This window comes from Photinus pyralis, unplaced genomic scaffold, assembly GCF_008802855.1.
Source record: "Photinus pyralis isolate 1611_PpyrPB1 unplaced genomic scaffold, Ppyr1.3 Ppyr1.4_LG1, whole genome shotgun sequence".
In the NCBI taxonomy this organism is placed as follows: Eukaryota; Metazoa; Arthropoda; class Insecta; order Coleoptera; family Lampyridae; genus Photinus; species Photinus pyralis.
In genome coordinates, this window is record NW_022170249.1 from 28,985,962 (window position 1) to 29,117,824 (window position 131,863).

The following is a 131,863-nucleotide window of genomic DNA, read 5'->3' on the forward strand; positions in this document are numbered from 1 at the left end:
GGCGTTTGATTTTCCTATATCCCAAGTGCCTATGTATCAAATTTCGTTTAAATTCTTCCATAAATAAAAAAGTTGGCACTGCGCATGCGCAAAACCAAATTTTGAAATTGGCGTTTGATTTTCCTTTATCCAAGTGCCTATGTATCAAATTTCATTCAAATACTTTTATAAGTAAAAAAGTTTGCAATTCGTGATAAATGGTCGAGATGCGAAAAGGGCACTGTGACTTTTGAATCGATTCGACTCAACTTTTGGCATTGCGTATTATATGGCTAAAGCTATGCCCATATTGAATTTCATGCAATTCAGTTCATAACTAACGGAGATGTAAAAGCAATCGAACATTTCTAAACAAAGTTATCGTTCACACGGACAGATAGATGGACAGACAGACAAAGGAACAGACGGAGAAACCAACCGGCAGGCGACAGATAGCAATGCAAAATTATAAACGATCTCTAGGATCGTTAATAAACGGCAAAAGTGTAAAATTATGGAACATGTAAAAAACGGTTTTTTGTTTTTTTTACAATAACTTTTTTTGTAAGCGGTACAGAAAAAATTCCTTCCTTGGTACAAGACTCGACACCATAACGAACCAAATAGCGAAAAAAGTAGAACAATAGCTCTTAAGATAAAGAACTAGTAGCGTCGCAAAGTTAGCGGACGGACGGACGGACGGACGGACAAAGTGGCCACAATAGCGCATTTTTTTTTATTTTTGTGGAAATGCGCTAAAAAGAAAATAGCAACGGAGAGAAGAAAGACACCGTTATTTAAGGTGGTAGTAAAATTGACAAATCAAGTGTCGAACTTGAAACGAGCGACGGAATCCTGATATTATATTAAAGATACGTTACATCAAAATTCACTCCGCAATAAAAAAAAAATACACCCTGGTTTTGTGTGTAAGACCCGAAGAAGTCTGCAATATCTAAATGTACAAAAACGGTTTTTTGTTTTTTTTGCAATAACTTTTTTTGTAAGCGGTACAGAAAAAATTCCTTCCTTGGTACAAGACTCGACACCATAACGAACCAAATAACGAAAAAAGTAGAACAATAGCTCTTAAGATAAAGAACTAGTAGCGTCGCAAAGTTAGCGGACGGACGGACGGACGGACGGACTACTAACCTCTCTAAACAATTCACCTCCCTAAAAGTCCTGTTTATTAGTCGTCTCTTACGACATGCAGTTTCATAAGCAATCTTGTTATTTGTTTCTCTCCCTGCACCAGGAAATACCAAATAACCGTGAACATAGCCAAAGAATAATTGATAAAAAGAAGAAATTCTTAAATGAAAATACAAAATCTCTCATCCATCAGATGGGCTCGTTTTTTTTACAACCCGCACGCTAGTAAAGGTAGGTGCATGCAATGAGGTAAAAAATGACCCTGTTCTGTTGTGACGGAAATACACGTTTTGAAGCACCAGGCTCAGGCATCCGAATCAAGTAAAATCTCGATGATGTCGGTCGGTCTGTCTGTCTCTCTGTATTCTCATTTCCGGCTAAACACCTGAACCAATTGGAACCAATTTGGTACACATATTCTTAGACATAAAAGGAAAATCTGAAAAGCTGTTGGGCAGAGTATCTCAAAGTAACAAAAAACTGTTAATGTTTGACGTTTTTCCATATTATGGGTAAACTATTGCATCGAATGGAACTAAATTTTGTACATACGTTCTATAATAGGGGTTGGACGAACCTTCATACCCTGAATTAATCCATTAGTGGCCAAAGTATTTGTATAAGAGATGAGAGTTTGTTGGTTCCGCAATTAGAGAAACAATTTGAAAGGATAAAACCAAAAACGTTTAGTGGCGATACAAACAACATAAATATTAGATGTAAAAAGATGTACACTATACCAAGATTTTCCAAAGATTATTTAATTATAATACAGGGTGCCCATTATGTATGGAATATCGTATATATCTCGGTAAATATCGAATGTATACAACATTTTTCTATAAGAAAGTTGTTTAACATTTTATTTCCCATAATAATAATAACATTCAGTTGTTTTTATTTCAGAAAACAAATGAGTAACGATAAAAACAATGGAATTTTTTTAATTTGCAGTGCATCTTTTCATTAGGCAACATATTTATACCCTTATTCAAAAAAAATTTGAAAAAAAATTATTATAATTTGATCAATAACATTAATCCACATATCCCACATCAAAATAAAACAAATGAACTTGTACGTTTATTATTAAACCTTGAAGACCATACGAAATTAGCAGTAAAATGGTTTTCATCGTAATGAATGGTCAAAATGTTCACCATTAAATGCAAGGCAGTAGCATAACCTATCACAAAAGGCTTGAAATAAAAATTAAATTTTTTCTACACGTATGCTAACGTGGTACGCCATTGAAAAGAGAAAAAATATAAAAAAATTCAATTGTTTTTCGTTATTAAGCGGCAGAGCAAAGCGATGAAAGCTTTATAGGGGAGTCGGTGGTGTCCGTCTGTCCGTCTGTCCGTGAGCACGATAACTGTCAAACGCTTGAACCGATTTGGTTCAAACTTTGCACAGTTCACCTATATGGCACAAGTAGTAATCCTATTGAAAATGGGTAAAATCGAATGACCCCTTGGGGCCACGCCTCTCTGTCTCTGCCAAACGCTTGAACCTATTTAGTTCAAACTTTGCACAGTTGACCTATATGCCACATGTAATAAGCCTATTGAAAATGGGTCAAATCCAATGACTCCGTGGGGTCACGCTTCTCTGTCCCTGCCAAACGCTTGAACCTATTCGGTCGAAACTTTGCACAGTAGACTTATATGCCACATGTAACAAGTCTATTGAAAATGGGTCAAATCCAATGACTCCAGGTCACACGGAGATGCTCTACCGCTTTTTTAAACGCTCTTTATAGGTTTATTCATTTGTTTTCTGAAATAAAAATATTGGAATGTCGCCTTATGGGAGTAAAATGCTAAACAACTTTCATATAAAATTTTGTATACAGTCAATATTTATAGAGATACATACTACCTATATTCCATACATAATGGGCAGGGGGAGTTTTTAACTCGCTTGCGTATGAATTGAAAAAGTCTACAGTAAAACAATTTGAAATAATAATAATAATAATAATAATGACTTTATTTGGACACACTATGACAAATATATAAACAATACCAATATTATACATACAACTTGGCGTCCAAAAGGCGAAGTTCACTAAGAGGCATGCAGCCCTTTGTGCTCTTCCACTTAACCCGAAAACGATGTTGTATGAGAGCCAGTTATGATTTAGTGGCCTCTTAATATCACCTTCGCACCGCGATTGAGTATATTATTGTAACATAAATTTCATTACGTACTTTATTTATTTACAAGTAACTAACAATAAATTTATGACAGTCTTGAAATAAATTGATTTATAACAATTAAAGTAGGTATTATTTATCACTCACATGACATGCACAATTTATATCTGCGCGAACTATTTAGGTAATACAGCGACTTGGAAATTGGGACTGACTCGAAACACAATTAGATTTACTTTTACAGTGATATTCATTTGCGAATGCGTGCGCATGAATTATTTTGGTTGCATAAAATTAGGCGTATTTCAGAAAAGATTTTGTCATTTAAAAGTAGATATAGGAAATCCCTATGTCCACTTCTAAATGAATACCACTGTATATCAAACCACATTCTCAGAATGTTGTAGAGCAAACACGACATTTCTCCCCGAAGGATTGCGTCACATTCGCCTTCGCTCTTTATCGCCCATGACTAATCTTTCACGTTGCCTCGATGTCTACCGGGATTTCTGGAATATTCGCTACAATATGAGCATTCAAATATCATCTGTTAATCTGTTAGTTTTACAAGTTCGTAGCTTGCCTTGACGTTAACCGCTAATAAGAAATGGAAGTGTTAACGGTTTTATTGTTGCTTACGAATTTTTATAGCACGACCATGGTAAACCTACGACATTGCGAGAGAATAAATTAAAAATCAGTTTTTATAATTTAGATTTAGTAAGATTAGATAGGTTTCTCTCTGTTTTTTTGTTTTTATGCCGTAACTGTAAATTAAAATGACAATTACAATGGCAGATTGCACCAAAAGTAATGGAAATTCTCTATTATTTGCAGAATACTGTTGATAAATTAGTTCAGCGAGCGAACGCCTCATTATTAATAGGAACTTCATCATGGAAGGAGCAATTTATAGAAGCTTTAACTGTTAGCTCAAGTAATGAGGAAGAGGAAAAAGTACCGTCCTGTTGCGATTACTTCTTGCATAGTATTACGTTATTTTGGAAAATTCTGTTCGCATTTGTTCCTCCAACTGGTAAGTCTATTTATTATATTTTTTTTATTAAAAATTGTTTGAATGCCAAGCAGATGTCGATTATGTAATACCCTTCATATATAAATGATGTTTATCATGTGTTTATCGATGTGGGCAAACTTTCAAGAACATAAAACTCTTTTTTATATTTCACATGGTCGATTTTGCCGAAACACGAAACGGAGAATTAGAAGCCTTTCTAGTTGCCCGTCGATTTTCACATAGCAAGTGATCGTGTTGTGCAACAGACAGACTGCGCAAAAAGAACGTTCCTGGGAGCGCTTATATAGGTCTATCATATCTTTAGTTGCTTATATATTGAACGGTTCTGAATGTTCTACAATAAACACGTCGTTTTTCTCGGAAGAATTGCCACACATCCGCTTTCGCTCTTATTGCGGATGAATAACCTCGCCTCGATGTCTGTCGGGATTTCTGGAATGTTCGCTACAATGCTTGATTAGCAGTAAGAAGTTCATATTTCTTGCCAAGTTCTTCAGCCAGTAAATGCAGCTTTGAAGAACACAGTATAATGCGGATAACTCTTGTACAGTATTTAAAATTAATGGAAAGTATCCCGTGGTAGACACATCAGGATCAGAATTCATTTCTTTCCTATTAAATTACGTCCAGCAGATTTTTGGTTCACTTTTCGGCTCTAGAACTGACCAAAGTCAGGCACTCTACCCTGCAATCCAGCACTGCTCTTGACACTTCCTCGTATTTTTAAAAGGATTAGAAAAATCCCACCAAGATTCATCTACTGGCTCATTCAAGTGCGGTTCATGAATCGCCAAATTAGCCGCCATTTTGTATATCTCGCGTCTGGTCGAGATTTCGCTTTGGCAACATAACAAGCATGACACTGATTGTCAAAAAGTAATATGAAACGCTCCTCCAATTTCCATGTTTCGAAATATCGACTAGTCTATATGCAAATTGCTAAGTAATTTCAGGCCACGTAATCGGATATTAAATCACAAAAACAACAAACCAGAAATCGACCATTTAAATTTAATCCCCAAACGTATCTCTGTATCTTTCGATGTTGGTTAAATTGGGGCAAAATTGATCAATGTGAAGCTGCTTTCTATAATGAAAACAATCTTTCATTTTTTATCAGATTGAACTTCGCTAGAAAACTAGAAGAAATAGAGGGTTTAGATTACGACAGGAGACGTTTGTGGTAGTAACCGCCGTCGTCACGTCTCTTTGAAAGCAACGGCAAAGGGATTAAAAGAACGCTCTAATGCCTTGAATGAGAGAATAAAGTGCGAAATAAAGGTCGAATATTTCAGAATAGAGCTGTTTGCGATACTTTTTATTTCTTGAAAGAGAAAGTTATCTCGCGACGAGTAGCCCTAATTCTAAATGAAAGGTTTTTTTTTAATGAAAAATGCATACAAGGTTTTTCTTGCAAACCTTCGCACGCAAGGTATAAGTCGATCGTGTAAGTTAGATTGCCATCACAAATTCTAAATTGACGACTAAGCGTAGGTATACGTTATTTAGAACACCCAAAGGAAAATTTTAGATCAATACATCGTAAGTATATAAACTCCTATGTCAAGAAAATGACTAGGTATAACTATTTCTACTATGCAATTGTTTACACACTCCTTGTTGCTTGCCATCGGTAACTGAAAGTGATATAAGACTCTGGTAATAATCAGAAACTTAAAATTAAAAGGTAGACCAAGATGTGAACTTCATCAAAATCGATACCTACGCGCTTTTACATTCCACGAATCGCGAATACAAACTTAGTTTTCCTCAGCTACACTTGAATACATCTAATGTCTTGTTTCAGATATTGCCAAAGGATATTTATGTTTCGTGATATCCATCCTAGGTATAGGTGTCGTAACTGCCGTAATTGGTGATGTAGCATCTCATTTTGGAGCAACGTTAGGGATAGAAGATTCAGTAACGGCAATTATGTTTGTGGCGCTGGGTACCAGCATACCAGGTAACTTCTGAATTTCTAACCCTTTATTAAAGCTCATAAAAAACCATAAATTTGTGTGAGGAACGCCAACCTAAGAAAGACAGATAGCGAGCAGGGGTGCTTTAATTATTTCTAATTTAGCTACCCGCTTTTACGCGTCTTCGTAGTCTACGTTGATAAAACTTTCTCGTGTATAAAAAATGGATGGCTTAAAATGTACTTTGGCCATTAAACGCATATAATCGTTACGTTTCACACGGCTAAGGTTTACGCAGACATCAACAATTATAAATTAGAGCGTTTAATTTTGGATGCTTACGTTTTCTTATAAACAGGGAGTTGGGAATAACGATTTTCATGTGAAATTGAAGTAAAATTTAATCGGCTGCCTACCTACCTCCCTTTCGAGGAATTCTGTATAACGTTGTCAACACGCAAGAGTTCCCTCGAAATATTATGCTAATCAAGTTTGACCTATAGCTAAGCACAACAAAAAAATTAATATCTGGTAAACATTTTCAATTTTCTCCATTGTGCTGTGTGTAGGTCCTAAGGGTACACATATTGTTCAGTTTAAATTTACAGAACAAAAAAGGTTGAGGCCTTTTTGTGGGGGATTTACACAAAGCTCGCATAAACGAGGGATCTCGCAAATTAGAAGAGATAGATTAAATCGGAAAAATTGCAGTTTTACGAGCGTAATCTAATGGTTTTTCTTTTAATGTATGTCTAGATATTTGGTACCTACACACCCTGAAAGCGATAGCGCTAAGCTAGGAACGCCTATCCAGTTGTATAAAGGATGTAGAATTATGGGAAAGGCCCTGGAAAACTTTCAATTGCTTAAGAGTCTTCTTTACCTAAGCGCAACCTTTTTACATTATAGTGTATAGATGATTATAGCTGCAAGAGATAAGATGATATTCTTGCTTTGTCAACTCCTGTCTTGGTCCTTAGTTAGTTCCCACTGACACTCTGCAGCGGCGCCACTTGTTACACTCAAATTGTTGATTTAACGCCCGCCAAGATACAGACTTTATTTACAAAAATTATGATTTCATTTTTTGGGGTCATGTTTAGAAGTAACTTATCTAAAAAACTGTCGGTTTACTTTTTCCATAAATCGTCTTGATCGAGAGTAAAAAAATAAAACAGATTAGCGCAATAATCGGTGCGAAACATCTAATCTTTAAACATTCGGTATTAAGTTGCTATAAACTTTTTAAAAAAAATAGTCCGAACATTTTGTAGATAAAGGTCTAAATTTATAAAATAGTTCTTAAAAAAATTGTTTTTGGAAAAACAAATAGAGTTTTTGTGGCGGGCGCTCTTATGGAAATTTACATTGGATGCAGTGGGTACAGAAGACTCCGAATGTCCTGAAAAGCATTTATAGAGCACGGAAATTCAATGTTTCAGAGCTTTTTAGATCTTACAGGTGCTTCCGAGACCATTTTAGACCATTACTAAATCCCATGGCCTTCCCTATGGAGGATCAGCCTAGAAAGGTTGACAAACGTTTAGAAAAACGGCAAAACAACCCTGGGAAGTGCTTAAGAAAGTCCGTGCCTAAAAAGTTCCGAAAAGGCCCAGAAAACTATGATAGGGCATGGTGTTGGTATACAGAGAGCTTTGGAAGGGCTTGGAAAGCTTTGAAAGTGTACGTGCACACAGTACGCGATAATGTACTATAAATTCCATGATATCTGGAATGCCTGGCATTGGCAAAGGCAGAGGTTTCAGAGCAACTACATTGTTATTTATTCTTCTAAGTTGCGGCATAGCATCATACCTCATGGCACAGATAATTTGTGCTCATGGTAGCGCTTATCGATCAAAAAAGATGCTTTAAAGGCACTCGGTTGGTCTAGAAAAGGTATAGAATAAGTATAGATTTTTTTAATTTTTTAAAACCGTATTAACTTAGTAAATAGTTGCATATAAGGTAGTAGTAGCATGCTATTTTTATAGATGCTTTCTTTTTTGGTAGATGATTAATGTGGAGGGGGCTTTTTACACATAAACATTTAACGGTCGCCTGATATACATTCAAAATCTACGCTATTTAATGCAAGAAGAATCAAGCCCTTAGAGAATTTCGCCGAAATATTGCATTTTCCCTTTGTAGGTACCTTCCTCCAACATTTTCAAGATATTCACAATTAAGTTTTGACATCGCCGATAGATGTGTCTCGTCTAGACGTTCTTTCTGCCCTTTGAGAGTATTTGCACTGAAAGTTCACCAACATACGTCTCGTCCAGACATTTAATTTTGCCTTTGAATCTGTGTAAGATGTGTCGAGTACTTTTTTCTTTAGAAATGAAAAATATATACTATTCCATTAACAGTTTTTTGTATTTTTTTATACAAGGTGTGTAAACGGTTTACTCACCGTAGGGATTTCAATGGTAATTTTATTATGTTGTAATACTTTCTCCCCTAATTATTTTACAGCAAAGTTGAAAATAAGTTTTTTGTACATTGTAAGCTTTTGCCTCTATTAATGTGCCCATTTGTAATTTTTGTGGTGGGAAATCGGAGAAATTAAGGAAATTACACATTATAATTATAAATCGAATTTTTGTTTTTGCGGTATGCCAAATTGAAAAATAATAAATGAGGACATGAACAGGCGCAGAATTTTTCAAGTCATAAAGGAACCTATTCACAAGTTTGCTCTAAATTAATTAGGACAGGAAATATTTCGATATAGAGAAATTAGCGTTGAAGACTCTATGGGGCGTAAACCGTTTCTACACCCTGGACGCACAGTCTGTTCAAAATAAATCGGCATCTATTGCTAACTGTCTTAGTTGTGGAGTTAGAAATACGGTTAGGTACATTATCAAAATTGTGTATTTTTCTTCTACCGAATCCGAATAAAACAACATTGCAATAAGGGAATGCAATTCCGCAGTAAAATCTCAATCCCGGTATTTGCGGGATCACGCAAAATTTTAAATAAATTGGCAAATAAGCAATTTTGAGCGATTAACTTCTGTATTAAAATTAATCGCTTATCATCACAATATTCAACAAAAAAGTACCTTCAGTCTAACTTAGAACTCAAAAAAATCACCCCTAAAGCGCAAAAAGGTGAACTTCTAAAGTGCCTCAAAAATCATAGTACACTTTTAACGAAAAAAATTACCAATTATTTTAAAAATAATTTTCCCGTTATGCGTTTCATTAACAAAGCAAACAGAGTCGTCCCCTTGGTCCATTTATGTGCGGTATTTTTGCATTCCCTAATCGCAGTGTTCCGATAATATAAAAAATTCGACTTTTTTATTTGGAATACCCTATATATTATTACCTCACATGACAGCTTATTAAATTCTCTACAGAAGTACTTGATGCACCATAGCCAAAATACATCAAATACTTAACTAAGATTTTTGAATTATTTTCATTTGGACCTCGTTATCCATGAAAATGATAAAACTACATAACATAGTACCTAGGTACCGGATGTACTGTGATGGAGTAATAGGTAAGTTAATTTATTTTATTGAGTGGGGACGAATGATGAATATTGATTGAAAGGGAGTGAGTATGAATCGAGGAATGAATGAGTATAGTGAAACGTAAGAATTACAGTACCTAGTTAATATGACTAACACAGTAGGATATATTAACAAAATAAGAATAATAGGTGAAGAAAATTGTAGGTATAAAAATAACTTACAAGTTACAATAGATAAGTTAAAGAAGGTGTTCAGTTTCCATTTTTTTAGTACATTTTTGAGACCTTTTTAACACTGAATTGGAAGCTTTGGCCTGTGAGCCAATTGAATTAATTATTCGGTGAATAGAATTTTCTAAATTTATGACGTTGTTTTGCGCATATAATTTTCTTTTACCCAAAATCGTCCTGAAACCTTCATTTTCATGCCTACTTTCTGTCAGGAAATTTTAGTTTCCATGACAGAGGCAGAGCACACTACGTATCCTGCCGCTTGTCACTTTACTCGCCGCACCTGTCACTTTATCGGCCACACTGTCACTTTACCGGTCGCATGTTTGACATTTCCAAATGTCTATAATGACTCCTGTCATCACTGACAGATTGACGTTAATCAAAAGTTCTATATAAAAATTGAAATTTTATATTAAAAAAGATTTCGGGTAAAATTTAATACAAAACTCATCAGTAAAATGTCATTACCTGACTCGAAAATTAAAGTACTCGGCCCCAAAGGGGCCTCGCCCGTAATGTATCATTTTCCTGACTTTTATGTAAATAACTATTTTTACACAGCCCAAAGAAAGAAATCCAGAAGGGTTAGATCTGGTGAACGCGACGGCCATCAAACGTAGTGCTCATGCACCATCAGCAATTCTATCAAAGTTGTGCGGCGGCACCCCATCTTGTTCTAAGTACGTAACTTTTCGACTTTGCACTAATATCGTCCAAAAAGTTCGTCTGTTATTAAATTGAGGTATCTTTCGCCATAAAACCGGGTCAAATAATTTTTCTCCCCATAATACCACAGCACATGTTGATATTAAATTTTCGTTGTGGATCACTTGGATTCGTAAGGATCTCGAGACCAATAGTACATATTTTTCCTTGTACATAGAACATGAAGAAATAACAGACCTTTTGTTATAAATGTAACTACGAACTTACAGTTATTTACTTATTTCTAAAAATGAAAATATGTATTACTAAATCAATCGAAAATTTTAATTGTTTCACCTTCTAAAAGCTGTAACTTTTTTAATTTTTGACCTAGTTATCTAAAAATTAAAAAAAAAGATGGCGAACATTTTTCTTACATTTACCATAGTCATTGAATAAGCACCTTACAGAAGTATAATGCCCGTGTTAATTGATGAAATAAGAAAATCTGCCCAGGATTCTGTCGTCCCTCTGTTGTAGGCGAAAGTGAACCACAAATTTAAAGCTAGTTACCGACTTTGCAGATTTCTTTACTTCTTTAAAATTCCAACGTTGCCAGATTTTTGGCAAGCGCTTTGAGTTTGAATAAACTAGATTAAAATATTGAATAATTCAATGCCAATAACAATTTTATTTAAGGGAGGATCAATCTGAAATGTAAGATCATAAGGAACAATAAATAAAGTAAAAAATGTAGTTTAATCTAATAAGAAAACAACAAGAACTGTTCTAAGGACCATTATCTTTACATAATAAACAATCAAACTTTACCTAGCTCCATATAAGGATCTGGTAATTTTAGGCACATTAATGACCTCAGTAATTAATTTCAGATTTAATGTTAGAATGCGGACTTTCATTATAAGTAATTACTAAGTAGGTAGGGTGGTACCATTGAAGAAGTATAACCATTGAATAAGCACCTTATGGTCAATGGTCCAGGCTATATAACATTTTTCGACAAAAAAAATTAGTTACCGGTTCAAACCGGGTTTTTCATGCAGGTGAAATGATTAGAATTTAGGGAAAAATAATTAAAACAGCTGAATTTTTCCGCTGATGAAATCCCGGGGGTTGAAAGAGGTGGAAAGTAATGTTTTGCAATTTGTGGCAAAACTACTAATTTTAGGCTGAAATGTTCAATATAAAAGTTATAGAGAATAAAAAAATCAACGACTTTTGTATCTGCACTATTTTCACATACCCTCCGATTTTCCTAAAAAAACCGGAAAAGCTGTTTTTTCGGTTTTTATTATATTTGCGAAAAAAAGTCGTAGGGGTTTTGGAGAAAACATAGCTTGTTTTATGATAAAAAAGGACAATTTTGGGCCCGTAAAACCACCTCGTCTTCAAGGGGATGAAAAATCTATTTTTTTCCATCGTACAGACGTGACCGGGGTAGCAAAATTTTTGGGAAGAGTTATATTTTAATAAACGAAAGTAAAAAATATTATTCCTATAGAAAAACTTCCAAAAAATCGCCAAAAACTGGAAAAACTGTTTGAAGATATACACGGTTTTTGAAATGATAAATCAACGTGTTGGATGTTAATAAAAGATTTTTTCGAAATTTGTCTTCTTGCTTCTCTTTAATGTTCCTAAAATATTTTCTTTTTTCCTAGTACCCAACTGCCTCAATTCAAACATCTTTATTATTTTTGCGTCACAAAAAAGAGGCAACTTTAACCACCTTATTAATTGTAAATTGCACAAAACTTTAAAATGGATTTACGAGGATCTTAAGTCAAACGTGACGTATAAAAGGAATATCACTAACATCAATAATAAATAATTCAATTAATAAAACGGACTAGGTACCTACCGAAATACTCGGTGCAAAAACATAAAATAAAATAAAGCTACTTTTCGATATAACAAAGAAAAATATGACAGCACTGTTTAACTCTGATAAACAAGGAAAACAATTAAACAAAGGGCCCCTAAGTATAACTGGTTTCCCTGTTTAAAATAGTCCTTATTTACCGCCCGAGGCCAAATATCTTTCAATATTTGTGGTAATTAACCACTTTGCAGTGTACGCAACACACCTTACACCAATTTCATGTTTTCCTATGTAGTTATACTTCTTTAAGGTGCTTATTCAATGCCATAGTGGGTTCCAAGTAGCATTTTTGAAAATGGGGGGGGGGGGGGTCTACCTTTCATGGTATTCTAATGAAATGTCTCTTCGAAATGAATTGGTTTGTAGAAACTATAACTATCCTGCGCGACTCTTTTTCGAGATCAATAAGTGGCCGGCGGCGGGGGGAGGAGGTAGAAATTAATTTTATTTTTCATGGTATTCTAATGAGAGGTCTCAACAAAAGAAACGGTTTTCTACCAACTATCGTACTTTTTTCTGAAGTTTTATCCTTGATGGTACTCTAATGAAAGGTCTCTACGAAATTTCTACCCACCATAGTCCTTCTCCTCGAACCCTTGTCGTGATCGGATATAAATTATATCTCAAGAATTGATTATGGGAGTGGTGATGTCAAAACTTTAAAAGCAAATATCTCCAAAACGGTGTGCCGGAGGAAAGTATCCACAAAGGCAAAATGAATTGTGTGGACGAGACATATATATTGGTGAAACCACGCTCACGCGCATCCCTATTTAATTTCGTTGTATGAATTTTGAGCGTACCTTGAGTGGAGCATGATAATTGCCAAATGTACCATGTACCTACCGTTTGTGTCTTCACTGAAGAACCACAATTACCGCGTAACCGAGTGAAGAAGGCTACAGCTTCGTACCTTCGTGGTTAAGAAAAAGCGAAAGTGGAGAGTATTTCAACAAGTAGCGAGAAGGTGATTACTGAGGATGCTTTAATGCGTACGACACAATGTGGTCGAGTGGTGAGCTGCCCTAGACATTATGAGTAATACAAGTAGGGTTAATTTCGTATAATATGTTTTGTATGTGGTTAAGTCTTTTAGTCTCAAGGTGGGAAAATGTAAGAAACGAAAAGAATTTATGTAGTAGGTAGGAGAACAAGTTAACGATCCGTCAGTAAAAGTATAAATATAAGGTTTCATTAACGTATAACTAGCGCGGTTAGCCTGGTGTATACTTTTTAAATTAGCGCAGGGGTTCTTTGAGTTGGTAAGCTCTCAGTGACTCAAGAAACTTTAATTAAACGACAGCTGGCGAGATTTTTCATGTAGATAAAACTATGAAATAAAACATTACGCGGTAATGTAAATTAAATAAAAAGTAGTATACCTACTATCCCTAACATAGCAATTATTGTTACAAGTAAGTTAAAACACATCCGATCTCAAAGAAATTAAAAAAAAAACTAAAAACCGTCGATGAACACTGTGAAGAAGACGGTAAAGACGTTTTATACAAACCAGAAGTAACCGAAGCCCTAGATCACCTAAAAACCTATGGGAAGATAACTTAAACTGTCAGTTATGGATATACATTTAACAATGTTTCATTTATTTTCTGTTTTTAATTTCATTTGTAGCAAATTGATTCATCTCCAAGTATAATTTTTATTTTTAAATTTCCATGTTTTCCGGTGCGTTTCCAAGAAAAGTTCTCCTTTGACTGGATAATACTGTATTGCCGTTGTTTTGATTGAATATAGATTTTTGTTCTATTTGCATTGCTAATAATGGAATATAAAGCAAAATAAATTAGACCGTCCTTCCTACATTGGGTTACGCTGTTGTCGAGACAAAATAATTAATCATTTTGCATGTAAGAATTAATAATCGCAAAAAAGCTACTAAACAAATCTCTAGATTCCATAGTTTGCAGTGTCGAAAACGCGCTTCTATACAAAATAATAATAGCTATGGGTAAATAGAATATTGTTGACTTCCGTATTATTATCCGATGCTCAGATCGTGTTAATTGTGAAAAAATAAAGAGTCACTAAAGACCCAGTCCTAATAATATTTAACATACGGATTTGAATAACCAATAACAAAAAAGTTTCTGGTATGCTCCGATTGATCAGAGTTCTGATTTTAAGCATTCATTATAAGTCTATTGGGGTTAAAGGGTTTTTAATCATCCCCATTCCCACTAGACATGCAGACGCTTCTGCTTTTCAACCACGATTTCCAATTTCCTGTTCGATGCCTTCGCGCAAACTAGGTTTCAGGGCTTTTCCATTACGTAATATAAGGGCGTTCATTTGCTCGAAATGTTTATGCCTAATGTTTTCTTTCTAGATACGTTCGCAAGCAAAGTAGCTGCCACCCAAGATAAACATGCGGACGCGAGTATAGGAAATGTGACGGGAAGTAACGCCGTAAACGTTTTTCTGGGAATTGGCGTCGCATGGTCCATAGCTGCCATTTACCACGATGTACACGGAAATATATTTAGAGTCAATCCTGGAAAGTGAGTTACTTTGGTGTTTGAAGAAAATTAATGCAATTTTTTTTTCGTTTCAGCCTCGCATTTTCGGTTACAATATTTTGTTCAGAAGCTGCCATTACGATAGTGGTGTTATTACTGCGACGAACACGTTTCGTAGGCGGCGAATTAGGAGGACCGACATGTATCAAATATATAACATCTGCATTTTTATTTTCGCTTTGGATATTCTACCTCGTTATGTCAACGTTAGAAGTATACCATGTTATCCATGGGTTTTAAGTAGATTTTAGGTATTAAAATTGTGTTCAAATTACGAGACCAATCATGAATTCGTACGTTTTGCCAAATTCTGTCTCCAGCTCTTAGCTTTACTGTTATTATCTCAAACCCCGCCCTATACTTCAGGTCCTCTCAGAATATTTCACTGTTTATTATAAAGTTCAGTCTTCAGCTGTTGATTTTTTACCACTTCTAAGAGAATACGCAATTTTTCAGAGCGTCATTAAAATACAACGTACAATATTTTGTACCCATTGAGTTAATGATGTGTAAGCTCCTAATGGGCCGGGAAACAGTTTCCGTCTCAAAGCGTAAATATTCCTCCTGCTTACTGTTTGTAATAAGAAAACCGGTAAGCTGCACTAATATTTATTCTATAAACGATTTCATTGTACTTTCCGAATACAACGTTTTATTTTATTTGGATAGTTATACCAAAACAAATCGGAGAAAAACTTCTGATAGTACCAATGCTTAAACAATTTTAAAATTCCATTCCTGAAACGATATTGTGCCGTTATGCCATCTCATAGTCTAATAATTTGACGAAAACAGCGAAAGAAACACTGATTGGTCTCTTAGTGTAGTAAGAATTACGTTGCCCTAATTCAGAACTGCCGGTTCTATAAGTACCTTTTAGGAAGAAATAGTATAATTCAATAATCGGGTTGAAAACGAATGCTTAGTATAAACGTTTGATTATACCCTTGTCGCTGCTTTATCATTGGTTGAACCACCCTCGTGTAAAAATAAAGACGTTAACCCCTTATCACATATTTAACAAATTGGCTTTTTATAAGTTGTTTGTTGTTTGGTAATTAATTTTATTTTTGTTGATCATTAATCACAGCTCGGACATCAATCTTCTTTCATAAAACCGAGGGGTTTTTGGCTGTGGGTTTTCCTTCAAGCGATTATTGGATCAATACAATACAAAACCGGCCTTAAATCTGACGATAGAATATGACAAAGAGAATTTTTATATAATTGTATGTAGGTACATACAGTAAGTTGTTATGTATTTGTTTGTATTAGATTTATTAGGTAGCTGTCAAATTCAATTGGTATTTATGTGATCCCTTACAAAAAGTATGAGGGCACAGTATTCAAATTGAACAAGAAAGAAATAAAATATGTATCTGTGGTGGACCTATACAACTTGACCAAAATCTGTAGAGTCATTCCTATATAACATTCGTCTTTTTCAATGTCTTCCTTCTTTATCTTTTTTTATTATTTTCCTTCTCATTCACAACGACTTATTTACAGGAAAAAATCAAAGTGTGATAACATCAAAGACCAAAGTAGAATGTACTTAAAAGTCTCAATTTCGATTTGTAAATTTTGTATCTAGCAATGCTTTCTGTACTTAGAGGATTTTGCGAATGTACGCTTTGACATTTAGGCCTAATTGAGTTTTCCTTACAAGCAATGTTTATTTCTAGTACAGTCCAGTGGATGCTATGGCACATAAGCACCCACTCGTACTATTTCGTTAAAAACGCATGGATCTCTCCAAATTTAAATGGTTGAGGGATCTCTATGCGTATAATCGATACATGATGCTTTTAATAACTACAGCACTGGTTAAAATAAACATTTATCTATACTACAAAGAGTGTTCTTTGCCATGCCTATTTAGTACAATAGATAATCTATAGCTGCTGTATCTTACAGCTCGATCTTAAACTGAAATTCGTCCGGATACTTCTTCACATTATTTTAGCGTGAATGTATTTAAATGTTTAAGATAGCTGTATGTACGGCTTATAATTTTCGAAACATTACAAATTTCGAATCGCTATTAGTGTAATCCCCCACGTTTCTCTATGTATCTATCCTGTCTACTAGGAAATAGTTTCCATTTTTCATGTATCTTTGGCTAATGTTATTGAAAGGTGTATGTCTTTCTATGTAATCTTTGGCAAAATGTGGTAAATTTTTGACGTTCACTCAAAATTAATTTCATTGCCTACACAAAAGCGTATAGATATACATTTTATCCGTCTTCTTAGCGTGTTTGAAAGTTATTGTAACGGCTATACCTACTTATACCAACTTATTTAGGCATAACATATCTTGGGCATTTCAATGCAGGCCAAACGTACCAATAGATAGTAGGCGGTTGCTAAATTGTTGTTGACAAAATGTTAAATATTGAGTTAAATTAAAACATGAAGAATATTTATTGAAATTAAATAAATATATATTTAAGATAACCGTTGCTTGTTTTCAGTTGGTATTCTGTTACAGATTGCTTGTACGTTAAATGGCTTTTGAATGCTTCAATTCTTTAAGGATAACCAACACCATCATTCCAGTGATTCTCTTCAACAAGATAAGGAAGCGATACGACTAGTTCAATGAAATCTTAAAGATATGAAGCTGACACAGGCTTCGACTGTTCCACGTTTTACTTTGCAAAACAGCTACTGAGAAAATAATTCACGGGAGGGGAGAGGCGTTTTATGACCAAGACTCAACCAAACCTGGATAAGTGGGATTAGACAGACGGACGAACAAAATCCAAAGAGTATCACATTTTTTATTTTCAAATATATTTAAAAATGAAACATAGGTAAAACTATTAATACATAAATTAATAATGGCACATACATAATATACTAGATGTAAGATTGCATTTCCGAAAGATTATAGTTGGAAGGGCCGCCAGAAGTGAAAAAATTATACGCTACTATGATTATATTAAGAGATACAGTGGATAACTACCAAAAAATATAGCAAAGACTATACTCTCGTCCCTCAAATTTATTGAAAGTCGACATTTACTAAAAAATGATGAAAGATTATAGCCAGTGGAGTTGCCCGAAGTGGAAAAAATTACGCTACTACATAAACCATTCCAGGATGTATCAAAGACCATAGTTTTGCCACTAAATTCATAGGAAGTCGACTTGGCTTTAGATTGAAAGAACATTTCTAGAAGTTTATAGCTGAAAGAGCTGCTATCAGATGAGTTAATAATTAAAAATGGCCGGTTTCATCAATAAAGCACCATTTAGGGACGTTAATTAATTAGGAAGTTAGACAGGGATGCGCCCTTGAGAGAAATGATTTGAAAGATTCTTCGTTTAGCTACCGAGCGAGAAGCCCCGTTGAATTGTTACGGGATCTCAAAAGCGAGTACTTTGTAGAAAAATCGAGTTAGAACACGCGAATAATTTTTTACGGGCGCATCTGCGAAAATCATAATAGTGTGCAAACCGAAAAAGAAGAAACTATAACGTGATAATCTAAAAATTTGACCGAGTACTCAGTAAACCTCTTCTCAAAGCACTTGGTGTAAAATTTAACACTCGCTCGTCAGTTGACTACCTTCCGCTGCCTGTCAGCAACAAAAAAATTTGCTTTCTTCTCGAACCAAAATCAAAGTGCGCACTCGTATTCTGCATTTGGACAACTAGGAAGTAGCATAGGCGTTTTACAAATAAAGTAACGTTTATTTTTTAAGCAATTTTTTTAAAAATTGTTAACTTTCAAAAAATTACAAATTCCTGGAGGATTCGATCCAATTGTCTGTGTTGTGGTGACAGCGTAAAGAAAATAGTTATTTGTACAAGTAGAGAAGAAAGTGTAGTTTTTCAACTCGAGTTCAAATTGAACGAAAGTTAAAAAACACTTTCTTCTCACGTTTTAGACATAATTTTTTCGGAAACTACAATCAAAATTGAAAAATTGTCGTACGCAATAATGAAGTTTGACACCTAGCAATCTAGATACGGGGTACCTATATTTCATTTTTAAATGTCATTATTAAGATTAGCGCAGCAATTGTTTTTCACTTTCCTCACTAGATAGGAAAATCATATTTTTCTACAACTGTCAAAAAAACCTGTCATTTTCTGACGGATTTCGAAACGCGAAGTACTAGATTTTTAAACGGTTAATTAATAAGTAAGGTTGCTATTGACAACGTGCGCGAAATCGTCAACAGTGAAAAAAAGTATTTCGCGCACAAAGTTGAACTTAAACAGCAAATTTAATTAACAATCGGTTCAGTTGTAGAAAAAATATTGTATATAACGCTAGCGCGAAGTTATTTCGCGCATTTGACTGATATTTTAACTCGGCTTCGCCTCGTCAAAATACCTTCAGTCTCAATGCGCGAAATTGAACTTCGCGCTCTTGTTATATAAATAACTATTTTTTCACCTTTTTTAGAGACGAAAGTAATTGTTTCTAAAGTAGTTTCAGAAAAAAGAAATTATTTTAATGAAAATAAGATTCATGTGCCTCTTGGATTCGGTTAGGAAACTTAAATTCAGAATTTATTATGTAAGTTCCATTCTAGATAACGAAAATCTCTTTATAATTGTGTCAAAGGTGTAAATTCCAGATTTTCAATTATTGTATGTAAACTACGAACTAATATTTTATTTGCAACAGTAAATTTGTGTCATTTAGTTGAATTATTGCTTTAGTAATAAATAACGTGGTCACGCATATGTTTCGTAGTAGTTTGGGAAACGCGATGTTTTTCAATCGATATAAAAATTTGTATGTTGAAAGCTGTACTGCTCTAGAGGAAGCTGGAAATTGAAAGCTGATTTAAATTTCTATCAACGATCTCATTTCAATTCAGTATCATTTTTTCCATCAAGGTGCCTGAAGGAGGAAGCAGCCAGGTTTTTAAATTTTCAGATAAAAAACAGAGCAGCCCAAATGTTACTGACCAAACGGTACCAGAACCAGTTATTATACAGTAGAGAGCTAGTAGCACCCTAAAATTTTTCAATATATAATGTCCGGCCAAATAAATACGATTAAGGGATGGAGAATCTTTCTTTTCAACCCCACTATATCACCTACACTTTTATACATTTAAAACAACATTTTCAAACATACAATTATAAAAAAAATTAACTTTGTCAACGGAATCTCCTAAGAGTGGTCGTGCGGTCGTCGTTTGAGTGCAGACCTCAACTCGAGCCTCAACTATTTTAAAATTAGGCTCTTCCTTTTGGCTTAAGACCTGAATCGCAATAATGTGTACCTATCCTAATTTTAAAAAACAAACTAAGATTCGTATTTTCATTTCCAAACTTCCCATGTATAGCAATGCGACATTTTTTACAACTTCGATATATTGAAAGTGAGTATTCCAAAGTTTCAAACTTATCCCTTACCAGAGGAAATAAATAATCAGTACACTCCGTTCAGTAGTTACATAAGATCGAAATAACCGGATCCATGACACTCGTTGCCTTAATTTAATGAGATATAATGGAATTTCAAGGTTCTATTGTACATTGAAACGTTCCTTGTATGATGACTCAAAAAAAAATTGGGTACACAAGTACGTCGATTGTCTGTAGTTAAGTAGTTCTAACTAATCAGGCATGAAGATTGTTCTAATAGTGTGCTACATGGTGATCGTATTTGGGCAAGGTGATCTTAACATTGTTTATTCATATACATACAATGATCTTATCTAGTGAGCGTGTGCACTTGAAGTACTAACTTTTTCAGATTTATTTGTATCGAACTTAAATAACGAATGTTTAGAATGTCTCTGCTATGCTTCTACAAGGTGTAACCTAAGAAGTGGTTGTAATGGTGGCTATTGCGGGGCATATCAAATTGGATATCACTACTGGAAGGATGCTGGAAGTCCGACACTCCCCGGCAACCTTCCCTATTTCGCTGGAGGTTAAAAATTAAGTACCTATATGCAGTCACATTTCAAATTTGTGTGTTTTCAGCTTTTGAGAGCTGCGCATTGACGTTATCGTGCGCTCGAAATACTATCAAACAGTATATTTCAAAGCATGGAAAGGTAAGTTACCTATAATGAAATTCGATATATATATTTGTACCATAGGATTGCAACGAGGATGGTATTACAAACTGTGATGAATATGCGATGATTAATTTTAATGGAGCATCGAATTGTAACCAACCATTATCCAGTTTTTCGGGTCGGGAATTTTGGCGTCGCTACATCGACTGCAAAACTGCTCAAATGTAAATTGTTATTTTTTAATTGAATCTGTAAATACAATCACGAGGAAATTGTTCAAAGACTAAGTACTCGATATAAGTGCTGTCAGTAAAATTATTCATTACAGTTCCCCTTTACACTAATAACCTCTACAATTTTCAATATATTTAGTTCTTTCCTTTCTTATTATAGAGACATTTTTTTAAATTTTCAACCACAGGTGATTCTATAATAAAGACAAACACATCGCATATAGTAAACATCAGATGTGCGCATGCGCAAAGTTCTCAATGTTTACGGTGATATTTCAATATTTGTTTCAAATTTTAACTAAGTATATATAATGTGCTTCTATAGTAAAGGCAAACACATGGTATAAATCAAATATGCGCATGCGCAAATTACTTAAAATGTTTGTGTCTTGCTTGTGTCCTTTCCTTTTGAGAAGTACTGATTTTTTTCTGGGTCATTGAGAAATGCCTAACATACTCCTCCTGCTCTCTGTCATCAGAAATTATGTAGGAATGAGAGTTCATACCCGAAATTGTGACCACCCGGATATTTGTGGAGTCGACCAGTTTGGCCGAACACCCGGTATCTAGAAGAAGTTGAGCGCTTCGTTACTAAGCAAAGGGAATAAGTATATCCTACTTTTGAAAAAGTTCAAAATATTTAAAAGGTGCATATACCTTCATGCAACGGGAGTTGGAGTAGTTTTGATTCATGTGGAAGAAGATGGCAGGAAAGCTCCCATCCACTTAAAAACATTAAGTCAGACGGAGCGCAGATACAGCCATTTGCACAAGGAAGCTCTGGCTATAATCGTGAGAGTTTAAGAACAATTATTGCTATGGAGGGCATTTTGACATCATTACGGATCACAAGTCGCTTCCAGGAATTTTGAGCGAGAACATGTCGTTTCCACAAGATTAATACGCTGGCCCTGGGCTGCTGGGCATTATTTCTCAGTAATTATAAATATTCGCTAATATACAGGGTATCCCGTGACTCGATAGACATAGCTATCTTAAGACCATATTCCTTGCTCAATTTTAAGTCGAAATTTCGTTATACAGTTTGTCCAATACTCAATAGTTAAGAAGTTATGCCGTTATGGGCAATTTTAAATTTCACAATAAATCGATCTAGTGGGTCATGTAATTGTTTTGTCATACTGTTATGGTGACATTGTTTATTCTTTGACGTTGTAATTTTAAGATTCAATTGATATGGCTACGTTTTTAAATCAAGAATATGCGGTTATTTACGGATACTGTGACGAAAATGCAAGAGATTGAGGTAATATCAGCGGAGGTTTCCGGATCGAAAGGCCATATCAATTTAAAATTACAACAACAAAGAATAAACAATGTCACCATAACAATATAACAAAACAGGTACATAGCCTACTACATTGATTTATTGTTAAATTTAATATTGCCAATAACTTCTTAACTATTTAGTTTTGAATAAAATGTACAGGCCCCATTCTATAAGAAAATTTTTTTTCCGGGTCGATCTGAGACAATTTTTTTTTCGGGCCTCAAAAAAAAGCAGTGTATAACCTTCCTTTTTACAAAAAATCGACTACACCAAAATTTCTCGGGAAAACACTTTTTCTTATTAATTTTGGGGCGTAGAATCCAAAAGAATTCGTACTTTTTCGATTAGACTTCTCAATCAAAAGTTATAGACTAGAAACCAATTTCGAAAGAAAATTCAAAGGGCTGTAACTTTTGAACTAGTAGACCAATCTTGGAACTGTTTGAAATTATGGATTCTACAGGCCACATTCTATAAGAAAAATTTTTTTCCGGGTCGATCTGAGACAATTTTTTTTGAGGGCCTCAAAAAAGGCAGTGTATAACCTTCCTTTTTTACCAAAAATCGACTGCACCAAAATTTCTCGGGAAAACACTTTCTCTTATTAATTTTGGTGCGTAGAATCCAAAACAATTCGTACTTTTTCGATCAGACTTCTCAATCAAAAGTTATAGACTGGAAACCAATTTCGAAAGAAAATTCAAAGGGCTGTAACTTTTGAACTAGTAGCCCAATCTTGGAACTGTTTGAAATTAAGGATTCTACAGGCCCCATTCTATAAGAGAATTTTTTTCCGGGTCGATCTGAGACAATTTTTGAACTAGTAGCCCAAGCTTGAAACTGTTTGAAATTTTTATTTCAGATACAACTGAATACCGAACGATCCTGGAGTGAAACTTTTTGACTCGATAGTCTACGTAACTTAAAAACAATAAGGACCTTTCTTATATCCTTAAGACCATGTGTGCCAATTTTCAAAGCGATCGTTCGTTTCTAAATAAACTAACATGCACACGGACAAACGGATGGTCAGAAATGGATCTGTTCCAAAATCGCTAGGATTAATTTCAGAAAGGCGTACGTATCATGTGAACTACGTACGATCGCTTTGAAAACTGGTACACGTATTCTTAAGGATATAATAATTGGTATAAGAAAGGTCCTGGTAGGTACCTCCTATATAATAATATAATAATAATACGCTTTTACTCCCCTTAAATTTGTATATAACAATAGAAATATAAAAAAAAGCTAACCCCATGCAAAGTATAACTTGATTTTTTTAAGTAGTAAGTATTAAGTCTTTTATCTAGTATACTATTTTAAATTTTTAATGTATTTCAGTGACAAGTATTTGAATACTTTTTACTGTATTCGATTACTTTTCAAAGTATTCTAATACTTTTTATAGTATTCGAATACCTTTGATTATATTAGAATACTTTTGAAAGTATTCGAATACATTCTAAAGTATTTGAATACTTATTTTTTAAAGTATTTGAATACTTTTCAATATATCTGTATCTAGTATTCGCTTGTGCTGGACGTAAAAGTATTTAGTATTCAAATACCTTTGATTTGTGTAAAGTATTTACTATTTAGTATTCAAATACTTTTTGAAAGTATTCTGCCCAGCTCTGTATACACCTATGGGAATGGAGTGAGGGTCACTGGATCAAAAATACACATATACTTAGACAAGTTCTAGAAAACTAGGAAAGAATTATGGAAACTGGAAGAATGTTTGAACAGTCAGCGTTGTGATGACCCGAAAATTCGGTGGAAGAGAAGATTTGAAATGACAACAGGAAAAGACTGGAGCCGATCAACCGAAATAGAAAATTATTGCAGTCACAGAACCGCAATCGGTACCGGAACACTTACAAAATAATTCCGCTAAACCGGAACCTATATTTCATATGGGGTCCAAGTTCCAACTCCTGCTCTGCTACTTCCATGTTGATTCCATTTGAATTCATTCAATGTGTCATTGTGTGTTGCCTATCCACTATTCCAGGAATCTATAGTTCGTGATATACTCTATAGATGGAGTCAGTAGTGGTTTGGGTTGGTTGTGTTGGTGGAAGTTGTGGTTAAGTCACATTTTCAAAACACGTGCAAGACTCTTGGCCTCCTAGCACCACCATGTCCGAAAAGCGCCCAATTTTTCGCGATTTAAATGCAGATGATCCCGAACCGGAAACCACAGAAATCGAATCTTTGTGCATGAATTGTCAAGCAAATGTAAGGAAACGAAACAAGGACACTTCTACCTAACTCCTATTGCAGGGCACTACCCGCTTACTTCTTACAAAAATTCCATTTTATAAAGAGATCGTTTTAATGTCTTTTAGTTGTGACGAATGCGGTTACGCAAACAACGAAATCCAACCAGGTGGGCAGCTTCCGGACAAAGGAATACAAATAACATTGAACGTCCAAACGGGGCGCGACTTAAATCGCCAAGTGGTCAAAAGTGACTTTGCCAGTGTTAAAATAGTCGAGTTGGAGTTTGAGATCCCCTCAAAGAGCCATAGAGGCGGTTAGTAACATTCAGTTAACGCATTTGTAAATTTAAATCTTTTAGAGGTAACCACAATTGAAAGCATAATTAACAGAAGCATATCGGACTTGGAAATGGATCAACCTGTTAGAAAAATTGAAAATGAAGAACTCGCACAACAAATAGACAATTTTATCGATAAACTTAAAAAGTTAAAGGATGTGGAAACACCTTTTACATTTGTATGTACCTTCTGCGATCGGACCGATAACAGTTTGTAGATTTTAGATGATATATCTGGCAACAGTTTTATAGAAAATCCAAATGCCCCACTTCAAGATTTGCATTGTACAGTTAAACATTTCACACGAACGAAAGAGCAAGATCATGAGTTGGGCATTTTTACCAAGGAAGAGGTAGGTAATTCGGTTGGACAGTGTATATTCTGTTCACAAGGAGTAATCTATCACAGATGATTGCATTTTAATAACTAGGCAATACTCCTTGAGAGTGGGTTCAAGTTGCTACAATACTGTTACATATTAGAATTAGCTTGTTTGTTGGTCTATTATTAAATGCCTGTCTCGGGGTTAACTATATACTTTGATCAGGCTCCATGAAATAAACAAACAGGCCAAATGGTGTGATGGTTTATTACTTGGGGATAAAGGCAGGGTAGGTACACGTTTGGCTTATAATCTACAACTACTCTGTAACGGACAAAGCATCTCCCATAAATGGGAAGGGTGTAACAAAGTGTGTCAAAGAGAAAAGTTCAAATCTCTCAAAATCAACGAAAACTCAAAACACCAATCAAATGGGGCATCGAGTCAACCTACTCCCTCTACTAACCTTGAGTCTAACCAACGTTTAACTTGAACATGCACGTGTTGTGATCGCTTTTTATTTCAAGGCATATTTTTATTCACGGTCGCTATGAAGCGGTATGATGTATATCCATTGTGAACGGAAAATACTGAAAAGAAATGCAATTTTAGTTTTGTTTGTTTAGTTCTATGTTTACAGGTGGGTGAAAAGCAAAGCGGCATTCTATATCCAATTGAAGAAGGTGAATTTTCATTAGAAGACTTAGAAGGCGAAGTTTTACAGTTTGGCACCAATTGCAATAGCTGCGGTTCACCATGCGAGACTAATATGAAGTTAACTAGTATCCTTTTTAAATTCGCGCCATTTTATCTCGCCTTAACTGACAATTAGACATTCCCCATTTTAAGGAGGTCGTCATAATGGCAACTGTTTGTGATACATGCGGAAATCGTACAAACGAAGTGAAATCTGGATCCGGAGTTGAACCTTTGGGAGTACGCATCGAAGTTGACGTTAGTAACAAAAACGATTTATGCAGAGACTTGCTGAAGGTACAGTTTTTCAAGCATTACAAATCCACTTGATCATTCTTTTAGTCGGAAACTTGCCACTTGCGTATACCGCAACTCGAGCTGGAGGTTGGTCCAAGTGCATTGGGTGGACGTTTTACTACAGTAGAAGGTTTACTGGTTGCAGTCAAAGATCAGTTGAGTGAAAATATTTTCCAAGACTCCCAAGCGGAAGAAGATAAAGATCGTTTGGCTTCATTTTTGCAACAATTTGATTGCATTATAGAGGGAAAGAAAACTGTTACTTTAGTTCTTGACGATCCTGCTGGTAACAGTTATGTACAGGTATTCGTATTTGGCAACTTACATTTTGGTCATTTGATTAAATTGTAGAGCTTATCTGATGTTGGAGAAGATGACTGTTTGAGAATTACTAAATATGAGCGAAACTTTGACCAAAACGAAGAGTTGGGACTAAATGACATGAAAACTGAAAATTACTGAAGATGTTTAATAAATAAACAAATTTAGATTAATCTTCTTCTTCCTCTGCATCTTCTCGCAAGATTGTTTCACCATCCAATTTTTTTAATGTAGAGATTCGTTTGCTGGCTTCCGCCCTCCATACAGCTTCATCCAAGTTTTCATAAAGGGGATTCCCTGGTAAGAAGAATTGCCTTTGCTATAATGTTGGCAAATACTCACCTACAAAGAGAAGGTCTTCCAATGCAGGACATTCCTGAAGTAAATTAAATTGGCTCCATTCTTTCACCAAGTTGTTACTCATGTAGAGCACTTTTAGCTTTTTCAAAGCACCTATACCTTTGGTTTTTTCAATTAAATTATACGAAATCCATAACTCCTCCAATGTATCTGCTACGGCTTCCTAATTTTGTCATGGTATACATATGTTGTTTAAATAAGTTTTACCAATCCTGTAAATGCTTTGATGTAGTTTCTTGCCACAGAGAGAATCCGTAAATTTTTTAATCCGTTCAATCCCGTAATTTTTTCAATGCAGTTTGTGGACAAACTTAACTTCCTTTAATTGTAATAAAATGATAACAGACTATAATTATATCGACGGACTTACTTCACATTTGTCAACGCTGCTAATGAATTATCCATTTTTTCTATTGGCAGCCACTGGAATTGAAAACCTACATCTTCGGCTTGAGAAATATCTGCACCGGGAAATTTTTCTTCCCATTTTTTGATTGCATCTTTGATGGTTGACGGTTTTGCCATATTTGATGTAACCGGTTAGTAGCTTTATTACCTTTTGCTACAGCAATAGATCAAGAATTGTAATTTGTAGCGATCTTTTATTAAAATATTGAAGCTGTTTATTTGATAAAAGACTGTTATGTAATTATTCAATAATTGGTTAGTTTGACGCTGGTTTGACGTTTCCTTTGACTTTTTTTTTAAAAATTAAGCCAATGAAAGTCAGTCGCGGTTTATAAACTAACCAATCAGCATTAGGAAAACCATTTTTCCATGGAAAAGAAAACTTATTGAGTTCTGTCCGCGAAAAACATTAATACATAAATAAATACTTAATAAAACAGTATAAGGGCGCATTGGAACCGCTTGTGGCCGTTGAATTTGAAACAAAACCAAAATAACAAATAATAGAAGATTTAATATATTTATGTTAAAAATGTATTTATTGAAATAAACATGCTAGTGCCTATAGTTACATATTTCATTACAATTAAACGAAACGTGTGTGTGTGCTCCGAAGGTGTAATTTTGGAGAGAATATTAGGACAATCTATTTTACCTATTATATAAGACACTATAAATTTAATGCTTATATTATGTATAGCAATTAAAGTGAATTCGCATTTTTTCATGGCCTCTGCGCAGAATGGTCAAAGTCGAATACCTCACTATTGTTATATACACAGAGCAGAGCGTTTTGTATTTTTCCATAGGTACTGTCATCATTGTTTAAAATACCAGATGTAAGGTGTATTGCCTAACCGTAGGGGTATGTCACCACAAACCAGTGGAAGTTCCAATCTCCCAATTTAGGCTGGTCAATCTAGGCAGGTTTATACAAGTGAGGTAGAAAAAATTAGTAACAAAGTGATCTCTACGAAAATGAGTACTCAATAGGGTCCTTATTAACCCCTCAAAAATCGCACTTTGTCGCATTGGTGGAACTTGGAAAAAAATGGCCGCCATCTTGATTTTTTTCGAATGTATTAAATATTTCGTAAAGTATACATTATATCAAAAAAACTCAATACTCTTTTTTTATGGAGAATCAAAAGTTACCTATAATAAAAAAGTTTAATTCTATTGATGAAAAAACTAAAAATTGAATTGAATTGAAATTTATATGATTTGGGTAATTATCACATCTGTGTCGAGACTTAAAATTATTTTAAATCTGTACCGGTGTCCAAAGAAGATTCATGATATGAACCAGTTACGTCACACACTATACAGGGTGGTGACTTGCGTAACGCATCATAGGGATTTCAATGTAAAATTCATAACATATATGCGATTATTGGCTCCCCAAATTATTTTAGAGCAAAAATGTATTAAGGTTTTTTGTAGAAAAAAATTTTTTACGTCTATCAACCGTTTTAGTTTTCAATTTTTTGCATAATAAAGACGGAAAATTGGAAAATTAAAACCCCCATCTTTTTCAATAATCTGTGATGCCATGGAATTTTATAATAGAAAAAGTACGCCAATATATCCGTCATGCCATGGAATGTCTGCTATAAAACAAATCAAATTCTATCAAAAAGTATTATATTTAGAACAGCGAATTCAATATAAAGAAAGACCAAATTACTAATAACGGTTTCCTAATATAATAATTTACAATAAATGTTCGAATAAGTCACCATTAACTGCAATACAGTAACCAAGTCGATCATAAAATCCATTTCGATCTGCTGCTAATTGATAACTGGATATCTTTTTGTTTTAGGAAATTCCATGGCATCGCAGATTATGGATTTTATTTTTCCAATTTTCCGTCTTTATATGAAAAAAATTGAAATCTAATACGGTTGATTGGCGTAAAAAAATGTTTTCTACAAAAAAGCTTAATACATTTTTGCTCTAAAATAATTTGGGGAGCCAATAATCGCATGTTATGAATTTTACATTTAAATCCCTATGATGCGAATGACTTCAAGGCAAAGCTTAAATTCTGAATTGTGTTTAGCCTCACTACCACCAACCGAAGAAGCTGCCAAACAGCACATTATATCATGAATCTTTTTTTTTTTTATGTATTGCTCCATGTGAATTATTTGGATATATTTAATGTAGCAGGTAAGTAGAGGGACGCAAATAATTGAATGTTTTTGTTTTCTTTAGGTTATCGATTTCGAAGCTCACTTCATCATCAGACCTTGCTAAAATATATAAACGACTCTAGTGAGCCGATAACCTAAAGAAAATAAAAACATTCAATTATTTGCCTCTCTCTACTTACCTGCTACATTAAATCATGAATCTTCTTTGGACACCGGTACCTACAGATTTAAAATAATTTTAAGTCCTGATTTAATTAAAACTGCTACATCTGCATTAAGTTCTTGAAATACTTCTAAATCTCGACACAGATGTGATACTTACCCAAATCATATAAATTTCAATAACTTTTTTGTTTTTTAATCAATAGACTTAAACTTTTTATTATAGGTAACTTTTGATTCTCCATAAGAAAAGCCTCTTGAATTTTTTTGATATAATGTATACTTTACGAAATATTTAATAAATTCGAAAAAAATCAAGATGGCGGTCATTTTTTTCCAAGTTCCACCAATGCGACAAAGTGCGATTTTTGAGGGGTTAATAAGGACCCTATTGGGTACTCATTTCCGCAGAGATCACTTTGTTACTAATTTTTTCTACCTTAACAACCTATTTTGACTAGCCTAATTACCTGGAAAAGTTTTAAAAACCTCTGGTTTGGGTGGTTCTTTTCATACTTTTACGAAATATTTCCGGTTTAGCATAAACGATTTGTAAATTCCCAAAAAGATCGATAAGTTGCCACATTTGTAAATATACCTAGGCAGGTCCTTCGAATTCCCAGTAGGTAGATGTGTAGAATTACAATTACATCTTGTGCAGATAAAGCGCATTAGATCTTTCCGCCCGTTGAGTACCCTCCTCGTCGGACACTGATCTCGAAAAGGAGTCGCGCAGGAAAGCTATAGTTTGTACAAACCAAAGAGTATTTATTTCTTACTCTGAGGTACAAACCAATTCATTTTGGTGGGACCTTTCATTTAGAATACCATGAATGGTATAACCCGTATAACGTGTGTTAACCCCCCCCCCCTCATCGCTTTTCAAAAGTTTTACTTGGCACCCAAAGGCTATGCGACATGCGTATGCCAACCCTGAGATCAATTGGTTGCCGCATGTAAAAGTTATGCATGTGTTCAAAACAGTATCTCATGGAATAATTAATCGTGGGGGGGGGGGCTTAAGACGACAACATTTGATGGCCGTCTGGTACACCTTCAAGGTAGGTATAGGCTACCTATTTCCCTAAAAGAAATTCAGAACCGCATAAGGAATTAGAATTTGAAACTTATTTTGTGCGGGCGTTAAATGCCTTTTTTTACACATCGAGGGCGGATTTTTAGATATCATCTAAACAGAATTTAATTAGAAATTGAAACATTTTTTGGGCGAATTTCGCTTCCAAGTGGAATTCGCATTTAAAACTTTCCGTGCGTGCTTTATTTTGTGTTTTTTAGACCTCAAGGGCGGATTTTGCCACTAAACGGATATCTTCTAAAAGAATTTAGATTTTGAAGCCTTTTTTGTGCGGGCGTTAAATGAATTTTTTTTACCTTAAGAGTAGATTTCGCCCTTTAACGCGCCGTCTAAGAGAAAGTGGAATGTCCAACCTGTTTGCTGCGAGAGTTAAATTGACTTGTCTGGTATGAGGGGGTATTTCGCCCTTTAAGACATCTTTGAAAATATTATAGATTCTTCCTAAGTGTTAAATAATGATTTTTTTAACCCAGCGGCGGATTTCGCCCCTAACGCCATCTATTATACGGAATTACAATTTGGAACCTTTCTTGTGGGGCCGTTAAGTGAATTTTTGGTCACATCTTCCAAAAAATTCCAAAGAATTGTTTTGTTTGAGTGTGAAATGAATTTTTTTGACCTCAAGGGCGAATTTCGAATTGCATTTTCTACTTTACACGCATTTCTAAATGTTTAACCGCTTTTTACATAATTGTGACATGGGATCTGTCTTAACATGTCACTAATATCACCCGAGCTTCCACATTTTGAAAAAGTGTAAACCGTTCATTAATGTGTTGCATAACCCCAACACGTGACTGGATTTATCCAATTAAATATTAGTGGGTGCCTGTCTGTGTTAATGTGTATTTTAACCCCTAATATTCTTTCTAATAATTGAGTTATTTAGTATTATTTACATTAAACAATATAGGCGCGCGAGAGTAAAACGTTTTTAATACATAGGTTTAAGTTCGCCATCAATAAATTACGGTCAATGATTGAACAACTCGATATGTCAACATCTTGACGCCGTGGCTATTCATGTTTTCTTAGTTTGTTTACAGTAAAGTTAGAGTTTAGTCGTTAATTTAAACATTCCTGTACGAGTGTGTAAGAAAGTAAGAGAATGGTTAGTATATTCCGAAATTACCGATTTGACGAGTTCCTTGTCAATTAGGTTAGTGTGCTCGCGCAACTTCATTGAAGATTCATTTTTTTGCAGGATGCTAAAAACAAAAACGAAAAGAATCGCAATGGTGCTGGTGATAATGATGTTGAGGTAAATAAAATGTCTTTTTATTATTTTCACGTTTTGCTACTCTATAACAGCAAAATCGGCGTCGCGATTTATTTGAAAAACTATTTTTATTGCTATGGCAAAGGCGCTTGTCACCCAGCCAACTACATGCTTGCAGTGTTGGGCTAATGTAGTTTTAGTGTACTTAAGTTGTGTTAGTGTTTTTGTTTTCACTTAAGTGCTTGTTTTGCTTTTCATTATTGAAGGACATTGTGTTCCTTCAAATTTGGCGTCTTATCGATAGAATTTTCACCGCTCGCCTACGTATTTAATCTCGTGTTTAATTATAATTCCAGACCTACCCTACCTCCGCCACTGGTTTAATTTTATTTTAGTTTCTATTTATTCTGCACACTTTACTAAATTTTTGCGCCTTGATTATTCTTTCACAATGCGTCTAATGTGCAAAAGTTACAATTTTAATTGGTCTTAATTTGTCGATATTATTTGTTAATTAAAGTGTTTGACTTTAAATTTTTAAGTTGGGTTGTTGATATCAAATTGGCAATACATAATTATGTAAGCTGACGTGATGGCTTTAGGCGGTTTTTTTCGACGCCGTAAACGTAATGAATCGGTATCAATGATTATTGCAACGTTAATAGGGAACTAATTACACTTTTATGATATTTCAGCATAAGGGTAACTCACTGGGGGGTCCTCCGCCGCCTACGCTACTCAACAAAACAAAACTTACAACCGGTACCGTTCAAGGCCCCCTCATCAAAAAGGATAAAAGGCACTCAAGTTCGCGCTTCAACATCACAAAAAATCGTGAATTGGAAATGTTACCCCCATTGAAAGGTGAGCACCCTGTGTAAAACTGACTTTATTGTATTGGTTACTAACAGGTGGCGCATGCGTTCGCGCTCTTTTCAATTCATAGATTAATCCATAATTTTTGCCATTCCTTATTTTTATTTCTATCCTTAAAAAATAAGTGCCATGGTAACCTCCTGTAGTTGTTTTTATTTTAAATTCGCGTCCGTCATTACTTGAACTATTCAACAATTAGAAATATGGTGCATTCTACATTCGGGCAAAGTTATGTGATGGGTTGTCGTGACACTTCACCGATGGGAATACCTAAATCGCCCTCGTTCCACTCCGGATTAGACCTAATGGCATCGGCAAGTGTTGACTCGCTCAACGCACAAACTTCAACTTACATCGAAAACGTCGACTTTAAATTAGACAATTTCGTTATTAAATCCCATCTCTATCGTAACAACGAAACTAAATCGGAGTTAAATGGAGCAAAGTTTTTACCATCTTTAAAGTTATTATCAGGTGATTGTTTTTTTATCCTTGTAATAAATTAGATGGTAGTAATTTGAACGTCATTGGCAAATAAGCCAAATTCGCATTGCACAAGCAAAATTACTATAAACAAAAATAATTAGAACGTCACTCGCTGCAAGTAAACATGTGAAATAGCAGAGGGAAACCTAATTATAAACAGTTTATCTATTTTATCACATGACTAACGACTAACCATTTAGTTTATTATTAGCCTTGTGCGGCTATTAAATTGATTACATTCAATTTTTTCATCTAATGTTAATAGGCATTTTCGTACCCATAACTGGAATGATTTTGTTGCAAAAAGTGACATTGGCGCTTGATATTTATTCGATAACTTTATAGTCGTGGGAAAAAATTGTTCTTGTCATATATCTTAAATATGCATTTTCCATACTTATGATATGCAAAAGTATGAATCTACCCATAGGTTGTATGCAGTTCCAACTAAAAAACAAAAAAATGTTCACGCATATAAAATTGGTGTGGGCATAGAAGGGACATACAAGTTATTTTCTATTACTTAATTACATATTTCATTGGGAATTGGAAAGAGCTGCCACATCCTAACATCATCTCGGAAATCTAAACCCTGGGATTGGCAGAGGAGGCTAAAATACATTTAAAAATTAAAAATCTTGCCACCGCCATAGCGTGTTAGGCGCCGTTTGAAATTTTGTCTCTGCTTTTTTCAGAGTTTTCCAATTCTTTTGCGAAGCTCTACAAAAACGGAAAACTTGCAACGCAATAATGATAACTAGTGCCTGAGCTACCTTGGCTCACTGTACGACATAAATACTGGACCAGTTGTTTTATATGGGGAACCTCCTGAACATTAACAACAGCGTAATTTAATCAATTCATATGTGCCCGCCCATTCTATTAAAAATTTACCACTCTTATATGTATATTACATGCATAGCCAGAGTTGGTAATTCTCATTCTAGCTTGAATTATGTGGGAATTAGCTATGGGGTGCCAAAAGAGCTTTAAAAAGTAGTATGTGTATTACCTAATAAAGAATAATTTTTTGGTTAATCTGTTTTATTTAATTATGTACCTATGTATAATGTATGATTTTGAAACTGCTGTTGAATTGTCGGGGGGTCAGGGATGCCAGTTTATTTTATTACGCCACTGCCAATGCAAGCTTTTGTCTTCTTAATTTTTACTTGTAGCACAGGACTGAACGCATTGGCGGTCCTATCTCTATCTATTCACAGGGGCAGCACTTAAGCGGTTCTACCAGTAGGAAAGAAGTATGTCCAGTCTTTCCCGAATGTTGATAACAAAGACATTAACGTCTTTTCCGACTTCAAAAAAAGAAGAATACATTCTATGTACAAGAAATAGTAAGGAAGATTTTACTTGTGTCCGCCCTTTAGAACTCACGAGCCGCCACTGCCTATAAAGCTCTATACACGGTGTCCATTTTTCGCGTGCTACTATGGGGATCTCACTTATCTTAAGAGATAGAAGGTTGATTAAATGGGGGCAAAGTTGCCAATTTTCGTGCCGAATAAGAATCTGAAAAGAAATTTGAAATATCTTCAATAGTTTTGAAGATATCGCAAAAAAACGAAAATTTCTGATTTTTTTATGATAAACTAATCGTAGTAGACATTTTTAATTAACACATTATTCTGACACTTTTTAATGGAGATTGCAAATATGACATCCTGTTTTTAATAACTTTCAAGATGACGGAGAAACACGTGGAAACTTTAGTTTTTCTTATGGGCGCCATTTTGAATTTTCACATTTTGAGATTACGTCTTTTTTTCTCTTTACAACGATATATCACACATGGTGGTTCAGTATCACATTTGTCCTAAAAATACAATTTTTAATTATTTGAGAAGAGTGCTTTGGAAAAAGAAAACGTTCTTTTGTTGTGAACAAAAGGTTGACTTTTTCATGTAGTGCCATTTACTAGGTTTATGCTAGTTGTATGCGAAAATGCCTTTTTCAAGTGCAGATCAAACAGATATGATTCAAATTTACTACACTTCTCATCGAAATGCCCACATGGCTGCTGCAACATACTTCCAGCGTTATCCAGAGCGGCAACAATCTAGTTTGAGGTATTTTTCTTTGCTGTATAAAAACTTGGGCGAATATGGTTCTTTTAAAAGATGTAGACAGTAATACGGTGATAGACCCAATGAATAGGAGCAGGCAATTTTGCAAGCGGAAAAAATGTTGAAATTTTGACAATGAACATTACTGGTCAATTGAAAATTCTCATCAATTTCAAGAACGACGACCACAAATACGTTTTAGCGTTAACGTATGGGTCGGTTTATTGGGCGATACAATAATTGATCCTTAAGAGACTCTAAATGCCGATCGGTACCTCCATTTCCTGAGGACATTTCTAACCGATTTTATTGACAATAACGTTCCTCTTCATCGTTTGAACTCGATATGGTTCCAGCAAGATGGCGCACCGGCACTGCCCCATAATGCTAGGAGGGTTGGGGAATGCTTATCGGAATTGTTCCCCAATCATGTTATTGCTAATAATGGCGACGTACGCTGGTCGGCGCGGTCACCTGACCTGTCTCCCTTGGACTATTTTTTTGTGGGGAACAATGAAAATGAAATTTACAAAACATTGCCAGCCGACCTTGATGAACTTCGTTATAGAATTGTGAGCACTCTCAGGCGCAAGATTAGAAGAAGGGATGTGTCAAGAGCCATAGCAAATCTTAGGAAGAGAGTGGCACTGTGCTCAGAATTAGGAGGTGGGCAATTTGAACACGTGATGTATTTTGTTCTAATTTTAATTATAATTTTCTTGCATAACGAAGGTTCAATTCTGTTCAGATGAAAATCGAATTTCTACTTCTCTGACAACACTGCAACCAGACAGATGGATCAAACTGTCAAACATTTGTTCACAACAAATGAACGTTTTCTTTTTCCAAAGCACTCTTCTCAAAAAATTAAAAATTGTATTTTTAGGAAAAATGTGATACTGAACCACCATGTGTGATATATTGTTGTAAAGAGAAAAAAAGACGTAATCTCAAAATGTGAAAATTCAAAATGGCGCCCATAAGAAAAACTAAAGTTTCCACGTGTTTCTCCGTCATCTCGAAAGTTATTAAAAACAGGATGCCATATTTGAAATCTCCATTAAAAAAGTGTCCGATTAATGTGTTAATTAGAAATATCTACTACGATTAGTTTATCATAAAAAATTAAAAACGAAAATCAGAAATTTTCGTTTTTTTGCGATATCTTCAAAACTATTGAAGATATTTCAAATTTCTTTTCAGATTCTTACTCAGCACGAAAATTGGCAACTTTGCCCCCATTTAACCAACTTTCAAAAATTCAAAATAGTCCATGTAATTTCAATTTAATTCACGCTAATTCAAATTAATTCGCGTTAATTCAAAATAATTCACGTAAAGTAATGTTAATTCAAATTAATTCATGTTAATTTAAAATAATTCATGTAAATTAATGTTAATTCACACTAATTCTAATTAATTCAAGAGGGGTGTACACCAGACATTCAAAGTTGTGCCCCCCTAAACCTGAACTCAACTTAATAAATGAGATACAGTTTTAAAAAGGAAAATCTGTAGAAGATAATAAGCTAATTTTCGATCTATTTGGGGCATTACTCACTAAAATCAAAATTGTTAAAATTTCACCAATTAAAATTACTTTATATTTTGGTTATTATGAAAAAAAATTGTTGATATTACTTATGGGTTCCCCAATTAGCCTTATTATCGTCTAGCCATCATTAGACTTCATTTAAAACAAAAACTATGTAATTCCGTGCAGTAATATTGAAGATTTGCTCATTCCTTGTATACAATGTGTGGTTTAGTTCAGCTTTTGTGTTACAGATGACGCCATACGCTCAAGGTAGATTTCCTTGCTAAGTTTAATTAAATATCATACTACACTGATCTTTGGTTTAATATACTGACTTTATAGAGACAGTGGCGACAGTAGGAGCTCAGCCGCCATGTTGCATCAAAAATTCAAATTGGAAAGTAGTCAACACGCAATACACGTATGACATGTGTATACTACAATACAATATTAAGGAATAGCCAACTTACTTACAGATGGTGGCGTTACACCTACTGTGAATGAATATTTAATAGGCGTTTTATTAGTACAATTAGCGATATATAAAACAACAACAATCATTTTTATTGTGCCTCAAACAAGTTAGAGGCGTAAGTCCATACAGGAACTTATTCATCTTATTCACAACTATATTCGGCAGCAACAGTAAAAACAAAAATAAATACACTGCGAGGTGGATTTCGTAGAGAACACAACGAATGATTTGATCTTTGAGGGGAAATTATAATGAAACTAAGTGTGACAGTTAGACGTTCGTGGGGAGATATAGCACTTCTCATGATTGATTCTTTTTGGAGCATTTTCCTTGGAAAATGAACGTTATTGTCGGCACTTTGTCCGTCCACTACCAGTTTAAAAGATTTTTTTATGAAACACGAACAAAATACGTCATATTTCCCAGAAAGATTGCGTCACATCCCCCCTTCGTTCTTTATCGCCGATGATTAATCTTTCATGGCGCCTCTGTATCTATCGAGATGCAATATTCGCTACTAAATAATTGGAATATTCAACTAATGGAATTCTTCTTCTCATTAGATCGTGAACATTATTGTTTGTAGCAGAGCCAGTATTAATTTTGTTTTGTTCAATGCTCCCGCACGCGGAAACTGTAGTAAAGACATGGGACCTCACCACTATGTCCAGGGCATGTGGATCGGTTGCGGAACGCTTCATGAAATTGACCTTGACGTCGTTTTTAGGGTCAAATTTTGAAAATGTCACTTGCCCCTTGCAACATGAATTACGTTTCCAAGGGACAGGTTCATTTCACCCCTTAAGCAACCTAAGTAATTTTTTCTTTGCTTTATATCTCAAGTTTTCCACATTTCGATGTATGGTTGAAGTGAAGTGTATTGGTGAATCTAGCCTACTATTGCTCTTCTAGTATAAAAACAGTCGCTTTAATTATCGCCGCCCACTGCAAAATTGGTCGCCTGTGAGGTGTACACAAATTATGCTATTATATTTCCATCTTTTTCTAGCCCATGGGAAAAAAAGGCATACATTTCGTAGTGGGCGGCTACCTTCGATTGTTTTTATACTAGAGGCGGTATAGGTACTTCTGGCAGGATCGGAAATCGAACCTGAGTCCTTGCGTTTGTAAGTCTGGCGCCCTAGCCCCCACAAGGTCTGACTTTTGTTAGAAATCTTCAAATATTCACCATCTCATTTGAATGTATTTTTTTGGGAAATAACGTTTTTGTGCTAATGAAAATGGAATCTTTTTGCAGATACACCACCGGCCGAAAGAGAAGAGCTATTCATTCAAAAATTAAGACAGTGCTGCGTTTTATTCGATTTTGCAACCGATCCACTATCAGATTTAAAGTGGAAAGAAGTGAAACGTACGGCACTGCACGAAATGGTAGAATTTGTCACGCAGAACAAAGGTGTACTTTCAGAGGCTATATATCCCGAAACAGTTAATATGGTTAGTACCTCTTCGGACGCATTTCACATTAACGACGTACAATTAGTTTGCAGTAAATCTATTTCGTACGTTGCCGCCATCCTCGAATCCAAATGGAGCAGAATTTGATCCGGAAGAAGATGAACCGACTTTGGAAGCTGCGTGGCCCCACCTTCAGTTAGTTTACGAATTATTTTTACGTGTACTAGAAGCGTCCGATTTCCAACCTAATATAGCGAAACATTACATAGATCAAAAATTTGTGTTAAGTTTGTTGGAACTATTCGATTCGGAAGATCCGCGCGAACGTGATTTATTAAAAACGACGTTACATAGAATTTACGGAAAATTTTTAGGGTTACGAGCTTTTATACGTAAACAAATTAATAACGTATTTTATAGGTTTATATACGAAACTGAACACCATAACGGTATTGCCGAATTATTAGAAATTTTAGGTTCAATTATTAACGGTTTCGCGCTACCACTAAAAGAAGAGCACAAAGTGTTTTTGCTTCGCGTTTTAATGCCGTTACATAAAGTTAAATCGCTTTCGGTATATCACCCTCAGTTGGCGTATTGTGTAGTTCAATTTCTGGAAAAGGACCCTTCACTTACGCAACCGGTTATACGCAGCCTTCTAAAGTACTGGCCAAAAACACACAGTCCAAAGGAAGTAATGTTTCTCAATGAGTTAGAAGAAATTTTGGACGTAATAGAGCCGGCCGAATTTCAGAAAGTAATGGATCCTCTATTTAAACAGTTGGCAAAATGCGTAAGCTCTCCTCATTTTCAAGTTGCAGAGCGAGCATTATATTACTGGAATAACGAGTATGTGATGTCTTTGGTTGCCGAAAATGCGACCGAAATTTTACCTATGATGTTTCCAAGTTTATATCGTAACTCAAAGAGTCATTGGAATAAAACAATTCACGGACTGATTTATAATGCTCTCAAATTATTCATGGAGATGAATCAGAAGCTATTTGACGAATGCACGCAGCAATACAAACAAGAAAGACAAAAGTACGTTGAACAATAATAACTTGTGTCTCTGAAGTAACTTTTTCCCCATCAATTGTGCGTTCTTTTCTGAACTTATAAAAATTGTTAGTAATAAATGAGACAGAGTATTTGTAGATGTCGTTTATTTATAATAATTCTTCTTCTAGACTAATAAATTGGTGCAAAATGATTACTTTAGGGACATGCGACAGATTTGAAAAGATTAAATAAATGTTGTGTGTAGGGAACGAGAGCGACAGCATCAACGTGACGAGTTATGGAATCGTGTCGAAAATATGGCGACGCAGAATCCTGGCTATGATATAATTTTGGCTCAAAATTTAAGCATGGTTAATTTGTCAAACAGTCCAGAACAAGACGAAGATCTTACGTTAGAAATTTTAGAAAAGGAGACTCAGGAGGTTCGTTTCTTTTTTGTATTTGTTCGCATTTCGCATGTATTTTGTTATTCTTTTTATTGATCAAATTTAGGGCCTGTTTTCAGATATGATATTAAGTATGTGTGGCCCTATGAATTTTATCAAAAAAAGATAGTAAAGATGAATTTGTTGTAGCACACAGAGCTGTGGGAAAGAAGGTAAGTTACATTATTATGTGTTTTTGCTGTCCCCTTGCTATGTTCCTACATATTTCCATCTCTGTGTGACTATTCTATAGAAAAAACAATTGTAGTAACATTTTGACGCTTCACTACATATTTAATATTTTTATCTGAGAATGGCCATCGATTCTTGCAACTTGCTAGCACTGTTATTGTTGCAATAAATTATTTATTGTTTAAATAACATGTTACATTGTAGTATTAAGCATTGTATTATATGAGAAAGGTGGCTTCATCCTTTTGAATTACAATGAACGGCGCATCAAGCGCATTTTATGTGATTCTATCAGGAAGGTCTAACTGCAAAATTTCAACAAATGCGTCCCTCAGTTGATATGAGTATTTGCAGAGCTGGGCAGAATACTTTCAAAAAGTATTTGAATACTAAATACTTTTACGTCCAGCACAAGCGAATACTAGATACAGATAAATTGAAAAGTATTCAAATACTTTAAAAAATAAGTATTCAAATACTTTAGAATGTATTCGAATACTTTCAAAAGTATTCTAATACTATCGAAGGTATTCGAATACTTTGAAAAGTATTTCATTAACTTACTTTGAAAAGTATTCGAAAACAGTAAAAAGTATTCAAATACTTGTCACTCAAATACATTAAAAATTTAAAATAGTATACTAGATAAAAAATCAAGTTATACTTTGTATGTTGTTAGCTTTTTTTATATTTCTATTGTTATATACAAATTTAAGGGGAGTAAAAGCGTATTATTATTATTATATAGGAGGTACCTACTAGGACCTTTCTTATACCAGTTATATCCTTAAGAATACGTGTACCAGTTTTCAAAGCGATCGTACGTCGTGCACATGATATGTACGCCTTTCTGAATTTAATCCTAACGATTTTGGAACAGATCCATTTTTTACCATCCGTTTGTCCGTGTGCATGATAGTTTGTTAATTGTTTAGAAACGTGCGATCGCTTTGAAAAATGGTACACATGGTCTTAAGGATATAAGAAAGGTCCCTATTGTTTTTAAGTTACGTAGACTATAGAGTCAAAAAGTTTCACTCCAGGATCGTTCGGTATTCAGTTGTATCGGATTTTTATATTTGATTTTGTGAAAATGGAAACTTTCCCTAAACATTATACACTGCCTTTTTTTGAGGCCCGAAAAAATTGTCTCAGATCGACCCGGAAAAAAAATTTTCTAATAATAATAATGGTATATTTTGTTAGTGTACATGAGTACTTACAATTGTCAAATTAATGATAAAACCATTTTCAGATCTGTTAACATGTCATGTAAATAAATATTTATGTGTCTGTAAATAACTAATCTTTAAAATAAACAGAACAAACAGAAAAAACATATAAAACAAACATCACAAAAAATTGTTTAGCCCACCAACAGCAGTTACAAATTCATCGTGACTATATACCGCCGCGTCTGTTAAAAACGCCTTGATTGTAGTCCTGAAATTCTTATAGAATGTGGCCTGTAGAATCCATAATTTCAAACAGTTCCAAGATTGGGCTACTATTTCAAAAATTACAGCCCTTTGAATTTTTTTCGACATTGTTTTCTAGTCCATAACTTTTGATTGAGAAGTCTGAGCGAAATAGTACGAATTGTTTTGGATTCTACGCACCAAAATTAATAAGAAAAAGTGTTTTCCCGAGAAATTTTGGTGTAGTCGATTTTTGGTAAAAAAGGATGGTTATACACTGCCTTTTTTTGAACCCCGAAAAAAAATTGTCTCAGATCGACCCGGAAATAATTTTTCTTATAGAATGTGGCCTGTAGAATCCATAATTTCAAACAGTTCCAATATTTGGCTACTATTTCAAAAGTTGCAGCCCTTTGAATTTTTTTTCAACATTGGTTTCTAGTCCATAACTTTTGATTGAGAAGTCTGAGCGAAAAAGTACGAATTGTTTTGGATTCTACGCCCCAAAAGTAATAAGAAAAAGTGTTTTCCCGAGAAATTTTGGTGTAGTCAATTTTTGGTAAAAAAGGAAGGTTAAGTATTCAAATACTATGAGAAGTATTCGAATACTTTACGAAGTATCCAAATACTTTGCGAAGTATTCGAATACTAAATATTTGTGAAAGTATTTGAGTTACAAATACAAATACTGCTTCCATAAAAGTATTTAATTACAAAGTATTTGAATAATTTAAAGGATTTGAATACTAAAAAGTATTTACAAAATCGAATACTGCCCAGCTCTGAGTATTTGTACCAGCCTTTACTATGTCAATAGTGCCCAATAGCTTTGAAACATCAGATTTCATGTTTCCAGTGCTGCTCTCCGACCTTCTTGTTATGTAACGCCTTCCTTATATAATAAATGATGCGGTAGTAGTCGACTATATCAGTGCACACACAGCTTGGCGTAAAATTGCCATCAATAAAAACAAAGGACACATTCACACATGTTAAATGCACAGTTACCTAATCCAAACATATACAGCAAGGAGAAGGAATTCTGTAGCTGAAACCAACTACTACAGAAAGCAATGCAATTGTTAATATGCTTATTAATAACAATTAATAACAAAGCTCAAAGTTTAGCAATTTGGCACATTTGTCCCCTTTATGTGTACTTCCTACAAATTTGTATTTTTGCTGTAGAAAATGTGATTAAATAATTTTGTGACTCGCATAGTATTAATGTCATAATTACTGCTTTCCATTTGAGTGCGTGAAGCTCTGGTGCAGTTCGTTCGGAGCAGCTCATTTTGCAAGTTGTTCATTTTTAACACATTGACATTCACAGTACGTAAATAACCACAGAAGTGTTACAAGCCCCAAGCAAATAGGTGGTGCATGAGGGGACAAGGGAAATCCAAATTCGGGCGCGTCAGAGCTCGAAGCTTTCTTAAAAGGAACACAGGGCATCGTGCACGGTACAGCTTACAGCTCCTCTTTCACTCAAATGGAAAGCAGTAAATGTATGTAACAAGTTTGAGACAAAAAATAGATTTAACTATATTAAAAACTTCAATTGTACTTGTGACTGTTGAGGTAACACATTTACAAAAAAAAAAACAAAGCAAGCAGGTTTTAACAAAAAAACTATCATCACAACAGTACTGGGGATTTACGATAATTCAACCGGTTTAACCGGGTTGGTAGATTTTGCTATGGTTACAATTATTGAGACAATTGTTTCTATGGTGATTTCTACCAACCCGGTAAACCGGTTGAATTATCGTAAATCCCCACTGATTTACAGATTAATACGAATATTAACTGAAAGCTGCTCTTGCACTTAACCTCCCATCCCGATTGTCTGATCTGTAACATTACATGATTTTATTTTGTCACTTTATTTAAGAACACCCTATTGTATTGTATGTCTACAAGAACCCAAGTCACCAAGACTTAAAATGGTAATTTCTAAGTGATGTCTCAAAACTTCTGTTACATGCAACTGCTTCTGTTTTTTTATTACGAGATCTTTAAATCTGTGTATCTTATTTAATGGTTTTCTCTTCTAATAATCTAGGTACGTAAGGGAGGCCACGTAATTAAGCAGATAGTACGTCGTAAATCGGAATTACCTCAAGATGTATATACAATGAAAGCCCTTAACGATCACAAGCGAGCTGATGAATTCCTCGTCACCCCACCCGATGTAAACAAGTGCTAGTCTTATGTCATCATGCCTACATCTTAGAAAGCTTAGTGCCAACAACTTTGCACTTGTCGCAAGAATTTTTTTATGTTTTTATTCGGGTTCTAAGTGAAAGTTTACACTTTTTATATCGTTCTGCAACCCTTTTGTTTATAGACTTAGAGTAATAGCATATTTTCTTCTTGTAAAATATTCCAGTTTTTTTTATTGTTGAGCCTTATAGAGTCTAAATATGGCAAATGCGCACATGTGTTATTTTTTAACCTTTCACAATATTTTAGATCTGGGCACTTCTTACCGTATTCCCTTTAAAATACTCGTAGTACGTTTTTTGTTTGTTTTTTTAAGTTTCAGTTAGTACTTAAGTACATGATGTTGATCATTACATTTAAGTACGTTCTTAATGTACAGGAATAAAAATGTGATTCTAATTAATTTAATATGTACGGCACTTGCTTTGGATGTATGTTAATAATGAAGGCATGTTATAATTTACAAAGAAACAGTATGCTAATATCCAATACATTCAATAATTAGAATAAAGTACGTATACATTATTTAAGAATGAAATGGTTGTGTAAATATAGAAATGGTGTTAATAATAATTATTATTGTCTACAGTATTTTTTTAATGTACAGCTTTGCTTTTGAATGATATTAAATATTATTACTTATTGAACTTTTTTCACCGTTATTCTTCAAATATTTCTTATAATGGATAAGAAATAACTATGGTATCATACTGTGTATCATTTCATGGTTGAAATGTATGATGATGGCAAAAATATTGCATAAAAAATTATTGATAATTTTAATGAAGATTAATAGTGGGATTATAACAAAACTGGGTACAAAATAAGTAAAATTTATAGATATCAAACCACGCTCTCTACTACTCGTCACATTTACTAATAAGATTTCATGTAACCCACGGTATATGATGTAAAATTCATACAAGATTGCGATACATGTTCGTTTGGTATATTTTAGGAAAATAACTATTTTCTGCTTAACCATGTATCTTACGCCCTCTAGCGGCAAACCTGGAAGCCTGAAAATAATTTCCATCGATTTCTCTTTGCCGCTTTTGTTAATAAAATGTCTTCTCAAGGTGCGCAATTAATTCCATAGCGATATGGCCTGTGACCTTTATTAATAGGACAACTTTGTAGTGTACTTAACCCTCCGGTCCTTCACACTTCATAAACACGGAAATAAAGTCAACCCGGGAAACGTTTAAAAATGGCCACCCGAATGACTATTCTCTCCAAAACTAAACTGATCCCGCTTAAATTTGGAATGGAAAAGTGGCACGTGATTATACATCTAAGGCAGAGCTCCCTTACGTCAGTTGCAAACAACACTATGACCTGGAGTACGATAGAGAAGCAACATAAAATAAAACACTGAAATTGTGAAAAGTTTGTTTAATAAATAATTATTGTTAGGTATGATGAAGATTGTGAAAGCTCGAAAATTTAAGTCGAAATAAATTACATTGTATGAATAAACTGAAAATCATATAGTTCGCCGAATGAAAATAGGCTGGAGAAAAAAGAACTTACCAAGAAAAAAAACCAGCCGACAAATTAATATAAAATTATAATAACAAATAATGTAGCATGGTAGGCTTAGAGGGGTGACTCAAGAGGTTAAAAACAAGCTTTGGGGACAATGGGTCAGGTATAGCAGGTCCCAGGGTGCATGTTAGTCTTCAATTTAAAATTTGCGGATATTGGACTATTGGTAATAACATTAGTGCTATAATGAAAGCCACCTGATAACCTCATATCGTTTTCTCTCGATTAGTTGTAATGCTTTTTCCGAAAATTTGTAATACTGGCAAAATGCAAGTTGAAAGTGTGCTGCTTACTTATATGTTGCACCCTGTATATGGTAATACAAATAAAAGTGTAATCTTTACTTTAGCATGACAGTTTGGGATGGTTTTGTTATATGGAATTTTGATATAATGGGAAAACTGGAATTTTTGTTGATTCCCTTTGTTGTGTTGAATTTTTATAGTATAAAACATTAACAATGATTTAATTGTTAATAAATTTGTTGTCATGGTATTTGGATGGTTCGTAAAACGCAAAGTAATAAATCTCCAAATAAGAAATCCAGAAAAAACGACACAGATGTTCCAAGTACTCACCTGACATTTCCCTCCACTTCAGAGACTTCAGTTCATAAAAGAAATCTGTGTTTTGTCTCCTTTCCCATTATTTTCATGTTTAATATACTGCACTCGCTTTTATACCAAATATTCATCATCCTTAAATTTATTTACTGCAGTTCTTCGAGCTATCTACTCAAAAGTCGTAATTCCACATTCTCAGATTTGAATAATAAACAAAGTGAGACCGTAGAAGTACAAGAAATGTCGAATATTACGCCTAGGCTAACCGGACCGGGTCCCGGAGATCCCCTGTTAGCTAAGCAAAAACATCATCACCGGCGAGCTTTCGAATATATATCAAAGGCACTCAAGATTGACGAAGAAAATGAAGGCCAGAAAGAATTGGCGATTGAGTTGTATCGTAAAGGCATCAACGAGCTAGAGTTGGGAATTGCAGTGCAGTGCTGGGGAGGACGAGGAGAGGTCTGGGAAAGAGCTCAAAGGCTGCACGACAAAATGAAAACTAATTTGGCAATGGCAAAGGATCGCCTACAATTCTTAGGTTGGTCTCTGTGTTAATATGTCGACCGGTTGCTATTTTATTTTTCTAATTTTATCAGTTTTATTTCTTTTTAGAGAGTTTGGATAATTTGGAACGTATGGCTATACAAAATGAGGCTAAAATTCTTCAAAAACCGCACCTTAGTTATTCTAGTAGCATTCCTATTGTTAAACCTAGTATTTGTTCTACAGGTAGCTAAATCGTTCTCTTTGTAACTGGTCATTTTTTACTAAAGCACGTCTTACAAACGCAAAAGTCTAATACCGTCCTTTTTAGCTACTGGTAAAAAATTGACGGTGGCGGCAAGACGGCCGGTTGGTGTGAACGTGTCGAAGAGTCAAACGCTACCGAGATCGATGGGTTCACGGAACGCGCCTGTACAGCCAGTACGTCCATTTAACAAGCAGGCGTCGACGCCGCCGGCTATTAAGAAGCAGCTGTCAGTGCCTGGTAACAATTCGCCAGCTCGAAAAGGTAGCTTACCATGTAAGAATTGTGGAAACAGTCGTTCTAATACCTTGTTAGACCTACCCCCTTTCACTAGTCCAAATCAGATGAGAGTTTATTTAAGTCACTTTCTTGGAGGCGCCGAGTACTCGAATTTGCCTATTTTAATTTAAATTTATTACGTGAAAGATCCCACTAGTAGCCAATTTAATGCTGCGCTTGTGCTCAATTGCGTTTCAACAGGTAACTTTATTTCACAAAAAAAAGGTGGCGCTGATGCAGAGCCTGCGCATGTGTAGATTCATCAGAAAATGCGTTAAGAATGGACACCTCCAGTGACCCTAGGGTTTGTAGTAAAAGCAGAGCATCCCCATCGGAACACTTAGGGAATATTATACATTTGTTCACATTTAACAGAATCACATAATGCGCAAGGTAAGTTAAGTGTGCAACATATGCGAATTTTTAGATCATTTTTGATTCTCAAAAAGGAGCTTATTGTTTCACTAACTGTCAGCTGTTAGGGCGCCTTTTATAAATTGAACGAGATCTCAGTAACATAATATCGTAGAACTTTTGGGGTTTCAGCATTATCTTTGTACTATCGTGTTATTCCTGCATCTCTTCTCAAATAAACCCCTATTTTTTTTTATACATATTTTGTCATTTGGATTAAAGCTAGCGCGATCACGGTTAAGGCACAACAAATTTCCTGAGGGCGGGGGAGGGGGGGGGGATAACAACGAGATTATTTCCTGTTACGGCGCTCTTGCTCCACGTTTCCTGAAAGCATGTTACAGGAAAGTATGTCAAAATCATATGCAAGTATATTGTAATTATATTATTTAATCTTAATTGTAATTGTTTTTGTTATTTGGCCCAAAATCAATTCGTTTGTTGTCTAGGTATTTAAGCTATAGTAGATGAGCAATGTATGTTCTGGACCAGGAAGTGACGTCACACCAATCAGAATCTAGTATTTCGGTCACGTGGTCACGTGTGAGCCATTGGGAGCGCGTGAGTCGGCCATGACGTCACATTTTAGCTGTAGTGCTTCCGGTGTTTCTGGACCAGGAAACGCGTCACACCAATCAGAATGCAGTATTTCGGTCGGCCATTTTGTCTACGTCATATCTAGTTTTCCCGCGTTTATTTCTGGACCAGGAAACGCGTCATAGGCGGCGTCGAGGATTTGAACCATCGATACATACATGAATTACGAATCTACCGCTTTAGTCAACTGAGCGCTTAGCAGTTAAAGTATTGACGTGATTGCAGGGGCGTGGAGGGTGGCGTTAGATACCCCCGTATGAGCGGCAGCTAACCCTACCTGCTATAGGTATAGAGTAACAGAGCGCGAGGAAAAAACAAAACAATTAACTATATTTATTTAGATCTGTAAAAAAAATGATATCTGTATACATTATATTTACAGCGATAACACTTACGGATCTTACGAATCTTCTCGATCTGAAAATTATAACCTTAATGTTGAGGATAAAAATAGAAAGCGATAAAACTTACTGCAGAGTGAGAAGCTGAGATATGTAATAATTGATTCCATACCCTGCCTCATGTGCCACATCGTGAAAAAAGCTGAAATTATATTTATTAGGGTTTTTTGTTAGGAGATGTATCTTACCGTTCCTGTTGCTATAAACGTAATAACAATCATTCTACATTATAATTAAGATAGAGTATTGCTATCAAACGACAAACAATCGAAACGTTATTGGTACTTTCAAAGCAAGCAATATAATTTTGTACAAACCTTAAAAAATGCGCAAAGTGACCTAGTAAATGAATTGGAAAATTTAACTGCCATTTCGTTTGAAGAAAAATTGAGTAAGTTACATGATTTAATTAATGTGCCATTAAATGGTTCAACTTTATTACGTATTACGGAAAATTGTATAACTAATGTGGGATTGAGCAAATTTTCAAACAAAGAAGATTGTGTTGACATAAATATTCCAGATTCTTGTGAAAGTAAATTAATAAAATTACAAAGCGCGAAGGTCCTTTTAGACGCGGAACGTATGCGAATAATTGCAAGTATGGAACGTAATGAGAGATGCGGATTTCGATATTTAAAAGAACTTTTGCTTTTACTGCGAAGAGTAACGGAATATTTGGAACTATTAGAAGATGATGAATACCCTACTAGGGATTATGTGCAATACGTGCATTATGCTGTGATGGACATTTAAATTCGCATTGGAAATTATGAAAGTGAAATAGAAGAGGATGATGAAGCTTTTAATAATTTGTTACAAAAATATGATCAATTTGTATAATAAATATACTAATTTTTTTTATTATTTATACCTGAAACTCTTCAAACTATTGCATCCGATGTAACACACTCCGCTAGGAATATAATATCATTCATGTACTCCATTATAATTGTACATTCATTACATTTTGTATTATGTAGGTACCTATTTATTACATGCATTAAAATAAAATGGTTATTACACCTTTAAAAGTCTTATCATATATGCTATTGCGAGATTGCAACTTCCCATCCTAATTATAAGCTTAATTGACTAAAGCGGCAGATTCGTAATTCGCGTATTGATGGTTCAAATCCTCGACGCCGCCTATGACGCGTTTCCTGGTCCATAAATACACGCGGGAAAACATGCTAGATATGATGTAGACAAAATGGCCGACAACAACCTCCCCATACTGCATTCTGATTGATGTGATGCGTTTCCTGGTCCAACCCAAAATGTGACGTCACAAAATGGCAGACCGAAATACTGCATTCTGATTTGTGTGACGCGTTTCCTGGTCCAGAAACACCGGAAGCAAAACAGTAAAAATGTGACGTCACAAAATGGCCGACTCACGCGCTCCCATTGGCTCACACGTGACCACGTGACCGAAATACTCGATTCTGATTGGTGTGACGTCACTTCCTGGTCCAGAACATACATTGCTCATCTACTAGCTATTACTCGAATTGTGGGTATCTGCGTGTGCGGCGCAGTACATGTCAACCATGTGCTCTTGATATCAGGTTTTTATATATTGTACTTGTATTAACCTGTACGGTTTTGGACAGAGGTAATGTCCCTCGATTATCTCAAGTGTAGCACATAATATACTGGATCTCCTGTGAGTTCTGAGTCCCTAATATTGAAATTATTAGCACTTTTTGAGGTATCTGAGGGAGGACATTACTTCTGACCAGGACTGGACTTGACCTTAAGGCACACCGCACAATTATTCTTGTGAACGCTTGGCGCTGTGGCGTGGAAGTGCGACTGCTGTACTAGGGATCCCTGGTTCGAATCCCGGTTCGGACATGGATATTTGTAAATGTGTAGTGGGTTGCGTATGCTGGCGATATATTTTGAGTATTTTCAAAATCGCTGCCCATTTTATTTTATAGCGGAAGCCAGATGTTTAATTTAGACGTCCCAAATAGCAAGTTTAGGTTCTCCCTTCCTTGGTTATCTCGTCGTTTCTATGGAAACAATATTGTATTTTGTTCTGAACTTCATTTTATTTCGTGCCCGACGTTTCTATTACGAATTGCACTGCACAATGATTTGTTTCATTACCCAGTGCCCTTGCCGTTAAAGTGATCACTTTATCTACTCTTACGGTTCACGTTCAAGAGAGACAGTCTACTCATTCAAACCCGATTCAAACCTAATAAAATGTCAATTTAAATCTGCTATAGAATAAACATACTTTATTATGATTTATTTTCAAAAATGAAACGCCGCACTTAATTACACCTACCTACATATTTTTCGCGTGACCGGACTCTGGACAAACTTTAAAAAAACCGGACCGTCTGGGTGAAAACGGTACAGGTGGCATCTCTACAACATATTCTATTTGTGTTATCCGAATCGACCACGAACCATCGCCGCCTGCCAGCATATTAAATGCTTCTTGGTTTAGAACAGATTACAAATTCAAAAAAACAGCACTTTCTGAATGTAAACACAGCAGAATAATTTACAAATTACGACTGTTATTATTTTATAATGCATCGTGTTTCATTTGTTTAATTTTCCAAGGCTTACCTAAAAGTGTAGGGCCTTTTTCCAAACAATCTTTCGCGCCATCGACAAATAGCGGAAATACGCCAAATAAGATACAATTTAAGCATTTTTATTAATTAATCTGATTTTCCCAATATTTGGGGTTAAGAACGAGATTTTGAAAAACAGTTTTCACTTGCCTCTTTGGATGTTATTGGGCTACTTTTGCATAAAAAAGTCATCATTCCATTTGATTTTTTAGGATTTTGGATCATTGTGTTAAAACTAGCCTCCTGGCGGAGAAGGATTCAACTAAATTAACTATATTGATTCATGTTGCCCAAGGAATGCTCTTTTCAACGATACCAAATTTGTTACAATCGGTCAAACCGTTAAGAAGTTAAAGCAGGTTATTGCTAAAACAATTGAACGCCCACGCCATCTTTGTTTTAGAAATAACTGAGTTTTTGTTTTTACGAAAATGATAGATAAACTGGTTCTCTTTAAAAATGTGAAAAAAGAATGTTTGGTTTATTATGTTTATTAAGAAAATGCAATTTTAAAATTTAAGATCGCAGTTACGCCCTCTGGTGGTCATTTTTAGAACTTGAAAACATTTTCTCGCGATTCTTCATTACCGATTTACCCAATAATTTTGTTTACCCCTAAGTTATACGATGAAAGGTTCCCGAGATATGGGCGAGGAACAGCCTTATTGTTGCAATGTTTCATCGCTCTAGCAATGTTTCAACGCTCTTTTTCATTTAACATCTGCAAATTCTGTAATAATTCGGTGTACAGACAGTTATTGCCCCTGTCCGAAGATGCCTTTAAACGGAAAATTATTAATCGGAGCGAAATTTAACATAATTTTATTATTGTTTTGTTTTTTTGTTTTTGTTTTTCTTTCCTTTGTTGGTAGGTAGTTACTTAGTAGATTTGTGCTTGTTTTCAATCAAAATTGAACTGGTAATTGTTTTATTTCGTAGAATCTATGTGTATAAATATATTCTTTATGTGTCTAGGGGTACAGGGGGAAGAACAGGTAACCTACTGGTTTATCTGACCCTGAACGCTCTTTTTCACGGTTATGGTGTAGGAACCATTTTTTTTTCCTAATCAATAAAATCCATTATTATTATTATTGTCGGTGTTTCTTGTGAGAACTCAGGTCTAGCCTGGTTAACTAATCGCACGGATTAAAATCAAGTAACGATTAGTGTCTGTGTCTGGTGAAGTTATGTAGGGTCCTAAAAAAAAAATAAAAGAAATAAATAAATAAAATAAAAATTCACACCCTCACATTGGAAATCTAGAGATAGTATGTATTTCATACTTACCAACATAGCTATTGATGGGCATTATTATTATTATTATTATTATTATGGTCGGTGTTTCTTGTGAGAACTCAGGTCTAGCCTGGTTAACTAATCGCACGGATTAAAATCAAGTAACGATTAGTGTCTGTGTCTGGTGAAGTTATGTAGGGTTCTAAAAAAAAATAAAAAATAAAATAAAAATTCACACATTATTATTATTATTATTATTATTGGGTCACCCGGTACGCGCTTGCTATCGAAATCAAGCTGAGATGTCGGCTCTGCTGTTGCGTTGGCTATTTGTATTTCACTTGCTAGAAAAACCGAAACGGTACATCCGTTAAGCCGATGGGTTCTCTGTTTTTTAATCATAGACATCCATGCGCTCGAAAGTCCCCCTACCTCACCGTAGCAGCGGTTTTTAGAACTGGCAACACGGTCGAGCTAGTGCTTATCTACTCAAAACATCCTGTGTTTTATGCACCTTTATCGTTCGAGACTCCCGACATACTTTCGTTCATGTTTACTATGAAGCGGTATATATGTAAATTTCAGTGTTGCCCGAAACCCAAATTTACAAAAATTGATAGTGATAGTTTTTTTTCAAGAATTTGCTGTTTGATTAATGAGGGCGAAGCCCGGTAATTTCATACCTCTGCAAAAAAATAATTTTTAAAACTGCAAAATTGCCACCCGTTAAACTTTTCTCAACAATTGACTGTAGTAACTTTATCAGATCTGTATGAAATACAATTTTTTGCGGAAAAAACAAGTTTTTAAGTATTTTATGAACTGTTTCTTTTCTCTGCAAGACGTAGAGGTATGGAACTGTCCGATTTACCTGAGGATTCGGGGTGTGCATGAAAAAAAGGTAAACAGATTAGCTACATCCAAGTAGATTGCCCCAACGTCCAATAGCTATTTGCGATTTGAAGAGTGAAACTTGAAAATAGTAAATAGTTCATAATTTATGCATAAAATTGAATTTGAAATAGGTAAATTCAATACAAGTAGACTCCCCAAATAAATTGCAGGTTGATACAATAATTTTGATACAATTCTTAAATTGGCTCCAAGTATAGTAGGGGGGCTAGGTCCAAGGGGATAATTCCAATTATTACATTTAAATTTCAGCCAGCTCCAATAATAAGTCAACAATAAGACAAAAGTCACCGACTTTACGTGGTGTCGATCCGAAACTAGCGCAAAACATTTTGGATGAGATCGTAGAAGGGGGTGCTACCGTTCAATGGGACGATATCGTAGGTCAAGAAATTGCCAAACAGGCTCTACAAGAAATGGTGATTTTGCCTTCATTGCGACCCGAGCTCTTTACCGGATTGCGATCACCAGCCAGAGGTTTGCTTTTGTTTGGTCCTCCGGGGAATGGTAAAACGTTGCTGGCGCGCGCGGTTGCAAACGAATGTCAGGCTACGTTTTTCGCAATCAGTGCCGCCAGTTTAACTTCAAAGTACGTGGGCGAAGGTGAAAAACTTGTACGAGCTTTATTTGCTATGGCGCGCGAGTTACAACCGTCAATTATTTTTATTGATGAAGTAGACTCGCTTTTATCTGAACGATCGAACAACGAACACGAAGCGAGTCGTAGACTTAAGACTGAGTTTCTCGTTGAGTTCGACGGGTTACCTAGTAATCCAGAGAATGAAAAGGTAAGTCTTCCCATGGAAAGGTTGGCGTTGATTATTATTGTTAGGTTATCGTTATGGCGGCTACAAACAGACCCCAGGAGTTGGATGAGGCCGCTCTCAGACGTTTTCCAAAGCGCGTTTATGTCACCCTTCCTGATGCAGACACCCGCTGTGAATTATTAAAAAAGCTTTTATCGAAACAAGGCTGTACTTTAAGCCCAAAGGAATTGAAACGTCTGGCCACACTTACCGACGGTTATTCTGGTAGTGATCTTACCGCTTTGGCAAAGGATGCTGCTTTAGGACCAATTCGAGGTAGGTATAATAGATATGATATACAGTGAGTTTTTTTTAAATGCGAACATACGCTTTTCTACGCAATGTAATTTCCCTATGTTTGATTTAAAAAAAATATGCACCAATCGATGAGGTGTGCGCGGTTCACATTCCCACCAGTAAAACGCTCGACTTGCGCAACGGTTTCTATAGTCTTCATGATGAAGAGCACTAGGTCCAATAGAAAAATTTTTACAAGCGATCAAAAAAACGCCCTTTTTTTCCAACTTTTCTAAAATACTGAGTTAACCTTTTTTTAATGCGTTGTGGCTCCTAAAGAAACGAGTTCAAAAAGTACCAACAATTTGAAATTGGACCAATTTTTGAAATTCGTTGGAAAAAATGGGCGTTTTTTTATCGCTTGTAAAAAATTTTCTATTGGGCCGATTTTGTTTGTTTTTTTTTATCGACACAGAATTTTGTTTTCTTTAATTTACTAAAGAAGTGTTATTCATAAAATATGGGCCGTTTTCAAGTTTTAAGCGAAAAACTGAAAAAATGCCAAACATTTTGAGGTTTTTTGGCTGCCAAAAGTTGTGGGGGGAAAAAATTTGTGTGCACCCTTGAAATACATGTTATTTGGACCCAAAATTATCTGCATACTGGACTACTAACATTTTTCGAAATTAAATTGGACGGCGGTATTTTTAAAAATGTGACAGCTGTCAATTTTATCTACTACTCATTTGAACTACTCAATAGATTGATGTGTTTTTTTTTTAATTCAAACAGGGAAATTACATTGCATGCAAACTCCTATGTTCGCATTTTAAAAAAATTCACTGTCTATTTTGGTACTGAATGGTAAACCCTTCCCCTGCGATCAGAACAGATTTTCAGAGCTGAAAATTATTTCTCTTTATTTGTCTTTATTCATCAAATTATCGTTATCTTCAGAATTGGATCCCGAACAAGTTAAACAAATGGATCCGAGCTCAGTTAGAGGAATTACAATGAGCGACTTCCTCGACGCATTGAAGCGTATTAGGAAAAGCGTCTCTCCTCAAAGCCTAGTCGCTTATGAAAAATGGTCTCTACAATATGGTGATGTTTCGTTATAAGTTTTATTCGGTGCGAATGAGGTTTTTGTGATATTTTCGTGAGATTGCTCCGCATATAATATATCAATTTGCAATTCAGGCTTTTACAGGGTGTTAATTTAAAAGAAAAACTTGTGGCTTTATAATAAAACGACTGATACTGTGTCTCAAACTTTATATTTTAATACCGTATTTTCAAGTACGTACGAATTTTGCCTTTGGTCAATTTAAGCTCCACCGCTTTTGGTATTAATCTCAAGTATGTATGATATGAGTAATAAAAAAGAGAGTGTTGGTATTACTACCACTTAAATACACTTAGCACCACTATCGTAAGTAGTTTCTGTATGGCTTCTGTTATTAGGTACCTATCTACTGCTTACAAACAAATGTTATGTTCAACATAGATATTTTGATATTTAAGAAATGTGATTTTAGGTTTATAGATTATATTTTAAGGATCATTGTTTTTGTAAATGTAGTGTAAAATGTGCGTAGATGGCTGAAGTTTCACTGTGTTGTATTTCCCCAGTTCACGACTATTATGTTTGTTTTGTTATTTATCTAAAGTCTCACTAATTTATAACCTGTTTTTTACATGTATTAAATAATTGCATTATTGCTTGAAGTTATTTCAAAGGTGTATTATTTTCAGCTATCAAGGAAACGGGGAGAACAAAACCACCTGCTTGTCCGAAGTCCCTTGCATTTAATAATGTTAATGTACTTAACTGTCAAATTTTACTTCTGGACGGCGTATTGGAACGGAAGTTACAATTGTGGGAAATACATTTCAGGTTCGTGGTTCTATTGGTGAAATTCTTCTCAGAATTTTCTAGTCTTCTCATGTTGTAGTATGTTTGGGGCCCTATTTTTTCGTACTTTAACTTACTAACTAGCTCTGGTAACAACGGGTTTCAAATAGGACAGAATTCAATTGATTGTTTATTCATTGATAATTTTATCAATCATTAGCAATTCGTTACCAAAATTTGGAAAAATATTAATTTAAATTTTGATACTTCAATATGTTTTGGAAAGTATATGCAACTACCATATCTTTGAAATTAAAATTTTTACTCCCTCTGTAAGGGCTCATTAAAACTGAATAACATTTATTATAAATAGAACAAATCCTTACAACCTGCTGTAAAACAAACGAAAAAATAAAAAGCACTTTCTTATTTACCACTATATTTCAGCCCTATACAAGACAAAGTCGAGAGATTTTCAATACAACGTTTCGTTTCAGAGAAATCATCATCCACTTTATTTTTTAGCGCATTTCCACAAAAATAAAAAAAATGCGCTATTGTGGCCACTTTGTCCGTCCGTCCGTCCGCTCGTTTTGCGACGCTACTAGTTCTTTATCTTAAGAGCTATTGTTCTACTTTTTTCGCTATTTGGTTCGTTATGGTGTCGAGTCTTGTACCAAGGAAGGAATTTTTTCTGTACCGCTTACAAAAAAAGTTATTGTAAAAAAAACAAAAAACCGTTTTTTACATGTTCCATAATTTTACACTTTTGCCGTTTATTAACGATCCTAGAGATCGTTTATAATTTTGCATTGCTATCTGTCGTCTGCCTGTTGGTCTGTCCGTCTGTTCCTTTGTCTATCTGTCCGTGTGAACGATAACTTTGTTTAGAAATGTTCGATCACTTTTACATCTCCGTTAGTTATGAACTGAATTGCATGAAATTCAATATGGGCATAGCTTTAGCCATATAATACGCAACGCCAAAAGTTGAATCGAATCGATTCAAAATTCACAGTGCCCTTTTCGCATCTCGACCATTTATAAACCGAATTGCAAACTTTTTTACTTATAAAAGTATTTGAATGAAATTTGATACATAGCACTTGGAATAAAGGAAAATCAAGCCAATTTCAAAATTTGGTTTTGCGCATGCGCAGTGCCAACTTTTTTATTTATGGAAGAATTTAAACGAAATTTGATACATAGGCACTTGGAATAAAGGAAAATCTAACGCCAATTTCAAAATTTGGTTTTGCGCATGCGCAGTGTCAACTTTTTTATTTATGGAAGCATTTAAATGAAATTTGATACATAGGCACTTGGAATAAAGGAAAATCTAGCGCCAGTTTCAAAATTTTATTTTGCGCATGCGCAGTGCCAACTTTTTTTATCTATGGAAGCATTTAAGTGAAATTTGATATTTAGGCGCTTGGAACAAAGGAAAATCTAACATTAGTTTCAAAATTTAGGTTTGCGCATGCGCAGTTCCAACTTTCTTATTTAGAAAAGCATTGAAATGAAATTCTTCTCATAAACTGACATTGAAGTAGCACGACAAAAATGGATTGCCCATGTGCAACGCTATCTCATATTTGTGGCCGGATTTTTACGATTTTATAGAAATTGCATCTTACAAATGGGAAATGAATGCAAGTGGAAATGCGCTTTATGTAAATCGTTTACGATTACTTTTTAACTTGTTTATATGGCCCGTAAAAAAGTACACTCTGTATTGAGGAGCATTTTTTAGTACGAATACAATGATATGCAGTACACACAAAAGTGGGAAACGGTTGGTTTCTCGCGCACAATCCCCTAATTGTTTGAGACTACCTGTCGCTCTTTTTCCAAGAAATTTGTCTGATAGGTATTCTTGCACAATTAAGGGACCAGGTACTGTACAGAACGACTTCCAGTTCCGTTGTCAAAATGGCGGACGGTTCGCGCCACTTTCAAATTGAGGTAGCAGCTGGGTTTGGGTGGTACAAATGGAACTCCTATGTTATCTTGTTACTATGGCGGTCCTAATGTGTTGGACACAATCGGCAAGGGAATTAAATAAAAGAGTTTTTATGGGTCCGAAGGGAATCGAAAAAATGAAATCTATTACGCACGAGACAAATCCAAACCGAAAAGTCAGGGGAAAAAAGAACCAGCAAGAAAAACCCTGGCATAACACACACAACTACGGCAACAAAATACAAACAGAAATACAAAATTACATATCTCAAATCGTACAAGGAAAATCGCGTCAAATGTGGTTAAACAATTTATATAAAAACAAGATCTAAATGGAAAACATAGTAAATCATTTGAGTAGGTAAGTATAAAACACATCAACGGTTTAATTTAGACCAAACAATTCAAAATAATAATTCCCCTGTGGAATCGGAGATAGAATTGATCCACGGTAATCCCTGCATGTCGTAAAAGGCGACTAAAAGAGACCCTGTCCCGGGACCTTTACATAAAACATCCCCTCTTTGCCCCAAACATTAGGTACCTACTTATACTTACCCAACCGATCATCACAGTCCTATCACTCCATGAAAACCCAAGGTGTTCTGTACAAGTACGCCAATACATACCAAAACCTATAAAATTAAAGAACGACATGCGCGACTGGATAGGTAATGTATGATCAAGTACAAGGTACAGATCTTTCAGAAACTGATACAGACGACAGCCAGGGCTTACAAGATAAAAAGAAACTGAAAGGTTAGCCCCTGGGAAAACCGCCATTCAATTTACGCAGGGATCCCTTTTGAACTAGTAGCACAATCTTGGAACTGTTTGAAATTATGGAATCTACAGGTCACATTCTATAAGAAAATTTTTTTCCGGTTCAATCTGAGACAATTTTTTTTCGGGGCTCAAAAAAAGGCAGTGTATAAATCTTCCTTTTTTTACCAAAAATCGACTACACCAAAATCTCTCGGGAAAACACTTTTTCTTATTAATTTTGGGGCGTAGAATCCAAAAAAATTCGTACTTTTTCGATTAGACTTCTCAATCAACAGAGACTAGAAACCAATTTCGAAAGAAAATTCAAAGGGCCGTAACTTTTGAACTAGCAGCCCAATCTTGGAACTGTTTGAAATTGTGGATTGTACAGGCCACATTCTATAAGAAAATGTTTTTTTCCGATCGATCTGAGACAATTTTTTTTTCGGGGCCCCAAAAAAGGCAGTGTACAACCTTCCTTTTTTTCCAAAAATCGATCACTCCAAAATTTCTCGGGAAAACACTTTTTCTTATTAATTTTGGTGCGTAGAATCCAAAACAATTCGTACTTTTTCGATCAGACTTCTCAATCAAAAGTTATAGGGTAGAAAAGAAATCAATTTCAAAAGAAAATTCAAAGGGCTGTAACTTTTGAACTAGTAGCCCAATCTTGGAACTGTTTGAAATTATGGATTCTACAGGCCACATTCTATAAGAAAAATTTTTTTCCGGGTCGATCTGAGGCAATTTTTTTTTCGGGGCTCAAAAAAAGGCAGTGTATAACCTTCCTTTTTTACCAAAAATCGACTACACCAAAATTTCTCGGGAAAACACTTTTCTTATTAATTTTGGTGCGTAGAATCCAAAACAATTCGTACTTTTTCGATTAGACTTCTCAATCAAAAGTTATAGACTAGAAACCAATTTCGAAAGAAAATTCAAAAGGCTGTAACTTTTGAACTAGTAGCCCAATCTTGGAACTGTTTGAAATTATGGATTCTACAGGCCACATTCTATAAGAAAATGTTTTTTTCCGGTCGATCTGAGACAATTTTTTTTTCGGGGCCCCAAAAAAGGCAGTGTACAACCTTCCTTTTTTTTCCAAAAATCAATCACTCTAAAATTTCTCGGGAAAACACTTTTTCTTAATTATTTTGGGGCGTAGAATCCAAAACAATTCGTACTTTTTCGATTAGACTTCTCAATCAAAAGTTATAGACTAGAAACCAATTTCCAAAAAAAATTCAAAGGGCTGTAACTTTTGAACTAGTAGCCCAATCTTGGAACTGTTTGAAATTATGGAATCTACAGGCCACATATAAGAAAATTTTTTTCCTGGGGCGATCTGAGACAATTTTTTTTTTCGGGGCTCAAAAAAAGGCAGTGTATAACCTTCCTTTTTTACCAAAAATCGACTAAGAGACCCTGTCCCGGGACCTTTACACAAAACATCCCCTCTTTGCCCCAAACATTAAGTACCTACTTATAACTTACCCAACAGATCATCACAGTCCTATCACTCCATGAAAACCCAAGGTGTTCTGTACAAGTACGCCAATACATTACCAAAACCTATGAAATGAAAGAACGACATGTGCGACACTGGATAATGTATGATCAAGTACAAGATACAGATCTTTCAGAAACTGATACAGACACAGCCAGGTCTCACAAGATAAAAAGAAACCGAAAGGTTAGCCCCCGGGAAAACCGCCATTCAATTTACGCAGGGATCCTGAGGCAACAACCTACGTGAGAAAACAGCGCAAAAAAAGTATGTGATAAAAATTCGGAACTTAACTTATGTCACAGCACTTAAATCTAAATAATAAATTGCATGTAGCCAAAGAACATCAAAATGGGCATGACTGTTCCGGCATCGTTCATCATTCATTTAATGAATTCAGCAACCCCACATTTTAAATAGAAGAAGTTACTTAGTGGATCTCCTTTCTTGTATATTGTTGCAATGGTACCGACAGGTTTAAACCCTAATAATTACTTTAAAAATAAAAGTTTGAATAGTAAAAATGCTCATTTAATCTTCATTTCCGTACAAATATTCATATGCTAGCTTAATTAAGTATTGAAAATTTTTATTTTCATGCAGAACAGACAGTTCAGGTATTTCCATTAAATCTTCAATGGGTGGAAGGAAATCGTGTGCGCTTCCTCCTAGAACAATTAAAACTAAATGTCAAATTACTTTCATCCCGATGTGCTGAATAGGTGTACACATTTTAATGTTTTATGTAACGCCTGTTTTTGTAACACAATTGAAAATGTATGTTTAAAGTCATTTTAAAATGAATAATGCTGAAACGATCAATATACATACCAAAAATACGGGCTAAATCACATATTTTAAAAAATAGTGTATTTTGCAAAATTTCCATAGGAGAATCAATATTCCCTTGTAGCCAAGAATCTCTTAGAATGGCAGCCTTCCATATATGAAGTAAAAGTTCAGAACGCTTCTCATCGTCTACATATTCCAGTAAATCGAGAGCCTTCTTAAACTCAACATCACCAGCCTCTTTGTATTCGACACATGTGTATAGGTGGATTAAGTCTTTCGGCAAAAGCACCTTTCTATTAATGGTATCGTACCCAAAGTGTTGAAGTACATAATCAGGTACCTCCTCTTGAATGGCTACCAGTTCTAATCTACCGTTAATATTTTCCACATAGTTTTTTATGAGATTTTCATCATCATCTGAGGCCAACATTGCTAACTTACTGATACTGAACATAGTCTTTTGCCTTACAATGGATTCTGTTTCATTTAACGCTAAATTTTTTAAAATCATTGATGCATTGGAGAATTTATCATCGTACATGTTCTGTATCCAGGCTAACGAGGGGTGATCGGTTAAGAAATTTGACAGTTTTTGCGTATGTTTCGGTTTTGTTAGGGTACGGTAATGACTAATAAGTTTTCCCGGTTGATTTTCTTGCAAGTACCACGAATATAAAAATTCTGAAAATCCTTCTGAACTGAAATTTTCCATGTAATTTTCTAGCCGATGTCGATTGTCAGTCAATTCACATATATTAACCAAAGCTTCAAAGTCTAAGTACTTTTCAGCTAACTTGGCACATTTCTCCCACTGTTTTTCAGCAACTGTAACCACAAACCATTAGATCTAAATGTATCTAAATGTACTTACGTAACACGGATATGAGTTTATGACGATCAATTTTGTATTGCTGCAGAGCTATACCCTCTCGGCTAGTTCCTCGAACACTGTCCACATACGACTTGTACCCATCCAAGATAAAGTCCAGCAAAAACCCTAACTGGTCATATAAGATATTGCGTATATTACCGTCGCTAGTAATTTTAGTGCCGTAATTGTACGTTAGTGATTGCTGAATGTAGACAATTTAGAGAACGATTTAAATGCGAATATTACCTGTAGTAAAATGCAGTCGTGTAAACCTTCAGGTCCAAGCGCAGCAGTCCAAGGCATAAAACCAGGTGCTAACTGCAAGACTTTACTACTGGGTACGTAAGTACCTTGATTCTGTTGACGTTGTTGAATTATGTCTTTTAGTGCAACCTGTAAAGTCACATGCGCAATCATAACAGAGTAGGTACCGCAGCCGTAACTAACCAGAAGTATGTCATTAGTCTCCTTAATAAGTGTCACAACTTCTGAAGGGTTACGATCAGAATGAGCAACTTGGTCACAGTGCTCGACCAGTTCTTGCAAAACTTTATAAATTTTCGTAACTTCGCTAAATAGGATATCTTGCTTAGTTAGACCGGTTTCAACAGAGACCTCGGAGTCCTCGACACATGCATTAACTGCATTCTCGAATATTTCATTGTGACCTATCCTTTTCAAGGAAATGGCAGCGGCAATCTTTTCAGGTAGCTCTCCTAAATAAAGTGGGACATATCAAAACCATAACAATGATGATAATAGCAACATTACACATGAACAAAAATAAATGCGGATACTAAAGTGGATAATGAGTAGCGCTGTAACGAGGAAGAAAGGCGGCCGGTGAGTAAACTATGGCTTCGAGTACAATGATAACCTACTTACTCAAGTGGGCTGTACGTCATTTGTTATTATTGTAGTCTTTCCCAGTGTACTAAGTTCTTGGTTATTGTTCGGACAGAATTATTGCCCAAACTTTAATGAAAAGTGAATTTGTAGCTGCAATCTGGCACAATATAATAATAATAATAATATATATTTCATCTTTTAGCCATTTAGGTACATGGATAAGATAAGTCAAATTGTAAACAGACAAACAAACAGTAAGATTTACGACAAACAGGTAATGATAAAACTATCACAGTAAGTATATATGAATTTACGACCAACAAGTAATGATAGTTATCACAGTAAGTATATATACATATATATATTTTTTTTAGTTAACATAATTTCTTGATCACAGGACAATTTAATTTGATAGATATTCACTAATTTCATAAAAATTTCTAGAAAGAAGATACTTTTTTAATTTGTGCTTGAAGATAGAGAATGTTATAGCGTTTTTTATATCAAGTGGAAGTTTGTTTAATATTTTTACTCCAACGATGTAGACATTGCTTTTGTTTATGTTTATTCTGCCGAAAGGTATTCTATATTGTTCGCATATTCTAGTTTGATGATGATGAATGTTGCTATTTTTGACTAGATTTATTTTATTTTGGTAAATGAACTTCAAAATTTCAAACATGTAGACGCAGGCTAAAGGTAATATAGACAGACGATTGAACAGTTGTCTACAAGATTGTGTTCTGTGGGCACCAATCATACACCTTATTATTCGTTTTTGAATTACAAAAACCTGAAAAGCAGCATGTGAAGAACCCCAAAAGCAGATTCCATATCTGAGCCTGGATTCCACACATACGTGGTAAAAGAGTTTTAATTGCTTCAGATCAAGATAGTTACTTAAGTATCGCATTTGGTAACAAAGACGGTTTAAGTGTGACACTAAATTTTGGCAATGAGGTTTCTAGCTTAGGGCTTCATCTAGTGTTATACCTAAGAATTTCACAGCATCGGATTTATTCACTTGATTGCCATCAATGCAAATATTAATAGAAGGAATATTTGTATTGTGGCGATTATGGAATTGAAGAAATTTTGTTTTATTTTCGTTTAAATAAAGGAAGTTTTCACTGAACCAATTACTGATATTCCGCATGGTCTGATTACATTTATTTGCGATACGATTTCTATCTCTGTCTGAAACAATTATAGATGTATCATCAGCATATAGGGTGATGACAGCGTTTTCCTGTGCATGTTGTATAAGATCATTTGTGTATAGAATAAACAAAATTGGAGCCAGAACTGTTCCCTGTGGAGTGCCTACATTAAGTGTCACAGTATTTGAATTTATGAAGTTATTGGTACTTTCCGAAGTGTGTGTTAATGAGACGTATTGGTGCCTGTTGCACAAAAAGTTGTTTAACCATTTCAAAGGAATACCTCGAATACCGTAGGAGGATAGTTTTGCAAGTAATCTATTATGGTTTAAGCAATCAAACGCCTTGGATATGTCACAGAACACTCCAATTCATGCTTCCTTTTTTTCAATTGACTGCAGTATTTTATCTAAGAAAAATTGGACGGCGTCTGCTGTAGATGTATTTGGTCTGAATCCAAACTGGTTTCGACTAAGTACATTACATTTTTTTAGGAAACTTTCTAATCTATCTAAATAGCAATATTCTAGAATTTTTGAGAATACTGATGTTATGGCAATTGGTCTATAGTTGCTTGCATCTTCTGCACTACCGCTTTTAAAAACCGGAATTATTTTGCTAGTTTTAAGGCAACTGGGAACTTTCCAGTCGCGAATGACACGTTTACAATATAGGTTATAGGTTTCGCAATTACTTTAGAAACAAATTTAATTAGGGAGCATGGGAGTTCATCCGGCCCTGCTGATCTTTTGTTTTTTATTTTTTTGTTTATAAGCGTTATCATTTCTGGTTCACAAAAGGGTGTTAGATACAAAGATTTTGGATTATGGTTTAGTTTAATTGTTTTGCTTGTATGTTTGGTAATTTTTGCAATTGTCTCATTGGGAATGTTTTTAAAGTGGTTATTGAAAGATTCTGCGACATCGTGGGGGTTTTCAATGTACACTGAACCCTTTTTCAATTTCAAGTTTCTAGTTTGGGAGCCGTGTTTGCTTTTTATAAATGACCAAGCGCTTTTTACCATGTTATCTGAGTTAAGAATGGTGTTTTGGACATACGCCCTGCGAACATGTTTAATTAGGGTCATATGCTTCCTTTTCATTTCTATGTATTGAGGCTTTAGCTCGGGATATTTACTTTGTAACATGTAGAATGACTTCAAGTTTGCACTAGACGTCCTCACGTCCTCATTAACCCACCCTTTAGGAACGTTTCCGTTTTTGTTTTTATATAGATAAGGAAAGACATTGTTGAAGTGGTGAGACACTATCTTACTAAATATATTAAAAGCAGTCTCTACATCCGATCCTCTTAACACTGGATCCCAATCTTCTATTTCCAATTGACTATAGAATTCTCTACGGCGATTTTCATTATAACTTCTAATCCGAATTTTTTCGCTTTGATTTGGAGCATCTATATTTGATTTTATGACAACGGTACTGTGATCAGAAATGCAGTTTTGTAAAACATTAACTAACACTTGTGAAGACATGGTCTAAAAGTTTACCTTTCCTAGTAGGTGCGTTTATGGTACTTACCATATTATAAGAGATCAGTAGCTGACTTATTTTACTAAAAAGACAGTTATCTCTAACGGGATCAACATTAATATCCCCCAGCAAAATGAAGTAAACAGTTGGTGTAAATAGAGAGTCTAGTACAGCCTGCAACTTGCTGCAAAATTTGTCAAACTCCCCGCATGGTGAGCGATAACATGTAAGAATTACTACCTTAAGATAATTATGTTTACTTTTTGTGTTCCAGGCTGTGCCACAGATTTCAAAGGTTTTTTCTTCACAATAATTTTCCAGATTTACCGCCGTGACATCTAGATTTTTACGGCACCAAATTCCAACACCTCCACCTTTATAAATAGACCTACAATAGTGCGAAATCTTTCTAAAATTAGGAAAGTTAACATTATTGATAGATACTTTAGTACACCATGTTTCTGTAAAACGTATACGTCACTCCACTCCACTCCACTTATTTATGTGCATGGTGCATATGGAAGAGGACAACTTTTAAATAACATCTAGAAATTGTCAACATAATATTACAAATCAGTAAGTTAGCGTAGGTGAATTTTATTTTATTTTTATTTTAATTTTACTTTATTTTAATTATTATTATTATCTTTTCTGTGAACTGTAAATTGGTCTGCAGAACAGTTATTGGGCATTACCTGTTGTTCTGCAAAGTTTTTTTGAATAAATAAATAAATAAGAACAGCTTTTGCTGAATTTGTACCATGGGATTCCATGTTATTATTGGAATAAATATATATTATTATTATTATTATAAACACGCGAAGTGTGACTATTAAATTCGGGATGTACACCTTCACAGGCACTTCGCATCTCACTTGATTCGCGCCATATCCATACACTTTAGACATTTACAAAAAGGTCGAATTATATAGCACTGTGCATATATGTACCTGTACTCTATAGCGTGCAATAAAGGGGATATGACCTTGGCAGTCGAACCCTATTTAAAAAAAAAAATCCTAAGGGATCATAGGTATGGGACAATTAGGGAAAGAGAGTGCCTTTTGTACAAACTGAATTGGAATACATACATATTAATAACGAGCTACAAAAGCTAGTTCATGATTTTGGATTTTCTGTTCGTCCGTCCGTCCGTCTAGGTACATGATAATTCACGAACGGTTTCGAATTTTCCAATTCTGTTTTCAGTAATAGGTCGACAATGGTCAAATGACTAACTGATTAAATTTTGGTCAATCCTCGTTGACACGGAACTGAGCTTCTCGCTCGTTGTCTATATCGATGCAGTTTATTATTATTACTAACGATTGCCCTGCCGCTAGTTCAACTTCGAAGTAACATAATTTTTATGTTGTTGAGATTCTTTCATTCCCAAAAGCTCCGCCCTCTTATTAGTTATTCCCCCTTTTTTGTATTGACTCAAATTTCTATACAAAATAAGTACCTACCTAGCCCTATTTCATTGCAACTTTTTATTTTCTCAAAATTTCGAACCATTCTTTCCTAAATTTCGTCGTATTCCTTACAAACTTCCACAAAATTCCTACATCGTCGTCCCGTAGTAATTCCTCGTCTCCCTAGCTTCGTCTAATTATATTATTTCAATAGCATAAAATTTGTTCAATTTGTACAAAATAAATGTCACAAATTTCTTCTTTACCCAAACTTCATTTGTTTAAAATTTTCATTTTCGTCTCCAAAAGGTTCTATCTTATTTCTTGAAAATTTTATTATGTTTCGTCCAAATTTCCACGAGAATTTTTTGGTTTTTAAAATTCCACCCCAAAACTTCCAGCGTTACATCACTATTTTTATTTTTCCTCCTTCGGAATAATTTTCTCGGGCAGAGTTTCCAAAAATGCTTTATATTTCCCGATTTTTCATTTTGTTTTCCCCAAAATTTCACATTTTTCCCAAAATTTGGAGCATTAGCTACCCATTTATTCACAGTTCAGATCAGATTGGGTTTTCTCCAGAGATCTCTTACCATTGTTTAAATGCATTTAAACAATGCTCTTACATTAACCTAAATTTCCCATAGGCACTTTGTACATATGCGAAAGATTTCCATGACGTATGCCTTCTTTTTCCAAAATGTCTTCTCCAAAAAACCATCTTCCTAAATGTACTCTAATGTGATGTACTTAGTCCAAAGTGGAAACAATAATGGTTTTTAATAATTTATATTTTCCCAATTTGAAAATTGAAAAATTTTATCAAATGTCGACGTTTTAGATACATAGTTTTGAGCAACTTCCAAAGAATACACTTTTTCCGTCTGTATGTATGTACGTACGAAGAATAACAGGCCGAATTTTTGTAAAAAAACCTTTTTTTTCAATAACTCACCATTTTTATTAAATTATTTGAAATCCCTTAACAAGCAAATGTAAAAAAAAGCGCCTGATGCGCGTTTTTTGGTTTTATGCTAGGAAGCTGTTCTGTCAAAAATTTGGCACCTGGTTTTACCTTACTGCAAAAAAGTGTTCAAATTGATTTTATTTGCAAGTCATATCGATCTCAAATATCGATTTTGTTTTAAATTGGCATTCTTACTATGCAAGAAATACTTCCTTGTGTATATTGTACAAAATGATGTGCATTGGAAATGTTATTAAAAATGTGTTTAGTAAGTTAGTGTTTTTTTAATATATTAACTATTTATTTATTTTTGGTCTTTATTTTTAAGTGGGTCGGTTTCAGCCAAGGCTGCTCTACCAACCCAGCCCCCTATACATTTACAAATATCCATGCCCGAACTCGGATTCGAACCAGAGACCCTCAAGTACCGCAGTAGAGTTTCCACGCCATTGCTATCAAATCTTACAGGTGTAGATTCAATGTGTCGCATTAAAAGATCTTAAAATAATTAAATGAACACCACACATGGTGTTTAGCTATTTATACAAAATTAATAAGGGAACCAACGCAACTGTGAAGTCTGACGTCTATTTTAAATAAATATCGCAAAGCAGTATACTTTTGTTTCTAATACAATTTCCGCGGGAACTATGTAGACAAAATAACTCTATGGCTGATTTTTCACTGTCAATTAATTCCGCTATTGTAGGTATAAACACGCGAAGTGTGACTATTAAATTCGGGATGTACACCTTCACAGACACTTCGCATCTCACTTGATTAGCGTGCGTGTTTAGCTATTTATACAAAATTAATAAGGGAACCAACGCAACTGTGAAGTCTGACGTCTATGTTAAATAAATATAGCAAAGCAGTATACTTTTGTTTCTTATACAATTTCCGCGGCAACTATGTAGACAAACCGGTAATAAATGCAAGTTTATTTATTATTATCATATTATTTATGATATGATACTTATGATTATTTATGATACAAATTTTGCTGAAAATTCGGAGAAGAATTCAAATATCGAATAATTTACAGCGTGTTTCATTAAAAAAATTCAATTTCGGTGTGCCACGCCTTTTACGACCAACCATGTATAATTAAAATTATTACTACCTAGTCGACATTGAAGAAACACAAAACTTTTGTATATTTTTTGTGACATCTTGTATATTTTCCCCAATAATCGACCGTTTCCAGATTTTTCAACGACCCTGTATTGCCTCTACTTCGCGAAGTTTATTTATAAAAAGATCCACAGATATTGGAACAATAACGGAGAAATAACTAGCGCAGCACGAATCCTTTATTTCTATATCTCAATTTTCTTTCCTTTCCAACCCGAATAGTAAAATAACTATTAAAACATGGAAAAAACACGAAAGAAATATAAAGAAAATTATTATAAAAGTATAAAGAAGAGAACGAATGAAAACAACCGTTAAATAAAATGTTTTTAATCTTACCAACCGTGAAATAAAAAACTATCAAATTATAAAAATGTGATAGAATGGTAATACACACTACTCAAAAGATTTAAATTGCACACATTGCAATTTTGCAAACATATTATGAAACGACACCTCTTAACACACAAATCTTCAAAGGATTTACAATGTGCACAGTGTGACTATACAACGAACTACGAAAGATTGCGCATCCCCACTATTCATGTTCTATTAATTGCACCTATTAGTGCGAAACAGAATCAGTTGGCTCCTCCTGAAGCCTTCTTACATGCTGGTACCGATACAAAGCAAAGTTAAAGTACCCATATGATATCTCACAATACTTTCAAATATTTAAAATGTGCACAGTGTGAATTTGAAGCACATCACCACAATGTCCTGAAATGGCATGTCTTAATTCGCAAAACCTCAAAGAATTTAAAATGTGCACACTATAATGGAAGTGGCAATATCAATGTAGCCATATATAAGAGATTTGCCGGTATAGGCGATACAACGTTCGTCGGGTGTGCTATTTCGAATATAAATAAAAATGAATGTTTGTCTGTCTGTCTCTTATGCCTATTTAAATCGTTCATAGTTGGACGAATGCCTGCGAAAGTTTCCGAGTTAGTAAAATACTTTCCGAAATTCCCATGGGAACGGAATTTTCAGTCGAAAAGAGACTTGACATCTAGAACATAGGTTTCTTTGAAGGTGTACTTCGGAAAAACAAGGAAAAGCCGGGATTTCCCAAAGGCGGTACGAAGTAGACTGCTATAGCGCGTTCGCACCTCCAGATGCAGTGTTGGACAATGGACATACAGTACATGCTTGCCAAACTTATTAACAAATGTCACAATGACAGCACAAGGAGATTATGTCGGTTTTAATACAATTCAATCATATGTCAGTTTGGCATCATTGCGGTGAGGAACAAGGATAGCTTTATTGAAGAATAATACCACAATGTGGCGACCATAGTAAACCGTCCGCCTGGAGCTCCTCTCGCTACAGCTCTAATCGTGACCAATGAGCATCATAGTTTACATTATCCAATTTTACTGGTAGAATGCAATGACAGATAAATGCAATTTTGTAGGAAGTGAGATAAAACAAGTAGTCTTTCATACATACCCAAGATGTAAACTGTTGCAAATGTTGTATGACGAACATTTATGGTCGTAAGAAAACTAAATAAATTTAAGTCTCGAAGAAAACGCAGAAATAAATTAAACGACTTCAGTTTATCTTGCAGTTGGTGTAAAATTTGCATGGAATACGAACTGCCAATACCAATCCGTTTACCATGAGTCCAACGAGGATCACCTGCCGGAGTGTCGTCTAGTATTTCGTGACCAATATCTACGATGGATTTATTGATTGTTGAATCACAAGTAGTTCCTGAATCCTCTGCGAGTAATTCCTGGACAATGCTCTGGCAAGCTGACTGTAAGGACTATGTTAAAAAAAAGAACTGAATGTTGAAATTACCTGCTGATTTTTTATGTAAAATAAAAAGGCAGCTTTTATTTTACTGGTGATGCTCGAAGATGCTGCGCAAATTTCATCGACATCCATCGAGAATATGCAGAGATTACCGACATCAATATCGTGACTTCCATCAACTCGAGAGGTCACTGAAGTACTTAAGTCGATGTCTTCATCATAAGAAGATATGGAAACTAGGCCATGATTACGCAAAAAAAATAGTGGAGCATTAGCACAGACCGCCCCACCTAACACTGAGTCCTTTATATTCGTAAATTTTAAAATGTCAGGTTCGTGCGGTGAATTGAGCACAGTGATGCTATGATGATTATACAAGTATGCACAACTACCACAAAGCAATAACTGATACGAAAGCGATTCGGTAGAATTCTCTTCTCTGTAAATACCGCTCAATTTCAACAGAATTACCTCCCTAATGCGGATGGGAGTTTGTGGATTATTATTCGTATCTATGAAGACCATGGCATAGTGAACTTGTGGTGAAAGATGCATATTAACGGCAGCTGCTAATAAAACGATGCTGCCTTTATCCGATTGTAAATCTAGAAGCCAAGTGTCGACATCCGAGTGATCACCGCCGCCTTGCTCCCAAATGGTTGAACAAAAGCTTTCACGTACTAATCGATTTAGCTCAGTTACAAATACCAGCTGCTCCTCATTATTGCTTTGCAATCTCCATTTTTGAAGTAAATGTCCTGCTAAAACATACACAATCCAAACGTTTTCGTTTTGTTGTACGGCCAAGACACGGATGAGACGCTGAAAAAAATTTATCAGTTACAGATGTCGCCACTCACGCTATTTTTAATTGCTGGGTCCGGATACCCGGTAACGTAGATACGCATATCTGGCAAAAAAGACAAGGTGGCAGTGGACTAAAACACAGTAGCGAGCAAAACAGTACTGAACTTTTTCATTTTTCAGTTTCTCATTCAAGAGATTATCTACTACTACTATTTGATCTACTTTTTACAGACATGTGGAATATTGGCATTTTCCAGGAGAACTTAGCATTATTTTAAATTATTTAGATTTGTTAGGGAGGACAAAGAATATTTATGTTTATGTAATAATTTTCTAAAAAACATTGAAAACAGTCAGCGAAAATCGAAGGAACCATATTGACAACATAAAAATCATCCTAATAATTCTTCATACTACGAAATTTGTCTATAGTAGCAAAGAACATATTACGCATAAAAAAAGGATAACAAAAACCTTTTGTGCAAATACCAACTATACAGGGTGTTTTTTTGGGAGCTTTAGTTAAAAGTTTCTGGGAAAGTAAAATAGGTAGGTTTTTGAAAATTTGTTCTTAGGAGTTATTCTGAAGGCCGAATCGATGTAAAATATTTTCAAAATGGCCGCACTTCCGGAAACACCGGAAATAGATAGTAACTTCGGTATTTTAAATAGCAACCCCTATTTTTTATTGCATTTTTGGATTCTACGTGAAATTTCACTTCTTTTGATACCCATATGTCGATATCTACCATTTATGGTTTTTAAGTTATTTTGACTTTAAGAAAAAAAATGGCAGATGCAGATGGTACCTTGATAATTGATTACTTGAAAACGGTTGTAGTCATGGCAACCTATTTTAATCAGTGCATAGAGAATAAATAGGGCTTTCTTTTAGTGCACTTAAAAAAAAGTGGATATCGTGTGGATTTATGAAACTTCAAAGACTAAAAACTCAGTTTTTTTAAATGGAATGACCATGTTCTTACTATTCCATGAGATAGAGAATCGAAATGGGCATATTTTGACAATACATGTTCCTATAGCTATCTTTAACAGTTTGTGACTTATTCCCATTTTATTGAATTGACACTAATATTTTCAGATTTTCTTTTTAGTAGTCGGCCATGATTCTATAACAATTGAATTTTAAACAAATCTAGTGACACTAATCCATCACCTACTGTTATAGGTTAACATAAGTTTTTCAAAAATCGACAAATGACTCGCAGTGGTTTCACCTATTTTGGAATTTAATTGTTATTTATGGTGAAATGAGCAGAATCGCGGCGCGTGCTTTCCGTACATTCATTCGAAAACTGGAACGAAATTGTATGAATTTTGGAAATTTTGTACCCCTAATGCACTACAAACCGTTGAAGCACAAGTGATACAAAGCTCTACAAGAGAATATTTAAGAAAATGAATTGAATTGCAAATGCAAGATTAACAAAATAAATTCAATGCAAAATATAAAAAACTTCGTTGAAACATTTTTGGTATGGAATTGTTGCTAGAACAGATATCGCATTACCTCTCTTAATTTCCAGACTTATACGTTGTTTAAGAAATTCAGTTGAATGACTGTTTAGATTTTTCAAAAATTTTCCGTCCTATATCCTTAATAAATGAGTTATTGATTAATGAATTATTTAGACTAGAACTAGAATCAATGGTATTAAAGAATCCATTCCTTGATTTGTTTAAAATTCGATTGTTATAAAATCATGGCCAACTACTAAAAAGAAAATGCGAAAAAAAATGGCATCAATTCCGAGATCAATTCAATGAAATGGGAATAAATCAGAAACTGTTAAAGATAGCTATAGGAACATGTAATATCAAAATATGCCAATTTCGATTCTCTATCTCATGCAATATTAAGAACATGGTCATTCCATTTAAAAAAACTGAGTTTATAGACTTTGAAGTTTCTTAAATTTGGATCTCCATAGGTGCGGTTGTACGCAACTTAACTTTTTTTTAAGTACACTAAAAGAAAGCCCTATTCATTCTCTATGCACTGATAAAAATGGGTTGCCATGACTATAACCTTTTTCAAGTAATCAATTATCAAGGTACCATCTGCATCCGCCATTTTTTTTCTTAAAGTCAAAATAACTTAAAAACCATAAATGGCAGATATCGACATATGGGTATCAAAAGAACTGAAATTTCACGTAGAATCCAAAAATGCAATAAAAAATAGGGGTTGCCATTTAAAATAACGGAATTACTATCTACTTCCGGTGTTTCCGGAAGTGCGGACATTTTGAAAATATTTTACATAGATTCGGCCTTGAGAGTAACTACTACAAATAACTAGTACAAATTTTCAAAAACCTACGTATTTTACTTTCCCAGAAACGTTTAACTAAAGCTCCCAAAAAAACACCCTGTAGATGGTTGCACATCTGTAGACATTATTTGTGAATGTACAGGATGTCCCATTTTTACGGTGCCAATACACAGCTGATTTTTTAAAATGAAACACCCTATATATTTTTGGCTGATTCAGATGTCATTTTTTAACCTCTGTATGGCAACCTATTCACTATTTGCTTTTTGTCAATGTTGCCAAATTATTAATTTTTTTTCCGAATGATTCCCTATATGCCAGCCCCACTTTAAAAAATCGTAGGCGACCTTAATTTTAAAGTTAAGAAATACATTTGTTCAATAATATTAATCTGAATAAAAGGCAACACTTTGGTAATGAGAAAGTTGAATTTAATGATACAGGGTGTTCATAAAAAATAGTAAAATTTCCATATTTCAGTGCCATATCTATTTTTTCAAATGAAACTACCACTATTTCATTTGTCTATTCGACAGTCTTTTGCTCTTCAATTTTTATAATGGGTGTCCTGTGCCTAAACCCCGTAGTTATTAGGTTATTCAATATTTTTCACAAAAATAGTTACACATTAATTAATTATTTGGTGCAAGTGTAGTCCTTATTTCGTAGTAAAATAAGATTATTTAAAAAGAGTATTTCATCTTTTCCAAAATTCGCCTTTATTTGCGACACTTTGTTACTTTCTGGCATTCTTTTGTTTTTTTATTAACACTGTCTACCCCGGTTTATAAAAGTAATTATTATTGATTAAGACTCTTTGAAATCATACTAGAAATACTTAAAAAATAATGCACAAACGCGATTGAAAGTAGTAGATAATCCCTTCATTTCATGCTCTATAATTTCTCCTGCATAGGAATACTCACTATAATTGTGATATACTTAATGCATGGTTATTCCAAAAAGACCAGAAAAGCTTCTTGGAAATTGTCTCAGCTGAACACCCTATGTATAACATGTAAAACAAAACTTTCTCAACGAGTAAATTATTTCTACCAAATGTAATGACTATGTACTTGCAAAAAATGGCCGGATCAGCTGCCACCGGATATCCGTGGCATCCCTGGCATTAACAAAACATTTACAAATAATCATACAGTTTCAGTCGAAGGATCTGCAGACATTGGTCCAAATATGAACGAGCTTATCCTCCTACTTAATCCACCCAGCCATCCCGTCGGCATACGAAATGCACGGCAGGTCAAACTTGCTCTACTTCCTAAAGCAGAAGGTTGCACCCACACTACGGAACATGTAGTCGTCGCTAATATGCAACCGAGTTCCCCAATCTCAGTTAAGCTGTCGCACTCCTGGCCCTGCAAATCAACCGCTTGCTCTACTGATACACCATCATGGATCACCGAAGGCCAATAGCGTACGACACCTACAAATTCAACAAAGCTACATCATTTAAACTAAAAAGCGAGAATGTACCTACCTTCAGGTGACACGGCAATACAAGACGGCACAGCAGAAGTGCTCGACGTAAAAACTGAAACTAGTTCTGCTCGATGAGCCAAGTCGCTTTGGGGAAGTTGCAATTCGAAACATTGATTATTGACTAACGGCTTATTTTGGGTTACACTTTGACGGTACTGCCATATAAGCAATCGCCGACCACACACCACCCATGCATACCCACACTTTGAAATGCGTGCCGACAGTAACACGTTCTCTATTAAAACAGAAAACAGTAAAACACAATAAAGAATCACAACCTACTATCGGCAAAAATAATGGCTTCCGTTACCAAAACTGGGAGAGATTCTCCGAATCGTTCCGCATAATTTTTAGATGATTTTAATATCACTTGATTTAGGTGAACCGATCTTGTTGAAGGTGGAGCTTTACTGAAATGTTGGTGAAATTTAGAGTACACCCAAAAACCCACATTAACATTCTTACGAAGGTGTTTGAAATCCGGGCAAAACACGTCTAGATGAAATGGTGGCGCGAGCCCTTGGAGAAAATGGGCTTTGTAAACTTCGATCTAACGTTGACGATAAATTCATTCTTATTTAGTAAAGAGATATACACAATTCACAAATCACAACAGTTTGAAAATTGAAAAATATAGGTTATGTTCAGGCGGCTGTTTTTTGAAGTGTATAGTGCAACGGCTTGGCAGTGTTGCCATGATTTTAGTTTGTCGCGTGCATAATTGCGCGTTTACACGAAGCCACTTGCCAGGTAACCACCTGCAAATTACTGACTTCGTGTAAACGCAACGTACTCGAAAAATAACAGGGCACCTTACCTCATTTTTGGAACAGAGTGTATTTACACGAAGCCAGTAACCTGCGGCTGGTTACCTGGAACAAGTCACCTGTCTAACGAGTCTTCTTTACGTCTCCATCACGGCGGCTTCACGATCAATGCACTTTTAGGTTCGCATACCTGCGTCGTACCACTCTCCAACAGGAAAGATTCGACAGCTGCCTTCAGCTCTTCGGCGCTTGAGAATTTAATTCCTCAGTGTTATTGGGGAACACCGAACAAGTATATATAGTAATCACTGGCGACCAAATTAAGGTTGTACGGAGCATGGTCAATGATTTCCCACTCGTGGGACTAAGATCCGACATGGTGTGAACGGGCGTTGTCGTCGACTGTTCTAGGTACTTATCGAAAATACAGTCCTAGCATGGTCCTAGCTGACTCTCCATTACACTGTTTCAATGGCGGTACATGTACGATCACGCACCACCTCGTGCATCCTCCAATTACGAAGAAGAAGAGATTGACTGTTTTACCAAACTGCTACAGAGTTCACCTGGGGTTAAAACAACAGACCAATATTTCTACCTCAGTACCTTGAATTACCTTGTAACACCACATCCAGCATATTGCGCACGATGTGGCGTCCAGACTACATTCGATCTTCTAAATTCTCAGCTTGCAACGTAATGAATTTGTAATTGTTTTAAATGCCGTAGCACAGTCCAAGCATTCTCGTAACTTATCACAAGACAGGTCATTTTGTTACGAGATAATAAAGAAATCCTCCCAGCTCCTGTAGGACACACGTCTACCAACATCGGGACGCTGCGGCAATACTCTGGGACATCTTGACGTCCTAGACTACACAGTGAACCAAAGCGCTTCAAACAAATCTTACATTCATCATGGACAACATCAAAACATGCTCTTTGAGTTCCAGGGTAACGTGCCATCAAATTTGCAAGAGTGGAGCTTCTGGATGTTTGTCGGGATCGTCCCGCGTATGGAGCCAATCGATGTATATGCAGCACCGCTCCGATTATTCGTGGGTTTCCGTATTCAATAGTCCTTTATGCTCTTTTATTCGCTTCATGACTGTATACAAAAGAGTACATGGGTACTCTTTGCTTATACGGTCCTTACCATCAAACCTTTGTAATTTTGGGGATAGATCGCGTTTCCTCTGGGGACAATGCAATTGAATCAGTTCTCGGGGTTGATAACCACCAGCTTGAGCTTTCATCATATCATATCGCTAACTCGAATATTATGGCAAACTTTATTATGGATGGCACCCAATTTCTGACGCATGTCTCTACATTTTTTTCCAGGCCGTGTTCTAAATTTAAAATTGCTTGTGGTACAAAACACTGGATGTCCTCAAGATATACCATGGTGCATCTGTCGTATTGTTTCAAATTGTCTGCTCTCCGCTATCACTATAGTTGTACAATTGTGGTCGTGCCATCATCAGTTTCTCGAATTCGTAAGAATGCCCTCTTCTAACCGTAACGAGTTCCACTGAGACCAATACGCCTTTAAAACTGGACCGTATCGAGATACATCAGCATCCACTACTGGAATGCGTCGAGCGACTTGGACGGCAGTCTCCGAAACATAAGTTGCTCGCTTCTTCCCATTTAAATCGTAAGGTTGTGTCCTGGCAGAACGTGGGAATACATATATGGTTAATAAAATTGCGATAAAGTAAACGTAAACACGTTGATAACGGTGATATATGGAGAATGTTTCGAATAAGTACGTTTTCCACCTATCTCGTAAATCCGAAGAAATAAGAAACATTTCTTTCGGAACACTGCGTAAACGAATAGGTAGCTTTGATGACTTGGGTCATAGACACACAGGGTACTTACGCAAAAAGTCTCGGACCAGTCATTTTTTTTTGCAAATTTAATTTTTCAAGTTTGGCATTGTATACTGTAAAGAACAAAGTATGTATAAGCAAAGAGTACCCATTTGATATAAGTACTACAATGCCAATTATATCTATTACTTCCGGTTTAAGGGGACGCTATAAGTATCGTGTGTTGCCTATTGTACAAAAGTTTTCTTATGGGAAATATGCCTAATGTAATTCATGCCGCTTTTAAAAATTACACATTGTTTATAATTGTTGATTTTTTATTATTAATATATCATTTCCTATAATAAGGCAGCATCCAATTATTTTTATTGTAGAAAACAAATGAGTAACTAAAAACAATTGAATTTTTTTAAATAGCAATGCACTCTTTTATTATTCTCATTTGATAGAGACTTTTTTTTACTTTTACTATCTCATTTATGCTTTAATTTTATCGAGATGTTTTATAAACATGACATCACAATATCACATAATTATTAACGCATTCATTGAATTAATATGTATATAACTTACCTATTTTACCTTGTCATTAATACAATAGTGGTAATTAATTATATTTTGTCTACTATCACACTAGGTAAAGGGACGGAGACCAAAAAGATGAATAGGAATAGGCTCATATAAATTACATAATTCAAGATCGAATGTTACATTTATCAGAAGATTCTACTAAAAAAACGGGCTTGTGAGGATAAACCGTAAAATTGAAAGAATTTACATGATTAATTGCATACAGGTAAACATGTTTTTTTGTTAACTAATTATCCAGACATTTTCTGTCTCTGTTTATTCGCTTTGGTTACAGCTGCTATATTATCGCCTAACGGGCTGCTCGGACCTCTACTGGGTATCCAACTACTTTAAATGTAGTTAGTTGAGTGTTATAGGTTTCATTTACCATAGTTCTTATTTTTTCCGTTAGAGGTCATCCGAATGTACTTTTCTGCATTTTCTCTCTCTCCCTCTCTCTTGATGTTGCCTTGGTCTTTCGCGTGCGCGTTACTTATTTTTCTTCAGAGAAGATTGTGCTCTTATGACGCTTATTATAATTTGTAATAGAAATATAATTCTCCTTTACTTTACTTGAAAAGGGCTTTTTGTATTGGCTATTATATTTTCTCTGGAGTCTCTCTCTTTATGGTGTAGTGGTAGGAAGCCTTGCTTCATAGAATACGCTTTAGCGAATTTATACTTACAAGCAATTTACGCTGTATACTTAATCGTTGAAATCTAGAGAAATGTATCTTGCCTATTAGGGATATTAAAACAAGCTGCCAGAGTCAATTTTTTTGTTTAATTTTGTGCCCTTGGCACCTTTTATTCTTTGTGGATTTTGAGCGTCAAATTTTTCTAATTATTTCAATAGTTTCAAGGGGAATAAGTGTATGAGGCAAATCTAAACCGTTATACGGGTATTAAAGTACTGTAAACATAGTGGGTAGATGCGTAATACTGAAATAAATAATTTGAATAAACTTCTTATAGGGGAACATGTAAATGTACCAGTTAAGTATGTTATCAGTAATCTCTTCGTGACTATAGAAATGCTCACTCTCTTGATATTTCAATTTAACTGATGTAGTTATGGCAAAGTATCATATAAAACACACCATTTTTAAAATAGCCAAAGCACTGGACGTTATAAAATTATTCCTTTCATCTCGGAAAACATGGATTTTTCGGTTATTTTTTTAGACGCCGGGCTTTTTTTGTGCGGATAAGTTGATCAGACACGAATCTCACGAACACCATTCATGCGAGACAGCATCCTTTTTTAGATCTACATTCTTTGTCTGGATCCGCACAATTGCACCGGTAGGTATATTGTTTTTCCACATTTTCGTATTTGGTATAAAGTTTTCACTCGAACCTAATTTATAAAACAGATAATTTTTGTTAATCTATTGAACACTTAATTTAAACAATTTAAACAGAGACCGCTTACCTACACCAGAATAATAACAACAAATATACACCTAAATGCGCTATTTATTTGTGTTTCCATAAAACTAAACTATAATTTCTATAAACTACAACGACAAACTGTCACCATGTATAAAAGGAAATGTAATGATTAAATGGATCCTTATAGGTCAAAAGAAGGTAGAAATGTGAAACGTGCCTTGTTAATGAACAACTGATGGGTAATCATTACCGTATAGCAATTACCATATTCCTTAACTTCCACAACAACACCTAATCATATACTCATAATTTTCACACAGTTCGTAGTTATTAGACGGACACATTACGCCTGGGGGACATTTTATTGGTAACTGATCTATGAACCCAAAAATGTTATAAATAATGTATTCAGTAGAATGGGTGCTTACCTGCATATCGCGCACATCCACAGCAATATCCCCCAATAACGTTCTTGTCATCATTACAATAGTGTTGGGGACATCCTCCACATGAAAATCCAACAAAGGGTAAAATAACTATAAGTTTTGTCATCTGAAAATATTTGCTACAAAATTTCTCTTACATTGACCTAGTGAGGTGCAGCCGACATCAACTTTGAAACACACAAAGAAAATAACTAGTCCCCTCACGAGTACCAGGAACATTCTGTACGATATTGCCTACGTTCCATATCTTCCTTGCTTTAAATATAAACGGTTTATCATTATTTCCACAAAATGAAGATTAAAATCTCATTAAAGTTTTACGGTTTCATTGTAATAGTTGTAAGTCAATCACCGCAGTTAATTAAATTACCCACTAAAACTAAATCGTGCCGATGACTTCTAACAGTTCTACGTGAGAAAGGTATCTCAATTTTCTATCACCATCCGTATTATGGCTCATTAAAAGATCATTTTCACATATTGAGAATTTCGAAATAGGTACCTAAAATTATCTTTAATAGGTAGGGGGGTTAGAGTAATATCGATCTATGTGAAATTTGCTTCACGCATATTTTTGTAGAAATATGAGTGCTCACTTTATTACCTCTGCAGGTATATGTGTAATTGAAAAGTGTATGGATAAATTAATATACAGGGTGGCTACTCTCGCGACGCAACATAAGAAAATTGTCAAGAAAAAATCAAGCACTATTTAGCGCTATATTCGAGTTAATAATTGTAAAATAAATTATTTTGTCATTTCCCATTTATTGCGAAGTTAAGTGGACCCACTGTATATCTACTACTTGCTAACTATTTCATAGCATCGGGGTGATTTGAGGGATCAGAATATTTAATTTTTAATTTAATTTAATTTAATTTTATCCCTCTCTTGTTTTGGGCCCTCAACAGGCATGCGCCCAATTACAGATCCTGGCATCTTCAGATAGCGTGAAACTTGCACCTACTAATGTACCGAAGCACCCATTTTGAGCTATGGAATATACCAGGCCTAATGAACGCACTGTATCTAAATGCACCCAACCGGGCGCTTCATTACTAGGTACCGTAATTTCTGGACATATTTATTTATCTTCCAGGAGGTGGAAAATGAGTTTCTCCCTCCGAATTGCGGAAGTATAAATCGTCGTTAAATTTTCTGAAATTTTCCAGTTTTCTGCACCATTTTCTTAATTTTTCTTTCTTTAAGGACCTTCTACTGTGTGTTAGAAAGATAATTGAAATCGGTAAAGTCGTTCTCAAGTTATGGGCAAGGGAAATAGGGATTTATTTAGGGCGTTCCTAAAATAAGATGTGCATACGGAAGGGGCTAATTCTTTGGCTTATTTTATGACTAAAAGTTCATATAAATGTAACGGAAACGCTCCAGACATGACGTCGCCTTTGGCGCTCTGGAATTTTCTAGACGCGCGATGGTGGGGATGTTTGCAGCGTGTCTGGTAATTGCGCGAATGTTCTGGACTTACATTGCTTGCGTGTATAAATGGTTGCGGACCGAACATCGCGGCAGTCTACTACCAAACGAGATCGAGCGCGGAAATATAAATTGCGAAGTGTGTGTGATATAAATAATCGATATAAATTGTACGGTTTTTATAGTGTTTTAGTTTTGTTTAATAAATATTGATATAAATCGAACCCGAATTTATAAATCACGTTACATAAACATAGGTTCGCAAACTCTTCGTTACCGACCTACAGGGTGTTATTATTTCACGATTTTTTTCATATCTAGGGTAGTGTTTGAGATATTTAGCACAAATTTAGAACATAAGTCACGTTCAAGGGCTTACATTATTGGTCACGTCAATTGTAGTGAGAATCAAACGTGTGATGTTTTTTCAGAGGCCATGTTCGATTTTCTACTCCTGAACTTTTTGTCAGTGCAGCGCTGATAGATTGTAAAATTAATTTTCTAGTTCGTTTTAGAAACTTTTTGGTGGGTCTCTTGTAAATTTTTCTTATCTGCGATCGTTATCAAGAAAAAAATAAATTTCAAGTTTCTGTAGTTAGCTAAATGGTCCAATAGTCCCTACTCCCTGACTTTATTTGGATAATCTCTTGTTCTTCTACTATTTGAGGAAAAATTATGCGGATTATTTTTCATTTCTGCACAGTACGGTATTGTGTGTTGGGGGGCGGGGTTTACTTTTCAAATATAAATTCATTAATTGTAGCCCCAAAGAGTGTTATTAGGATAATGATTTTGTGTTAAGAGGATTTTACAAGGCTTTTCAATTTTTTAAGCAATTACGTTATCCTATATGTATGTTTTTTGGGTTTTAAAAAATATAATAATAAATAAAATCATGAAATCATTCGCATGAACATAATGAGTTCTTGTTCCTGCATCAAATATTAAAATTATTGTTCTCTAAAAAATATGTATTTCTTAGGTAGATGGATCATTTACTTTTTTGCTTACTTTTATTTTTTTTCTGTTATATTTCCTAGGGGGGAGGGGGTGCTGGACACTAGGCGTCCAGCAAAGGATAGTGTCTCAACTCGTGTTACAAATAAGACACTTATCCGCTTTCCCATTACAGTTTTTGTTTAAATTTATTTATAAGTAAAATAGTAAATAATACCACAGACAGCATGGTCTGTGATAATACTAAAGTATTATATTAAGATTTTATTATAATAATAGTGTACTTCTTTTTTGGCTGTAATTTTATGGAAATTTTGAGGAAACAAAGAAATAAAAATAAAAATAATACATTTTTATTAATTTTGACAGTACGCATTTGAAATTGTATCTTATTTTTACATACGGTCATAAATTAAAGGTTTAAATTGTAAAATGTGCGATAAAATTATGACATCTTCATGACACTTTTATAGATTACTGCCCGAATTTATCCTGCATTAACGATAAAATGTCCAACCGTATTTTTTTAAAAATTAAACTGACATCAACTGTTTTCAACTCGTCTCGTTTCAACGTAATGCTTCCTTTCCTGATGAGTAACTTAGTTTGTTTGCTCTTTCTCGAAACCAGAGTTCGTTTTTGAAATTAAACACTTAACCCACATGGGAATATGAATGTCACCAAACGTTTTACACACCCTTGCCACATGGACGAAAATGTATTGCGATCACCGAATTGGTATATTTTATCAGTGAGCTTAAGGCTTCCGTAACTCAATACTGTATCATCCTTACCGTGCTATATCGTGATCTCACCCGTAATCTCGAAAAATAAATTTTTACTCGGAATTCTACGGTTAATATCTCCGCATTTCCGCACCGAATGAATGCAAAAATCCTTAATTTTTTACTGATTAATGAGCGCCTACGACATGGCTTCTTATTAACAAAATCGGACATCTTTACTTGTTGATTTATTTTCGTCATTTCTGCACGACCAATTACATAAAAGCTAGTGTAATCAAATCCACCACGTATGATCAATATTGCCACGTTGCATTTCCACGATACTGAAACACTCTCATACTTATTCGGTAGTTTGCAGGATATAAGGCCAATTCAGATATCCATCTTAGCTCTAGTTATAACGAGATCTCGTCTCCAGACATCCGGAACTTATTATGAAAACAATGCTCTAAAAGAAATACAGAAAAAGAATGCAAACAATTGGCGTTAAGCAATACAGTGTGTCGTATTTGAAAAATACCAACTTTGGGTCACTAGATTCTATGTAAAAATATCTAAAATAGGCAGTTTTTACCTTCTTTCCATTTTACATGGGTAGTAAGATATGATAACATTTCTCAACTAGCTTACATAATTTAAATTTGCGCCATAGAGGCCTCTTAAATATCCCATTTCAGCATTCTGATGCCTATTTTGAAAAACCTTTTACATACAATATTTGTAAGCTCTATCATTTGATTCCATCTCTTCTTAATAATCATCAGGTACTCGGCTTCAAAAAGAAAATCAGACAATATCTGCAACTGGATCTTTTGAAATGAATTGGTGTGTTTGCATTTGTGTTTTTAGTAGTTTTATTTTTTTTTTTACTAGTAATATCTTCCTGAGTGCACGCGCCGTTTAACTCAACTGATATTTAATGTTGCTCGTAACGAATTAGGGTTACATGGAAGAACGGGGTTTTAATAACACTGAATGTAGCCCAATTTCCTATATAAATTATATTTTAACTTTATCAAAATGTTTATATATTATTTGGTTTTGCTATTACGTGAAAATAAACGTCATTATTATTATTTGTTTAAGGTTTGGTGTGTTTATGTTTCGTATGTTCCCACGCTCACCTATGAAAAATAGGTATCTAACTAACCTTCATTACAAAGAACTCAAGATGATAAAGCAGGGGAGTCGTTTACAGCCAATATGAGCTGGAAACTTGGTATTTTTGTTAACAGCGACACCATAATTTAAATTAGGATTAAGACGGTAGTTGATACCTAATTCGATACGATCTTCAAACTAATCTTAAGAAGTTTACTAACTTCTCTAGCCCATTGTTAGTAAATTTAGTTATTCAAGTGGAAACTTTGTATACAGAGCAAGAAGGGGCTTTATCTGATGCCATTTACGGTTATTCTCTTTACAATTCCTGATTTATAAACTCCGTAACGCAATACGAAAGAGCGGGAGAACTACGCCTTTTTACCTACACAAATTCGACATGATATACATATCAATGCATGGGTTTACTGTGTCCGTAGCGCGCATGAGAACTGCAAGAGCGATTTTAAAAAATCTCGTTTGAGCTGTAATTAATGAAGTGTAAATTGTGGAAAAAGACAGAAACGGCGGACAGGTGGTAAAACGGAGGCGTGAATCTAATCAAACACCTGACTTTACCAGAGAACACGTTGACCGTGCACTTGCTACAATGCTCTTTATTACTCTGAACTTGAGGTCGTGCTAACGTAGACCATTTGTAAGTCATTTTCTCATAATGCAGACTGAAAAGATGGTTTAATGCGGGACAGTCGCATTCCTTTTGTTATTACCACCTTTTAATAGTATTATTTAAGCCGATAATTACTTTTACATTATGCACACATACAGGGTGTCATAAAAACAGTTATTTTAGGGCACATAAAAGTAATAATTAACGTCGATGTTGAGCAAGTGGTACATGTTTCCGAATTATTTTTTATATTTGCCGTTTTTTGGCATTGAATGACTGGATTAACATCTATAGAATCGCATTCCTTTCCTAAATTTGGAGAATCTCTAGATTTGATCGTCTAGTTTCCAAAGTATGTTTCGTAAAATTGTGGATATATTAGGTAGTTATGGTCGCCCATCAGAGACTACAATTACGAGGGGGCATTCTGATGCACTTTAAACTTTGTTAGCCTTGTGCTCACTGCAATTGGGTAGCCTCTCAAATTGCGGTTATAAGGTTATAAGTTTAGCCTCTTAATTAAACATAACCATAGGCTGTTTCTACTATCTCGTTCCCTGACAATATAATAATCCTTAAAAATTTTTTAATAAACACTTCTGTCCTAGCTTCTGTCATTTTATCACCATAACTTTTGTGTAAAGTGTAAATGCTCAAAAGTAGACAAAAATATATTGACGTATACTTTAACGTATATTTTTTGACCTCTTTAATTTGATAAAAATGAGGGGCTTAGATACTTTACTTGGTAGTAGTGTGTCAACTGGTTCAATATACAACAAAAATCCTTGGTTTCGATGACTCGCCACGGAATAGTAAGGTAGCCGCGGAGCCTATCGTATAGCATTCACAGATAGGATCCACTTTATTTTTGTACACAATTTCTTTCCAAAATTATTTTATTATCTATTGAATATTCAGCCCAAATAAAAGATGGATGCAACACTGCGTTTGTCCAAAACTTCACACACACCGTGGACACATATTTCCTTTCTGAAATCAAAGACTGTTCCTCTGACTTCTTCCGCGTGCTACTCCATAAAGGCCTCACGTGCTTTGTACATTATTGTTATCGGTGAGGGTCGTTCATTTTGTACGTGTCGCTATAATTTCGGGTTGCCATGGAGCTCTTTATCGCATTTTGTTTATGTTCATTTTAAATCAGGATTAATGTAGAGCTAGCTCAATCGGTTCAATAAGGTAACTTAACCTTTCTTACACTGCCAGCCACTGCTCAATCTGGTTCCCAATAATAACAAAAATTCAATTAAATTATTGAATTAAAATAAGCAACGATTACTCCTTTGTAACTTAACACACCGCGTATTATTTATAGTACGTTTCACGACCAAATTGTTTACTCGAACTCTACACCTAAACTGTAGCCCCTCATCTGCTAATTAAATAAATAACTTACTTTTTTAAGCCAACTTTGCTCTTGACGCCATTAAAATCGCACAGACGAGATGTACCTACGCATTCACAGTGCCTACCGGTATCCTACTTTCTTTTTGCTTCTCTATTTATGCTAATCCAAAACGGAACCAACGAAATTTCCGCGACCGGCGTCCACTTTTTAGTTAATTGCTAACGAGCATTTTATTATTTCGGCCTTGTCTAGACGGACCCAACGAAACGAGAAGCTGGAGATACTATCTCGGTAAAACAACCCTCTAATTCTTCCGGTTCTAATTTGATATTGCATTGACCTCCTTAGATTTCACTAAGTTGAATTGGTCCGTATAATCTAAACTGTGTGGAATGTCAAATTCTTATTTTTATGTCGAAAAACAAACCAGATTTTTTCACGCATCTTTCCGCAAAATTTACAAAATCTAAGAGCATACCCGTACCTAATTTGATTTTACTGTCGAAGTTTGTATCAAATTATTACAGTGAACTTCAACCTTACTCACTTACTTCTATGGTATTGTATTCTATGTATTGTATATTTGCAATTATGAAACGATTCATAACAACTCCCAAGTAACTAATTTAACATTATAGACAGGTAAACAGAAAATTAAATGATTGCAAACACAGAACGAACTAATTAAAAACGAGTAATGTGATGCTATCATATGTACCTACCACCACACTTCTTATAGTCTGTTACACCTTTTATTGAATATTTACTAATTCAGGATGTATCATCGATTGTAACAAACAATATGCACAAACATTTCCTGAAACAACCTTCTTGTACTGTAGCTAACCTACCTATTCCAGGAAAATAAGCCTCATAGGATGACACTTTCCCAATTTAATCCCCTTAGAACATTTCTACCGTATTGCAGAGTTTTACAAAAGACGCGCGTTCAGTTCAATCTGGCTTTGCCCTTTGTATATGTAGAATGAAGGGCATTACGTTACGCTAAGTGTATGTAAGCACGGTGTAAGAAAGGATGAAAGTGTCGTTAGTATAAGTCGTTAATTGGATAATGAAAACTCCCGCGTCTCTCCGTTTTAGAGAATTATGCAGAAGCTGAAAGGGTAAATTACCCTCGATTTCCTGTTAAGTGAAAGATGCGGTTGAAGAATGCATGCTCGGTAACACAGGAGTCTATGACTAGTATTACAACATTAGTAGGTTAAATTCTGGGGCTACATAGTTCGGTATACGAAATGCATGTTTCATTTCAGATGCAATGTATTGAAACGAGTGATATGCATCGTTGTAGAATAAGATTTAGTTCGATTTTTCTGTATTTTACACTTTACAGTAAAATATTAAGCAATGAAAAGAAGAGAACTTACCTACTACTAAAAATTTAACCAACCATTATGGATCACGACGACTACTGTAAAAAATAAATATAAAATTTAGTAGTGACTTACTACACCTCAGATTTGCTTCATGACCAACATGTAATGGCTTCAGTTCGTTTTCAAATACCCAAACTGCGTACTGGTTATGCCATATGTTTTTAAGTTCTTTGTTTTGGCTATATTGCAATCCGAAACCCATTTGTTAATGGGGAACGTAAGTTTGAATTAATGGGAATTAGGTCTGAGTACCGTTCCCTTATGAAATGCTTAAACGAGTTCACAATCTACAATTGATATGTCTGCTGAGCTGGAACTCACCTAACACTTGGTAAATACGATCAGACGTTCTGCAATGCAATGTGTGGATTACCGGAGCAGCTGCCAAAGTGCAGATAAATTTTTGCTACCGTCGTGACGAATTGCTCTGCAATTGATTACATGAAATATAGAAGTTGCTACTGTCTAATCAATTGTAACCATAAAAAATCAGCTTGGTTTGCGTCGGGTTGTAACAAGTGGTCGCTTTAGGGTTTAAAGATTTTTTTTAATTTACAAATTGGCGGTAGAGAAAATTTCATATGTGTGCCGCTTCATAAAGAAAGAGGATGGAACTAATATGTGAGAAAATAAAACGCGTTAAGATAAGTTAAGATAACGAGTGTTCAAGCCTCAGAGTAAGAAATAAAGATAGAGTACGCGTCCGCTATAACAACGTGAACGTTTGTTTTGAACCAACATCTCTGTTCATTTGACCGTTGAGAGGACGAAAGTAAACATTAGTCAGTGGCGTACGGGTTATTTATCTTTATGGGCAACAAAGTTTATGTTTTGTTTACATGTGCAAACGTAATAACGTATCACTAAATATTTATGACCAAAAGCTGCGTGTGTTTGAAAGGTCCCTATTGATCTATGATAAGGTATGGTGATACTTCAAAGTGGGAACTTAGAAGGAAATCTAAACACATTAAACTGCGAAAATTCCCGTATGCACGTCTATGACTTCAAAACACATACCGATGAAAGGTTATGTTAGGTAATTCAATAATTCCACAAATAATACAGCTTTTCCCCATTTCAAAGGGCTCCCATAAATTAATACACCATACTCGAATAAGTCCTGCACTATAATAACGCTTAAAAATTAAGGAATCACGTTTTAACGAAATAAACAAAATACCTCTCAACGAAAAACAAAGTTACAGCGTTGCCGCTCTGGTGCACTACTCACCATAACTTTTCTTGTTACGCCGTTTAATTGTAAGTTAAAATTGTTTGAGTTACTGAACTCTTATAAGCATCTAAAAATCCATTTAGATTACTCCAGATGCATATGTTATTAATATTCCCTTAAAAACTATCTCGTGAAATGTGACAACTTAGCCTCCTGCAATGTTAGTAAACAAAGGAGATGATGGCACGCATAGATAAGCATCAAGGCATCTCTATCTTTCCGGAATTGAAACGCTACAGTGTTGCCGGTTTGAAAACCCTCGTGACGAGGAATGAAGGACGGTGTTTCTGCTATACCTGCGCATGTGTAAACAGAGTGAACGCTTGGTTTTCGGTGGGCCCGTTTCATTACTGGAGCACGGCGAGCACATAAGTAAAAATTGGGTGGGAGAAAGACATCGAGGCAAATCCGCGTGACGTAAACGCGGAAATTTACAGATCGCGTAACACGAAATCCTTCGACAAACTGTTAAGGCGAATATTGTCAGTTGTGCAAGCTTTTTTTTTATCGTTAGCAGAGCAATCTTAAATTGTGCCACCATTTTTGACGAATTTATTGTCGTGGGTGCTTTATACATTCAGTGAGAGCTATCTTTTCAGACAAAACCCGTTTTTTACAACAAGGGAACACCGACAACTGATATCATTTGTTACTTTTTAAAGCGAAATCGAACATGTTCGTTTCATAGTATTATCGGATTAGCGTGCTCTCATTTGAATAAATTGTTACCACGAAACCACTGAGGTCCAAGGTGCAAAATATTTCATTGCGATTATACTTGTAGCTAGTTACGTTAAAAACCAAGTTTATCAATCAAAACTGTGCATTTCTCTTGTGTATACGGGGTAGATTTACATTAAACTGCAAATGGTAAAAAGGTTAAAACAACAACAATAATTCGTGCATTTGTTGGATGGCAAAACCCTAAGTTATAAGGGTAATTTTGGACATTTCCATACTGCGGAACATTCCGGTAAATAAATCAAATTTCAACTAAGAAATTGCGTAAAACTTGAAGCACAGTTTGATCCGGATTCAAATTCGTCAACCATCTTTCGAGATTCGCCTTCAATGAGTAACCAAAGTTTTACATGGTGATGGGCAAGGTGCCTGAATACGTGTAATAACTAATAACAATTGAAAAAAAAAACAATAGTACAATGGGAGAATTATTTTGACTGACCTTTTTACCGATAAATGCGTTATTTTTTGCATTGTATAACCATAGGAATCGATTTTTTGGGATTTTGTATAAGAAATTTGCACTTAAAGTCATTCTAACGTTCCTGAAGGGGTCGACTCACTGGAATTTATCCCGTGAACAAATATGTGTACCAAAGATTACCTCATTTTACTCATTAATTGTGAACTGATTATTAAATTCAGTAATACCATTCTTTTGTGTGGGTTAAATTTTGTTTAGCATCTAGGTGCCAGGTGTTTTGATTAATTACGAATATTAAAAAATCTAGGTAATTAATTAGATTGGAAACGTGATCGCGGTATAGGAATTTAAACTTAAAAGATAACTGGAGTTAGAACGGGACCATGTTCAACAACATATTCAAACAAGTCAATTTATATGGGTTTGACAGTGATCAAACCAGAGCATCAGGTTTTAATTTTCAGATTTTAAGTGGAGATAAAGAACTAACCTTCCTCAGTCATTGAATATTTATTCATTACTGAGCTAGCCACGGTATTAATTGTTTCATTACAAAAAATTAATTGTTACAGTAAACCTTTGACCAGTGCCGTAGAGAATAAAATTTATTCTCTACACGAGGGGTTTGTAACCCCTGTAAATGTAACTTTTTTAATCCGGCAACTACATTAGGAAAAATTGGGTGGGAGAGAGAAAGTAATTTATAATTTATTGTCAATTGAAGGTTGTAATACGAATTCTCATAATCGAGGTACACGGAAGTAACAGCCGCGTAATCCTACGCGATATTTTTATCGCGAAAGATGAAGTTAATTGCCCAACTGCAAAGGAAAACTGTGACGCCAATTCGACGAAATTATTTTCGTGTGTGCCATCGCGAGTAAAACCTATATAAAGGGCCTATTTATGCATAAGGGGAACTTCGTTGTGTAGAGGAATCAGTAGGTTGGTTTATTTATTTTCAACCGGGAATATAGGGCGAATGTGTTAATGTTAATACGCGATTTTCGTTTTGGTTAGCGTAATCGCGCTTAAATAAATTTCACCACAAAAGCATTTCATTGCGTTTATATACTTGGAGTGGTTAGTTACGATAAAAAACAAGTTCACTAACTAAATAACAAAGATTATGGATTAAACGACAGCACGTAAAAAGTTTAAAGACGATTAATTAGTCCTTTTGCTAGGTGTTAAAATCCTAGGTATGCAAGGGGAAAATTGGCATTTCCATACTGCGGAACATTGGTAAATTATCCCAGTGAGTATACAAACTTGGAACTACTAAATTTCAAGAAACCTGATTCAAATCGTCAACAATCTTTCAAAAGTCACTATCGACGAGTAATAAAATTTACCAGACAATACAAAAGGCCCAATTGTATTGTATAAGCCGTTCTCCTATTCAATTTTTTGAGTTACTGCTACCTTTTAAAAGGAGAAAATCGACTGTAATTTGGAGAAAACTTCGACTCATCGATAAATATAAGTTATTCGAAATTTTTGCATTGTATAAAAACAGGAGTCGACCGTTATGGAGAAGAAAGTTTAATAAACAATTAGATTTGAGACGTGATTACGAGACAGGAATTGAAATTCTATATTGTATTTGTTGCATGAATTACATCAATATTAATCACGAAAAATGTAAAGAACAGTGGAGTTAGAACGATATTATTTTCATCAATATATCCAAACACGCCAATTTACATGAGTGTTTATTTGAGAATAATCAAACCAGAGCATCAGGTTTTGATTTTCAGATTATAAGGAGAACCAAGGTAATTTATTACTGAGCTAGCTGTCGCTTTAATTATTTCGTTACAAAACATGAATTGTTACAGTAAAATTTTTATCAGTTCCATAGGAATTAGAATTTAAGTATTAAGTGGGGCGTTCAACCCCTGTAAATGTAACTACGCCGTTGCAGTTGACATCGCCTTAATAATAGTCCAATTAATTTTTATTGAAGATCAATGCAGGGCACTAGACTGACGAAAAATTATGAAATGTATATGACGTTTAGAATAAATCAAAATAATCAAATTATTGTTGACAATTAACAAACGGTTCTGATTCCGATTCTTGCTACAATTGATTTACAATTCGGTTTTTGAAACTAATCCCCTATCCTTTATAACTTTTGAGTAATATTTGGCAGAGTCCTTTGGAATACGCGGTCTATTTGGATCAGAGAAATTCACGTAATATAATCCAAATCCAAAACTGAAGAGAATAGGTAAAAATAGCATGTTTAGGTAAGAGCACTTACTTGTAACCAGCAGACCATTCGAAACTGTCCAAAAATGACCAAGCCATGTAAGCCTTTACTGGAACATTATCCTCATAAATAGAATCCAAGACGTTACTTAACAGCCTCTAAAATAGGTACTGAAATGTGAATCCACGCTTGAAATTCTATACAAACCTTGTGATAATTGACTCGTTTTTCATCATGTATAGAATGTGTATCAGCATAACCGTTTTCAGTAATGTAAATGTTTATATCATCATAGTTGTCTTTAATGTATTTCAAGAGTTTTCTGACTCCCCAAGGAACCACCTAAAATTGTCAATTCAAAGAGATAACAGAACCGTTTCAATAACCTTAAAGAGTGTAAAAGCGCTCGATTCCCAGGATGGGTCGAATACTAAATCGGCTTTAAAATCCTTTTCGACCGACGGATTTGCTGAAAAATTTGTTTCTTTATTTTGTACTAGATAAGTGGTGTAATGATTTATTGCTAGAAAATCTGAAGATCTTTTCAGCTGTTCCACTTCTTCGGTTGTAAATTCTGGCAGTCTTGACCTGAAATAGCCTTCCGATTCGCTTTCTTCCCTTACGAGTCTTTTTAACAACTCGGGATAGTCTCCTTTCTTAGTGAAAATAGGATGCAAGTATTTGTCTATCTAAAAGAAACGCAGTAGAGACGAGCGTGGTTAAATTTGCTATCACTTCAAACTGTATTACACGCTTAGTAGCGTTAAGGTCATCCAACGAATCCGTAGCCGGTTCATACCATTGCAAGTCGATGCTTATACCAACCTGACCTAAAGAGAATGCATGAAATTATAGCATAAAGCATTCAAAGACGGGTAGGTACCTTGTTGGGTCGGTTTAAAGTCATTTTGATACAAGCGATAGATTTTAGCGTGAGCTTTAAGTGCATTGTGATCGCACAAATAATCAGCAATTCCTGATAGTTTAACTCCAGGGGCAAAATTCCCGTTGCCATATCCAAACTGGCACATGATCCGTGGTTCGTTAACACTAATCCAGTGTTTGACCCTTGTCCCGAAGTACTCAAACAAAACTCTTGCGTAATCCTCTAACCACGAGACTACGTCGTTATTAACAAACCCTCCCATAGTGGATAGTGTCTGAGGTAGCTCCCAGTGATATATTGTAACTATTGGTGAAATATCGTTGGCTAAAAGTTCGTCAATCAAATTGCTATAATAATCGATTCCTGCTTGATTAATTCGGTTTGGAAAACCAGTCGGCATAATCCGGGCCCAATTTATTGAGAAACGGTAAAACTGTACGCCGAGATCTTTTAAGTGTCGAACGTCTTCCACAGTTTTGTAGTAAGAATCGCAACTCATGTCAATATAATTTTTGCCTTCAACTTTCTCGGGGTAATTTCGCACTAGGTGATCCCACATAGTTTCTCCTTTGCCTTAAGGACGTGATTAGTTTTCAATGTTAAAGTTTCATAACTTACCGTCAACATCCCAGGCGCCCTCGACTTGCTGAGAAGAGGAGGCCACTCCAAACACAAAATCATTTGGGAACTTTTTTACATTTATCGATTGACTAGAATTGAATTGAACAAATACGCTTAACGGTTAGTAAATTGATTTACCTGTTAATTAGCAGAACTGTAAGCAAAAGTATTACCGTTAGCATTATGCTTTGTAATGGACCAATCCTGCAACAGTAATGATCAAGGAGAAAATGGCAACTTTCTACAGAAGATAAATATAAAATGATACCTATCTAACGTACTGAGAGTTTTATTTTAGTAGTTATTATCGCAGATTAGATTACAATTTTTAACCTTTGTTTTCTCATAAGGTATGACCGACTAGAATGCAACATACGTAAGCCACATGTGCATTTTGTTTTAAAAATGAGTATATCACTGCGGAACTTGGTCGTACCGCAGTTTTTCAGTTATCAATCATGGTAACAATACGAACCCAGACGCATATGTAATAAATTAACATAAATAGACATTAAGTACTTTGCTTATTTTATAATTAACGTAGTTGATAAAAGTATTAGATATTGTTGGTTAATTGACACAACCACATAGTATCAAATGAGCTTTATCGTATTCGTTAAATTTAGAATAGCATAATAAGTTATAACTAAAAATACCTGCATTATAGTCTATAGCGAAATATAGAAATACTGAATAATATACACTGTGTCCACCATGGGGTCTCCGAAACCGTGGAGGATACGACGATGGTCAAGATAGAGAAAAGATGCGCAAATAACAGTTATTAATTTATTATCATGCTTTAGAAAACCAGGCAATTCCGATTACTTCCGAAGAATGCTAGAAAAACCGAAATTTCCCGATTTCGTTTTTATTATTTTTTTTATCTTATTGGAACAGATCCAAAAAAATAAAAGAACACTGTCATTGCCACTTTTTGAGCTCTACAAGACGCCGTTGAGAGACAATGCAAGGTTTATTTCGAAGTAATCATCATCAACTGTAGTTTTTTATTTGGCCCGCAAAAAATGTAGCATTTTTTATTACGAATACTGTTGGTATTCGTTCGAGAATACCTATCGGACAAATTTTCTATTTGCCAGGATATTTTCCTCGATTAGGGCGTTGTGCGCGGGTGCACCATCCTGTTGAATGCAACAGGTTTTTTGTGTGTACCATATATTGTTGAAATCGCATCGTAATAAAAAATTTTACTCAATACGTGCCATATAGACAACTAAAGTTGATGATGATTTCTCCGCAACGAAACGTTGTATTAAAAATCTCTCGACGATGTCTTGTAGAGCTCAAAAAGTGATAATGATAAAGTGATTCTTATATTTTTGTAGTTGTTCAAATAACTTCAGAAAACAATAGAAACCAAATTGGCAAAATTCAGTTTTTCTGGAATATTTTCTGTTTAATCTGTTTAATTACGCAACTTACCCCTAATTTAAACATCGTTGTATCTTCTATGGCTTCGGAGATATAAAAACCTAAAAAATTCTGCATTGACCAGGAATTGAACCCGGTAAGTTAATGGTGGGAATTTTAAGAGTCTTAGGTAGTTTATTAGACCCAATTTGAACAAAATTTGCGTGGTGGATGAGAATTTCTGAAATCGCAATCGAAAAAGAACATTACTGTTCGTAACACCGCTCTAAAGTTTGAGTAGAGTAGCCCTAGGGAGTTCATTGATTACAAGGAAGGCAAAATAGCTACTCACTTACCTTGTTCCTTCTTTTCTAATCTGCATTTTACAATTTCATGTAACAGTTTTCAGCCTGTACGAGTCGACAACATCGGGTTGCAACGTTATTTTCTTACTGTTTGATATTCCGGAATGAAATCCATTCGATTTGTGCCCGTCTTTAAAATCTTTTTGCTCGTAATTTAACCTTAGTATCCTTACACTATTTAGGTATCTTCTTGGTAATTCACTAGTTTAGATGTAAATTATTCCTGTAGTAAATTTGTTATAATTTTAGTATAACAGATATCTTATTTATAGTTCTTTATTTTACCGTTAGAGGTCCAGGAAGTGTTAAAGGTTTCTTTCACCTAGTTCTTTGTTTTAGCTATCCCTTCTTTAATTTTATGTTGCTCTCGCAGTGAAATTTCCGCTTTCGTCTTGTGCACTTGCAAATGATTTCTTTTAGTACGACATTACTTTTCTGACTGCGTGTCTATCTGCTTAAGAGATTAGTGTTTTGGTTTTGCCATATTTTGGAGTGGTTTTCTCGTTCTCTTGTTGTCTGCGGTGGCTTCATTTTTACGGATCTGTATTTGCATTTAAAGAATACGAGGTATGTTACATTATTTCGCAGTATTTTTCCCATTATGTAAATTTTTTATGGCTTTTACCTTCACTGAATACTCAATCCTCAAGTTTAACTTCAAGAATGATGCAGTGGATGAATTTCTACATTACCCCACCATTTCGGTAAAACCAAACATGGCACTTACATGGAAGTTGTTATACCTGGAGATTTCAAGATACTTCCTATAACCGCAAGTACATTTACGAAATCTTTGAGATTATTACTGTTGTAAATCGCTCTGTTATACTCCCGTGTGGTTAGGCACCCATCGGGCGCGTCCCCGGGTGGCGGATAGGGGAAAGCCCATACAGACACTTGAATGATCGTACGTGACTCGTGCTTCGGTGTGGGTAGTGACGATTATAAGTGGCTCGTCGGGGCTAAAACCCAGACTGGTAGCGACGAAGGTCGTCGCCGCGGACCAACCTCCCAAGTCAAGGTGTTAGCGACCGTGCCGAGGACTGCGTGGCACTGGGGTGCAGTGTCGATAACGGTGCCCCTCGGATACCGGGCGACCTCCGAGTGGTGGCTCTTTTCCTTCGGGAAGGGGCTGGCAGCCAAGCCCTGGGCAAGCGGCTCTGCCCAGGTGAGACCGCATTTCCGCACTACTCGTGGGAATTGTATGGAATCTTCTAACAAAACCTTTCTGGGCTCCTCGTCAGAGGGGACCAACAAGCCGGGCCCTCAAAAGGGGTCCGGTAACGGGGCAGGCTCCTCGATAGAGGGGACGGCTCCAACGCAGGGCCTTACCCAAGGACCTGGTGGTGGGTCAGCTCCTATTCGCAAGAAGAATAGGACTGGCGCACAGAAGGCGATGGCCAGGAAGCGCCGGCTCGAGGGTAAAACCTCGGGTCAAGCGGGCCCTGCGCCAAAGCCTAAGGCTGCGTCTGGGTCGTTGGCTCAGGGGGGCAACCCGACGTCAGGGACTAAGCGTCTCAGATCAGAGGGAAGCACTCCAGGGTCTGGCTCAAAGCAGCCTGAGAAGAAGCCTAGAGGTTCTGATGCACCCAAGGGTGCACCACGAACTTATGGGCAAGTCGCTGCGTCAGGGCTTAAGGTGGCCGTCGTTCCGGTTTCATACCCGGAGGTGGACATCTCTGAGGCTCAGTCGAGGTGCATTATGGCTGCATTGAATGCAGTCGTAGACCAGATGGAGGGAGGGCCCTTTCCTCGGCTGGCAGGGTTCCGCTGGAATCCGCAGGGTGCCATCGTGGCCGAATGCGAGGACCAGTGGACCTTGGACTGGTTGGAGAGGACCGTCCCTCTTATCAGGCCCTGGGATGGCGCGTCGCTGAAAGTTCAGAGGCACGTCCCGAGGGTAACCAAGGTGATGGCTGTGTTGTACGGGCTCCCGGATGACACGGACACCATTTTGAAGCGCCTCCAGAGGCAAAATCCTGGTTTCAGGACTAGTCTATGGAGGACGTTCTTTCGCAGGGAGGAGCCTGGTAGGATTCTCCTCGCATTTGGTGTCGATGAGACGTCCTATCAGGCACTCCAGCGACAGAACTTTCAGGCGCACGCGGGGGTCTCGCGCGTCACTTTTGTGACGAAAGCGGGTGCTCCGGCTGCGCAAGGTAAGGGAGAGAGCTCCACCGAAGCAGCGGGACCTAGTTCCGTTGCGACGGAGGGGGCTCAACCTCGCAGTGTTGATCTCGAAGAGGCGGCGGGATTGCTCCCGGCGCCCGAAGAGATCGAGAAAGATGTCAGCGAGCTTTTGGCTCGTGTGGCGGTTCTTGGCTCCGACCAGGGGTGGGAACCGTCGGCATCGCTAACGGAGGAGGGAACCTAGTACATCAGTGATGGACAAAGTAACCTTCTTACAGAGCAATTTGCAGCACAGTAAGGCGGCGACCTGTCTAATAGGTCGTCAACTTGCTGTAAAGCAGACAGGCGTATGCCTCATACAAGAACCTTGGGTTTACAATGGACGAGTAAGAGGTCTGGGCCAGGTGGAGGACTCTTTATTATAAGAGGGACAGCCAACTGAACCCGAGGACTTGCATTTATGTCGATAGACGAATCGAGTCTTATCTAATGGCTGATTTTTGTTTCAGGGATCTCGTAGCTCTACGACTTCAGCTGAAAGATGACAGAGGACGGGGCAGGCACTTGGTGGTCTGCTCCGCCTATCTCCCGTACGACTCAGAAAGGGCTCCACCAACCAAGGAGCTGGCTGAGTTGATAGAGTACTGTCGAAGTAGTGGGCTCCCTCTTGTGGTTGGCTGTGATGCAAACGCACACCATGTTGTGTGGGGCAGCACGGACACGAACTCGAGGGGCGACTACCTTCTGGAGTACTTGCAAACAACTGATTTGAATGTCTTAAATCAGGGAGCAGCCCCTACCTTCGTCTCAGCGCGGAGGCAGGAGGTCATTGATCTGACGCTGGGCTCCTTTTCAATAGCTCACATGATCACGAATTGGAGAGTGTCTGATGAGCCGTCGCTTTCGGACCACAGGCACATTCTCTTCCAACTGAACCTGGCATTGCACTGCGGGCCCTGCATGTTTCGGAATCCCCGATCCACTGACTGGGACTGCTATGTGGCAAAACTGTCGGACCAGTTGGATAGACCACCTTTGCTCTGTCGGAAAGCAGCGCAGGTGGAAGAGGCGGCCGCATTAGTAAGCGACGCCATAACAGCGTCCTATGAGGACAGCTGTAAACTGCGTACCTTTCGAGGGAAGAAGAGAACACCTTGGTGGAACTCAGACCTTGAAAAGGCTCGTAAGGAGGTTCGCAGGCTCTTTAATAGGGCCATGCGAACTAAGTTACCTGCGCACTGGGAAGATCTTAAGATCTTCCAGCGCAGGTATAAGGACCATATTCGGAGGTCGAAACGAGGATCTTGGAGGACTTTCTGTGGTAACATGGAAGGTCTTCCTGAAGTTCAAAAACTTCGTAAAATCCTTTTGAAGGACCCGGGGCAAAAGGTGGGGACACTGAGGGTTCCATGCGGTAGATATACGGCTACCGCGGGTGAGGCTCTCACATGTCTCCTGGAAACACACTTTCCAGGCTCCGGGGACTACTTAACTTCGGACCCACCAAAGGGAGCTACTCGGGTCGGTGTAAGGTCGATCAACTGGAAGGTAGCATCCCGGGTGGTTACCGAGGGATCTCTGAGATGGGCGGTCAGCACGTTCAGCCCATTTAAGAGTGCAGGACCGGATGGGATATTCCCGGCTCTTCTACAGAAGGGCCTGGAGCCGCTGCTCTTACACTTGTTGCATCTCTTCAGAGCCTCTCTGGCTTTAGAGTATATCCCCGAAAGCTGGAGGAAGGTAAGAGTTGTGTACCTACCTAAGCCGGGTCGTTCTAAATATGACGTGGCGAAGGACTATAGGCCCATCAGCCTATCATCGTTTCTTCTAAAAACGGTGGAGAAGCTGGTGGATGCATACATTAGGAATGGCGTACTGGTTAGTAGACCACTACATCCGTTCCAACATGCTTACAGGGCTGGTATGTCCACGGAGACGGCTCTACACAGACTGGTGTGCAGGCTGGAAAAGGGAATGTCTTCCGGAGGGATAGCTCTGGGAGCGTTTTTAGATATCGAGGGTGCGTTTAACAACACCACGTTCGATTCGATTAGTGAGGCTGCTGAGAGCTTTGGTATTGATGGGTCGATCGTAAGATGGGTCCGAGCCATGCTCGAAAGCAGAATCATTATATCCTCAATTGGGATGACGGAGATGAGCTCATCGGTTACTAGAGGATGTCCGCAGGGTGGGGTGTTGTCTCCACTTCTGTGGTGCCTGGTACTAGACGGGCTCCTCCGCATCTTGAACGAGGGGGGAGCGTATACACAGGGATACGCGGACGATCTCGCGATCGTCATAACTGGGAAGTTTCCAAACACCGTGAAAGAGCTCATGCAGGGGGCTCTCGAACAGGTGGATAGGTGGTGCAGTAGCCATGGCCTTTCCGTTAACCCGGAAAAGACCGAGGTTGTTTCATTCACGAATAGAAGGAGAGCGGATCTTGCTGGACTCGCTCTTCGAGGACGTCAACTGGGTCTGACCAGGTCAGTGAAATACCTGGGAGTCATCATTGACTCCCGCCTGACCTGGAAAGGGCACATTGAGCGCATAAGCAAAAAGGCCACTGCATGTCTATGGGCATGTAGAAGGGCTTTTGGTTGTACATGGGGCTTGAACCCTCAATTGGTATACTGGCTTTACACTGCAGTGATAAGGCCAATAATACTGTATGGTGCACTTGTATGGTGGCCTGCCATGCGCAGGGTAACCTACAGGAAGCAGCTAGGAAAGGTCCAGCGACTCGCCTGTCTGGGAGTCACTGGAGCCCTAAAAACCACGCCAACCTTGGCCATGGAGGCACTTCTGGGACTAGAGCCTTTACACTTAGCTGTGGAGGCAGAGGCTCGGAAAGCTTCCATACGGCTAAACGATTGGGATGAATGGAAGGATCGAGGCAGCCTTGGGCACGGGCGGATCTGGGAGGAAACCCTCAGAACCGATCCCCTCCTTGCAAGGAGGGACGTGATCCGGGCTATCTTGCTAAGACCAAAGCGTTATAAAGTCATTCTCCCGGATAGGGAGCAGTGGCTGAACTCGGATTGCCCGTTCCTCAAACCTGAGGGGCTCGTGTGGGACGGGTCCCAAACAGAAAGGGGAACGGGCATGGGTATATATATGGTGATCGACCGAGAGCCAGCGTCAGCGTCTCCCTTGGTCAGCATAGCACCGTGTTTCAGGCAGAGATGTTAGCCATCATGACCTGTGCACAGGAAAACCTCCGTAGAGGTTACCGTAATAAGCATATATACATATGCAGCGATAGTCAGGCGGCGTTGAGGGCCCTGTCGGTAGACAGGTTCCGATCAGCTACGGCGCTTGATTGCAGGCGAACCCTAGATAGATTAGGTGAGTCTAATAGCGTAAGCTTGATTTGGGTGCCAGCGCACTGCGGAATAGGGGGCAACGAAAGGGCGGACGAGTTGGCCCTAGGGATTGCTCCCTCCGTTGTTAGGGCCAGGATTAAAGATTGGTTGACCAGTCAATTCCAGGCAACAAGTAACCGGACTCCGGCAGTCCAAGGCCTTTCTAACAGGGCCCCTTGGCAAATCGGGGTCTTCTAAGCTTCTAAAACTTAATAGAAGCCAGCTTAGGAAGATCACTGGTGTCCTTACGGGACACTGGATGGTCAACTATCACCTGCATAACATTGGGCTCGCGGAGGAGTCCACGTGCAGGTTCTGTGGCGAGGCAGATGAAACTGCCGAGCATGTGGTCTGTCACTGTGACGCTTTGATCAGGGACAGATATCAACTCCTTGGAGACAGATACCTGGAACCGAGGAGGGTGAAGCAACTTAGGCTAAACAGGGTCCTATCCTTCATTGAGAGGAACGCGCTCTGAACTCAGTTGCGAAGAAAGGGGGTAGGCACAATGGGCCTCTGATGTGCCTAAGTGCTGCCCGGTCGGGCTCCCCTGAGAATAGAATAGAATAGAATATACTGTTATACTACGTACTTAGTTTTTGTCGTTACCAAAGATTTAACTTTACCCATATCGAGACCCGCTTTTGTCTACATTACTTTCCGATTGGCACGAAGATTAATTTTGTTAGTTCAATTGGATTGTATCCTTCCTATAAACTGTGTCATACCGATATTAGTAGCATTGTTCATATTAGCTTGTTTACATTTTCAATTAATTAGATTGCGCTGCTATTGAATAGAAATTTAGTTAATTTGTGCATCGTAGAGTGTTTTTATTGAATTTCACGTCACGTTTATGCTTTTATACCCCGAGATATTAAGTCCGTGGTTGATTAAAATTTTGCTTTTACTAGTGTAAAGTCATTCAAAATATTGATTCTTTTTGAATATAAGAATAATAATAATAACGTATTTTATTAAATCACGCTAATCGCATTAAGAAAAACGAATATTACTTACAGTTTTTATATTCGACTGCTTCCGTGTCGGACGTTAGCATTGCTATTTCGCAATATTTTCTGTGCAGCGCGATTCACTACATTTTCAATTTGTTTGTTTGTGTTTTTGTCTGTTACAGATTAGCAGAACGCGCCTTACTGAATTCGAACGGCCGCTACCAGAATTCAAAGGTATATTTTATTATTTTCGACGACTCAAAAACCAATTATGCTATCTTCCAACAAAAGCATGATGAATTTATGATTAGGATTCAGCAAATATTTTACGCCACCACATAAAAGAAACAACACACCCCGACGAATAGATAGATTAGACGAGTATAATGGCTTAATGGGCGACAGCGCACAGTGGAACAGGTGGAAACGAAAGGGCGGACGTGCTGGTTCGCGAACGCAGTGGCGGGGTCTTCGTCGGGCCTGAGCCTACTGTAACGGATATTACTTCTTCTTCTCGTCTATGGTTACTCTTCCTACATCGTAATTAAATTGGGGGTGGTTCTTGTTATGTAATTATATTGATATGGCTCGGCTGTTCGTCGGTTATTAACCCTCTATAACTGGTCTCAAGGGTAATGCAAAGGGGTAAATAATAACTCAATAATCATTTATTAAATTTGAATTAATTAATTGTATTTTTCTAAATCCTCCTGTACAATAAAAAATAAAGCCTAGCAGAGATTAGGATTAGGAAGATCATCGGTGTTCTCACGGAGCACGGGATGGATAACTATCAACTGCATAACATTGGGCTTGTGGAGGAGCCCCAAGAGTGTATCGGAATAAATTGTAAAAAATTTGATGAGCTTTCAATTTTGATAAGAATTTTTCCTATGACCCACCCTGCTCGAGATATAGTCGAAAAACCGCAAAACTGTATCTTCAGCCTCCTTCCCCTCCCTCCGGCGGCACCGAAATCGCTCGGGACTTTATTAAACAATCATCAGGGGATCTTTAGCCACACATTCCCGAAAAAAATGGAACCTAACGAAATGTTTTTTTCTATATTTCCTAGAATCACTGGATTAAAGCTTAAAAACTATATCGAGAACGATTTTGTAGTGACTATCACATTAAAGGACTTCTACTGCACTCCTATCAAGTAGTTTGTTACCTTGAAATGGCGGGGTTTCCCCAACACTCCTATCAGCTATACTGCACGTGTGGCTACTGGCTAGGATACCTTTTGTGCACAATGCTGGGTAGGTATATTCCAAAATTGAAACATTTTTCCTTAGAATAATCCTTCTTTTTGGGGTTTCTGAAAAGTAAGAGGCATATATATTAATGGTCTCGGAGCATTGGCCAAACCGATCTAAAAAGTTCAGTGACGAGTAACGGAAATTTTCACGGATTCAAGAGTTCGATATCAATAGTGCACTCTCGTAATTCTTTTTAAATAAAAGATAAACAATTGCAAAAAGTATAATTGGCACACCTTTTTTTACATATATTTGTATATAGGTACATGTACAGGAAAGTTCCTTGTATAACGTTATATAAAAACTTCAAAATTTGATACTCACTACGGCGGCGTAATAATAAGGATCCAATCCAACTGAATACCGAACGATACTTGAGATCGTTTTTGGCCCGATAGTCTAAATAGCTGAAAAACCAAGCGATCTAACGTGTCTGAACAAAGTTATCATGCATACGGACAGACAGACAGCAATTCAAAATTATAAACGATCTCGAGAATCATTAATAAATTGATCTGGAAATAAACTAAACACGTGATAAACCATAACTGTTTATTTATTAACTGATTACAACTGAACTCTAACACTAATGTGGTTGTAAATGGTTTTCAGTGCGCAACAAAATGTGGTTCAGAACGCAATGTTCTGCAGTTTTGCTTCTTATTTTTCTCCACGTGTAAGATATTTTTTAGATGTACCTGCGATAACTTTTTTTTAGATGCGAGTGCAAAACGGGAAGTAACAAGATCATACTTCCCAGTTACTTACTGATAGGTGTAGCATCATCCGCTTACCAAATCGAAGGCGCTTGGAATGCCGATGGCAAAGGTGAAAGCATTTGGGATCGAATGACGCACAATATGACCTTCAAAATTAGAGACGGCTCAAATGGGGATGTCGCTTGTGATTCGTACAATCAAATAAAGGAAGACGTAGATATGGTTAGGAAACTAAGAGTGCAATTTTACCGATTTTCCATTGCATGGACCAGAATTCTACCAAACGGTTTCCCAAACAAAATCAACAAGGCAGGCGTTCGCTATTATAATAGGTTAATCAACCGATTGTTAAAAAAGGGTATAACGCCGATCGCCACTATTTACCACTGGGATCTTCCCCAAGCGCTTCAGGACTTGGGAGGATGGGCCAATCCCCTTGTACAGTATTGGTTTGAAGGTTATGCCAAAGTTCTCTTTGAAAATTTTGGGGATCGAATTAAAATGTGGGTTACTGTTAATGAACCACAGCAAATTTGCTCTTTTACCTATTCAACGGGAGTATACGCTCCCGGTATTGTTTCAGACGGAATAGGTACCTATATTTGTTATCATAATTTATTAAAAGCCCACGCTCGTGTTTATCACCTATACAATTCGACGTTCAGGCAGTCTCAAAAAGGTAAGCAGTTTATCTTCATACAATACCTGGGGACAGTGTTACTAAATCTCAAAGTGAAGGCAAAAACTCCTTTTGCATAATCATGGAAGGGAACTCGATTTTGTAAAACCTTAGCTATGTTTTATGCTTTTAGGGCAGATTGGCATTAATACAGAAGTCACCTGGTTCGAGCCTGCTACCAACAGTACTGCAGATAAAGCAGCCGCCGAAAGGAGATGGGAATTTGAGGTGGTTAATGATTTCGCAAAGTATTATCCTCAATATTTTTATTGCAGTGTGGTATAATTGCGCACCCAATATTTAGTGCCGATGGCGACTATCCCAACTTAGTCAAGCAAATTGTCGCAAAGCGTAGCAAGGAGGAAGGTTTCCCAGAATCTCGACTTCCTAGACTTACCGCCGAAGAGATCGGTTTCATCAAAGGAACTTCTGACTTTTTTGGTTTAAATCACTACGCAACGTTGAAAGTGAAGCCAAGCAAGCCTTTGAAAGGGACGTCGGAATTCAATGATGTTGGGGTGAAAATTGTTAAAGAATACGAATGTAAGGATACGCCGTGGTCTTACTATTTTAGGGTACGTATTCATCTTTTTTCTTAGGGCGTTAACATTTTTGCAGTCGGTACCTTGGGCGTTTACAAAATTGCTCGCTGATATTAAATCCCGTTACCAAAATCCTGATGTATACATATTTGAGACTGGTATTCCCGACGAAGGAGGTACGCTCGATGACCAGCATCGTATAAAATATATCAAGGTACAATTAGGTGTATCTCCTGCATGTTCACCATTGGTTTTTAGGAGAATCTGGCTGCAGTGGTATCAGCGGTACATGAGGAGGGTGTAAAAGTTCGAGCATTTACACTTTGGAGCTTAATGGACAGTTTCGAATGGCGGGGTGGGTACACGTACGTATTGATTTCAAGTTGACCACTTGCTTTAACAACTTTTGTTTTAGGTATCGCTTTGGTCTGTATTCAGTTAATTTTACGACACCTAAAAGAACAAGAATTCCAAAGGCGTCGGCGCTATATCTAAGAAGTATTATGAAAAATCGAGAATTTCTATTATAAGCTTGATCCTACTTCGTGTATACATTATTAATTAATTACTTAGATGTAATAGAACTTTAGGTTTAAATTGGACCTCAAAGCAAATGAGAGAAAAATCAAAGAAATGTATGTAACATTAAAGCACATTCTGAAACAGCGTAAGGGCTTCTCAAAGGCAAACGGCATTTTATCCCCTTGTCACTTCGCCTTACAGCGGATATATTTGACATTCTCCACCCATAGACTCAAAAAGCTTGTAATTCAATATTTAAATGCCACCCTTAAAGAGGCCCAAACTACACTGACCGCATATATCCGATTTGGTGAGGTGGTACTGCCAATTTTCTGTTAAAATTAGCGATCATTTTTTCCTGCGTAATTGAGTTCGATAGGGTGTTGACTGTTTAGTGGCTTTAGGAACCTTGGGAACGTCCTTTCGGGCAGAGCAAGGGGTAATTTTATCTTAATTAGTTGTACGTGCTTCCAGATTTGCTGTTAATTACAAAGCACCATTTTGAGAGGGTGATAATTAATTCAAAAACAGATTGGTAGGGACAAATCTGGAAAAATTTTTTGAAGGCATTATGAGTCGAGCCGCGTTAGAGCTCGTTACTAATTTGAAAATACTCAAGCGGTAAAGAAATCTGGTTTGGGCCACTAATATGGTGTGTGGTCTAAAGTAAAGTAGTCGTTTTGAATAGATTCGGTCTTCGATGAAGAAAGAGTTAACCACGCTGGCCGCCGTTAAAAAATTTGTTCGTGAGTAGTTAGGGAGAAAGACTTTTTTGGGGCCTTTAGAGTTCGAACTAAGTGTTATTTCGAGCATCATTTTTTAAATGAGAATTTTCCCGCAAATTTTCCGCGAGTAACGAGCGAAAAAGCATAAAACCAGTAAGTAAATTAATTTACCGCGTCGGTGGTATCCCAAGCCAAAAGAGATAATGAGTAAAGGAAAAATAAAAACCGAACTCCGAATAAAGGCAGTCAGATTCGATCAAGGACAAATTAATTAAACGTACCGGTATAATTGTTGCAACAAATGATTATGCCAAGATGCCAATTTCTGGGTCATTTTGTCACTCATTGAAAGTTTAAGAAAGAAAATATTCATAGACGTAAATGGGTTCGATTTAATTAGCCATAAGGTCTATTTTGGAAATCTAACGGGGTTCTGCCTTCGGGTAACTGCAGCCGGCTGGGCAGAGATTGAAATTTGGAGTAATTTGAGGCTATATTAATGAAAAAAAAATATAACAAAGTATGTATGGTATGCAGCTGTTGAAACGGAGCCGGTGCTGGGTCTGAAGATACCGCCACTGGTTGTCGCTGTCAAATGGAATAGCGTCAAAATAAACGTTGGTAATTTCTCGTAGTTTTTTTCCGGACCCTGACACAGGTGCATTTAAATAATGATATAACAAGGCCTTAATTTACTAGGATTAACGACGCCAGTAACACAGGTGAGTAAAATAGCCAAATAAAAGTAATGATTAAATTAACAGGTCTGAGAATGCATAATAATGAAACTAAAAAGGAAAGCTTTCGGGAAAATGAAAACTAAACGGAAAATAAATTAAAAGGACTTCTCGTTTTCTAATCGGGGTTCTGATATCTGGTCGGTAAGAGGTAAAGAAATTGATTTCTGGTTCTGGCTTCTGATAGGTAAGAGGTACTGGAAAATTTCTGGTTCTGGTTTCTGGTCGGTTTGGGGTAACGGAATTCTCCCTGGAAGTCTTGACAATCACACTTTTATAGAGACAAGGAGAAGCACAAAACAAGTGGAGAAATGAGAAGGGATTTAAATTCAAAACAGGGAGACGACAGCGTCGACATCTAACGGAGGAATTTTATAACACATACTACAGGATGTTTCTAAATTAAATTTCTACGTTACCACTTTTATATTTTTTTTACAATTTTGTATACAAAAACTTGCTGTATACTGTTATTGTCTTTGACAGTGAAGTAAGAGTACTTTAAAAGCAACGAATTAGATTTATTTTGACTTTTTCGCATTAATAAGATCGATAATTTACTGCAAAAAAATCGTTATTTGAAAAAGACCATTGCAACCGCCCTTTTTTAATATAAAGATTGTAATTATATAAAACTTTTTATAAATATTAATGTGTCAGTTTTGACAGGAGTCATGTAAAGTGACAGGAGACCGGAAAAATAGCCAGGGCAACAGATCAAGAAAGAAGAAAAAACCTTAAAGTTAAGGACAGAATGAAAAACAAAGACCAAGAAAGCCATAAGCCGCGCCCTTGTGGTGCAGTGTTAAAAAAACCCGACTATGGCACTGAGGGTCCCTGGTTCGAATCCCGCTTCGCGCATGGATACTTGTGCATGTATAGTGGGTTGGCTAAAACACCGCCCATTTAAAAATAAGAGCCATACGTGCAGCAAGCTATGACGAGCTTCATAGTCATGCGGACGATATCCTGAAAAACTTATGGTGCGACTCTTTTCAATTGGGGTGCATTGAAGTTAAGCTATGAAAGAGACGGTCTCATTGTATTTCATATGCAATGAATGCAAATAATAATATTGTAGCGAATATTCCAGAAATTCCGACAGACATCGAGGCGCAATGAAAGATTAGTCATCGGCGATAAAAAAACGAAAGCGGATGTGACGCAATCTTTCATAGAAATATGACGTGTTTGTTCGAGAACATTCTGAAGCGTCCTTGAACACTCAAGAACATTCTAGAAAGAATGTTGTTTGCTATGTAAGCAAATCTCTATTATAAGCTGTAAATTACACCACTAGGAATGTAATTAACGTAATTTGTAGTACTTCCCAGGAAAGAATGCTGATCAAAGATCACGCTGATGCCGATCTACAACTGTGTCTACCACTCTGTGACCGGAATTCCCTCCTGACGAGCCGAATATGTATTTTAAAAGATATTCAAATCTGAATCATTACCAAATATCCAACAACAAGCACACTCGCTCTTGATAAAAGGGCACTTTACTGGAACAAAAGGGTAAATCTTGCCAGAGTACCGTTCCCACGTTTTTGAAGGCAAACTTTGACGATAATACACTAATTTTATACAGAGGAATGATTGGCTTTCATAAAATCATAATGATACCTGTTAAATAGGCACATCTATCTAATTAGGCTAATTAATAAGTAATTAATTTTGAAATTAAAATTGTTTAGGTACAATCGCACGTACTTTACACGGCCTTTCAACTCAAATACGTAGTTTCCCACAAACGTGATAAGGTATTTTCTGGAAAGGTGGGCACTTTTTATCTTTGGCCTCCTGATGGAGAACCTTTCCCAATAAATCAAAATCAACTTTTACATGTAAGTACTTTTTGTGTCAATTTTTTAAGTACTTAGTTAATGGAAACTGAAGTCATGTGACAATAACGGCAGTAAGTGGCCGCAATGTGACTAAAGGTCAATTGCTTTGTGGCACAATTTTCAAATTTCCCAGACAAGAATAGCAACCAGGTGTTTACATGTTCAAGGATTTCATAAAATAAGCGTAAGGATTTCCAGTATGACGCAAAATACACTTAAAGACATTTTTATAGTTAATTTTATATGGTTAGCTTTTCTGAATTGGTTACTTTAATAATTATAGCTAAAAGTCAGTTACATTATTAACATATGTATGGTCCATAAAAATTCATTTCAGTGTTAACACAAATTAACATCTTTTTTATATTTTCTACATGGAAAAAATTACATAAATCACGCGTACTTACAGTATGGAAGGGGATCGACCTTTCAATGATTTAAATTCTTCTCACTGTACCATAAGTGGATAAGTCGCTGTGCCTTCAGTAAAAATGTTTTGGAAAATTACGCTTTTAGTAGTAGCATCTATTCAAATTACGTAAGTCCATAGAACTGTATTTCCAATATTGTCAAACTGTGTTTAGGTTTTGTCAAAATGTTAGTGGAATTATGCTACCGACTCAATTGTTAATGGGTGCAGGCACATCTGCCTATCAGGTTGAAGGAGCTTGGAATGAGGATGGTAATATGGGCGCATATAAACTTAAGTGACAGTAATTTTAGGTCGAGGTCTAAGTATATGGGACACTTTTGTTCACGACTATCCCGAAAAGATTGAAGATCATAGTACGGGAGATGTTGCAAGTGATACCTATCATAAAACAAAGGAGGACGTCGCTCTTCTAAAAAATATAGGTTTTCACTTTTATCGATTTTCGATATCATGGTCAAGAGTACTGCCGAAAGGATTTGAAAATGAAGTGAATCCATTAGGCATTGCTTACTATAACACTCTAATTGACGAGTTATTGGCAAATGGCATTGAACCGGTTGTGACAATGTACCACTTCGATCTTCCCCAAACCTTGCAGGATTTAGGAGGATGGACAAATCCTAATATCATAAAGTGGTTTACAAATTTTGCTAGGATTCTGTTTGAAAATTTTGGAAATCGAGTTAAAAGTTGGATCACTATTAACGAACCGAAACAACTTTGCAGATTTACCTATGCCAAAGGATTAATAGCACCAGGCCTTGTTTCAGAAGGTTTAGGTGAATACTTATGTATCCACTACGCAACGTTAGCGCATGCCAGCGTTTATCACCTGTATTCGCGCCGCTTTAGAAGATCTCAAAACGGTATTTTGGGCAGGGACAAAGAAACGTATTGACACCGCCTGTCTTTTAGGAAAAGTCGGTTTAACCATTGATGGTTCTTGGTGCGAACCAGTAGATAAAAAAGAAAGGGATGCTGCCAGCCGAAAGATTGCGTTTGATGTATGTGACATGTTCCACTACATAATATCCCAATTATACTTTCAGATTGATATGTTTGCCAATCCAATTTTTGGTCAACTTGGAGGTTACCCAGACTTTATAAGTAAATTCATAGGTTACAAAAGTAAATTAGAGGGCTACACAGAATCACGTCTGCCAAAATTGAGTCCCGAACAAATATCATATATTAAGGGCACTGCCGACTTCTTCGGACTAAATTTCTATTATACCACTCTAGCCAAATCTGGACCTTCGACTCTTCTTAACACCAAAGATATGGACGTGGAGGATCTTCCGGAACCGAACCCAATTAAAAATGTCAACGAGTCTATTAAGGTAAGTTGGTCGCAGTGTTGTTTATGAAATTTTAATTTGCACTTCAGTTAGCGGCCATCGGGTTTAGGAAAGTACTCAGGTATGTCAAAACAAAATATGGAAATCCCGAGATTTGGATTTTGGAGAATGGATTTCCAACAACCGAAGATAGTGGCTTGGATGACCAGTCGCGGATCAGCTACTTCAAGGTAACTCCGCCAACTGCTTTGGTACTTTCTGAGCGTAGCACTTTTAGAACAGCATACGGTCCGTAGTAGATGCAATAAATAAGGATAAAGTAAATATTCGAAGATATACTGTTTGGAGCATTATGGACAACTTTGAGTGGAATAAGGGATATACGTAGGTATGTGTTCCAACAATTCGTACTTAATGTATTTTTATTTTAGTGTTAGATTTGGTATATTTCACATTAATTTCACGGATCCGTCCCGAGAACGAGTGCCTAAGGCCTCTGCCACTTTCTTTAAAACGTTACTTGCAACGAGAACGTTACCAACAGAATAAAGAGAGATATAAAATCGTGCAGGAAGGGGTTCTTTTTGGCAGCTGTATCATAATAGTGACTTAGATTTGTTCTAAATAATTTGTCAATTCGAAACGGATGGGCGTTAGGGATAGACACTTTTGTAACTTCATTTACGGTCTCAAATTGGATTGATGATCGCAGTACGCCAAATGAAAATTCTACCACGTGTAAAATGTTGCGTTTTTAACGGAAAGGGAATAAACGTGTAACGTGCTAAGGCATCCACTGACGATGTTAGATGGTATTATATAGAGCATGTATTACGTAGTTCTAAAAATATTAGTTTCTCTGATCTAAAATAGGAATCAAGGAGAATTTTTAACAGATAATTAGTTGTCTAAACCGAAAATGCTCCCGCTGCATTACAGTGAAAGTTAACTTTAGGGGAAGCATGATCGAGAATTTCCGGATTTCCTTCAAGTAAACCACAACTTTTAAGACTTTCATAACAAACTTTTGACTTGCTCAAATCACCACCCTCCTTTCTATAGAGATCGTTATTTCAACAAAAACATCACCCCAAAATAGTAATAAATCAACAAAAGGAAAATTGTCTAACCTAACGTTTTGATTAAACAGCATCTTTGACACAGAAGAGAGAGGTTGTTATTAATGATTGAAAAGGGGGGTATATTCAGATGAAAGGCGTGCGCGTCTAAGAAAAATCGCACTGTAAATTCGAAACGTAAAGAAGTTACATCTAAAATAATGGCAATTCTATGCATTGAAGTTCTTTTTTACAATGCGTATCTGACGAGAAAATATGGTCTGAGTAAGTGTATCGGTTTCTTTTCGTGCTTTTGTTAGGCTGTCGAAGCTTTACTACACTAAAAGCTTTCTCAAAAGTGGTCGTAGGTTTTATTCACTTTTAAATGTCTCGATTTCGCTATTCACCGTTTGAGTAATGTTCAGGCGAAGGGCGGTAAGAGTATTTAATTCCGAGGGCTACACTGAAGCAAAAACCTTTAGTTCAATCACAGATTACCTAGGCATTTTAGGTTATATGTTTCGTTTATCTGTTAGTACCAATTAATCTATGTATCCAATGAGATGCAACGGTCTTTGTTGCATAAAGGGTTAAAATTTCCCTTCGTTTCGGAAAGCTTCAAAATTCTGAACTAAAGCTGCAGAAAATAATAATTTGCCATCGGCTAGCCAAATATTTACAAAATTTTACATTTTTTTATGGTTCTACTCATAGCCTAATCTTATTAGGCCATGGTTCTACTTACTGCAGATTGCTCTGAAATTTAACTAATAAATTCTAAAACTTGTTTCCATTTTCCAGTAAAAAGAACAATAAATGGCCCATGTGAAGTTGCCCCCCACCCCCTCCACATGAAATAATTTGACAAAAATGTGTCGATAATTAGTGCTACGTTAGCGCTCTTTTGTGCTCGAAGATTACGATTCCTTGCCTTTCCAAGAAAAACGACAAAAAGTAAAATATTTTGTGAAGATGGCTCCACCCATGACCCGTTCTTAAAGAAACGCACATACGTTGTTAGTGCTGCGTTAGTGCTGTTTTATGCTTAAAAATTACGATTCCAACGTTTTTTTGTTTCCGAGAAAAACAAAAAATAGGTACTAAAGTATTGTGCGGAGTTGACCCCATTTATGACTCGTTAAAAAAACACATACTATAGTTAGTGCTACGTTAGTGCTGTGGTAGTCGAATATTAACAGTAACACTGGATCTTACCTCAAAATGAACCGTGCAAAATGTTAGGAAATATTGAATGACTTTATTTATCGATCTTGAGCAGATATTGGGAATATGGTGGTTTATCAGTTTCTTCAAGACTAAGACTAATCCTAATGTAACTAAAGTCAATAAATTGGTGTAAGAAACAGGGTTGACATTGATATTAAAAAATTTTGTCCAGATCGATCCATGAATTAGAAAAATATCTATTGTTCAAATTATTAATAAAAAAAATTTGTTAGATTGCACGTAAGTTATCCAATGAAGGAGTAACACCATTATTTTTAAAAACTTTTTAATCATGCGGAAACTATGCAGTATTCTAGAACTTCTGTTGAGATGTTCCACCCTGTACAATACAACTTACGACGATGCACCCATTTTTCAGAGCTGGAAACCGTGCAATTTTTAGGAGGCGAAAGCTGTCTGCACCATCTGGAGGGCACGAGCGTTGGTTACGTTTGGAATCTTCTTTTTAATGGCGATTACGAAAGTTTGTTGTTATTTTTGTATTATTTAATGCAGGTAGTTCTTATAATGTATTTGCGTTTTGCATGCAAGATTTTATATTTTTTGCAAGTTCCAATCTTTGATTTTGAAATTGACTTGATTTAATCCCAATGCAGATTCATGTGTTTTGTATCGTTAATCTTTGTTTGAAATCGCGTTCATTTTCGGTGTAATGTTTGACAAATTTTTATTTATGTTTCGATTACATGGCCTTGGCCCAAACTTAGATTTATATTTTTGAGCAGTCTTTTAAACATGTGAAAATTATCGAATTGTTTAGTGAGTGTATGTGTGTACTGACTTGTTTGTAAACTACACGGCCAAGGGGGTGAAAAAAATCTGTAATCAGATGAGTTACCAGATTCAATACCGGGGCTGATCTCGACAATCAACTGTAAGCTCGAAACCCCGAACGAGGGGCGAGTTAGCTATCTTGGGGGCGAGATTCTGCTAATAAAAACTCTTAGGTTGTGATATATGAGTTGTGATTCACTGATTTCCTCATATTTTGTCGTAATATTGAATTTGCCTCAAAGGGCCATGTAATTTTCCGTCTTGCTCCTAACAGAAGGATTTTATTGAGTCACATCATATGTATTTCACCCTTTCTCAGAATTTTGGTACCTGCTTACCTAACCCATTGTTCCCAAAACTTGTTTTTAAACTATATGCCAACTTTGGAAGCTTGCATGGTACATATTTTGTTGTTTTAATAATTCATATCATTAGAAACTATTAATTTTGCTACGCAATTTAATATGAATTTGTGGGCTGGTTTTTTTGTTGGGAATAGCGATTCGGGTGCATAAAAAACTCCATTCCACGTTTTCTCGTAAATTACAGCACTTCACAGTCATCATATATTACAAAAACGCTTTTTAAACGTAAATAAAGCATTGTTTTAGAACAATTTGACATCTGTTCGAAAGAAAACAAGTTGTAAATCAGCATATGCATGATTAAAGCGCATTTTTTGGTAATGCAGGTCAGTATTTTATTAGCGAAGTTTAAAATTATCGATCTCACGAGTAATTTTGGCTGCGTTAAATAATTAATTTTATTTCATTTCAATTGAGGGTACGTCTTCATTTTGTAAAACAAATCACAAAGTAAATAATAAGTTTTTATACTGGTAGCGCTATCTAACGGTAAAATTATAGCACCTCCGAAACCCATATCGAAATTATTTTCTTCAATTATCGATCTTACAAGTAATCTAACTCAAAATAGACTAGTGCCTGCACATCTACACTATAGCAGGAAGCTTTTAGTGAAAATTTGAAGTCTCTAGCTATTGTAGTTATGGAGATCTAACGCGGACAGCCGGCCTGCCAGCAATAACGAATATAATAGCGTATTTTTTTCAAAAATGCGCTAAAAATGCGTTAAAATAGTGGCAGTTGTCACTTCCGAAACTCCTATTAGATACACTAAATTTACCATTTACAGGAGTAGTTTTCATTTAGATCTTGCACATTTTCCTTTTTGTACGTATATTCGATAATATGAATATTTTACAGTCATTATTCAGTTACAACTTTTAATGGATTCCGTCAGTATAATAGTACCTTTCAATGATCAACTTGAAATGAAAACATGACTTAACATTTTGTTTTAAACGGCCTATCAAACGACATGCGATGGATTGACGTTGATCCTGATAGATTACGTACCCTAGTCCATCCACTCTTCCATACGACCTGAGCAATAAATAAATTTGTGTATTCCAAACATACATATTAGATATTACGTTTCGCCTTCGCATAGGCTTGAGAAAGGCGTAACTTTATTTTGGGACTGAGTGGAATGCGAAAAACACAGCTAGTTTAACCTAATCGTAAATTCAACGCACGAGGTGATTCCTTCTGCATTGACGATAAGGCGTTGCCCGGATTACCGATGTCTTGGTTAAAGAGGGAATCTTGGGGAAAACCTGGATTACAATCAACCCTACTGAATAATGATCGCGGAAAAATTCAAAGGGAAAGAAAGTTCTCTCCATATTTACGCTGTATTTATGACGCAGGCACATAATTAGGATTATGACACCTAATCAGAGCTGGGCAGTATTCGATTTTGTAAATACTTTTTAGTATTCAAATCCTTTAAAGTATTCAAATACTTTGTAATTAAATACTTTTATGGAAGCAGTATTTGTATTTTAACTCAAATACTTTCACAAATTAGTATTCGAATACTTCGCAAGGTATTTGAATACTTTTGAGAAGTATTCGAATACTTCGCATAGTATTTCAATACCAAAAATCGACTACTCCAAAATTTCTCGGGAAAACACTTTTTCTTATTAATTTTGGTGCGTAGAATCCAAAACAATTCGTACTTTTTCGATCAGACTTCTCAATCAAAAATTATAGACTAGAAACCAATTTCGAAAAAAAATTCAAAGGGCTGTAACTTTTGAACTAGTAGCCCAATCTTGGAACTGTTTGAAAATATGGATTCTACAGGCCACATTCCATAAGAAAATTTTTTTCCGGGTCGATCTGAGACAATTTTTTTTTCGGGGCTCAAAAAAAAGCAGTGTATAACCTTCCTTTTTTACCAAAAATCGACTGCACCAAAATTTCTCGGGAAAACACTTTTTTTTATTAATTTTGGTGCGTAGAATCCAAAACAATTCGTACTTTTTCGATTAGATTTTTCAATCAAAAGTTATAGACTAGAAACCAATTTCGAAAGAAAATTCAAAGGGCTGTTACTTTTGAACTAGTAGCCCAATCTTGGAACTGTTTGAAATTATGGATTCTACAGGCCACATTCTATAAGAAAAATTTTTTCCGGGTCGATCTGAGACAATTTTTTTTTCGGGCCTCAAAAAAAGGCATTGTATAACCTTCCTTTTTTACCAAAAATCGACTACACCCAAATTTCTCGGGAAAACACTTTTTCTTATTAATTTTGGTGCGTAGAATCCAAAACAATTCGTACTTTTTCGATCAGACTTCTCAATCAAAAGTTATAGACTAGAAACCCTCCAAGGGAATCCTCCTTAAGTTTCTCCTAGGCTAAATATTTTCCTAGAAATCTTTTTTAACAACAAGAATTTTATTTAAAACGTTTCTTCATATTTGGCAGACATGTCGAAATTTTTCTGAAAAAGAAATTTGAAAAAGGTCCTACAACTTTATCACAATCCTACTTAAAACTCTTCCTAGAAACAGGTACGTTATTAAAACCGAGGCCAGCACCAAGGCCCCGACCATAGGAAAAATCCAAGGTCACGCCCTTGAGTCAAATTTCAAGTCTACAATCTTGAGACCAAGGCCACAACCTTGAAATGTCACAAAAGTGGGGGTGGTGGCTCTGTTCTACTCAATTGTGTCGCTATGGCGGTTATTCTAAGAGTATTTTATTCTGCGTTATAGAACCGGCCCTAAACGGGATAAAATGAAAGGTTTTAGAGTGATGTTTTTACGCTATTTAATATCCCGCTACCTTCAGGCAGGCATTTTTGAAAAATTGTAAAGAACATGTTCTCATACCTCATAAAAAAAGCCACTTTTTTCTATGTGCTTTTATTTGTGGTTAAAAATTCACAAGTAAACAATATGGCCTTGTTCTTAATCCGTTATACTTTCGTGTTATATAAGGACGAAGGTGGAGCTTGACAAACTATTCGCTCTCTAAACATTTGGAGAACTTTGTTATTCTCCAATAAAGAATTTTTGCATCATCGTCCCGGATTTTTTAAATAAATTTACTAAAATAGTTTTGCGTTGGATTTGTTACAGCGATGGTTACGTGAAACTACAATCCACCCTCAATTATTCGATATTGTACATATTTTCCAATTCTGCACTTTATGTATAAGTAACGTCAATGACATCCACATAAATCAGACTTCTTTCAGTGACAAGTTAAACTTAATAAGCTCATGGAAAAGTGGAAAGCTTGCAAAACGAATATATTTCATGTACACCCTATTTTTCTGACATTAACTTCTGCCCTCCACCATTTTCAATAACTGCACGGGTTTTCGCTATAAATTAGCTGAACACGTGGCGATGTTGGCAAGTGTTGATAATGTTGCTGATTGATTTGCGAATTTCCAGTTTATTACATTACTCCTCCTTGTAAATACCTACCCATCACGTTTATAGAGGGAATGAATGGAGGAAGGTCTTTAATTTGCCGGATTATGCACGGCACTTATCATCTTACAAAACTAATATAACTTGAGAAGCGCTTTAAAGTAAATTTCACAATGAGCTAACTTGAAAGTTTTAAAGGGAGCAGTCAGATTTAATACTCGTTAAGCATAAAGGGGATGAGAGCCAAGAGGTGCACCTACGGAACTTTGTAGATTTTAATATGCGGGCATCAAACAATGAGAAAATGTAATAGGAGTAATTATTTCAAGCTTCACAAATGCTACGATTACGACCGAATGAAACAATTCGGAAAATGCAGTATGGTTTGTGAACATAATTTTGCTACAATAAAAGGAAATTACAATTTTCATTCAAGATGTTTACCTTTCGGAACGGCCTTGTTTAGGTACATTATTTGTCTTCGTATATTTTTTCAGAAAATGTAGTAGGATGGAAATAAACAGGTTCACTTTTTTAGTAGGTACGCTGTGTGATTGGAATTTGGAAATCTGTTATAGAGGGAAACTAAGAACGGACGTTCAAGAATTGTTCTCGTCAGACCGCCTGTGTTGGTGGTTGTCACAAAAAATGTAACATTTGAAAGATTATTACAAGACAGCTTGCAATCTTCTGCTATTTGACTTACTGCATACTTGTATAGTGTAAATTATATACTCGTACTAGTTTCCCACCAGTATCTCCAGATGTTACAACCTCTTTTCATGGGAAACTATTATAAAAAAATAAGTCTCCACAATATCCCGAGAGGTATGGCTCACTACCGAGAGTAGCTCTAGGGCCTTCATGGATTACAAGGAAGGAAAAAGACCTACTGAAAACTTTCCACAAGATATGCGCACTTACTTTCTTAGTTCTTTTCCAATTTGCATTTTACAATTACATTATAATAGATTTCAATCTGTACGACAACATCGGAGAATTTTATTTCCCTCGCAATTATGATTTTACATTAATATTTAAAATATTTATTAAGGCTGTCATGTAACGGAGCCCTACATTCAACCAAGGTCTCATGGGCGAAGAATATATATTTTGTGATTTATGGTTTCTGCATATACATAAATATTTAGAAGGCATAGGAAACATTTGACACACATGTACAATAAGATAGTGGCAAAATATCATTGTAAACAAATTCAACAAATATCGCTCTTATATGAAACAAACAAGAACCTCCTACCCATCGCACAAGCCAATGACAAAAATCACAAAAGTGTTAAATTTTTATAGACGCTGCAATTTAGAAAATTTGGTTGAAACTTTACTTATATATACCACATGTAAGAAGCCAATTGAAAATGGGTCATATCCAATACCCCGTAGGGTCACACCGAGGTGCTCTGTCGCTTTTTTAGAGCTCTTTACAGGTTTATTTTTCTTTTAATCACTTCACTTGATACAAACGCACTATACATAAAACCTTCGAAATGCTACAATTAAATTGCCACTTACCTTGAACAAAGAGCACGCTTAAAATACTGTTTAAATCCCCTTTTAAAAAGCTTTCTTATGTGCAACCCCACACAACAGTAATCCTCTGAAACCAACCCACATTTTCCCTGTGTTCGCGCTAAATTCGATTTCCAGTCCCCTGTGTTATCCACTTCTATCATTTAAATCGCAATTTACGAAAAAAAATTATAATCACCTATAATTTATAAGAGAAAAAATTCACACGCTTACTCGAGTAACTACTTCAACAATTTACCGAGGTGACTTACACCGTGTATGGTGAAACAGGGTACTCTCTCACTCAGTCAACACTTTACAAACGAATCACGCAAACAGTATCTTTTAAACAAGTACCTACTCTTTCGCGATTGCTAGCAAAAATGTGTTAAAAAGAAGTCGAATTAATTTTCAACAGCTACACGAAGAAGTAATTTGCTTGATTCTTTTTTATTTTAGTTTGCCCGTTTCTCAGTTGCATGGTACTGATAGGAGATCAATAGCTTAGGTAACCTTTAGCTATCTACATTAATTGTGTCCTTTTTCGGATGCGAGATTTAAAAGGTGATCATTTAATTCCTCTACTGTATTTTAAGTACCTGATGTTTTACAGTATGATATGAAATCATAGGTAATAGTATATTGTTTCAGTACGAGTTAAAGTGTCACAGAGAACCTACCTCACTTTTTCTGATACAAATGTGGCAAAATCATTAAATGTTCTATTCACTTTTCTATACAACGAAGTAGCCTAATAAAACCATTAACGAGATTGCTCGATGGCATTCCAATAAAATATCAAACGAAGTATAGAAGTCATGCAGACAAAACAGCATATAGAGTAGACAAGACAATCTTGTTTTTCATAATTCTAAATATCGTCAAGTGAGTTGTTATAAAATTTAATACATATTTCATGAGACTAATGTGCAGGCTACATACAAATAAAGATCGTTGTCGAGTAATCTTTTGCAATTCTTCGAATAAATTAATATTGAAACGAAACGTTTCAAGTGGGAACTAAAGTTAATTATTTATTTTATAGCAGAAATTTTACTACGTTTGAGTAGGCTTAATTTCTCTTTACAGTAAGAGTAGATAAAGGAGTGGTCACTTTAACGGCAATCTGTGGTTATTATTAAAAATGGGACGCGGAGCATAAAAGTTCAAAACAGAAAACAGTATTGTTTCCATATAAACAATGCAGTTGAACATCTATGAACCTATTGAAATTGAATTAGATATAAACGAAGTCAGCTTTGTTTTCAAGAGTTTATTCAAAGTGTAGTAAAGATAATTTCCAAATTCATGGGTTCATTCTAATCATTTTTAAGGTAAATTGTAAAATAATGCACATTTTTCTTATATGCCGAGTGACCAAGATAAGGATGCCTATCATGGGGATCTCGGATGCTATAGAAGATACGAAGATGGTCAAATTACGAAAAAGAATTATATAATAAGAACCTCAACCTCAATTAAAGCAAAAAAATTACGATTACTTCCAAAGATATCTCAGAATAACCGAAACATTCCGATTTCGTTTCTATTTTGTCTGATGTTATTTGAACAGATACAAAAAAAAAACACTTTCTCGTTGCCACTATTTGAGTAATTCTCAATACAACGTTTTGTTTCGGAGAAATTACCATCAACTTTATTTTTATATGCCCGCAAAAACAGTACTTTTTTATTCCAATACAACAGACTGTTGGTTTCAACAGGATGGTGCACCCGCGCATAACGCCCTAATCGTGCGAGGATACCTATCGGACAAATTTCCTGGAAAATGGAAGCCCTTAACAGATTAATTTGTGCTCAGAGACGAATTTTTTAACCTGGAGGAATACGATTATCCGAATCTTAATTAAATTGAGTAGTGTTGAAATCATTATAGATATTTTACGTCTACGGGCTTCTTCACATTTTATTTTACGGTTTTTATTGCCTAATAAGACGAGGAAACGCATTTGATTTATGGTCATTGCGTGAATGTACGTAGTTGAAATTCAATTTCTTTTTATTTGAGTGGTGAAATATTATGATGTCACGGATTTATTGTATCCACCATTAAAAGTGGAAGTTATACTGGATGGATTGCATTATGTATCTTTTTTATGACCATTGGTTAATTGGGACCTTCGCTACTACCTAGTTCTGTTTCTAAATGTAACCAATTTGTTAGCGTACAGGTGGAACCTTGATTGAAAAACGTTCCTCTTCGCTTATTTCAATTCAAGGTATCTATAAAACTGTTCTGCTTCACTTCATTTTCTAATACTTTAAGAGTGCGACCCAAAAAGCAATTATTCTCAGGAAACTTTAAATTTAAAGGAGTATCACATAATTACTTAATAATAATTGAATATGAATTTAAGTCGATTTATTATTCTTGTGGTTTTATTTGTTTTTTGGTAACAATTACCTACCTATAGTCTATACTAATCTTAAGTTTCAGTTTAATTACATTTCTATTTGAATGGTCTAGCAACTAGTAAATACTGATATAATTACAACTTTATCTTGTAGTATCGGGTTTACTGTAATCTTTTACTTGAAGGAAGTTGAAATTTTTCGTTTTATGATTCCCCTTCTTCGTGCCTTCCAGGATCAATAGCTTATACTCCAACTCAGATTTAGTTCTTATTGACTTGACTTATTAAGTATTATTAACTGCAAGATTAAATATATTTGCAGCTACATGAGCTACCAATTAATCCTATGACTACTGTAATCGATAGCTGATTCTCCAGACGAATTGGAGCGAAATCACTAGAGCATAATTTGAATATCCATGGGGAATACAAGAAAAGAAAAAATCTTGAAATCTTTTGACAAGTAAATTTAATGTCAAATAAAAGGCTAAGGCGAATTGTCAGATGAAAGCTTTTGAGGAAGGGCATTTTGTTATTGTGGAAGTGATATTTTGTTAAATGCTGCGTATCAAGGAAAAAACGAGGCTTGCTGGTTCGTGACAACGGTTGGAAAAGCATGTACGTTTCTTTACGTTATTTTTATTAGGGCCGTAGTTTGTCATTATAATTTTGTGCAGAAGCAATTGTGGGAAAAGTTAAAAGTGTCAGTTACTTTGGTGTTCAATCTGATGTTATATAATACCCAAAATAGCGTTGTGTCAAAGTTGATAAGATTGTTGCGGTCTAATTGCAAAATATATTACGTTAGAAAGTGAAATCCTATCGGTGACCTCCTCGTACAAAAATAAATTCTGAGGAGAGGGAGGGGAGGCGGCGCAAGCTATGATTACCAATGATTTTATTGAATTGAAGCGTTGCGTTTATTTTGCGTAGACACATACAGCATAACTTATGCTACCGTGAGTATTGGACCGCGTCTTTAGGTTACAATACTTAACTTAAGTAAATCTTTATTGAATTATTTGGGACTTAATCCTCAACGAATGCATTTAGGAGGCAATTAGCCAAGGCACGCGACTTATCCTCGCGCAAAACCTCACTTTTAGTTAAGGGAATGCATTCATCTACTAACGCCTCCGTCATATACGGAGCCAATGTTATCAGCTTTTCCCTGATGATTTCGCCGTCGTCTCGGAAGAGATTCATGGAGACGTAGAGACAATCGAAATACCGTTTAACGTTCTCTTGATCGGGGACAAACCCCTGCAACGTAATTTCCTTAGCGTACCAGGCGGAGATGTTCGCCTTCACCAAGCAGTTTGGGTTGTAGGGTTTAATCAGCTTGTACCAAATCTCGTACGTTTTTTGCGGCACCTGCAACGCACGTGTGTGAAATCATTTGGAAGACGCGAAGAAACTTACCCTTCGCGACTGAACTGCCCCAACCAGCAAAATAGCCACAAAGAGTGCGTGTGTGTTCATCTCTTGGCGACTGATAGGTGCTTAATATACCGGTGTCTCAAAGTACATAAGACTATTTCTGTCCAACTTTAAAAACATTCACGTTAAGAAATGTAACGCAATCGGCAACCTTCTCAGAAAAAATAAATTACTATTTCGAAATCCGCGTTACAATGGTTCACGAGTAGGTTATAATAAGTAAAATTCTCACGTACTAATCTCCTGATTAAAATTGTTCGTACAGGGTGGTTTATCGGGACAACATCGTGCGTTCGTAGATGAAGAGTTTATTCAAAATGGCGGATTCGTGATCACAACACAGCGTGCGTTTCGTACACATTTTGCTATTGGTCGTCAGGATCCCGTTCCCACTGGACCAGTATCGAACTTTAGAGCGACATCATCACAAAACACAAAAGGAAAACCAGAAGGCTGAATTAGGACCTCAACGTTAGCGGCAAACATTCAACAATCCCCTCGACGTTTTGTTCGGAACATGCACTTGGGTTATCTGCCAGCAGTATCCGCAGAATACTGAATATAGATCTTAAATTGTACCCATGCAAGATGCAGATATCGAAGGTCCCACAAGCCAGCAGAGCCATTTTAGAAAAATGAAGGACGAAATACATCAGAATTATAGGCTGATTATAGGCCCTTTTTGGACACTTGAACAAATTTTCAGGCGGCATCCTTTAAACAAAAAAACTATGATTTTGCTGGCTAAAGAAGAAGCTAGCTGATCACATGTGCGATACGCTATGCGCATGCGCAAAATTTTTGCCTTGTAATTAATATCGATCCATTAACAGTGACTGTACTTTCTATGGTTACAATATTATTGCCACAACTGTTTGTGACTTGATCACCTTGGATTCCAAGTTAATTTCCGCCAACCCGATTTATTTGGTTAAAATATGGCGGATATCCTACCTACCAATAAAAAAACAACACCAAAGTATGACCAAACTGCCTCTATACAGTAGGTATACAGTCACTGTAGATCCAACACCAAAGTATGACCAAACTGCCTCTATACAGTAGGTATACGGTCACTGTAGATCCATTATAAGTCACTAAGGCCGGTATTTCCATCCTCGGATAAAGTACCAGATTCGTACCTGCCAAATAACTTATACCGCCCGATATCTTCCGTTTATCTATCTGCGGGTATTTCCATCAGCGTGCGGTATAAATATATCCCGTAGATAGCTACCTAACCATAGCCAATGTTGCCGATTTTAGAAGTCTGTAATAGAAAAAGATAGCGAACGGCAGGGCCATATATTAGAGAAAGATAGCTTATACTTCCGGAAAATTTGAACGAATGCTTTTGTTTTTGAAAGAAATTCAGTGACTTGTCAAACGTTAATTAAAGGAAGCTGAATATGTACCAAAATCGTGAAGTAAATGCACCGCGTAGAAAAAAAAGAACTGCCAATTTCAGTACATCTGAAAATCGTGTGCTTATGGATTTGGTTATTGAGTACAGGGATGTCCTGGAAAATAAACGCAGTGATGGTGTTACTTGGGCAGAAAAAAATAATTGCTGGGAGAATATTGCCCAACAATTTAATGCAAAATCGGGAATTAATAATCGTACAGCTGAAGGTATATTTAGATACTTATTTTCAATAACATAGTTCAATTCCGTATACAAAATTATGTATCTAACCCACATCTTATTATGGTTTGTTGTAGTATTACGATCGAAATACGAGACACTGAAGAAAGACCTAAGAAAAAAATCAGCTAACATAAAAAACAAATGTTTTTGACTGGTGGAGGTGTAACAAATACACCAGATTACACGGATTTTGAAAAGAAATTGTTAGAAATCATCTTAATATCCGTTGAAGGACTTCCATCTGTAGGAGATAGCGATCCTAAAGTGGATTATGCAGCAGGTAACTTGTCTATTTTTGTTTGTGACCCAATAAAAATTAGCATCATCTCCGTAGCTGGAATTGATAATGACAATCCAATACATCCACCACTGCAAGTAGCCGAACCACCCTATCTAATTGAATTAATAGATACAGATGTAAATGTATTTGATTTTGATGCACCCAACAACACAATAGAGCAACCTCATGTGCAGGAGAATGTGGAACTCACACAAACAGATTCTTCAGTTGCCGTAACTGTTCAGGTAAATCTACCATTGGTGTGTGTGAAAATAAGTAAAGATATGCATTATTACAGACTAATGAACAAATGCGGCCGAAGTGGAAGCCCGACACTTTAAAAACGAAGAAAAGTGCCCCACTTCATATGAAGAAAAGAGCAACCCCAACAGCTCACGAAAAATTTTCAAAACTGGCAGATGCCAAAAATGAATTGGTACAATTGCAGCACGACCTGCAAAAAACGGATGCTGTATTTAAGGAAAATGAAAATAATTTAAAATTGCAGTTGTTACAAGCAGAAATTAACCTTGCTGTACAACGTCAACAAAATGAAAAAAAAATATTCGAAAAACAACTCAGTTTATTAAACGCTCAAATAGCAGAGCAGGAGTTAAAAACTGAAATCTTGCGCTACAACGCCAAAAAATAATTGTAAAATAGTAATAATAATTATGTAATACTTATTTTATTGTAACGATTTATTAAGTTACAAGTATAATAATTCCATTCTTTTGTTTGTAACATAGTTTCTTACGTTAAAAATATACTTTATAATAAAGTGCCGAAATAATCGATTAAATCTCTTCTAACTTGCTCATTATTTACATCATTCCTTTCTACTGGATTTACATCACCAAGTACAACATCTTGTTCATCAATGGGCCCCTCTTCGGAAAATTCAATGTCATTGTTTAACACAGCTATGTTGTGCAAGACAGCTGTTGCTACAATTGTCTGTTGAACAAGATGAAGCTTACACCGCATACCAACAGACAAGACGGGAAATCTTCGTTTCCACACTCCGAATGTTCTCTCTATTACATTCCTGGTTCTTATTTGAGCTTCGTTAAACAATCTTTCGGCTTCAGTTTGTGGATCAGCCAATGGTGTGATTAAGTACTGTCGCAACGGATAACCACCATCACCTAATATAATACCATGATCAAATTCATTATTTTCTAGGCGCATATGCAAAGATGAATTGTTGAACACAGTACTATCATGTGAAGCACCCGGCCAACGAGCAACAATGTCGGTAATGATTTGTGAAGCGTTACATACGGCTTGTACATTTATAGAAAAATAGCCTTTGCGGCATCTAAAATTCTCCGCACTGTCTCCTCCAGGAGATTGTATTTTGACATGCGTGCAGTCAAGAGCTCCGATTATTCGAGGAAAGCGTGCTATTTCATAAAACTTTTGCTGCGTTTGCCTTATTTCGTTGTCATTCCGTGGTAAGTATATATACCGCTCTCTTATAGCGATGAGGGAAGTACATACTCGTTCTATAATCTTTCCAACAGTAGTTTTATGTATACCAGTTAAATCTCCTACCGCTATATAAAATGAACCAGTGGCAAAGAATCTTAGAGTTATTAATAATTGCTCAATTGGAGCAATAGCATTGTTTCTATTTAAAAAAAAATTGTAAATTATTCATGTCAATATTATGAAATTTTTATTAGATACCTATTTGTTCTATGTTGCAGTCGACATTCAATATGAGTCAATAATTCCAATACTACCGGTTTACTCAATCTAAATCTTCTTCTAAATTCGTCGTCGCTCCATTTGTCAATATTATTTATTCGAGGTCTTATCATATTAGGTCGACGATAGATCACCTCAAATAATTCTTCGTCATCGGATTCGAATAAATCAAGAAAATCTTGATCCATTTGGAATCTAAAATAGGTTACCTATATCCTTCAAGAAAACATAGTATGTATTTGCATACCTACTTCTACTTACTTACTTTAATTTCTTTCTTCCTATTTAGTATAGGTACGGTTGGTAATTTCGAAAAAAATTTATAAAACGTCACCAGTCTACTGGAAATTTGACGCAATATATCTTGGGGTTATGTTGATAACTGCAGAAAATCTACCCAATAACTTTATCCAGAGCTTATCCTGCCGATAATACTTAAACGAAGTTCGAAATACCCGAAGTAACGCTAACTGTCGGTTTATCTGGGAGATATCTTATACTTGACTTTATCCCGAGATGGAAATACCGGCCTAAATATAGAAAGTACCGCAATCCATTGGGCCCGTGTGTTAGAGAGAGAACGCATGTTTTTTGCCCAAAAATTGCGGAAGTTACCAGATTTTAGTAACTTTAATGTTAGGGATTGTTCCACCTGTTTGGAGACATCTGTCAAGTAGGTATTTGAAATTTGAATTTTCTTTTACTAATAAATCAAATATATAACAAGTTGTTGTGTTTCAGGTTTTAAAAAAAGTAATGTTAAAAGTGTCTGAGTTGTCTATGCATCTTCTCTTGTATTATAGGAGAAGAAAAGTTGAAACCATATTCCTGAATTGGAAAGAAGTACAAAAAAATTAAAATTATTCGTCTCATTATATTATTAACGAACCTCGAGATCGTTTATAATTTTGTATTGCTGCCTGCCTGTGCGTCTGTCTGTCCGTCTGTCTGTCAGTGTGTACGATAACTTTGTGTAGAAACGTCCGATCGCTTTAAAAATTGATATACACATGTTCTTCAGGATATAACAAAGTTCACAATTGTTTTTCGGCTACGTAGACCAACGGGCCAAATAGTTACAGCCCAAAAACTGCGCAAACCTCCAAAAAGGGTTTCTAACTCTTGTTACAAAGAACATATGAATGTCCGGTTTTCTGTGTTAGTAAATATTCCTTAAACTTCAGGCAACTATGCAGATGCAAACAAATACTGCGCATGCGCATAACAACTTTTGTATTTGCGCAATCCTAATTTTTTATTTGTTAATATATTTAAATGAAATTCTGTATTTGGGCACCTCCAATAAAAGTGAAACTAATGCCAAATCAAAAAATTTGTTTTGCGCATGCGCAGTCGGATTTCTTTTATTTGTTAAGGTATTTAAATGAAATGTTGTATGCAGGCACCTCAAATAAAAGTAAAACTAATGCCATTTCAAAAAATGTGTGTTACAAGCTATCAGATCAGGTGGGACAGAATCAACCCCTTAGGGCAGTGGTGCTCAAACGGTCGATCGCGACCGACCGGCCGATCTCGAGTACTTTTTGAGTCGATCTCGAGACACATTTGCGATTTTCAGAGCAGATCTACACCTACCTTGACTTAAAGAAAATGGATTTTGCGGAAAATTAAATTCTGCCGTTTCCACTAATTAACTAATTCTATGTACAGTATTTTCATGAAATTCTGCAAATTGCGCCACGATACGCCCTACCTATGTAGACAACAATCCTGCTTCACACATACTTGCATCCTCTCAGAGTCGATCGATCGGAGTCTAACAACATTCAGGTAGATCCTGCCTTAGGGTGTATTGTAAAATGATGTATGTGTGAAGATCTCGAGGATTGTTTGGTATTCAGTTGTATCGGATTTTTGAAATATTAAGTTAGAGTGTAAATAAATATATTAATTGGGCGAAAGCCCGTTGAGGGCCCAGAACAAGAGAGGGACAATAAATAGACAATAAATAAATAATTTTTATTTATGCACTACATCTCCGAGAGGGGCAAAATCAAACTGATCTGGATGACAGTTTTTTGTTTGTTTAAAGGATGCCGCCTGAAAATTTGTTGTAGTGTCTAAAAAAAACCTGTAAATAGCCTATAATTTTGTGATCTGAATTTTTCGTCTTCAAAGCAAATCGCAAATGTGGTCAGCTAGCTTCTTCTTTAGCCAGCAAAATCATAGTTTTTTTGTTTAAAGGATGTCGCCTGAAAATTTGTTGTGGTGTCTAAAAAAAGCGTATAAATAGCCTATAATTTTGTGATCTGAATTTTTCGCCTTCGAAGCAAATCTCACAAGTGGTCAGCTAGCTTCGTCTTTAGCCAGCAGAGCCATAGTTTTTTTCTTTAAAGGATGCCGCCTTAAAATTTGTTCAAGTGTCCAAAAAGGGCCTATAATCAGCCTATAATTCTGATGTATTTCGTCCTTCATTTTTCTAAAATAGCTCTGCTGGCTTGTGGGACCTAGATATCGAGGACACTGGACAGTGATGAGACGCATTTTTAGCTTGCTGGAACTGGAACCTACAAAAACGATCACTCTTCATCTAGGGTCCCTATTTCTTCGACTGGACCAGTCGTAACAGTTACTTCTTACGTACTTGAAACTTTTCTGAAACCGAAATTGAATGAATGATGGCAGAACCATAACAATGGCAACATTAAGTTCCAACAAGATGGCGCTACAGCCCATTACTGACAAATGTTTCCCAGTCATCTCATTTTTTGGCGAGATGAAGTTGCGTGTCCCCCGACATTACTTGATTAAACCCCATGCGATTTTTTGTCTGGAGTTACCTGAAGGAAAACGTGTACAGTGTATACTTTACACGCATCGTTCCCGAACCATCGATGAACTAAGGACTGCAATTACTGAAGAAAGCAACGCAATTCCGCCGATTATTCTTCAGCAATTTAACTCGCTGACTAAATAACAGTCATCGTTTCATAAAATACCTGTGGTGAAAAAGAGTGTTACGGAATAAACTAACCGTGAATAAATTGCACGAATTGCTGGACAAAGTGCACCAACATTAACAATTGAGTTTCACCATAAATCGAAAACTTGGACATTCAAATAAGCAGCGCTTTCTAAAGATGGCAGCGTGTTGTATTGTTTTGAGTTACGCTTTGTTTTTAACTTGCGTTCTGTTTGAATGCGACCTTCGATGATCGGTACGAAATCGAAGTATTTGGTGGGTTTACTGAATCCCATATTGGCAAAACTACTACCTGAGCTTTATTCCCAAGAGATGAGTACTGGAGTAATACTGATACGGTTTAATGTTCAATGTTGACGCGGTCCTATCCCGAAAATTGCTCGTACATTAAGGTATAGAACGTTATCTTTATTTCTTGCATCTATTTCGGGTTTTCAGTGAATAACTGAACAGTATAAATACGTGTGCATTGTTATAAACGCTTTATTTGTTACTTGTTATAGTATTTTACAGTATTAGCCAGGTAAGTGAGTTTTTACTGGCGATAGGAGTTGACTAGCGAGCCGTTAGGCGAGCTTGTCATCTCCTAGAGCCAGTAAAAACTATTACCTGGCGTATAATGTACAATATTTTATTTGTTACTCATTTGTAAACAATAGTTAAACGTAAATAATTAGTTCTTTAAATTAACTTTGAAGAAAATGTCTAAAATATTCATGTTATTCCATGGTAACAGAGACTTCGCATTAATTCTGGCCAATGAAATTACTAGATTACTAACTTGTAAAATTTTTACAGGTCTGCTGTCAGTTTTACAGGTCTGCTGTCAGTAGTCAGTAGCGTTTAAACATGACGTTTACCCGTTTGCGTTTTGTCTTGTTAATCAACGTTTCTGCGCGATCGGTCATTTCTGACTATTTACCATGCGTGTTTCCATGACAGTACGTAGAATTTACCAGTTGATATGATTACGACGACGCCAAAATTACTTACCGATCTAAAAACAGAACAGCAAAAATACTTACTGACGCCTTTTTAAAAATCAACAGTCTTACATTACATTTAATCTTTAATTATTGTTAGGTACATTAAACGTACAATTTGTGCTGTTGTTTCCTATAGCAAGACGCTCATAAAGTCATAAAGGAAGTACAAAGCTAGTAAACTACATCAGACACATGCACATTTTATGAAATTATTAATTTTAATTTTGACAAATAAACTGGTTACCTAGTGATTGACACCATACCACTTCGATCATTTCGATTTATTCTGCTCATTAATTTCTTAGTGCTTATTTATATTGGTTGCATAATTTTAATTTCGATCGCGCAAAAAATGTTATAAGCATGTCGAACGTTAAGGGTTACCGTTCTCAGACAATAATTGGAGTCGTCGCTTCGCTCCTCCTCCAAACAATTGTCTTCGAACGGTAAAAATCCCTTACCGTTCTCCATACTTAATATACTATTACAACTGAGTAACAAATAACATTGTTTACTAAGCTAGATTTAATT

General features: G+C 36.0%; 11 protein-coding genes and 2 long non-coding RNA genes across 26 annotated transcripts; 7 read left to right on the forward strand and 6 right to left on the reverse strand.

The window, feature by feature from the left end:
- Window positions 1–4,130: 4,130 nt before the first annotated feature.
- On the forward strand, window positions 4,131–17,487 carry LOC116177642 (sodium/calcium exchanger 3-like; the record flags this gene model as incomplete). The annotated part of the gene is given in 4 exon segments (XM_031496666.1): window positions 4,131–4,329; window positions 6,140–6,298; window positions 14,874–15,045; window positions 15,099–17,487. Coding segments are annotated over 4 exon segments (735 nt in total), but the record flags the coding sequence as incomplete, so codon positions are not given.
- Window positions 17,488–19,500: 2,013 nt separating this feature from the next.
- On the forward strand, window positions 19,501–21,408 carry LOC116177652 (lysozyme-like). The gene is made up of 4 exons (XM_031496676.1): window positions 19,501–20,712; window positions 20,794–20,973; window positions 21,027–21,100; window positions 21,146–21,408. Exons 1-4 carry the CDS (start codon window positions 20,664–20,666, stop codon window positions 21,290–21,292), a joined length of 450 nt encoding a protein of 149 aa, XP_031352536.1. The 5' UTR covers window positions 19,501–20,663; the 3' UTR covers window positions 21,293–21,408.
- Window positions 21,409–24,653: 3,245 nt separating this feature from the next.
- LOC116180300 (zinc finger protein ZPR1) lies at window positions 24,654–26,964 on the forward strand. Its single transcript, XM_031500216.1, has 8 exons — window positions 24,654–24,832; window positions 24,878–25,130; window positions 25,176–25,333; window positions 25,373–25,507; window positions 26,118–26,259; window positions 26,310–26,470; window positions 26,516–26,773; window positions 26,822–26,964. Exons 1-8 carry the CDS (start codon window positions 24,734–24,736, stop codon window positions 26,930–26,932), a joined length of 1,317 nt encoding a protein of 438 aa, XP_031356076.1. The 5' UTR covers window positions 24,654–24,733; the 3' UTR covers window positions 26,933–26,964.
- LOC116180309 (dynein light chain 1, axonemal-like) lies at window positions 26,925–27,849 on the reverse strand. 2 transcript variants are annotated; one of them, XM_031500228.1, is made up of 4 exons: window positions 27,522–27,848; window positions 27,359–27,470; window positions 27,134–27,314; window positions 26,925–27,088 (listed from the first exon to the last, which is right to left on the reverse strand). In XM_031500228.1, the coding sequence occupies exons 1-4, from the start codon at window positions 27,674–27,676 to the stop codon at window positions 26,961–26,963; spliced, it is 576 nt and encodes a 191-aa protein (XP_031356088.1). In that variant the 5' UTR covers window positions 27,677–27,848; the 3' UTR covers window positions 26,925–26,960. The 2 variants fall into 2 exon arrangements, with proteins under 2 accessions (XP_031356088.1, XP_031356098.1); XM_031500238.1 differs by having other exon boundaries at window positions 26,968–27,088; window positions 27,138–27,314; window positions 27,522–27,849.
- Window positions 27,850–31,784: 3,935 nt separating this feature from the next.
- LOC116169488 (serine/threonine-protein phosphatase 2A 56 kDa regulatory subunit gamma isoform-like) lies at window positions 31,785–44,941 on the forward strand. 5 transcript variants are annotated; one of them, XM_031485597.1, is made up of 7 exons: window positions 31,785–32,087; window positions 32,181–32,237; window positions 32,891–33,059; window positions 38,909–39,108; window positions 39,155–40,113; window positions 40,337–40,514; window positions 44,193–44,941. In XM_031485597.1, the coding sequence occupies exons 1-7, from the start codon at window positions 32,085–32,087 to the stop codon at window positions 44,334–44,336; spliced, it is 1,710 nt and encodes a 569-aa protein (XP_031341457.1). In that variant the 5' UTR covers window positions 31,785–32,084; the 3' UTR covers window positions 44,337–44,941. The 5 variants fall into 5 exon arrangements, with proteins under 5 accessions (XP_031341457.1, XP_031341466.1, XP_031341480.1 ...); XM_031485606.1 differs by lacking the exons at window positions 31,785–32,087; window positions 32,181–32,237 and adding an exon at window positions 32,410–32,832; XM_031485620.1 differs by lacking the exons at window positions 31,785–32,087; window positions 32,181–32,237; window positions 32,891–33,059 and adding exons at window positions 33,138–33,545; window positions 40,668–40,690.
- A 1,334-nt stretch (window positions 44,942–46,275) lies between these two features.
- Window positions 46,276–56,421, forward strand: LOC116178075 (spastin-like). 3 transcript variants are annotated; one of them, XM_031497377.1, is made up of 6 exons: window positions 46,276–47,005; window positions 47,080–47,196; window positions 47,282–47,491; window positions 53,910–54,445; window positions 54,490–54,739; window positions 55,658–56,421. In XM_031497377.1, the coding sequence occupies exons 1-6, from the start codon at window positions 46,402–46,404 to the stop codon at window positions 55,819–55,821; spliced, it is 1,881 nt and encodes a 626-aa protein (XP_031353237.1). In that variant the 5' UTR covers window positions 46,276–46,401; the 3' UTR covers window positions 55,822–56,421. The 3 variants fall into 3 exon arrangements, with proteins under 3 accessions (XP_031353237.1, XP_031353246.1, XP_031353255.1); XM_031497386.1 differs by having other exon boundaries at window positions 47,282–47,479; XM_031497395.1 differs by lacking the exon at window positions 47,080–47,196.
- On the reverse strand, window positions 48,770–49,869 carry LOC116178090. Of its 3 annotated transcripts, XR_004146804.1 has the most exons (4): window positions 49,095–49,184; window positions 48,977–49,048; window positions 48,901–48,922; window positions 48,826–48,848 (listed from the first exon to the last, which is right to left on the reverse strand). It is a non-coding gene; the product is annotated as an uncharacterized LOC116178090 (long non-coding RNA). The 3 variants fall into 3 exon arrangements; XR_004146805.1 differs by lacking the exon at window positions 49,095–49,184 and adding an exon at window positions 49,781–49,869 and having other exon boundaries at window positions 48,770–48,922; XR_004146803.1 differs by having other exon boundaries at window positions 48,770–48,922.
- A 4,883-nt stretch (window positions 56,422–61,304) lies between the features above and the next one.
- Window positions 61,305–76,500, reverse strand: LOC116178043 (nuclear pore complex protein Nup133). Its single transcript, XM_031497316.1, has 11 exons — window positions 76,309–76,500; window positions 76,126–76,253; window positions 75,842–76,078; window positions 75,501–75,787; window positions 71,286–72,062; window positions 70,929–71,241; window positions 62,900–63,168; window positions 62,699–62,845; window positions 62,453–62,654; window positions 61,621–62,406; window positions 61,305–61,457 (listed from the first exon to the last, which is right to left on the reverse strand). The coding sequence occupies exons 1-11, from the start codon at window positions 76,413–76,415 to the stop codon at window positions 61,321–61,323; spliced, it is 3,390 nt and encodes a 1,129-aa protein (XP_031353176.1). The 5' UTR covers window positions 76,416–76,500; the 3' UTR covers window positions 61,305–61,320.
- On the forward strand, window positions 64,893–66,415 carry LOC116178049. The gene is made up of 2 exons (XR_004146798.1): window positions 64,893–66,180; window positions 66,229–66,415. It is a non-coding gene; the product is annotated as an uncharacterized LOC116178049 (long non-coding RNA).
- A 16,092-nt stretch (window positions 76,501–92,592) lies between the features above and the next one.
- On the reverse strand, window positions 92,593–104,573 carry LOC116171491 (myrosinase 1-like). 5 transcript variants are annotated; one of them, XM_031488368.1, is made up of 10 exons: window positions 96,647–97,636; window positions 96,353–96,584; window positions 94,761–94,826; window positions 94,620–94,711; window positions 93,999–94,574; window positions 93,851–93,945; window positions 93,502–93,804; window positions 93,323–93,457; window positions 93,167–93,273; window positions 92,593–93,120 (listed from the first exon to the last, which is right to left on the reverse strand). In XM_031488368.1, exons 2-10 carry the CDS (start codon window positions 96,376–96,378, stop codon window positions 92,994–92,996), a joined length of 1,527 nt encoding a protein of 508 aa, XP_031344228.1. In that variant the 5' UTR covers window positions 96,379–96,584; window positions 96,647–97,636; the 3' UTR covers window positions 92,593–92,993. The 5 variants fall into 5 exon arrangements, with proteins under 5 accessions (XP_031344228.1, XP_031344220.1, XP_031344242.1 ...); XM_031488382.1 differs by lacking the exons at window positions 96,353–96,584; window positions 96,647–97,636 and adding exons at window positions 103,987–104,133; window positions 104,399–104,573 and having other exon boundaries at window positions 92,595–93,120; XM_031488360.1 differs by having other exon boundaries at window positions 96,353–96,886.
- Window positions 104,574–104,595: 22 nt separating this feature from the next.
- Window positions 104,596–112,413, forward strand: LOC116159463 (lactase-phlorizin hydrolase-like). Its single transcript, XM_031472436.1, has 15 exons — window positions 104,596–104,750; window positions 104,793–105,472; window positions 105,606–105,700; window positions 105,748–106,047; window positions 106,091–106,228; window positions 106,273–106,379; window positions 106,430–106,539; window positions 110,334–110,385; window positions 110,432–110,529; window positions 110,571–111,146; window positions 111,196–111,284; window positions 111,330–111,620; window positions 111,668–111,808; window positions 111,856–111,962; window positions 112,010–112,413. The coding sequence occupies exons 1-15, from the start codon at window positions 104,698–104,700 to the stop codon at window positions 112,125–112,127; spliced, it is 2,955 nt and encodes a 984-aa protein (XP_031328296.1). The 5' UTR covers window positions 104,596–104,697; the 3' UTR covers window positions 112,128–112,413.
- Window positions 112,414–123,213: 10,800 nt separating this feature from the next.
- On the reverse strand, window positions 123,214–123,903 carry LOC116160414. The gene is made up of 2 exons (XM_031473608.1): window positions 123,744–123,903; window positions 123,214–123,695 (listed from the first exon to the last, which is right to left on the reverse strand). The coding sequence occupies exons 1-2, from the start codon at window positions 123,801–123,803 to the stop codon at window positions 123,351–123,353; spliced, it is 405 nt and encodes a 134-aa protein (XP_031329468.1). The 5' UTR covers window positions 123,804–123,903; the 3' UTR covers window positions 123,214–123,350.
- Window positions 123,904–126,460: 2,557 nt separating this feature from the next.
- Window positions 126,461–127,632, reverse strand: LOC116159470 (putative nuclease HARBI1). Its single transcript, XM_031472448.1, has 2 exons — window positions 127,382–127,632; window positions 126,461–127,322 (listed from the first exon to the last, which is right to left on the reverse strand). Exons 1-2 carry the CDS (start codon window positions 127,588–127,590, stop codon window positions 126,461–126,463), a joined length of 1,071 nt encoding a protein of 356 aa, XP_031328308.1. The 5' UTR covers window positions 127,591–127,632.
- Window positions 127,633–131,863: the final 4,231 nt, after the last annotated feature.

Coding starts and splice junctions, on each gene's coding strand:
- LOC116180309 (XM_031500228.1), bottom strand. CDS start 27,676: ATGGCAAAACCGTCAACCATCAAAGATGCAATCAAAAAATGGGAAGAA. Junction 27,315..27,358: donor TCAAAGCATTTACAGGATTG/GTAAAACTTATT, acceptor TGACAAAATTAG/GAAGCCGTAGCAGATACATT. Junction 27,089..27,133: donor GGAAGACCTTCTCTTTGTAG/GTGAGTATTTGC, acceptor TCTTCTTACCAG/GGAATCCCCTTTATGAAAAC.
- LOC116159463 (XM_031472436.1), top strand. CDS start 104,698: ATGTGGTTCAGAACGCAATGTTCTGCAGTTTTGCTTCTTATTTTTCTC. Junction 111,147..111,195: donor CTTTAGAAGATCTCAAAACG/GTATTTTGGGCA, acceptor CCTGTCTTTTAG/GAAAAGTCGGTTTAACCATT. Junction 111,285..111,329: donor GCCGAAAGATTGCGTTTGAT/GTATGTGACATG, acceptor TTATACTTTCAG/ATTGATATGTTTGCCAATCC.
- LOC116169488 (XM_031485592.1), top strand. CDS start 33,275: ATGGTGCATTCTACATTCGGGCAAAGTTATGTGATGGGTTGTCGTGAC. Junction 39,109..39,154: donor ATCCCGAAACAGTTAATATG/GTTAGTACCTCT, acceptor ACGTACAATTAG/TTTGCAGTAAATCTATTTCG. Junction 40,515..44,192: donor TAGAAAAGGAGACTCAGGAG/GTTCGTTTCTTT, acceptor CTAATAATCTAG/GTACGTAAGGGAGGCCACGT.
- LOC116177652 (XM_031496676.1), top strand. CDS start 20,664: ATGAAGATTGTTCTAATAGTGTGCTACATGGTGATCGTATTTGGGCAA. Junction 20,974..21,026: donor CCTTCCCTATTTCGCTGGAG/GTTAAAAATTAA, acceptor GTGTGTTTTCAG/CTTTTGAGAGCTGCGCATTG. Junction 21,101..21,145: donor ATATTTCAAAGCATGGAAAG/GTAAGTTACCTA, acceptor TTTGTACCATAG/GATTGCAACGAGGATGGTAT.
- LOC116178043 (XM_031497316.1), bottom strand. CDS start 76,415: ATGAATTTATCGTCAACGTTAGATCGAAGTTTACAAAGCCCATTTTCT. Junction 63,169..70,928: donor TGCAACAGTTTACATCTTGG/GTATGTATGAAA, acceptor CACTTTATTTAG/GAGAGCTACCTGAAAAGATT. Junction 62,407..62,452: donor TAAACTCATATCCGTGTTAC/GTAAGTACATTT, acceptor TTGTGGTTACAG/TTGCTGAAAAACAGTGGGAG.
- LOC116159470 (XM_031472448.1), bottom strand. CDS start 127,590: ATGGATCAAGATTTTCTTGATTTATTCGAATCCGATGACGAAGAATTA. Junction 127,323..127,381: donor CTGCAACATAGAACAAATAG/GTATCTAATAAA, acceptor TTTTTTAAATAG/AAACAATGCTATTGCTCCAA.
- LOC116171491 (XM_031488368.1), bottom strand. CDS start 96,378: ATGCAGATTAGAAAAGAAGGAACAAG. Junction 93,805..93,850: donor AGCGTGTAATACAGTTTGAA/GTGATAGCAAAT, acceptor CGTTTCTTTTAG/ATAGACAAATACTTGCATCC. Junction 93,458..93,501: donor GCGCTTTTACACTCTTTAAG/GTTATTGAAACG, acceptor TGACAATTTTAG/GTGGTTCCTTGGGGAGTCAG.
- LOC116180300 (XM_031500216.1), top strand. CDS start 24,734: ATGTCCGAAAAGCGCCCAATTTTTCGCGATTTAAATGCAGATGATCCC. Junction 25,334..25,372: donor TGGAAACACCTTTTACATTT/GTATGTACCTTC, acceptor AACAGTTTGTAG/ATTTTAGATGATATATCTGG. Junction 26,260..26,309: donor GACTAATATGAAGTTAACTA/GTATCCTTTTTA, acceptor ACTGACAATTAG/ACATTCCCCATTTTAAGGAG.
- LOC116178075 (XM_031497377.1), top strand. CDS start 46,402: ATGGTTCGTAAAACGCAAAGTAATAAATCTCCAAATAAGAAATCCAGA. Junction 47,197..47,281: donor ACCTAGTATTTGTTCTACAG/GTAGCTAAATCG, acceptor CGTCCTTTTTAG/CTACTGGTAAAAAATTGACG. Junction 54,446..54,489: donor GTAATCCAGAGAATGAAAAG/GTAAGTCTTCCC, acceptor TATTATTGTTAG/GTTATCGTTATGGCGGCTAC.
- LOC116160414 (XM_031473608.1), bottom strand. CDS start 123,803: ATGAACACACACGCACTCTTTGTGGCTATTTTGCTGGTTGGGGCAGTT. Junction 123,696..123,743: donor GGGCAGTTCAGTCGCGAAGG/GTAAGTTTCTTC, acceptor CGTGCGTTGCAG/GTGCCGCAAAAAACGTACGA.